This window comes from Lepidochelys kempii, chromosome 1, assembly GCF_965140265.1.
Source record: "Lepidochelys kempii isolate rLepKem1 chromosome 1, rLepKem1.hap2, whole genome shotgun sequence".
Lineage (NCBI taxonomy): Eukaryota > Metazoa > Chordata > Testudines > Cheloniidae > Lepidochelys > Lepidochelys kempii.
Genome location: NC_133256.1, coordinates 164,615,264 through 164,746,007, shown reverse-complemented (window position 1 = coordinate 164,746,007; position 130,744 = coordinate 164,615,264). Strand labels below are relative to the sequence as shown.

Below are 130,744 nucleotides of genomic sequence, written 5' to 3'. Positions count from 1 at the left end.
TCCCTACAATGAGGGAGTAAAGATGGGATTTAGAGGGAACCAAAGAGAAGGGGATTGGTTTAACTAACTGATATGAACGCACACCCTGTTCTGTCTTACTGCTTTCTTACAGAGTGGGCATGGTCATTAGAAAGTTATGATTAGCTGGGCAAGAAGCCGACAGTGCAGGGAACTGCTTTAACCACAAAGCACAGAACTTTTTAGATCGGTGGTTTTCAGTCTTTTTTTTTTTTCTTTTCACTTGTGGGCGCCTAAAATTTTTTGAATAAAGGTGCAGACCCCTTTGATATCTTAGACATAGTTTGCAGACGCCCATGAGTCTGTGGATCACAGGTTGAAAACCACTGTGTTAGATAACTTTGTCTTCTCTGTCACATCGGAGATCATTTCTTCTGTGAAGGAGTTGTGGCGGGGGGATGATAAGATGTTTCCCCTGCTTTTAAAAAAACCCCTGGGTCAAGATTCACTGAAGTCAATAAGAATTTTTCTTGACTAGAGCATGCAGGATTTGGCCTGTTGTTTTCAAAGTCAAACTATTGCAGACTTGAAGACCTTGTTAGATCCTACAGTCTTTAGTACTATATGAAAAGTAGAACTTGCAGCATTCAGAAAACAGCCACAGCTGAAATATACAAAAGAGAGGTTTCAGAGGAACAGCCGTGTTAGTCTGTATTCGCAAAAAGAAAAGGAGTACTTGTGGCACCTTAGAGACTAACCAATTTATTTGAGCATGAGCTTTCGTGAGCTACAGCTCACTTCATCAGATGTTTACCGTGGAAACTGCAGCAGACTTTATATACACACAGAAATCATGAAACAATACCTCCTCCCACCCCACTGTCCTGCTGGTAATAGCTTATCTAAAGTGATCAACAGGTGGGCCATTTCCAGCACAAATCCAGGTTTTCTCACCCTCCACCCCCCCACACAAATTCACTCTCCTGCTGGTGCTAGCCCATCCAAAGTGACAACTCTTTACATAATCAAGTCGGGCTATTTCCTGCATAGATCAAGGTTTTCTCACATCCCCCCCACCCCCATACACACACAAACTCACTCTCCTGCTGGTAATAGCTCATCTAAACTGACCATTCTCCAGGTTTAAATCCAAGTTAAACCAGAACATCTGGGGGGGGGGGTAGGAAAAAACAAGAGGAAACAGGCTACCTTGCATAATGACTTAGCCACTCCCAGTCTCTATTTAAGCCTAAATTAATAGTATCCAATTTGCAAATGAATTCCAATTCAGCAGTTTCTCGCTGGAGTCTGGATTTGAAGTTTTTTTGTTTTAAGATAGCGACCTTCATGTCTGTGATTGCGTGACCAGAGAGATTGAAGTGTTCTCCGACTGGTTTATGAATGTTATAATTCTTGACATCTGATTTGTGTCCATTTATTCTTTTACGTAGAGACTGTCCAGTTTGACCAATGTACATGGCAGAGGGGCATTGCTGGCACATGATGGCATAGATCACATTGGTGGATGTGCAGGTGAACGAGCCTCTGATAGTGTGGCTGATGTTATTAGGCCCTGTGATGGTGTCCCCTGAATAGATATGTGGGCACAATTGGCAACGGGCTTTGTTGCAAGGATAAGTTCCTGGGTTAGTGGTTCTGTTGTGTGGTATGTGGTTGTTGGTGAGTATTTGCTTCAGGTTGCGGGGCTGTCTGTAGGCAAGGACTGGCCTGTCTCCCAAGACTTGTGAGAGTGTTGGGTCATCCTTTAGGATAGGTTGTAGATCCTTAATAATGCGTTGGAGGGGTTTTAGTTGGGGGCTGAAGGTGACGGCTAGTGGCGTTCTGTTATTTTCTTTGTTAGGCCTGTCCTGTAGTAGGTAACTTCTGGGAACTCTTCTGGCTCTATCAATCTGTTTCTTTACTTCTGCAGGTGGGTATTGTAGTTGTAAGAAAGCTTGACAGAGATCTTGTAGGTGTTTGTCTCTGTCTGAGGGGTTGGAGCAAATGCGGTTGTATCGCAGAGCTTGGCTGTAGACGATGGATCGTGTGGTGTGGTCAGGGTGAAAGCTGGAGGCATGCAGGTAGGAATAGCGGTCAGTAGGTTTCCGGTATAGGGTGGTGTTTATGTGGCCATTGTTTATTAGCACTGTAGTGTCCAGGAAGTGGATCTCTTGTGTGGACTGGACCAGGCTGAGGTTGGTGGTGGGATGGAAATTGTTGAAATCATGGTGGAATTCCTCAAGGGCTTCTTTTCCATGGGTCCAGATGATGAAGATGTCATCAATATAGCGCAAGTAGAGTAGGGGCTTTAGGGGACGAGAGCTGAGGAAGCGTTGTTCTAAATCAGCCATAAAAATGTTGGCATACTGTGGGGCCATGCGGGTACCCATAGCAGTGCCGCTGATCTGAAGGTATACATTGTCCCCAAATGTGAAATAGTTATGGGTAAGGACAAAGTCACAAAGTTCAGCCACCAGGTTAGCCGTGACATTATCGGGGATAGTGTTCTTGACAGCTTGTAGTCCATCTTTGTGTGGAATGTTGGTGTAGAGGGCTTCTACATCCATAGTAGCCAGGATGGTGTTATCAGGAAGATCACCGATGGATTGAAGTTTCCTCAGGAAGTCAGTGGTGTCTCGAAGGTAGCTGGGAGTGCTGGTAGCGTAGGGCCTGAGGAGGGAGTCTACATAGCCAGACAATCCTGCTGTCAGGGTGCCAATGCCTGAGATGATGGGGCGCCCAGGATTTCCAGGTTTATGGATCTTGGGTAGTAGATAGAATATCCCAGGTCGGGGTTCCAGGGGTGTGTCTGTGCGGATTTGATCTTGTGCTTTTTCAGGAAGTTTCTTGAGCAAATGCTGTAGTTGCTTTTGGTAACTCTCAGTGGGATAATAGGGTAATGGCTTGTAGAAACTCGTGTTGGAGAGCTGCCGAGCAGCCTCTTGTTCATATTCCGACCTATTCATGATGACAACAGCACCTCCTTTGTCAGCCTTTTTGATTATGATGTCAGAGTTGTTTCTGAGGCTGTGGATGGCATTGCGTTCCGCATGGCTGAGGTTATGGGGCAAGTGATGCTGCTTTTCCACAATTTCAGCCCGTGCACGTCGGCGGAAGCACTCTATGTAGAAGTCCAGTCTGCTGTTTCGACCTTCAGGAGGAGTCCATCTAGAATCCCTCTTTCTGTAGTGTTGGCAGGGAGACCTCTGTGGATTAGTATGTTGTTCAGAGGTATTTTGGAAATATTCCTTGAGACGGAGACGTCGAAAATAGGATTCTAGGTCACCACAGAACTGTATCATGTTCGTGGGGGTGGAGGGGCAGAAGGAGAGGCCCCGAGATAGAACAGCTGCTTCTGCTGGGCTGAGAGTATAGTTGGATAGGTTAACAATATTGCTAGGTGGGGTGAGGGAACCATTGCTGTGGCCCCTTGTAGCATGTAGTAGTTTAGAAAGTTTAGTGTCTTTTTTCTTTTGTAGAGAAGCAAAGTGTGCGTTGTAAATGGCTTGTCTAGTTTTAGTAAAATCCAGCCACGAGGAAGTTTGTGTGGAAGGTTGGTTCTTTATGAGAGTATCCATTTTTGAGAGCTCATTCTTAATCTTTCCCTGTTTGCTGTAGAGGATCTTGATCAGGTGATTCCGCAGTTTCTTTGAGAGCGTGAGGCACAAGCTGTCAGCATAGCCTGTGTGGTATGTAGATTGTAATGGATTTTTGACCTTCAGTCCTTTTGGTATGATGTCCATCTGTTTGCATTTGGAAAGGAAGATGATGTCTGTCTGTATCTGTACAAGTTTCTTCATGCAGTTGATAGATTTCCACTCCATACGGCTAAATGCAGTGCCTTGCATAATGACAGGTTTCAGAGGAACAGCCGTGTTAGTCTGTATTCGCAAAAAGAAAAGGAGTACTTGTGGCACCTTAGAGACTAACCAATTTATTTGAGCATGAGCTTTCGTGAGCTACAGCTCACTTCATCAGATGTTTACCGTGGAAACTGCAGCAGACTTTATATACACACAGAAATCATGAAACAATACCTCCTCCCACCCCACTGTCCTGCTGGTAATAGCTTATCTAAAGTGATCAACAGGTGGGCCATTTCCAGCACAAATCCAGGTTTTCTCACCCTCCACCCCCCCACACAAATTCACTCTCCTGCTGGTGCTAGCCCATCCAAAGTGACAACTCTTTACATAATCAAGTCGGGCTATTTCCTGCATAGATCAAGGTTTTCTCACATCCCCCCCACCCCCATACACACACAAACTCACTCTCCTGCTGGTAATAGCTCATCTAAACTGACCATTCTCCAGGTTTAAATCCAAGTTAAACCAGAACATCTGGGGGGGGGGGGTAGGAAAAAACAAGAGGAAACAGGCTACCTTGCATAATGACTTAGCCACTCCCAGTCTCTATTTAAGCCTAAATTAATAGTATCCAATTTGCAAATGAATTCCAATTCAGCAGTTTCTCGCTGGAGTCTGGATTTGAAGTTTTTTTGTTTTAAGATAGCGACCTTCATGTCTGTGATTGCGTGACCAGAGAGATTGAAGTGTTCTCCGACTGGTTTATGAATGTTATAATTCTTGACATCTGATTTGTGTCCATTTATTCTTTTACGTAGAGACTGTCCAGTTTGACCAATGTACATGGCAGAGGGGCATTGCTGGCACATGATGGCATAGATCACATTGGTGGATGTGCAGGTGAACGAGCCTCTGATAGTGTGGCTGATGTTATTAGGCCCTGTGATGGTGTCCCCTGAATAGATATGTGGGCACAATTGGCAACGGGCTTTGTTGCAAGGATAAGTTCCTGGGTTAGTGGTTCTGTTGTGTGGTATGTGGTTGTTGGTGAGTATTTGCTTCAGGTTGCGGGGCTGTCTGTAGGCAAGGACTGGCCTGTCTCCCAAGACTTGTGAGAGTGTGCCAGCAATCATCATGTGCCAGCAATGCCCCTCTGCCATGTACATTGGTCAAACTGGACAGTCTCTACGTAAAAGAATAAATGGACACAAATCAGATGTCAAGAATTATAACATTCATAAACCAGTCGGAGAACACTTCAATCTCTCTGGTCACGCAATCACAGACATGAAGGTCGCTATCTTAAAACAAAAAAACTTCAAATCCAGACTCCAGCGAGAAACTGCTGAATTGGAATTCATTTGCAAATTGGATACTATTAATTTAGGCTTAAATAGAGACTGGGAGTGGCTAAGTCATTATGCAAGGTAGCCTGTTTCCTCTTGTTTTTTCCTACCCCCCCCCCCAGATGTTCTGGTTTAACTTGGATTTAAACCTGGAGAATGGTCAGTTTAGATGAGCTATTACCAGCAGGAGAGTGAGTTTGTGTGTGTATGGGGGTGGGGGGGATGTGAGAAAACCTTGATCTATGCAGGAAATAGCCCGACTTGATTATGTAAAGAGTTGTCACTTTGGATGGGCTAGCACCAGCAGGAGAGTGAATTTGTGTGGGGGGGTGGAGGGTGAGAAAACCTGGATTTGTGCTGGAAATGGCCCACCTGTTGATCACTTTAGATAAGCTATTACCAGCAGGACAGTGGGGTGGGAGGAGGTATTGTTTCATGATTTCTGTGTGTATATAAAGTCTGCTGCAGTTTCCACGGTAAACATCTGATGAAGTGAGCTGTAGCTCACGAAAGCTCATGCTCAAATAAATTGGTTAGTCTCTAAGGTGCCACAAGTACTCCTTTTCTTTATACAAAAGAGAGTTCTCTGTTACTGGTTACCTTTTTTATTCTTGTTTCCATAGAAATGGAGGATGAATCAGTAAATATGGGACACGTTATTTTAAATAACCACCATATAGTAATTATTTTAAAGCACTTACTTTATTTTAACTGGTCTGACATTCATTGCCATAGAAACCCAACGGACTATGGCAGTCCAGTTGTTAGAACTCTCTTGTAGATTTCATCTGTGTCAGAGTGCAAGAAAACAAAGTGTTTAAAAATGTCCTAAGTGGTGGGGAAAATCTTTTAATTTTTCATGCTCAGAATTTTCTAAAATAACAGAATTTTACTAAGCATTTCAAAAACCTCACTTTTGCAGCTGAGAATGAGCATGAAAAGATTCAGCTCTAAGACAATTGTTTTGAGGGGAAGAGTTGTATGTGCCTGAAAATAGGGATTTTAGAACTAAAATATCTCCAGTGCAGTAACTGTAGTGTCATGGCGCTATAAATCTGCCTGGTTGTGAACTTTTTACTAATAGTCTAATATTTACTAACCGATTCAAGATTCTTCTATTATTCCACACTGCTGGCTTATTTTCTAACTGACAACACTAATTTTATTTGAGTTTCCATACAGTAAACTGTGATATGAGTTTCAAATTGGCAGACTGGCAGAGGTTCAGAGAAAATGAATAAAGCGTAGACATGGTTTGGTATGTTTCTTGCCTTGCTATTCTGAGACTTCCAATGGTAACTTCATACAAACAGCAAGTTTTCCACATTTCTGACATTATGAAATTATTTCTGTTCTCCCCAGAGCAAAAGAGAGTAAACTGATTTGAGCAGTCAGAGTACCCAGCTCAGAAGATGCTAACTTCTGTCCTCAGGAATAAATGGACTCAAGTGTGGCTGCTCCTAAGGAATCACTTAGGAGAGCAAAAGATGATGTCATTCCACTTGTATGGGTCTGAATTACAGCATCATGGGGTTGGGAAGTGTGTAAACAAACACATAAGCTGTGTTCTCCCTCTGACTAGTGGATGTTGTCAGCTGGCAAAAACTGCTTTCATAGGCAAAGCATTTACCAGAAGTGAAAGGAGAAAATACATTCTGTAAATGTTACTTTCTAACTATCTATGTTAGGGTTTTATATTGTCACCAATCAATGTAGGATCTGAACTCCTTCAAATAAAATCAATAGCAATAATGAAGTCCCACTAAAAAGGTTAGAGAGAAACTCTAACAAACTATGGCCCTGATTCAGGAAAGACACTTAAATACATGCTTAACTTTTTAAGCATGTGCTTAAGTCCCATTGACTTCAAGTCCTAAAATGCTTTCTAGAATAGGGATGCTTTCCTGACCTGGGGCTGATATATGTATATGTCTGTCTATCCAGAGAGATAGATAGGCAGATAGATTTCCCCCAAACACATCTGGTGGTGATATGCATATGATAACTTGCACAGCCATAACATAGATCTGAAGTTATACATCTTTGACTACCTCACCTTGCCCTCTGCCCACTCATCCATCTTCTCTGAGATTACTTGCAATATTCGAAACCTCTTAGCAGTTCAAACAGCTGCCATATTTAAAAAGCAACTTTTCAGAGAAGTGTTTCCTTCTCCCCTCATACATGAGGATCTTCTCCCCAAAATTTTGTCTGCCTGAGGGCTAGTGTGCACCAGATTCAATCCTGAACCACTGATGGATTTAAGGTCCTTTTTCTCATAACTTTATAGGCAGGGCTTACATTCTCAAAGTATTTCCTGGAGCCCCCCATGGTTCCCCCCCAACATGATATAAAAACTCAAGGTGGGTTGAAAATATTTACTCAAGCTCTGCTCCAGGCACCGCCAGCTGAATTTAAGCCCTGCTTATAGGGCTAGAATGTGAGTTTTATCTCAAAGGAAAGGGAAGATTCACAGTTTCCCAATGGGACATACAGCCCAGGAAGGTCCCTACATTTTAAACCATAAAAATGTAAATTGTTAAATATAGAAAAGCTATTTTAGGTTATTTTAGACATTTTAATGTCTCCCTCTGAGTCTAGTACATTGGACTCATGCTTGCTGAAGCACCTGGCTTAACAGGTGGAGGGATAAAAAAAATGGTACTTAAAACATCAATGTCCACCCATGCCTCGCCTATCTTATCACTCTCTTCATTGCTAACAGCAGCAGAGCTGAACCAGTGCTATCCACGGTGCAAAATTGTAGGAAAAAATCCCAGTGTAGACAAGGTTGTTGAGTCAGTCAGTCAACTGAAAGAAAGGTAGGGAGTCAGGCAAATTCCAAAACGCACTGGTTCAGTTACAGGTAGTTGCTTCAGAACCAACCAACCACCATTAACGCTTTTCATACAAGGCTAGCACGAACATATTTTTATCTTTTTTAATCTGAATTCAGTAAAAATTAGTGGAGTGCTCCCAACCACAGGCAGGTTACTGCAAAATTTAATTTGCTTTTATCTGCCCAAGACCAGGAAAGCATGAATATTATGTATGTGGTAATCAGCTGGTGTACTCTATATGTGTGTGCGAGAAAGAAAGAAAGAAAGAAAAATTTCTGTTAGAGATGGGCCTGAAATTAGGATATGTATTCAGAGCCAAATACAAACTCTTACAAAGTTCAAACTGATCAGATCTGATGTTCCAGTCTGGCCCACTTCAGAGATATGCCAGAGCTGAGAAATTCAATCTGGATCTGGTCTAAACCCCTGCAAAGATTGAGGTGTGGGATTGGAATATGATCTGCAGCGCTAGTTTGGTCCCATCTCCTATTACATACTCACCAATGTCATCTAATAAATAAGTTGCAGAAAGTGACTGTGCATACTAAGCTACAAACTGTTAAATGCTCATGCTTTCCCACTTTCACATTTATCTCTGAACACAGCCCCAGTGTAGGGAATTGATTGCAGATCCATCCTTATATTTCCAATATTGCTTCTATCCCCCTTCATGGTGACAAGCCTTAAAGGGACTGGAGAACTAGTGCCCTCGCTTAATTATTACTTAATTAGTTCCATTAATGTCAAAAGGAGATGGGCACAGGCTAAGCCATTTTCAGCAATTCCCAACTGATGGGCTTAAAAGAACTGGAAAGAACATCTGAAGGCAGTATAGAACTGTAAGGGCAGTTTTTGGATCCCTTACTTTCCACTAGTTTTTTTTATTCCTGCAAAAGAGACTGCAGTCCCCCTAATATGTCCCCAACGCACATTTAAAACTTTAATGGGACAAAAAGCGGGGGGGGGCTCTATCTGCGAAACTGGACGTTAAATGAAGCAATAAAATATTTGCTAAGAGAAGGATCTCTAAATTAGGAGAGAAATCAGGGAAACAAGATTGTTTTGATACATGTGTTGGTATTGTTTCTTTAAACAGATACACTTCAGCTGACATCCTCCCATCCTGAGTTTTGAGCCTGGGAGGAAATCTGTAGATTGGTTGGGTTTTCCTCAGAGACCCATAAAACAGGCTGAAAAGCCGTGATCTGCTGGGTTAGACCAACGGACTTGGCGGCTTCTGCTTTGTTAATGACCGTGTCAAAAAGTCTGAAGGAGAGAAGGAAGAAAAGTGTGGCGCTCACGCCGGTGCCACGGGGGGCTCGGGGAAGGCGTGACTGATCGCGGTGAAGACGCCGGCGGGGCATGTACCCACGCCAGGTAAAGCGTGGGCGGGTGAGGGAAGGGGCTGTCCTGTCAGACAGGCGGGGGCACGGGTGGGTTAGCCGGCCCGCCACAGCGTGACTAGGAAGCAGCGCTGAGGAAGAAGCGATGTGTGTGGATCAGGAGGGAGGTGCCGGGCCCTAGAAATGCCCAGCCGGGGGTGGAGAGAAGGGCGGGGGGGGGCACTTCGGGATTGACTCCCGCAGGCTCTCACGGTAGCCGTGCCTTGGGGAAAGGCTCTTCCCTTCCCTTCCCCTCACACACACACACACACACACGCAGGCAAAGCGCTGTGCCAGGGACCAGTAATCGCTGGGACTTCCTCTTGGGGGAAACTGCGCGGCGGCTCTCGGCTCCCTCCGGCCCGCTGGCGCTGGGGGCAGCGCGCTCTGGTCCCGGGAAGGACGGCGGAGCTCGCAGGGGAGGTGGCCGCTGGGGAGGATGCGCTGCCAGCTGGGGGCTGGGTTCATCATGTGACTCTCCCGGGCTGCAGAGACCGACCACCCCCCTCCCCCCCCGCCCGCTCCTCCCCGCACCATGAGTGAACTGGATGCTGGGCAGCATCCAAGCCGGAGACAGGTAGAGCCCGGGCTGCTTCTCAATCTCCTGTACTGCGTGTTCCTGGTGGGGACCAAAGAAATCGAGGCTCTGACAGACTTCTCAGGTAAGGCAGCATGGCCATGCCCAGGGCTGGGGGGAGACAGGGACACTCAGTAACAGGTGGGCACCTCACTAGCCTGCACTGGGGGGGGGGGGGGTAGCGTGCCTGCCCGCCCAACAAGCAGGGTGCATGGCCAGGATCAGGGAGTGTGCCTAGGAGGGGCTCCTCAATACAGTGCGTGCCCAGCACTGGCTCATCAGCAGGGTGCATGGCCAGGATTAGGGTGCCCAGCTTTCAGCTCAGTGGGATATGTGCACAGGGCTAGGGCAGGGTGTGTGCCCAGCGAGGATGTGTGTGACTAGGAGTAGTTAGGGGAATGTCTGGGAGGGGCTCATGAGTAGAACATATGCCCAGGGGCAGGGTTATGGTGCATCCTGGAGTGGTTCCTCACTAGGGTGCATGCTGGGGCTTAGGGTGCATGCTCTGGTATAATGATTGATAGATAGATGAAAAGACAGGGACATTTTACTTTGGCTAAATTGTCTGACTTACATTTTTCCATTTGAGCGATTCAGGTCATAAAGGATGATTTTGGAATCAGTGAAACTTCTAACTGGTACCATTGCTTTGGAAATCACAATTAGGGGTTTAGTTTTAGCATTTGGGCCTGCATTGGGCATAGGTGTTAGCTGTACAAAGCCCAAATTTAGACCCAGGGCAAAGATTAGTCAAAGGGAGAACACTGGCTACCTCTCCAACACAGATCAGTTAAAAGGAGAGCCCCATTAACTCTATAGCATCAAGCAAGATCATGCCAGTCCTGACAGGTTGTTAGGCCTACACCACAAAAGTTAATAAGAGCATGATTCAGACCTTCTGGTGCTGTAGAATTACTTAGAGGAGGACATAGGAAGAGGGGGTTAAGGGTTCCGGGAAGTGGCATGGGAAGCAGTGTGACAACTTTAACCATTCAGTACTATCAATCTCTTTTCAAATAAAACCATGAGAACACAATTTTGGTAGTAAGTAAGAGCCTGTGCCAGAGTCAATGGAAAGAGTCTCACTGACTTTGAATCAGGCCCTAAGTGGAGAGATCATACAAGGTCAGTTCTGAGACCAGTGGACATACCAGTCCCCCATCAAAATGGCATGTGGCTGATAATGCAAGGGAACTATTTCATAATGCAACATTTAAACAGCTTTGGAAATTGTACAGATGCTACTGCTTATTTTCAGCAGAAAGAAGGGACAACATTTCTATTGAAGATTACTATTTCTGTTTGTTACATGACATAAGTCATTTCTTTGTTGTTATGAAAGTACTTAGAAGATCAGCTGTTTGCCTTTGTGTATTTAATAATATGCTTAGTATTCCCCTCATAGTTGCAACCTTACCAAACTGTAAGCCAATGTTTTCTCCTATGGCAAAAGGTAAACCTCACAAGTAAAAAGCAGAGTGTAACTTTCCAAATCCTAATCAAGTGCACTGGGGCAAAGTTAATACCTCATAAATAATATTAATACATTATTATAAATATTAACATAGTTAATGTTAATACTCTTTAAAATGTTGGTGGGTGGTTGTGCAGACATGTTTATTTTCTCAAATGTAGAAAAAATTGTTTGTGCTATTGTTTCAAATTTCAAAATCCTATTCCTGAACAAGCATACCTAAATTGTAGAGAACAAAAGTACAGAAGTATATATTACATTACTACCCTTAGATTCCTTTTCACATGTAAAAGGCTTTTAAATACTTTGTTATCTTACTCTTAGGTGTTTTGTGGCTTGACTCCCAGTTATTGGTAGTAGTATTGGAGTTACTAATGTAACTGTCTATAAGTAAGAAATAATAGAGTTCATATTTTCATTTCTAATAGCAACTGATTTAAAAATATCCCAAGATCCTCTCACAAAAGACTATTCAAAGTTGAAATTAAGTTATTTAGATAAGAAAATCCAAGATAAATTTCAAAAGTACTTATGTATTCAGTATTTCATTGTTCATAGAGCTATCCAAATAAATTAAAGGAATCAAGACTGTTCCTCCCCTCCCAACCCAGAATCCAGCATTAAAAATATGCCATACAGACAACTGTGTAAGTAAAATGTAGAAGAGCCTCTTAAATTCCAATCTATTGCCAGCAGGAACTGGTGACATTTGTAGGCATTACAATCTGCTCACATTTTTTCTTAATGCAGGGATGTAATCCGTAGTGATAAAGGAAAAAAATCAAAATGTTACTGATCCCTTTAGGGAAAAAAGAATGCTATCCAGAACAATCCAAGCAGGTTTTTCACTAGTTCCGAATTAGTGAAACTTACAACAGGTAGTGCAGGCCAAAAGCTGTCAGAAAATTCTCAAGAAGTAAGATGAAACCTGTAAATGCCATCTTGAGTCTGCTTAAAACTAATATACCTGTTAAGGGCTACAGGCTATGCAACAGCAAAAATGAGTACTGGGCTTCTAAAGTTGCTGACTTTCCTTATACTTTCCCTTCCTTCCTCAACAAAAGCACACAATTGATTTTCTTAAGCCTTGTTGAGTTTGTGAAAACAAATCTTCCTCTTTTAAAGAGACAGTACACTATTGGCACAAAGACTCGTAATAAACAAAACAATCTCTTTCTGGCAGAGGTGACCTGTACTTGCTGATGCCCCCCCCACCCCGCCCACGTATCCCCTCTGCTCTCAAGGACAGATGTTAAAAGAAGCTGTGCTGATTTACATCAGCTGAGGAGCTGGCTCTCCGTGTTTTGTAATCCACATGCATGTTCACTTTTTGGAGAAGGTGAATCTAACAGCAAAATCTCCATATGGCCTGGTGTGCATTTCCTTTTGAAAACCATGTCACAGCAAAAGAAATGGAAAGAGTCAACAGGTCATTTAAGTGTTATGTACAGTTGGATCCAGTAGTGAGAGATTAGTGATGCACACGGAGTTGGAAGGAAAGTTGCTTAAGCTTTTTCTCCTCTTCACAGATCTTGAGCTTTTATACTAAGATTATCAGGTGGCATACTTTCTTGGTTCACTGATCCTTTCGCTCTACGTGATTCTAGCATCAGATCTCTACCTCAGCAGCCCCAAACTGGGCTGTGTCTCTCTCCTCCTTCTCCTGGCATTCTGGTGACTTCCTCTAATCACTTCCCAGCCTGCTGTGAAAGCCTGCATGAAACAACAGTACATTTACCCTTTCCCTTTTTAAATACATTAAATTGTGCTGTCAATACTAACCTGGAAATTGTTCAGTACTTTGTTAGTCACAGGACCTAATTCTCCCTGCATATGCAAAGGTTTGGAGCACAGAATTGGGCTTATACAATGGAAAGATGTACAAAAGAACAATGACATTTTAGGTAGAACAGGGAGGGTAGGGTTTGTGTTTTTTTTTTTTTTTTTTTTAAAGTGTTCCTGGTCATTTTTGAGAGGGTCCCTACCTTAGCTCAATGGCCTCCAGAACACTGGGCTATCCTGCTCTCTCCGTACCTTACAGGGCCCGCCCAAGCTGCTTACCACAGCCTTGACGCGGTGGAGACCCAAGACTTACACCAAGGTCAAGGCAGCCATCTCACATGTTTTTGATATCACAACCGAAATCCACTGGCAATGCTTCTTCTGGGAAAGATTTTTCCCAGGGTGCCCAACTGCAGGCTCTGGCCCAGCATCTTAAGGAACACTGCTGGAGGTGGCTTCAACTCGAAGAGCAAACCAAGAAGCAGATTGCAGAACCAGTAGAGTTGGAGCAATTTACACAGATTCTCCCCCCCAGCAGCTTGGAATGGGTGTTAAGACACCAGCGGGGCCTTGGCCAATGCAATTAGGTTGGTGGAAAACTTTCTGGGGGCAGGTGGCACCACAAGAACTGGGTGGTGATCAGAAGGCCCTAGACACAGGGTGTCCCTGCCCCGGACACCCAGAGACTCCTGAGGGCAGTATGCCCCCGTGAAGGCGGGATTCTACCCTGACCTGCAACCTAGCCGCAGCTTGGATGGGACCCTGGGAGTCCGGGCCCAGGGGGCCAAGCACCCCAAGGAGAAACCCAGCCCTGATGGGGGAACCCCTGGGGACACCCCACGGCCACTGCTGGGAAGGGATAGAGTGAGCCCCCTGACCAAACCCTGCTTCTCATGTGAACGGCCAGCCCATTTCTGTCAAGAGTTCCCCTACATGGACTACTCCTACGGGCAGGTCTGGATGGCGGATACCCAGGCCAGAAAGAAAGGACCAGACAAAATGCAGGTTAATGGGGTGGCCATGATGGCATTGATAGGTTCTAGGTGTAGCCAGACAATGGTCCGAGTATACCTAGCCAGGCTGGGAGACCACCTATACACCATCTGTCTATAGTATGTCCATGAAGATGAAAGTCTTTCATTACCCCCATGCCCTACTAGGGAAGTGCAGCTCACAATAAGTGAACACTCGAGGAAAGTGTGGGTCAGGGTAGTCCCTGCACTGGCTTACCCGGTGATTCTGGGTCAAGACCTGGAAGATTTTAAGGAGATGATAAAATTTTGGGCTAATAACCTGCTGAGGGAAGAATACCCCCAGGGAGGGACCTGGGGTCAGGAAACCTAGCTTGAGTCAGGGATGAAGAGGACTCCAAAGAAAGCCTGTCCCAACAGGAACGACCACCAGGGAGGCAGAAGGCCCCACAAACTGAAGACTGGGATTTGCTGATGGCCAAAATAAATTTTATAAGTGCTCAGAAGGAGGACCTGATTCTGAGCCGGGCATATGAGCACCTCACAGGCGTGAACCGGAAAGTGGCAGACCCATGGCTGCTGCAACTATGCCCTCACTTTGAGCTATGGGAGGAGAGAATGTACTGGATGGCCAAGGATGCCCAAACAGGAGAAATACGGGTGCTAGAGCCATCACATACAATACTCTGTGGGGGTCCGACTGGGCAAGAGAAAACCTTCAACTAGGTAACCCTTAGGTTTTACTGGGGATGCATGGAGATGTCAAAGATTAATTGTGTGTCATGCCCCGAGTGCCACCTGACCAGGTCCGCGATACCCCTGAAAGCCCCGCTCATCACTCTCCTGGTGGTTGGGACCAACTTCAAAAGAATCGGCATGGGTCTGGTGGGGCCACTGGAGAAGACGACAGCCGGGTACCAGTGCATTCAAGTGCTAGTGGCCTACGCCAAGGCCACCCCCATTTGAGCTAGCACAGCCACTCACATCAGCCCTGAGCTACGGAAGCTATTCACCCAGGTCGAGATACCAAAGGAGATCTTAACCAATCAGGGGAGCAACATGACATCAAAAATAGATGAAAGAGCTATGTAATCTCTTAAAGATTAAGGTCCTAAAGATGTCAGTCTATTACCCTCAGACAGACAGGCTAGTGGAGTGCTTCAATAAAGCCCTAAAAGGGATGCTGAGGAAGTTCATCGCCCAGGACCCACGGCATTGGGATCAGTTACTCCCATCCCTCCTTTTTACTATCTGTGAGGTGCTTCAAGCTTCCATAGGGTCCTCCTTATTTGAGCTTCTGTACGGGAGACTACCCCATGGGGTACTAGACCTCCTCTAGGGGATGTGGGATGAGCAGCCACCACTTAAACCCAGTGTGGTCCAACACATAATCTGCCTGTGAGAGGATTTGGAGAGGTTAAGGGCATTTTCCCTGGGAAAACCTGCTGCAGGACCATGAGGACCAAAAATGAGCCTAAAATAGAGGGGCCTGGATGAGAGAGTTCAGGCCCATGGATAGGGTCCTGCTGCTCCTTCTGACCTCAGAGTCAAAACTGATGGCTCAATAGCAAAGCCCATTTGAGGTGCTGAGGAAAGTAGGGGCAGTTAATTATGAGCTACGTCAGCCCAAAAAATGACAGGTGATACAAATTTACCATGTCAACCTGCTAAGAGCCTGGTGTGAGTGGGAGAGCCTCCTCATAGCATCATCTCTGCCCGAGCTGGAACTCGGTTCACAGAGGCCCCCAGGACAAGGCACTGGACTGATTCCACCAGGAAAAGACTTTCAGCCAGAGCAAGAGTGCCACCAACTGCTGCAGCTGGAAGCCTTTCCCACGGTGTTCACTATGCTGCCAGGGCGTATGCACCTGGCACGTCACATAGACACCAGCCAGGGAAAAAGGTCCGGGAGAACCCCTGGCTCCTGCCAAGAAAGATATGGGAGGTAGTCCACTAGGAACTGCAGACAATGTTGAAGCTGAGGTAGTCGAGGAGTCCCATATGAGTGGAGGAACCCCATTGTGCTGGTACTGAAGACCAACTGGTCAATCTGCTTCTGCATAGATTTCTGGAGCATGAATGCTATATCGAAGTATGATGCGTACTCTATGGCCCAGGTCAATGAGCTACTAAACAGACTGCGGACCCCCAAGTATATATGACAGGTTTCAGAGGAGCAGCCGTATTAGTCTGTATCTGCAAAAAGAACAGGAGTACTTGTGGCACCTTAGAGACTAACAAATTTATTAGAGCATAAGCTTTCGTGGGCTACAGCCCACTTCATCGGATGCATAGAATGGAACATATAGTCAGAAGATATGTATGTAGGTGTGTGTGTATATATATATATACACACACACACAGAAGGTGGAAGTTGCCATGCAAACTGTAAGAGGCTAATTAATTAAGATGAGCTGTTATCAGCAGGAGAAAAAAAACTTTTGTAGTGATAATCAAGATGGCCCATTTAGACAGTTGACAAGAAGGTGTGAGGATACTTAACTTAAGGAAATAGATTCAATATGTGTAATGACCCAGCCACTCCCAGTCCCTATTCAAACCCAAGTTAATGGTATCTAGTTTGCATATTAATTCAAGCTCAGCAGTTTCTTGTTGGAGTCTGTTTTCAAAGCTTTTCTGTTGCAAAATTGCCACCCTTAAATCTTTTACTGAGTGGCCAGAGAGGTTGAAGTGTTCTCCTACCAGTTTTTGAATGGTATGATTCCTGATGTCAGATTTGTGTCCATTTATTCTTTTGTGTAGAGACTGTCCGGTTTGGCCAAGGTACATGGCAGAGGGGCATTGCTGGCACATGATGGCATATATCACATTGGTAGATGTGCAGGTGAATGAGCCCCTGATGACGTGGCTAATGTGATTTAGGTCCTATGATGATGTCACTTGAATAAATATGTGGATAGAGTTGGCATCGGGCATATTTTACCCTTCACCAAAAAAGGGTTACTGGCAGATTCCCCTAACTGCCAAATCACAAGAGAAGGCCACCTTCTCCAAACTGTTTGGATTATACCAATTTAAGATCATGCCCTTCAGCCTATGTGGGCTGCGGCCACCTTTCAGTGCCTAATGAATCACGGGCAGTACGCTACTGCACACATTGACGAAATCAACATTTATAGTCAGGACTGGAATGACCAACTAAGGCATGTGATGGTGATATTGTAGGCCCTCCAGGAGGCAGGGTTAATGTCTAACCCAGCCAAGTGCAAGCTGGCCAGCTGGGAGATGACATATCAGAGCTACCTAGTTGGGGGCAGGCGTCTAAGGCAGCTAGTCAGCAAAATGCAGGCCCTAGAGCAATGTGCAATACCATTCACACAAAAAAGCAGGTGCATCGCTTCCTAGGCTGAGTACTTGCTGAGTACTACAGATTCTTTGTGCCCAGTTTTGCCACCATTGCAGCACCCCAACCGATCTAATAAAGGACACCAGCCTGAAGATGAGATGGTCCACGGCCTGAAATAAGGCATTCTGTGAGCTAAAAGAGCAGCTGAGCCAAGAGCCAGTGCTCGCACACCCTGACTTCATCAAGAGCTTTATGCTACAAATGGATGCCTCCGAGGTAGGGCTAGGAGCAGTTCTTTCCCAGGACATTGATGGAGAGGAGCACCCCATACTGTACCTCAGCCACAAACTGTTCCTACAAAAAACATCCTACTCGGTCACTGAGGAGGAAGCCCTGGCAGTCAAATGGACTGTGGACACCTTAAGATATTATTTGTGGGGGAACCCCTGTCTCCTAGTGATGGACCATGCACTGCTGTGGTGGCTACACTCTGCGAGGGTTGCCAACCCCAGGATCATGCATCGGTACCTCTCCTTTCAACCTTACAGCTTCCAGATATGTTGCAGGGCTAGGAAGGGCCATAAAAACAGACTTTTTTTCAAGAGGTGAGGGCGGGTGGGGGAGATGTGCAAGGTCTGCAAGACAATACCCCAACACTGGATCTGAGGGGGGAGGCTGTGTGATAGTGTGTATAAACCCCTCTCTGGACAGAAAAGGGTTAAAGAGCAGCTCTGAGCTCAGGAGGTGCTGCCCCTCCACCTTTGCTGAGATTGCTCCCTTGGAGGTGGGGCTTAAAAGGGAGCCAGACAGCTCAACTGGGCGTAGACAGGGCAGGGAGAAGGACCCACTCTGTGAGTTGTGGAGGAGGACAACGTAGCCAGATCCAGACCGGGAGAAGGCATGCTGATGAGCAGCAGCTTTTATGGGTCGGAGGCAGGTAGGCAAGCCTCGAGGTAGCACTTGCAGGGACAAACTGCCACATGCCCTGGGAAAGAGGGAGGTAGGAGGTGGCCCAGGAAGGCTAACTTAAGGCACCTCAAGGTGAAAGACGCTGGACAGGCCTCACAGGGTCCTGAGTTGACAGTTGGTGGAGTAGGAGGGAGTGGGTTCCCTGACCCATCCTATTGCAACCACTAGGTGGAGTGGCTGCCAGCGGCAGCAACCCCTAGGTGGCGGACAGTGAACCCATTCACAATCCTCTTCTCCCAAATTCCGTTCATGTAATATTTTTGCTGGATCACCTCACAGTATGAAGGCAATATAATGTACACAGGATTTGTCCCTTTCCTTCTCATAAGAGTTACATTGTCATCTATGGCTGTGGGTGGAATTTCAATCTCCATGCACTTTGTTACCACAAATCAAGTTTAGACATGTTTTTGCCTTTTCTGTAAGCCCTCTAGGGTTATGTAGTCACATATGCTTCTTCCCACAGTATTCCTTAGTCTGGCTTTCAAATACAGAAATAGAGTTTTTCTAGGTATCTCTTAATTTTGTGAACAGTGTTATCTGAACAATATATGTCATGAAAATCCATGCCGGGTTCTAAACCACTTAATTGGGTAGAGAAGGCTGAGTATCAAAAAATTTAATGTCGCAAATTGTTGAAACAGGACATCTCATGTAGAAATTGTCCACATGGAGATGTAAGATACATTGGTTTAAAGATGTACATAGTCTGTACTTCTTTAACAATTGTTTGATGCAAACATGCTGCATCCTATATGTACCGTGAACTGCAGAATAGAGAATATTTGTTCTGATGTCTGCTATCCTAATGCCATTTTTTTAGTGAAATCCCATCCATATATTTAAACACTGGGAACTGAATGCCAAGGGCTTGAGAAACAAATGTAGGGTCTGATCCAATGCCCAGTAAAGTTAATGAGACTCTTCCTTTCCATTGACTTCCATGGGAACCAGATTGGGCCCATGGCTAGAGAGCTCTTTTCTTCCCTCTTAGCTATTCACCAGAGGAAGTCTAAGGCCCCAGTTCTGCAAAGCATTTAAGCACATACACAAATTCGTCCCTATTCAGCAAAACACTTAAGCATGGGTTTATCTTTAAGCCTATGCTTAAATGCTTTGCTGAATAGGGATGGTTTGCTGAATCAGGGCCTAAATCAGAGGTCCCCAAACTGTGGGGCACACCCCCCTAGAGGGACACAGAGCAATATTTGAGGGCATGGCAGGACCTGGGCCAGCCCCCATGAGGGGAGGGAGCACCACCCAGCCCCACTCTAACCCCAGCCCTGCTCCAGCCCTACATCCAGTCGCAGCCATGCTCCCAGCCCCAGCCCCACCCCACATCTGTGGCCCCAGCCTCAGCCCCCTTACCCCTGTCCCCCCCCGATCAGGAGCTACGGCCCTGCTCCCTGCCTGGCTCCCTGTGGGGGGCGCAGACAGGGATAAGGGGAGCGTGACTGTGAAGAGTTTGGGGACCATTGGCCTAAATGCATATTATTTCCTTCAGTGGTAACTTGCAACTTTCATATCTGAGAATGGGTCAAAATCCACGTAGAAAAGCGAAGACTTTCTATTATGCTAAATCATCCCATTTTTGAGAGCCACCATCACAAATACTTAGTTCTTTGCTCATTACAGAATGCTGGAATTGTGGTGGGTCACAAGGGTTTCATGGAGGTTGTGGTCATCTGACTCTTATATATGGAATGACCTACTTACCCCAGTTCATCAATCAACCACACTCTTTTGATCCAGATCTCTTCTGAAAACCCATTTCTTCTGTGTAGCCTCCAAGAAGTAAGCCTGTAATAGAAAACCAAAAGAATCTTAATGGAACCTCAAGATGTGTACACATCAAAAGGGAGTAATCATGGGATCTTATACCTGGGTTGGAGAATGATTTTGGAGGTTGAAGAGGCAAAAGAAGCAGTCCATAGTTTTGATAGCTCCAACCCTTTTTGTCTTAGTCCACTCACAAAGACATCTGTTTTTTCAAGAACAGTTCAGGCAGAAATAATCACTGCTTTAACAAATCAGGCTTGGCCTTCTACCCCAATAATAGAGAGCAAATGGAGTCAATGAAAAGTAGACAAAAACACTCAAGAAACATCAGCTGACCATGCAATCCTCCTGCACAATAAGTTTCCATTAATTTCCATTAATTAACACAATCCAGATTCTCCTAAACACAAAGAAAGCAAGTGAATGCCATTTTATTTGGGGCTTTTAATAAAGTGGTAAGAATTTTGATGGCCACAGTGATGCAGCATTTGTTTTGTCGACTTACCATGTTAGCAGGAGATTGAATCCTGTATAAATCCATTGAGTAAATTCTATTGACGTGTTGTGGTAAGTGATGGTTGGAACTCACCAAAATATTAAGAGAGATGGTAAGAGACGTAATTTCTTGATATTGTTTGAAAAGGTTAGATGCAAATGTTGGTTCCTATATTTAAAGGAAAACATTTGTTCCATGTCAATAAGAAAGGGACGCAAACTTCAGAGTTCTGGTCTGAGCTGGTCTGAGGTTAAGGATCTGGGATTTGGTTCTGTGAAATAGAGGTATACACCCAATGTGAGGGTTTAGTTAGATGTGGGTGTTTTGTGTCAGGCCCATCTCTATATTTTTTGAGTCTGCCTTTTAGACTGTTAACTCCTTGAGGCAGGAACTTGCTTTATTTTTGTGTCTTCTAATGCATTGAGCATATTGTTGGCACATAACAAATTGTATATTCTGTATGTCAAAGGAAAAACAAATTTAATAAAATAAATTTGTTGATTAGGTCCCCCTGCCTTTATACTACAATTCAAGCTGATAAACTTCTCAGTGGGATAGGACTTTCAGATGACCTCAGCTTTATTAAGGAAAGTGGGTGCTAATTCCAAAGAAATACTAATCCCATTTTTTATGCAATATGTTTCACATTTCTCAGTAACGTTCTCTAGGTTTATAACCAACCACTTTAATCAGTCACCAACTATCAGACTTTTTTAATCTTCCAGCCAATCAACAATTATAATTAAAATATTTTTCTTTGTCAAACATAGAAAAAATATTCTATTGTCTTAGAGAGAACTCGAGAGGCACAACTAGGCATGGTGGTGCCTTATTTGTTCAGCATTGTGAGTCACTTCATCTGAATTTCTGTACATTTTAAGAGAGTTGTTTAAAAGATCCATTGTGCGGCTTTTGGCAACAAAAAGAATACCAGCACTGTTTGGACACTAATTTAGAATTAATTTTAAAACATAAGTTGTAACATAAGGCCTGGTGCAAAATCCATTGAAGTCAGTGGAACAATTCCCAAGGATTTCAGTGGGCTTTGGATCAGGGCCCTAAAGAACTGTAGAATATATTTTTTTATTTATTTACCTCTGTTTTCTTTGTTCACATGCTGGAAGACACGAGTTAGATTTTCAGAATCACTTTGCATTTTTGGACCACAGCAGAATTTTTGGTCTTTCAGTTTATCCAATCTAAAGTTGAATTGAGTAAAAAAATGTGAAGCCAATTGCTGCGCTAATGAAAGTAATCCAGCCATGCAGATAGCTTTTTGGCCTTGATCTACTGTACTGTTAACTGACATCTCCTCTGCTGAGGGAACTGTAGGCCACCCTTGCAAGGGAATGGATTAAGTGATCCCATTCCTCACCTCTAACTCATGTGATCCTATGTCATGTGAATTTTAGATTCTATGTCATGTGAATAAACTAGGACTGTTTAAACCCCGCAGGGTTTCGGTCACAATGGTGTTTGCAAACTGAACCTTGCATTGTGTTTCTTGAGGGATTGACCCCCGCAAGATTGCATGGAGATTCAAGTTCACAAACCCAAATTTTTAAAGGAATATTTTTCTCCAGACTCCAGGATCCACCTACTTAAAATCTTTGGGTGTAGTGGTTTCCTGCTATCTCCTGGGCATGGTTGGCCCCTTCCTCAATCTTCAGAAGATGATGTCACCAGCTATGTATTTCTTTCATCTTTTATTTACCAGGGTTCTAGCCAGAGCTCCTGCCCTCATATACTTGAGGGTAAGATTGAGGTCTTGAGGCAAGTTCATTCCTGATGTAACTCCATTGGATCCTCTATTTTGGCTTCAGTGGAGTCACACCCATGATTAATTTGGCCATTGAAGTTTGATATGTAATCAGAGTTATGATATGTCAGATAATTATGGTCCACAAGACATGTTCATGAAATAAAGGAAAAGAAGTGTTTTCCTTTAGGAAAATGCATGTTGATAAAATATTTTACTGTAGCTAGTCACTATAATCTTCATCACTAGAGTCTACTTGGATTGCTGCACCTATGGTATTAATTCTAAATTAGTGTCCAAACAGTGCTGGTATTAAAAACACTTATTTTTAATATTTGCTTGTGAAGGGCCTGCTGTTCCAGCCCTCATTGAGGTCAATGGCAAAACACTCAGGATCTGGTCCTAACAAAGCAACACAGTCAGAACTTAAGATCTGGAACTAGCATTTGCTGGTTGCAACTTTGCTGAGTTCTGGACTAGACATCTGAGAACAGAGAATTCTAAGGTCACCAGTTTACCATTGTGCTTTCAAAGCAAACATCTGCCCATTACAAAGGGTTAAGATAACACCAACTGCTGGCACAATGTCTAAAATTAAAAATAAGATGATTATACAAGCATTCTTTCCCTTGCATGACAGCACAGCCTCTCATGCTGCCACTGTGGGAATGGGAATCTCCAACCCACGCTGCTCTGGGGGACTCCATAGGGATTCCAGAAATATTTACAATCCACAGTGAAAACAAAATGATAGAGTTATAGCTCCATGTTGCAAGCTGTGGAGAGGTGGGGGGGGGGAGGGAGAAGGGGGGGAAGAATTATATCTGAAAAACTAAGGAAATGGGAAAATTTAAGTGAAGCTAATGAGTATATGCCAAAATAAAATCTAGCAAAGTGGACACTCTGGCATTATGCTCAGTGTTGTACAGAGTGTGGAGTCGGCCCAAGGTCCCTTTCCAAAGAAGATTACCATTGAATAAGACTATTAGACTAAGACTTTTTAGGGTGACTTGAACTATGCATCCTGGAAAACGGCTTTGGGGAACGTGGGGGAAGAAAGAAGCAAATTATGGAACAGATTAATTGGATTGCTCTGAATTCTTTGACGTAATGTTTTTTCACGGAGGACTTCCCCCTCTGTCCTAAGATTTAATATTAAAAAGAACCCTCTATACCTATAGAAAGAGCTTAAAGACACCTGGGTGATGGACTAATAAGAGTTACATTGACTCTTTGCTAGGTGAGAGGCCCCTTTGTGAAGAATATTACCTAACTTATAGGCAATGGGAAGGATGGTCCCTCGCTGCATACATCACAATCAAAAGAGTTAATGTACACATATCGATCCTGATTCTCCTCTCACTTTTCCATGTGTACCAGTGTAAAACTGATCTACTCTGGCATAAGTGAGAGATGAATCAGGCCCTTTATGTCTGCCACTACTAATTTTTTTTCCTGGAAACAGAAGCTGATGAGAGGAGCAGTCCCATTTTACCTGCCAAACCTGTACTAGACAAAGCTTTCTTTTATCACTGGACACACTGCTGCCATCTCCAGCACTCTCTTCTTGCATAAAGCCTACTTCTATAACTGGTTCTCTTTTATTCTGGGGGGAGGTTTTACACTGCACACTCAGTTCCTCTATATGCCTGACTGTTATCATTCATTATTGTTATTAATATATATTATTTGTATTGCAGCAGTGCCTACAACATGCTAGGCTCTATCTAGACCAATATGAAGACATCACTGTCCGTAATCAGAACCTTAACTTTGCTTTGATGGGCAGAAATCTTGAAGCTGTCTCTAACCCCAAACTTTCTTTCCCTCTTGATTTTCAGACCAAGATTGCATGCCAGTTTCAGCCTGCTCAGTTGCCACCTCCTTTGCATATGTACAACAAGCATGTGCATGCACAAAAGCAGGGATTTTCATACCCACAGAGTTAGATGGCAACTATCCATATAGCTATCCAGTGCACACACTCAAGTCTTTGATTTACACACGTGTATGTGGTAGTTCCTGCAGTAAACTGTCACGCACTTGACCATATAATCTCAGTCTGAAAATCAGTCCTCTAATGTCTTGAGTATAGTAGTTCCTTCTTTTACATTCTTCCTAAATGCCTCTTCTTCAAACTTCAGGTGTCCAGAACTCTGCAGCCAAATGACTTTCTCACTCCAGGAAGCAGAAACATTGTGTAATAAACTAACCCTCTGTCATTTCTGATGGCTTCATAGTTTTTTCTAAATCCAATTCATATTGCCTCTCCATGGACATGTTTCATGCTACCTCTCTATGTTTGCTTGCCTATTTCCTGTCTATTTCACTCATCTCCTCCACTATTGTCTTCCTCTCTTTTACCTCCACATGTAGGGAATCACTCATTCATTTGTACTGCCCCTTTTATGGCCCTTTCCCCCTCATTTATCCCCTTGAATGACTTCCCCACTTCAAATTTCACCTTAAATCCTTTGTTTTATGGTAATGAAGATTTAACTTTCTCTGAAAACTGTTTTGTGACATCATGAGTGGAGATCACTGTATGCTACAATAGTACTGTATTGTAGCACAGTGAAGCCGAGCCGAGTAAACCTTAGCCACTTTCATTTCATCACTGCAAAGCGATGAAGCTGCAGTACATCGTCTGTGGTGTTAGCTGGATAGAGCCATTAGAAATGGTCAAGCCGCCTGTACAGAAATTATAATTCTTGGAGCAATATTAATCGATTATCTAACACTGCTAAATAGCCCTGCAGTGTCCTTGTGGGGCAGCAGTTATCACTGCAGACCAGCTGAGAATCAGTCACTTTCTGGTAACTTAGTGGGAGAAATCCTGGCCCCTTTGAAGTCAATGGGAGTTTTGCCATTGACTTCAATGGGGCCAGGATTTCACCCTGTCTCTCTACATATTTTATTTGTAAATAAAGGAAGTGTTGCTGGGTAGCTATTACTAAAAATTCACCCATGGAACAGCAAGTATCCAGAGATAATTCTTCAAGAATTGACTAATTTGTAGTGGAGTTTATCAGTGGCTTAGTCATCACTGGGAGAGTTCTCCTCTTCTGAGACTGTCAAACCTGCCCATACAATTTTTACTGGCTGTTGGCACAATTCTTGGAAAAGCTGCAGGGGTTGATGGAGATTTATAAAATGGATTAGCTTTTTGGGACTCCAGTAATAATATGTGTGGTATTTCAGTCTATTTTCATCTGAAATGAATTAGCATCTCTTAAAAAACTGAGAACAAATTACTACGCTAATCAAGCTAAATTGAACTATGAACTATAGCCAATACAATAAACTTATATAAAGGCCTGATTCAGAGAGCTGCTAAGTTCTGTGGGCCTTTCATATTCAGGCTCTAAAAATAAATGTTTGCAGAATGCATTCTTCATAAAAAGGCATTCTATTAGTAAACAGTTAGATTGCTTTTAATATGTGCCAGGTATTATCCTCAGAACTCATGATTATGTTCTGACAGTGCCATTCTTCACTAAGGGTGAAATGCACCCCAGTGCAGTGGGCCTGCACAAAGCTTATGCATCACTTTAACCTTATTTCGAGAGAGATAAGTGGTGCACAGGTCTTATGCTGGCCACCTACACAGAGATGAATTAATCCCAAATGAAATGATATTGTTCTGGATAAGAACAAACTAATGAATTCCAACGTATTGTCAATTACACTATTTGTGCTATTTTATGATGCACTGGAGTCTTAACTGAGTACTTCCAGACTTTCTGATGTTTACATTTGTAAACTACAACATTCCAATTTCCAGACTTTCAAACTTAAAAATAAAATTCTCCCTGAATTTCCTGACTTTCAAAGTTTTTTTTTTAATTAACTGCTACAGCATTCTAAGAATGTTATTTTAAATTGAGAGATCTATTTACAATCTTAACTCTATTTAAGCAAGGTTGGGGTTTGGGGGCTGGGATTGTCTTTATGGTTGATCAGTGCCATGTCCTCTTTGCATTAAGTGACAGTGAGGGGCCAACTTGCCAAATCTCTAATGATCTCTTCCTAGCTAAAGCTCAGATCTAGTACCCCACCTTCATTCTCCTTGACATGCCAGCTGCCTTTGACATCATCAACCATGCTCTTCTTGAGGTCTTGTTCTCTTGGCTTGTATAACTGTCCTTTCCTGATCCTCCTTTCACCTCTCTAGTCACTCATTCAGCATGTCCTGAGGAGGATCCTCCTCATCTACCCTCCAGTTGTCTGAGGGGATTCCACAGGCTCTGATCTTGGTCCTCTTTTCTTCTTCTTCTTCCTCCAAACCTTATCTCTGGTTATTTTATTTGTAAACACAAATTTAACTACCATCTCTATACTAACTTGTAGATCTACCTCTCTACTCCAGAATTGTCTCCTTCTGTCCAAACTAAAATCTTGGCCTAGTTACGTTCACAGCATACACACAGAAAAGTCAAACAAACAAGAAATACTGCTTACAAAAGTGTAACACTGCTTTATTTCTTAGAATGCAGGTAACATATGAGAACCAAAAAACAGAGTGACAAAGCAGGCTGCTCCCTAAACCAACTCAGCCACCTTCCTCTAGGCTGTCTGGCTGCAGACTGATTGCTGCTCCCAGATCACACACTTCACTACAGAGTTCCCTAGCCTGCAAGCAGGACCAGGAACCCTTCACTCATTTCTGACACTCTACAGTGATAGCTTGAAATTGCAACACAGTCCTCAATACACCAGAGGCCTCTCTCTCAGACATCCCCTCGTGGATGTCTAGCTGTCAGCTCAAGCTCAACATGGCTCAGGTCAGGTGGGGCTATGAGACTGCTGGGTGTGGATGCAAGCGTGTGACTGGGGGGGCTACAGCAGCTGTTGCAGCACCCGGGCTTGGCCTGGGGAGCAGGTAGGAACCTGGGTAATCAGGCCAGGGCTGGGAGCAACTACCTCAGGCCCAAATCACCAAGACCCTTCTTCCCAACTTGGTGCCAGATATCTCCCTCCTCAAAATCTTCAGTAGCTCCCTTCACATGCCGTGCAGAGCACCATCCTGCTCCCCCTCCTTTCCCTGGCACCCCGACTGTCCCCCTCTCCCCACACGGAGCACCCATCCTAACTTTCCCTGACATCCTAACTTCCTCCCACTCCCTCTAAGTCTTCCCACTCCCCATGTTAGTACATTTAGGTTTCCATGTGCGCCTCCACCCCTCCCATTCAAAGCGACCTTCTGCCACTTTTGGATGGTTTTCCTAGTCCATTGCTTTGACCAGGTCTCACACCTCTTTGAATCCCTCCATTGGCTCCCCCCTTCTCAATTGCATCAAACATAAGCTGCTTGTTGTCTTTTTCAAGGCCCTTCACAGTCAATCACCCCTACCCATCATCTCATCCATCATCATGGTGTTGATGCTTGCCTCCACTCGCCCCATAATAGCAGCCTTCACTGCTGACTTGTTACATTGCAAACAAGCACCTTTGTGCTTTCTCCCATGCTGCCCTTCTTGCTTGGGAGGTGCTCCCCATAAATATCCACAAAGCTACCTTGTTGTCCCCCTTCAAATTCCTCCTTAAAACTCTCCTTTGCCGTGATGCCTACAAAAAACTGGACAATGGTTAGGTTGCTGGTGTGCTGAGACCACACTGTATCATGCTGGCCAATACTGTGTCATTATTAATTTGTGCTCCCTCATCTGTCTGCATCCAGATGTTGTCTCTAATCATATAGACTGTAAAGTCTATGGGGCACGGATATCTTTTTGTTCTGTTTCTACAGAGCCTAGCACAATGGGGTCATGGCTCATGACTAGAGCTCCTAAGCGCTATGGTAATCATTAATAATAATATTATAATAATAATAACAACAACATAATACTGTAGCTCAATCTGTATGTATTTCATGCTTTATCTGTGTAGTGAATTTTAGTCAGAGTTCTTTGTCAGCACAGTGGACACTGTAACTAAGCCGGTCAATTCTGGAAGAAAGGATTCAGCTTGGATTTCATGTGTCTTTTGAGTCCTAGTAAAAAGTTGCATTGAGTTCCTGACTTGTGTTACGCAGAAGGTCACACTAGGTGATCACAATGATTCCATCTGATCTTAAAAATCTTTGAACCTATAAATCAATTTATGATGCTGTGATTCAGGCTTAACTTCTGAGTAGGGTAGTACAGGTTTTTAGGTTACTTTGTTCACAGTGTAGCCCATATAATGCTTATAACTATATGCTTTGAGCCAATAGGAAAAGTCATTTTCCTTAAATCCCCAGCTGCTGGAGTCATGTTATTACAAAGGAATCTCTACTTTCATTTGTGGGGGGCGGGAAGGTAGGGAAAGGAAGTTTCTAGCTCTCATGTTTCAGAAAAAACCTTGAAAATGTGAACGCTTGAAGGCTCAAAAACTAGAAGACAAATTAAAAGAACCCAACATTTATTATTTTTTAAAATCTTGATTTTTTTAAGCATATCTCATGATTTTGGGGGGCCTGACTTGTGAGTTTTGTATGCTCGGGTTCTGCAATACTATCCCTGTCAGATTAGCTATGGCTCCCAGTTTAGATGTGTTTTTAAAATATACTTTTATAGAACATAAGACCAATAGAAATACTTCCATCATATTAAACAAAAAAGAGACATCTTGTAACACAAATAAACGTTCCCCTGAAATGTTTGTAATAATACAGTCAATGCTGCAGAGACTGTATCAGAACCCAAAGTGAAACAACTTGACTGTAAAGCAACATGAAACGGACCAGTTGCCTACCTTCATTGTCCCAGCCCAGAGAACTGCAGAAAAGTAAACAGACATCATAAATATTGGCAAGTCCGTTCAATTGCTAAAACGTTCTCTCTGAATAATCCCAGCTGTTATTAGTTAGAGAGATAAGGACATTTTTTCTAACCTGACATTGCCCTTTGGTTGAAGTAGTTGCCTTTAGCAAAATTGGTCTCTGCACGGGATTATGTAAACAATATAGAAGCACATTGTGCCACTGAGGCACAGGCCTGCATTAGACGTGTTATGAAGTCACACTCCCTGGGGAAGTTGAAGGAAGCAATTGGAAACTGCGACTGTCTGCATGGCCCACCTGGGAGACAGCAGCTTTCCTGGGAATGTTATTCCCCTCCATGAGCGAGTGTGCAGAGCCATGCCCCCCAGGCACAAATCAGTGATACTGAGTCAGCATGAGGGGGAGGTACGGTGCATTTTGTAAAGGACTGCAGTGACTTATTTCCTCTTGGAGCTAAGGAGAAGGAGGCAGATAATTGTGGCTTTGAGGCACCATCCCTTCCCAGGGCTGCTATGTGCACCACCCGTTCCATAAGGCGAGACATTCAGTCTCAATATAGCCCTCCAAGAGGTGCAAGGCTGTGTGTGTAGCACTCTGTGTAATAATCAAAATGCACGTCTACATAGTACCATGTGAGTGAAACAATCCAGATACCAGTACGTCACCACTTTTCTTATCAAAGGTTAGCAGCCAATTTCCATGACTATTTTTATCCTTTATTGTGTGCAAATATACAAGCATTTTAAATGCCACTTTGAAGGCTGGAGAGCATGATTTCTTTTCGTGTCAGTCCCTTTACCATTATTTTCTGAGAGAAATGCACCTGCTTATATAAAATCAGAGCAGATTTTTTAAAAAGCATTTTTAGAACTGAATAGTTGTGGTTGTTGCAGAAAGGTGCTTAGATCCTGGATTAGGAATTTGCAGGATCAAAGTTGCAGTTAAGATGCCAGGGAACTCATCCAAATCACAACATCACTGATATTCTTTAGGGAATACTGGGCTGTTTTTTGTACACAGCACATTTGGTTCCAAGTAACTTAAAACCTAAAGGATTGAAATGATTACAGCTATGGGACCAAACCTTTCATGGTGTTGAGCATCCACAATGCATGTTGGGCCAGATACTCGTTTACACTATGGCTCCTTTACGCCACTCTGGTAGTGTAAAAAGTCGTTAAAGTAGCAGTAAGTTACATTTAAGGCCCCTTTACAATGTTAGAGTGGTGCAAAGAAGCCACAGTGTAAATGACAGATTTCAGAGTAGTAGCCGTGTTAGTCTGTATCCGCAAAAAGAAAAGGAGTACTTGTGGCACCTTAGAGACTAACAAATTTATTTGAGCATAAGCTTTCGTGAGCTACAGCTCTGCATGCATCCAGTGAAGTGAGCTATAGCTCATGAAAGCTTATGCTCAAATAAATTTGTTAGTCTCTAAGGTGCCACAAGCACTCCTTTTCTTTTTACAGTGTAAATGGGAATTTGGCCTATCCTCAGTACAAGCCCAGCACCACTCAGGGGGCCTCAGCACCTTTGGGCATTGGGTCCACAGAGAAATGTCTCTGGCAGGGAAGGTACTTTATTTCTGTACAGTTTGAGTAGAGAAAAGCTCTTGTTTAATTAGAACGTTTTAAAAAGGAATGTAGAGCCTGATCCTGAAAACACTTTCGTGTCAGTGGCCTCGCTGACCTCAAAAGGACAGCTCACACAAGTGAGGGACTGCAAGGTTGTGGTGAAATCCTAGGCTTCCTGAAGTAAATGCCTGAGCTCCTGACTTCAACAGGGTCAGGATTTCTCCCCATGTCTTTGGTGCTATGGGAGATGCCAGACTGACAGCCTGGCAGCCTTATACCCTCTGTTTACCTTACAATAAAGACAGTACAAACTTTCTCCTCCCTCATGCCTCAGACTTTCTGGACTTACCAACTCTAGGCATGAGAAGGTAGTTGAGTCTTCATGTCCATACAGCCCTTGGCTGGTATGGTGAGATTGCCAACGAAGGTGTCAGTTCAGATGTCTGTCCTTAGGAATTAGATGAAGAATGCCAAATCATTTCACATAAGCCACCACACAGCCAGCAGATAGCAGTGGCTTTTACTGGCCATTAACCTACATTAGATTTGATGCAGTGACCTAGATGTGAAGGGTCCCATATATCCGTCTATAAGCCATCTATTCCTTTATGAAATCTATCCTTAGGGCAATTAAATATAGAGGTTTGATTTGTTTCTACCCAGGGGTTTTCTACCATAGGCTCTGATTCTACTCTCACTGAAGTCAATGGAGCTTTCAATGGAAGCAAAATTGGGCCCTTAGTGAGTTCTAAGGGTGAAAAAAAAAGTCAAAATTAACAAGAGTAGGGGAATAAAACTTCAGGAAATACCAAAGCAAGACTGTTGGCTATTTTTAGTGGGTAAAGAGATGACAAATCAAGGAAACTTGATGACTTAGAAGTTCAGCATATGAGAATATCCTTTTGTGTGCGTAACACTCTTTAATATTATAATTCCTGTCTTTCTAGAGGTGCAATTGTTATAGTCAGTAACTTTTCTCATGTGTCTCAGGGGTGGCTGCATTTCAGTAGTAAGGTGAATCCCTACATAAATATAGGTTAATATTTTCAAAAGCGCTTTTGTGCCTTTGAAACCTAACTCTCATTTACAAAAGTGATCAAAGCACAGAAGAGCCTAAACCTCACTGAAAGTCCGTGGGACTCTCATGGGCATAGTCCCTCCACCACACCTCCCTGGCATTCGATGGTGTCCTGAACTCAGTCTCTTGTCACCCAGGTCTGGGAATGGAAACTCAGCCCTCTGGTTGGGGTCCGCTGGAGCTTGCTCCTTCCAGGGTTTAGGAGGAAAGGAAAAACAAATGAACAGGCTCAAACATCACGCAGGCCTCTCTTCCTTAGAGGAGCCTCTGGTGAATTGGAGTCAGCATTTTTGAAAATCAGGCAAACAGGGATGATTAAAATTTTTTTTAATATAATTCATGCACATTTTGAAAAAAATGGTCATGGAAATGAAAAAGAATTTGACTAGCTCAGAGTTGGTTGAAAAATACACCAAAAATAATAAAAATTGTCATCCCCCCAATTTTTTTTCATTTCAAATTTTGATGAAAAATGACAAAATTAAATTTTGGTAAAAGTAAATTTGGTAATTAAAAGCAGAGGATATCTACCTGGGGTTCGTCACCACCCTGTCCTTATGTTGCTAAACAGGAGAGAGGTCTCAGCATGCAGAGAACCACTTATCTACACAGTTTCACACCTCAGTGTGCATGCCTAAAAAAAACAGTGGCAAAATAATATATTGTGCATGTTCAACACATTCTGTTGAGACTTACAATTTGATTATTCCTAAACCAGACTTCTTTAATCATGTCTTAGGCGTGTGTGCTTATTGACATCTAGAGCCATGACAAATGGGAACTTTTAAAATAAAGCTGTTTTTGAGATATAAGAGCACAGAAAGCTTCTGAGTAACTTTCTTAATGTGTAAAATCCACCATTTGTTGTGCTCTGGTAACTCAAAAATGGCCAAACTGTATTTTCCCAAACTTGCAGAAAGAGAGAAAGAAGACAGAAAGAAATGCTTTTGAGTTAGTAACAAGAATGAATATTTTTAACCCAAAGGGTAATTATTTTCAGATTTATAAGCATGTGAAAAAATGGGCTGATAATTAAACTTCCTTCTTCTCACTCCAAATTTAGTGCTGCAAGTGGAGCTCTGTAAGGGTTTAAATCCTAAATTCACTGACATCCGTGACAAAGCTCCCACTAACTTTAATGGTGCAGATTCAGAATTGTAGTAGTTTTTTTTGTAACAGTTACTTTCTGGCGTTCTCAAATTTCCCAAGTAGATCAGAACATAAAAAGTGGGGTTAGCTGCTAGATGTGGCCTAAACTCACCAAATCTGTGTATCATCTATGAACAACCAACCTTAATTTTAACAACAAAAAAATCTAAATGTGGAAAAAAATATCAGACTATACTAACATAGAGTATTCAACTATTATTATGGTAAGGGATTTCCTGTTTTTCCCCTGAAATTTCTTAAAAGTTGTTTGTAGAGAATTGAATTGTGTACTGACGAATTAAAATGACTCTGTTGTGCTATTTAGCTTGATTTTAAAAATTCTGTTTCTCCCAGTTTAAAACAAATAACTCACTGGAAGAGGTCACTCTGTTAATAATGTTGTGGATGTTTTTGTCAAGAATATGTACTATTTTATTGCTATAGGATTGTAGGTTTTGATTTTTTTTAGGGAGCAAATATATAGAATGTCATGGCCATCTCAAGATAAAAGTTCAAATGTTAGGCTTACAACCTTCCAAGTGCTCCTTTAAATACCATTGTTGTATACACATCAACATAAGGGTGTGTTAAGATGGATAATTAAAACAGAAGATAATTAGAGATAAATTTTAAATGTAGCAAATGGGCCATTAGTCAAACAACTCTTCTTAAAAAAACAACTGTGTTTCTGATTTCTTGGCCATTTCATTAAATTATTCCCCTAATTTTATTTTATAACATTTTCTTTTTTAAATTTAAATGTGAGAAGAAAAATACTTAGGGATGCTGAGTACTGAACATGCATTAACTTTCAAATGTGTGATGCTGAAGGTTTAAAAATGCAGGAGTTTGCTGCATTTTAAGACAGTAGGGAACATGGTCATGCATATTACCTGAAATCACATGATGAATGCAGCTGTTATGACTAGGGTTGCCAGGTGTCCAGTTTTTGACCGGAACGCCCACTCGAAAAGGGACCCTGGCAACTCCGGTCAGCACCACCGACTGGGCCGTTAAAAGTCTGGAGGGTGGCACAGCGGGGCTAAGGCAGGCTCCCTGCCTGCTGTGGTTCTGTGTGGCTCCTGGAAGCAGTGTCATGTCCCTCCTCCGGCTCCTATGCCTAGGGACAGCCTGGGGGCTCCGCACACTGCCCCCACCCCAAGCGCTGGCTCCGCAGCTCCCATTGGCTGGGAACCACGGCCAATGGGAGCTGCAGGGGTGGTGCCTGCGGACAGGGCAGCACACAGAGCCTCCCTGGCTGCCCCTATGTGTAGGAGCCAGATGCGGGACAAGCCAGATGGGGGACATGCCGCTGCTTCTGAGAGAAGCCTGAGGTCAGTGCCGCCCAGAGTCTACACCTCTGACTCCCTCCCGCACCTCAAAACCCTCATCCCCAGCCCCACACCAGAGATCGTACTCCCAGCCGGAGCCCTCACCCACTGCCATGCCCCAACCGTCTGCCCCAGCCCTGAACACCCTCCTGCCCTCCGAAGCCCTCTCTCCCAGCCCGGAGCACCCTCCTATACTCAATCCCCAGCCCCACCCCAGAGCCTGCACCCCTAGCTGGAGCCCTCACCTCGCCACCCCAGGCCTGATCTCCCTCCCACTCTCCAAACCCCTCGGTCCCAGCCTGGAGTACCCTCCTACATCCAAATCCTAATCCCCAGCTCCACCCCAGAGTCTGCACCACCCTAGAGCCCACACCCCCAGCCGGAGCCCTCACCTCCTCCTGTATCCCAACCCACTGCCTCAGCCCAGAACCCCCTCCCTCACCCTGAACTCCTCATTTCTGTCCCCACCCCAGAGCCCACACCGCCAGTCGGAGCCCTAACCCTCACCTGCACCCCAACCCCCTGAGCCAGTGCGGTGAAAATGAGCAAGTGAGGGTAGGGAGAGCAAGCGACAGAAGGGGGGGGGGGGATGGAGTGAGGGGGCGGGGCCTCAGAGAAGGGGCAGGGCAAGGGTGTTTGGTTTTGTGTGAATAGAAAGTTGGCAACTGTAGTTATGACAGCAGCATATGAATTTCCACCTCTTCATCTGTGGTAGTTATATACTAGCAAACACAAAACTACCTGCACATCAGACTAGTATATCCAACTTTTATTAATAATGTCTAAGAGAAGTTAGGTGAGGTAATATCTTTTACTGGACCAAGTTCTAATGGTGGAAGAACCTGAAGAAGAGTTCTATGTAGCTTGAAAATGTGTACCTTTCACCAGCAGGAGTTGGTCCAATAAGAGATTGCCTCACCCACCCTTGTCTCTCATTATATTGGGACCAACACAGCTACAGCACTGCAAACAATTAATAATGTCTAACAGTTACACAGTATCTCTCATCAGGAAGGATCCTGAACTACTTTAGACTCTGATATGCAAATTATACAGAGAGAATCACTTTATCCATCACTTGGATGAAACAGAGCAACCATTTAACAGTACAGTAAGATTACACCTCAATTTAGGACAGGAAATAAAGAATACCTTATCCAACTGAGACTGCAGGGGGAAATAGACCAGAAAACTGAGGAATAACACCTTGGACTTTTGAGAAAGTGCCTTGGGATCTTTAATGACCACAAGTTGCCATAACCTAGCTTCAGGTCTCATCTGAAAAATGGCATCTCCAGCAGCACAGTGCCCCCTACTGGAGCATTGGTTTAGTACTGACTCAGTGGGAAGGGTGTCACCTACTGGATCACCAACAAGATTGCCTGTAGCATCTGGATATTTTTGCGACCTGATCCTGGCTAGGTTGTAAAGGCTGATAAGCTCATAGTGTCATGTGGTATGGCCATGCTTACAATCCTGATTTTTATGCCCTTTCCAGAAGATGACCACGGTTTTCATATTACCTAAAGAGTTCATCATTGCCTGTACTAATTGTAACATAGCTAAATATTTTCTAGGTTACCTAACCAAACTTCTGCAAAATCACTCTGTGTATGCCTGTGATGGCGATCGTTTGAGCCTGCAGTGTCCTCGACATTCAACAATAAGTGTCCAATCAGCATTTTACGGGCAAGATTACCAAATGTGTAGTACACAGCAGCCTGAAACCGCGATGAAAGACCCCTTAAACTGTGTGGCGTCTACCACTTTGCAGGTAACACATATTGTAGATGTTTTTTAAAAAGCAGAATGTTTTAGATCGGATTTCAATTTTGTGACCCATATTTTATGAAAATGCCAAGTATTCACAATGTTAAGTGAATTCCACAATGTTTCAACTGGTATATAACACAAAATGGCACACTTGGAAGCACTAATTAGACCAGCAGAAATATCAGGTGAATAGGTTTTATTATTCCTGTAGGCTTGTAAAAGATTTTCAGGGTTCCTTCTACACTAACCTTCACATCTAACCCCCATTTTCGAGGCCCTACAACACCCATCCTTTTAGCCAAGCAGATCTGGTCAGAATAGTCTTAATCAGTCTCAAGGACCCCTGACATGAGGCACTCCTTACCCCAGCAGTTGAACACACTGAGCCAAGTTAATCACCCAGAGTGTCAGATAACAGAACTTGAACCTGGATCACCCGCATGGCAAGACTGAGCAAAACCCTCTGGCCACAGCAACCTACTTTATCATAAATTTGACAGGAATATTGAAGTTTACCAGTAATATCCTAAGAGTTGCTTCACATACAGACTAGAGTATGGCTTACACTGCAGTTCATTACTTGCTGTCATGGTGTGACAGGTTTCGGTTGGTCCTCCGAGCCCCTAGGGGCGATGGAGGCTATGGTCTCACTGGCAGACCTCAGCCACACCTTCCGGGGGTTGGGGAATTAGCGGGGAAGGTGTGCCGGCACGAGTCAGTGGCGCGCCCCTCAGGCAGGGGAGAGCCGGCACGAGTCAGTGGTGCGCCCCTCAGGCAGGGGAGCGCCGGGGTAGGGGAACGCAGGCCCACCCAACTCCACTGCGTTCCAGCCCAGGGCCCTGACAGTGGCGGGAGGTGAAGGTCCCGCCGCTGGGTCAGCGGGGCCGTCTGCGCCCGCTGACCAAACATACCCACCCCACTGAGTAGTTCGGCCCCTGGGCTACTTCCTACCCGGTCTCTCAGGCGGGTCGCTCCGGTCCCTCCATCTCGTCCGGGTATTCCGCTGCGGGCCACTCCCGCTCCCCCTCGGTATCGGACTCACGCTGGCCCGGGCTGTAGTCAGGTCCCTCCAGGTCCTCTGGGTATTCAGCGGCTGGCAGTCCCGGTTGCCACAGGCCTTCCCCCCGGTCAGGCTCCTCCTTGCCCAGGGCTTCGCCTGGGTCAGCAGCAGGATCGCGAGGGAGCAGCCTGTGTCTGTCTCCCTCCCTGGTGCTCTCTTCACTGGGCAGAGGGCCCCGCCCTTTGTACTTCCTGTCCCACCCTTCCCCTTCCGGGGATTGGCGGAAGCTTGGTCTGGCCCCGCCCACTCAGGCGCTTTACCCTCTGGTTCGGAGGGGAGCCACCCTGGCTCCCTACACATGGGAATTTCTTTACATCAGTTGAGGAAGCCCACGCTTCGAGTATAGTCAGGAGCTTGTTTCATCACAGGAAAGAGGTCTAGAGTTCCGCTGTTAGGCTATGCTTCAGCAAAGCATTATCAATGGGATTTAAACATATGCTTAAAGTAAAGATGCATTTAAGAGCTCTACAGAACAGGGGTGCTTTGCAGAATCACGGCCTTAGTGCTTACAGCTGTTCCATTGCTTCATGTCAGCAGTGAATTTCCATTCCATCCATTAATAATAGTATTAATAAGTGATTTAGTATAACATCCTTTCATAAAAACAGTGTTGTGACAGAGAGTTTTTAAAAACGTGGCTTGTCCATGCTGTACTGCAACTAACATCTAAAGGCATTCCATGAATGACCTTGGGGCCATGTGAAAGTGCAGCTGTCCACTAAAAAAATGTGGGGGCCAAATGCATCCTTGATGTCATTTCATTGACTTCAGTGGAGTGACACCCATTATTACTTTGAGTTCTTGAGTCCTGAGGGTCTCTGTGAGGTTTCCATGGACAATTTTTCTTGAGTACACTACACATCTCAGCTGACAACTGCATTGTAAAATAATATTAACTTTGACAGATATTTTCCTTTTTTCACTGTTCAAAACTACAGATATGAAAGATAAGTGTCTGGCTTTTGCATCCCAGAAAGCTCTGACTCTGTCAAATAGAAAAGACACTTACTGTAAACTGAATTCTTGGAAAAGAACTCTGATGATCTCATTCTGTCCCTCTCTGTGGAACAGAGTCTGAGATCTGCATAATCAAGCACAGTATTATCTTACAGAAAGGAGAAAGAATAGCTGGCATTTTATACAGTAGCCTCCTAGTGAAAGGATAAAGGCAAAGTTAGATCTGTCGCAATATGTTAATAACCTGACTAATAATGCAATCTAATTATGATAATATAAGTAGCTGGATGTTTTTGCACAGCTGAGTCAGTGCAAAATGTGTGCACTCTTTGTATAAAGAGATACCATTATAAAGAGATTTACAGATGATGGTTCAGCTCAGGTGTAAACAGATGCAATGTTCATTGAACTCAATGGGAGTCAGTTATGCCCACTTGTTCAAGAGCTAAATTTGTCCTGATTTTGTTTAACTGACTCTTTCCTGAGCAATTCCAATGAAGATGTGCCAGGGTGGTAGAGATTATTGATTTGACTTGAAATATTTTAAAAGAAGAATTGAGTGACCAAACTGAGTTCTGAGTCCTGTTTTCCCTTTTAAACAATTTAATAGGAATGTAATGTTCACAAAAAGTGTTGGATTTCAGTCCTTTTTCTCCACAAAAAAGAAAAAAGGGGCCAGAACTTTATAGGATCGTTGTGATGTGCTGCCAATGTGCATCATTTCTGTTCTGGAGGGACTGTGTCCAAGGATTATGATAGTTCAGCTATTGACATCTTTTCTGAAAGTGGAAACGGGACTGTCAATTAGTGCAATTGTTGTGATTTGAACACCTGATTTAAATTCATCCCTGGTGTAAATCCACTGAAGTTGGTAGAGCTATGCCAAGGATGAATTTAGCTCCTTCTGACTAGAAAATAGACCAGGGGTGGGCAAACTATGGCCCGCAAGCCGTTTTAAGCCGGCCCCTGAGCCACACCAAGTGGCTCAGCCCTCCTCCAGCCGGGGTGCTGGGTCAGGGGCTGAGCCGCGTGGTGTGCAGGGGGTGCTGCATCGGGGGCCACACCCCTGAGCCTCTCCCCACGTCCCAACGCTCTGCCCCAGCCCTGATCCCCCTCCCACTCTCTAAACCCCTCGATTCCAGCCTGGAGCACCCTCCTGCACCCCAAACTTCTCATCCCCAGCCCCACCCCAGAGCCTGCTCCCCTAGGCCAGCACATCCCTCAGACCGTGCCACTTCCCACAGCCCCCATTGGCCTGGAGCGGCAAACTGCAGCCAGTGGGAGCTGTGATCAGCCAAACCTGCGGATGCAGCACGTAAACAAACTGTCCCAGCCTGCCAGCGGCTTTCCCTGGTCGGCCGCGTGCCAAAGGTTGCCGATCCCTGGTTTACACTATCCTTTTTTCCTTAAGATTTCCCACCATCGCTACCACTGGTACAGCTCCAGCAGCAGAAGCAAAGTGTAAGTGCTGCTGTAAACAGCTTCTGGCCTGCCAATCACCATGTTCTTTCACTCTGCTCAGAGCAGCTCTAGTTGACAACATGGTTATAACGTTGGAAGCCTTTCTGCTCTACTCTTCTCACCCTTACAATTACTGATTACTTGCTGGAGCAGCACAATAGGAATAGCAGGATATTATTAGAAAAACAAACTGATGTTGATCAAGGTCTGACTTTTTTAAAAATAGATTTTAAGTAGTTTGGTCACATCTACATCGGCTAACCAAATTATGTCTGAAATGGATTTAGGCCCTAATTGAGGAAGGTATTTCAGCATGTGCCTAACTCTCTAAGGACACGAGTAGTCCCTCTTGAGTCTACTCATGTGCTTAAGTACCTCGCTGCATCAAGTCCTTAGTTTGAACTGTGTTTCAAATGAACTCACCCAGGATTTTCAGCCACCAATCAAAGCTCAGCATAGACATGGTCTTATTCCTGTCATATATCTTTTTTTTTTTTTAAATGCATCTATGACAAAAAAAAAAAAACAGTGCCACTGAATAATTTCTTTCATGTATAGAGCAAAATGCAGCTAAGAGTTTTGGTTGCTGTATAGCTTCATATCTTGTTTTCAAGACTATCCTTTTTGCCCGTTGTTCTAGAAAGTACTGGATGAATGCCAGAACCAGAGAGCCTGCCAACTCCTTGTCAATAGTCGGGTTTTTGGACCTGATCTATGTCCAGGAACCACTAAATACCTCCTTGTCTCCTTTAAATGCAAACCTAGTAAGTAATTTCTACAACAGGCAAGTTCATTTTTGTGTGTGTGTTTCATTTGTTTTGGTTATAATGCCAGTGCAGAAAGCTGTGCATAAATCTACGTGAAGTTTTCAGATTTTAAGATTAATAGCAAATTGTATTTCTACTTTATCTTAGCTTTCCATCTTGTCTGCAATATTCACATGCTTGCTACCAATGTAACTGCTCGTAGAGTTTGTCAGAATCTAAGACAAAGTTAAAAAAAAAAAGGTGGAAAAGCTCATACTTTAGAGAGGAATATTATGCCATTTTTCACAAGAAGTGGTTTGTATTAAAAGCATACAAATGCCAAAAGGCTAGATACCATGGTGATGAGTGTGGGAAAAAATGCCTAGATAGCTGGAACAAAACCTCAGAATCTTTTGAAGTTCAGCCATAACCAGTTTTTGTGCATAACAGAGATTTGTTTTCAGTGGACATGTAAGAATAAGTATACACAAAAAACTGAAAGAATAAATATACATGATAAAGTATTTATACTTCAGTAGAACCTCGAATGAGGGTAGGTTCTGACAACAAATGTAAAGAGACAGTCATTGCCTCAATGGGCACTCGTACAAACACGAGAGAAAAATAGGAAGGGTGGAGAACAGGGAAACAACAATCAAGAGGCTGGATTTTTTTTTTTTAAGTTTTGTCTTATTAAATATAAGAGTGAATTCCAACTCCCCAGCACCGAGCCATTATTTGCTGGCTAATTTTTTGTATAGTGGAAATGGGTCTTCAAGAAGGCATTTGGATTTTCAGAGAGTAGTGACTTTGCCGCACAGAGAAGATATTCCGTGTATAGGGGGAGCATCATCGAAGCACAAGGGGGATTGTGAAAGGAGCAAGGAAACAGGGCATCAAGACTGGCAATAAGGAACAGGAGAGGGGAGGGACGGGGTGACACAAGAAACAAATAGGTGAAGGGAGACTGAATTGTGTAGGACCTCAAAGTCAAGGACAGGAAGCTCAGATAAGGAATCACTAACTTTGAAATAGCACCAACACATTGACTCCCATCACCGATATTAATAGGTGAACCTGTCTTCAGAAAAATAAATATATGCCTGCATACTTACTTTCCAGGATTTCTATCTGTTATATTTGTATGTATCCTGGATATTATATTAAGGTCTGTGTCATTAAAAAGCTCTTTCATTTTATGGATCTCAGTGGATTGGGATTTTCTTTGTTTTTTTAAAGTCACTAGATATTTTTCATCTACTGTAGTGCAGATATTTCATATCTATGATTGACTTTGTGATTTGACTTTTACAAAAGCTACCTAAAAGTATATTTAATGGAGTTTCCTGTCTGCAGAATTACTTTAAATAATAGGTTTCAAGGTGAGTGCAAACAATCTAATCTATCTCAACATAAGATTTATATTTCTCAGTATGATATTAACATTCTTAGTTAGGCCTGATTTTGGAAAACATCCCTATATTCAGGAAAACTCTTGTGCATATGCATAATGTCAAGCCCCTTTGTCTACACAGGGATAAATAACCTCCATCTAGCCCAGGTCAGCTGACTCCGGCACTAGGGCTGAAGAATTGCTGTGTAGCTGTTCGGGCTCAGACTGGAACCCGAGCTCTGGGAAACTGCAAGGGTGGAAGGTCCTAGACTTCAAACTCCAGCTTGAGCCCAAATGTCTACACAGCACTTTTTAGCCTCACAGCCCAAGTCAGCTGACCTGGGCCAACCATAGCCATGCCAGGAGTCTTTTATCCCTGTGTAGATGTACCCATTGTCTTCAAGCATGTGCTTGAGTACTTTTCCAGATTCTTAGAGGTCAGCTTTATGTAGTTTTTAGTCTCATTAGGAATGTTATTTTTTCTTTATTAGTATGGTATAGCTACAAAAAAATCTTCATTATATTCTTATCCTAGGCAACTGGTTTGGCTTGTCCTGTAGTATAACAGCTTCTGGTTTCTTTATTATTTGTATTGCAGTTGCCTCCAGGAACCTCGGTCATGGACCAGGATCCCATTGTGCTAGGTGCTGTACGGACACAGAACATAGTTTTAGGCTGTTAGCCCCCCAGATCAGAACTTTTTTTGTTTGTTTCACACAACTTACCTATTGTGCAGCACCGTTTGCACTTCTACACAACTAATAATCAGTGAGCCAATACAAAGAATGTTTAAAAGTGACTACTTTCTGTCTGCTCTTGTGTGGGGAACTGGATTATTCCCAAGGAAATCAAAGCTATTTTATGTCTCTTGTATTTCAGATGAAACAATTAAGTTTGTTTTATGAATAGATATGAAGTTTTCCTCTCTCCAGTCTGATCTTAGTACTTCATGTCAACATCCCTGATAACAATAAGGTTTCCCTTCCCCCCTTTTCAGCTGTGTAACCCCCTTTTCCTGTTTTCATGACTCATTTTAAAAGATGTTCAACAGAATGGGCTAACCTCCACACTCAGTCATATCTGTGCAAACCCATTGCCTTCACTGGAGTTAAATGGTTATGGCTGAGACCAACATTTGAAATCGAACCATTCTTATACGATAGTGCCTCAAATTCTTTGGCGCTCACTTCAGCTGTATGCTGTGGCACCAAGTGATGCAGACCATCTATATTATTAATGTGTGGGCTGAGCCACTTAACAGTGAAGCAGTGGAGAATGTGGCCATGTCCTTTGGAGAAGCAAAGAGAGATTAGATTTATTTTAATGAGTATTTTTATAAAGCAGGTCATAGAAGATGAGCCAGTGGGAGAGAAGACTGGGAAAATTATTTTTTAATTAATTTAAAATGAGGGAACCATCTAGGAGGAGTTAACTTTCCCCTCGCTGTTTGGTTGAGTTCCTCCTTGTAGGTATGCCACATTTCATTAATTAACCATTAACAGTCCAACGGTCCACCTCATAATATAACATTGTTATTGGTTTCTATTTTAGCTGAACATAAAACCAAATCAGCGTGTGAAAACGAAGAACTGAAACTCCACTGTAAAGAGTCAAAGTTTCTTAACATCTATTCTGCCACATATGGCAGATTAGCACGTGAGAAGGACATCTGCTCTACAGAAGTGGGCCATGCCCCTCAGTTTGGTAAGTTTTAGTGTGTTTATGCAGCCTTCTTAAAAGAAATGTGGAAATTTAGAAAACAGATAGAAAAGTTGATATGCAAGATCCACTGTTCTTTGGAATAGCATCTCACTCAGCTGTTAATGAGAACTAGTATTTTTAAAACACAGTGTCCAGGCTGAGGAACAAAAATGAGATCGGAAGTGTAGCTGAGATATAATAATTGCAGTCTAGAAAATGGTCCAGCAATAGTTTTAAAAGTTCTACTTCTGATGTCTGTTGTGAATCTAATTAACTTGTAGTAAATATCCCTGTTTGCTTTCCCTTTTCCCCTAACCTCTGTCTGCTCCTGACAATGGTTAGGCAGCCAATGTGCTGTGACAGCTGCTTATAATGCTTGTCTTATCCTTGCCCTGTGCTCCCTGTCTGTCTGTATTCACTGTTGGCTCTTGTCTTATACTTTGATTGTAATGTCTTTTGGGCATGGTCTGTCTCTTTGTTCGGTGTTTGTATAGCTCCTAGCAAAACTGAGTCCTGGTCCATAATAGGGGCCTATAGATGCTACTGTAATACAAATAAATAATAGTATTTGTCCTTAGACTGTGAACTACTTCAGGCAGTGACTATACCCCTTTCAAATGTATAGAAAGAAGGCCAGTGGTGGGTGCTACTGTAAATAATAAATAATAACCGGTCAATAACAAATGCATAAACTCAGCTGATGCATGGCAGGAAATAGACCATTTAAAGTATATTACTGCAGCTGCCTTTAAGCTAGATAACCTTAAACTGTAGCGATGTGAGTGCTTAAGGTGAGTACAAGCCACTGAATAAATGAAAGCTATTCAGTGGATGACATTCAAGATGTTTGGAGAGAATTTCACTCTGAGGACCAGCACAAGATCTGTGCACCACTCAAGTCCCACTGAAGCCCTGTATTGAGGGGTTCAGTGTGATTTAACTGATGCATAGAATTCGTGCTGGCCCTCTGCACAGAGGTGTATTTCATCCAAGAGTGAGAAATATGATACTTACAACGTGAAGAGGGGATCAATAATTAGTCTACAAAACCATTTGTCTGCAAGCCAATATTTCTATTTAGCTTTATATGTACTATTAAAAAGTGTATTAGCTGAAAATTATATTCAATGCTTATACAAAAACTCAGTAAAAAGATCAATACCAATAAAACAGATAAAAGCTTATGATTATTTTTATGCAAATGGACCAGATCCTCTGGTGGTACTACAAATCGGCAGTGCAAGCGAGGTCATGTTGTGTGGAGGATGCCGTTTTGCTCTTCAAAATGGCATCTTCCATGCTGTCTGGGATTCTGGGAGGAAATAATTCATCAAAATAGTGTCATGCCAGCAAAAAGTCTGGGAACCCCAGTCTACATGCAAACTTGCACGGATGTAATGAAATTGATTTCCTAAAACTGATTTTGTTGTGTCAGTACACATCTGTGTGTGGCTACATTAATGGCAGAACAAAAAAGGCTACAGTCAATATAGCTAAAGTCGATAACAAAATGATTTTGGCTCAATTAATTTTTTATTTTCTAATAAAAACAGCAGAGTGCCTGCACACTGACTTGCATCACAATAATTAAATTAGTTTTAATTGACACCTGTTGTTATCTCTGTACGCGTTTGTGTTCAGATCAGCCCTAAGACCTTTAGTCCTACAATTACTTTCTTTGCCTCATAGTGCAGACATAAGAACTTTTTAGTTTACATCAGGGAAGAAATTACCTGAGGTGAAATGCTGCCCCCACTGAAGTCAATGGCAAAACTCCAGTTGATTCCAGTGGAGCCAGGGTTTCACCCTTGTTCAGTACTGGGTCAAACTGCCAGTGGTGTTGGGTACTGAATTAATTAGAATCTAGGTTTTGGTGACCTTCATCCCATTGAATAGAGTTGATAAGTAACTCATTACAAGACGCAGCTTAGAGCTGACGCTATTATGGAACTATTCTAAATTCTCCCTAAACTTGTAAAGCCAATTGACTGATTTTCAGAGGCTTGATTCAAATGGGGCCCAGATAAAGTACATAAAGCTTTAAGAATTAAAAACAGATGCAAAAAGTGTACTCTCTCATACATAAATACAAGATAAGAATTCTCTAGGCCATGCTGAATGTTCTGTTCTTGTTTAGTTTCCCCAGCCCTGAAGGATGAAAATGAGATCTAAAGTTGTTCTTGTTCCAAAGTTGGAGATGTTATTGCCCTGATTCTTTGAGTTGCTGAGCCCCTTTATTGATTCTGCATTGCCACTTCTGCTTCTTGGAATGAGCCCCCCTCAGGGCCAACTCCAAAGGCACTACTTGAGCAGGAGTGGCAGGTGGTCAGGACCTCTGAGGATTTGGGGCCAGCTGAGTTGATGGGAATGCTCCAAGTCATGCTTACCAGTGCAGCTTAGTTTCCTATGCCTTTAACAAGGGAATGTAGGAATTGCCATATTGGATCAGACCACTGGTCCTTCTAGTCCAGTATTCTGTCTCCAACATTGGCCAGCACCAATTGCTTCAAAGGAAGGTGCAAGAAACCCTGCAGAAGGCCATTATGGAATAGGAAAAGTTTCTTCCTAGCTTCCATTAATCAGATGTTGGCTTATGCCTTGAAGCCTGAGTGTTTATACCCCATACATCTTCAGTGGGACATCAGAAGCATTGGCCAAACTCTGCCTCTTGAAGGTCATGGCCCACTGACTTCAATAGGAGCAGAGTTAAGCTAGCGTTGAGTGCTTTTGAAAATCTTACCCTTCATGTGTTCCAAGAGTAGAGTCAGTTCAAAAATGAGGGAGGAAAGCAGTGCTTAACTTGTAATGAAGAAGGTGCCAGGGCTCAAGCAATTTTTTTTTTACATTCATAACTGATGCAGCAAGCCCAGAAATGTCAGGGCTCTGAATTGCCAAGCCTATAGGTACCTTCATGGTGCCCAATATTTTTAAGATACTGTAACTGGGATCAGCCAGTACGGGAGTTTGTAGCAGTTTGTTTCCGTGTACAGCATTGTCTTTTCTAACATGTTCTGTTCTTTTCTTTTTTTTTTAAATTCCTAGTAACATGTGAATGGGAACAAGATGTAATAGAGAAAATTTATTAGCCAAAGGAAAATAAAGCATTGTGCCAAAGCATAGGTTACCATAGAGCGTGCAAGGAAGCTTCAGGTCAACAAACACTCCTAAATTCATAAATTACTCTTATTAACACATGAAAGTACTTGAAAGAAGGGTTGGTGCATAATAGATAGCCCCTAGCTGAAATGTTCAAGGTAAGATACTAAAATACTTTTACACAGATTACATCTATTCTCCCTTATTGATCATACACATACATTTCCTGAAGCATTAACGGCCTAATTATGACCTTGGATATGTGTGCTCAATTCCCACTGAGGTAAGTGGGCTTTGTGTACATGTTGCTAAGGGAAGAACTTGGCCCTAAATCATTTATTCATTAATAATCATCAAAAAGCTTGCAGCTTACATAATAAGGGGTATGTTGTCCTCTTGGTGTGAGGGATTTCCACGTGTAACCCTCTGTGCACTGAGATGAGAACACCCCCTAAAAAAGTAAAAGTACAAATCACTGCAGGCAGCTCAAGGAATACACATACACTGTTGTAATTATACCCATTATTAACTACTCACTTTTAATTTCCAGAAATCATGAACAGTTTAATGCAACCAAAATCTAGGAAATTGCTAGACATTTAAATACCAGCAATTCAGGGATTATTCAATGTATTAAAGGAAACCTTCAACTGTTTTGCTGCAAATTCAAAAGCACTTCTTGTCAAGAGCTGATGTACAGAGCTATGTAAAGGGAAGCAAATTACAGTACACAAGTCTTATTGCTCCTACAAAACCCAGGGACCATGCAACCTATTTTTGAGTGCCATCTACTAGTAATTTATGTATTAAGTAATTATTTACATACACATAGACATGGAGCACTCTTGTAGCATTTCTCACCATGAACGAAGTGGGGAAAATACTTAATGCGCAGGGCCTAGTCTAGAAGACTGCCAGGAACTGCTGCATACCCACAATCATGGGAAAGCTGTAAAAAGGGAAAGAGATTAAGAAAGTTGTGAGGAGAGAGAGCTCCACAATACCCGAGGGAGATTAGTGGTGTTATTCAAAGGCAGGAAGAGAGCAGCAGCCATTTTGGAATCCCCTCCCGCCTATCTCAGTGCTGGGAGTTGGAGAGGGAAAGAGATGAGGAGTTATTAACCAAACCTTTTGAACCTCAAAAACAGTTTGAGAGATGGGCAAAAATTGGGGGCCAGTTTTCCTTTTATGTGAATCAGTTTGCATAGCCCTAGTTCTAAAAGAGATATTGTTTCTTGTTTTCAGTTGTTTATACATGTATTTCACTATGTTTCCCTTCAAAAAATACTGTCATTGCAATCCAAGCAGAACTACTGAGAGGAGGAAATCCAATCCACACTCCTACGTATTTATTTTCCAGACAGTTCCTCTTTGATCTGTTCTCCCCCTGAATTTAATTATGAAGTTAGGATTCACACTTTTTGAGGTGAGAGCACCTGGTTAACTGCTCTTGCTGTAAACCCAGGTTACAACTCAACTCTATGGATGCTAGCTGTGCAGTATTGTGTTTCATTAACATATAAAGGCTTTCACTAGGAGGACAACAGTTTGAGATTTTGTGGGGTTACACCTACTTCCTCCAGTGACTAAAAATTTAAAGGAGTGGTTTCCTTCAATGGCCTCCTGTACTAGCCTAGGTGCCTTGGTTTATGCCTCCTCCTAGCAGCAGACAGAGATAGGAAAAGAACTTTCTTGCAGCATCAGCACTGTTGTTTGCTGTCTCCAGCAGCTGGAATCAATCTTGATGCTGATTTTGCTGTAGGCAGCTGATGAAGGTTAGGCCTTGGGACTAGCACAAATCTGCACCATATCTCAGAGTGCTGTATTTTGCATTTGAATTGCAACACTCTCCGAGATGTATGAGATCAGAAATATAAAATAGAGCTTCCTATTGCCTATGCTGTTTTGTGTGGCTCATGCAGTACATTAAATGTAAATTTGCCACCAAAAGGCAGGAGAGGCTTTTGATATGGGGACAGGATACATCTTCTCTTTCCCTTCCTCTTTTGGCTACTGGAGTTGACTTGACATTTGTAAGTTGCAGAGAAGGGGAATGCATTGAATTTTTCACTTCCCACCCCAGCAGCTATTCATAGCGTGTCCCACAGCACCTTGCCCAAATGCCTGCTGCTACATCCAACCACCGTGGAGAAGTTTCTGCTGAAATCATAGAATCATAGAATCTCAGGGTTGGAAGGGACCTCAGGAGGTCATCTAGTCCAACCCCCTGCTCAAAGCAGGACCAATCCCCAATTCAATGATTAGCAGTAAAATAGTTAACAATGATAATATTTAAAACTTCTCATTAGGCTTCAGCATTGACCTCCAGAGTTGGATGGGCAGATCACATCCCTCACAGTGATTTGTTTCAAGTTGTCTGCAGACTCTTGCAGACACAGTTGTATCAGGTAATGTCCACATCCTTGCAACCATAAAGGTTAACAACTTAGGTTGGTTTGTGTTTTTTTAAATGGAAGCTTAGATTTCTGAATTATTTGAAAATGTATTCTAGGTACTGTAGTTTAAAATAAAATAAGAAGTCCCTTTAACCAATCTATATACATATGGAGCTGATTTCTGCAAAGTGCAGTGATAAACATTTAAGAAGTTTGCAGCAACAAATTCTAGTTTATCAGTACTCTGTTATCACCCCACAAAGAATAAGGAACCACGTGTCTGTCCTGCACACTTGTGCTGGCAAGTTTCTGTGCATCAGATAGATACAAATTTTGCTAAATCCATAAGGGCTGGATTCTGAACTCGGGTCCACTTCAACATAGGACCAAAACATGAGATAATCCTGTTGGAGACTGATGCTGTCTACACAATCACATAAATGGTTTCTCTGCAAAGAGAGAGATCAGTCTTTCATTATTGAACTTACATCCAAGGAATGGTTTCAGTCATAAGTGGTATTTTTAACCCGATCTAGTGCTTTGTTTACTCACATACTTGGATCTGAAACTGAAAGGTATCAGGAATATGTTTCATGAACACAATGTATTCCCAAAAAGAAAAGGAGTACTTGTGGCACCTTTTCTTTTTGTGAATACAGACTAACATGGCTGCTACTCTGAAACCTGTCACAATGTATTCCATGTATTTGCTACAGTTAACAATATTACTGAGTGTCTTCTGATGCACAAGCTGGGCCCCATGTAATATGCTCCTGCATAAATTGCGATGTTATTGTCCTTCTTTTTGAATTTCCAGCATTAATGTGCTCCAGAATTGCATTGTTTCCCCCAGTCAATTCCTATTCCCAGAGTGACCTTGGGCTCTGCAAAGCATGAGCCAGCCTGGTTTGATAAACTGAAAGCAGAGATTTCACACTATTTAAAATGCAAGTCCTGACTAGCTCTTTTTTTTATTGAGGAGACACCCTTGAAAACATAAAGTCATGAAAACCAGTAATCAGGGATGAAAGGAACAAGCAGCTGGGCTCTACTTCTGTGGTCGGAAGTTGGCAAGGACCTCCTCTTCCCATTCACACATGTATTAATTATTATTATTTGTATTATCATAGCACTTAGCACCCCCAGTCATGAACCAAGAACCTATTGTGCTAGGGGCTGTACAAACACAGACCAAAAAAAGACAGTCCCTGCCTGCAAAAAGCTTACAATCTAAGTAAAATTGGTCTAATTTTGAGGTGCATCCCAAAAACCCATCTCATTAACTCCTCCCCACAATTGCTACACCGGCTCTGTGCATGGCAGTGGGATAGTACTGGACAGCAATTAGTAAGGAGTGACGGAACATTGTTTCACAGACTTGGCTAAAATTGCTGCTTCAGCCAGCTCTGGCCATTCCATGGAATTGCAAGGTTTGTGTGCAAGGGAAAAGAGAGTACAGGCTGAAATGTGAGAAGCCTTAAGAAATCAGAAGAATTGCTACTAATTAAATCCTGAACGATTTATGCCTACAGCGGCTAGGTGTAATTTGCATTCCAAAACATTTCTGACTAAAGCTAATTACGAGCTGAAAGAGCCCTTCCTCCGGAAACAAGACTTTCTAATTCGTTAAATAACTGAGGTCAGAGCCGATATTTTCCTGCTGTATTAAACCCCTTTTTGAGGCCCCATATTCCTCAGTTCCACTCAGCTAAATGTCTGCTTCACAAAACCCACCACCCAACACTATTGGCACCTAGCTGGCAATCTCAGCAGAGAGGCCTGGAGAATTAACTGTCTTCTCTCGAGAGAGAGGCTCCCTTCAGAGAAGGGTGAGGTAAACTGGCAGTGTGGAGACGATTATACTGCTACTTTCTATATCATACGTGTTCTGTGGATGGAAGACTTCAGCCTCCAGCTCCATCGATCAGCCACCTTTCACAAGCAATTCATTTCAAACATTTAAGTAACAGTTCAGCAACCTATGCGAGCACATATCTAATTTAAGCATTAAGGCATTCCAGAAAAAAAGAATAGTATGTGCTTACCTTCAAACCTTAGTCCATGCTTAAATTCAGCTCTGTTCAGGAAAACTCTTACACATGTGCTTAGCTTTATGTACAGACTTTAGTTCCATTGAGTTCATGGGACTATTCACTCATATGCTTAAAGTTAAGCACTTGTTTAAATTCCATGCTGAACTGGGACCTCAAAGAAAAACTCTTTTTGAAGTAATGCTCTTTAGCTGGAAAATGGATCCTGTTTGCAGAATACAGTCTACCTACTGTGTTTAAAGCATTGTTGCCAGAAATATCATAAGGTTGCACAGTCTTGAATTAATCTTTCTCATTTGAAGGGTGTGTTATTCTCTGCTTTCCATTATTGAAGGAAAGTTGATTAATTTTTCTTATTAAATAACATGGACATAAAAATGAATTTTTCAAATATAATGTAATATACAGGTCAGATGAGGCAGATATATTTTAGACTGTTTTTGACTTTATTAAATTTTCCCTTTGAACAACAAGTGAACATATTTATTTATACATACATCTACCCATCACAGATGTGGTAATATGATACATTGCATTTATTATGTATCTTTGACTGACTCACCTGCATGTTGCCCACTAACCCTTCTCCCCTAGGAATACTTCTCTTATTCCAGACCTCCATTAAGCTACGCTTATTCTTCCCCTCCCGTGAGTGGTGCTAGATGAGGGTGATCCCTCTAGAGTTTGTGACAAGAGACATACTGCAAAGAGCCCTGTAGCACTAGTGATTCAGGGAAAGAGAGGCCTTGTTTTCATTCCTTACAAATGTGTGCTTTTTACCTTGGGACAGGTAACGCTGTAACATTTGGGAGTTCACACAGGCCCGTGAGGGGTTTGGTCACCGTTTGCCTTGTAATCCTGGGTGCCCTGTGGCTGGGCAGCTTTGGTCCAGCACTCTGACCCCATCAGTCTGCCAGCAGCCGACAAGCCTCACCTGGACTTTTTTCAACTTGGTTACTCCTTGCAGGCTGACCTTAGTACCCTTCCAGCCCCAAATTTGCCCCAAAATTGTCCTTCTGCAGGAACCAGTCCCTCTCAGTGGACCCTCACAGAGAAAGCCTTGGGTTTGCTGCCTTTACAGAGACAGTAAAACAGTCCAGCCTGTTAGCTTTCTGGAAGCACACACTTCACTGAACTTACCCAGCACTGATGATTGATAATGAAAGCAAAACAAGTTTATTAACAAAAGAGCTTGTATTAAGTGACGCCAAGTACAAGCGGGAAAGGTAGAAATGGTTACAAGCAAATAAAAGTGAAAACACACATATAGAAGACTAAAACTTAATCTAGCAAGATAATCTTTGTTCATGACGGTTTCTCTCACCCACAATCTCCTTTCCAGACTTTTACTGGCTAGGATCCATCACAGAGATCAAATTTTTGGTTTCATTGTCTCCTAAGGTGAAGGATCAAGATGGAGTCTCCCTCTGTTCCTTATATCCCAAAAAAGATGCCTTTGTCATACTGGGGATTCAGTCTCCTATGTCTCTCTGGGGTGCACAAGCTATGTTCATTCTCTCTCTCTTGAGTTTAGCTCAATGGCTTTGTTTATTGCTAATATGTAAATTGAGGTAAACCCACATTCCTTTGTCTAGGACAGACTAGTTTATCACCTTTTACCTAGGCTATGCTGTCTGGTCTTAAACATGTTCTAGTAACATCATGCAGATGGAATTCTTAACTTTACATATAATGTTAACATATGCTTTGTAAAATTATATTAATAACCAGCATGTTCTTAGCTTTCATATTGCACCTCACAAGGCATATTTTGCACAAATATTATTGCAGTAGTGTGTAGGGTGTGAAAACAAGGGGGATCTAGGCTCACAAATGCATATGAGCGAGGGGTTCCCACAACAAATTTTGTGGTGGCCTTAGAGTGTGGCCATCACTTCATGCTGGTGGCTGCTCTGACAAACCCGTCTCTCTGTCCCTGCCTCCTGTGGCCCTTCAGCAAGAGCCCACCCTGGGGAAGGTGAGTCGGGAACTCACCAACTGCCTGTGGAATCCCAGGCTCCCCAGGCCCTGGCCCGGTGGGAGTGGGTGAGCTACCGAGGGAGCGTCCCAGCAACCAAACACCATAGCCGCTTCCAGCGCTGTGCACACCAGCCCCACGTGTATCCAGACGTGCTGCCTGGAGCCCCCGAGGAGGCTGTGCAGTGCAGGGCTCCAATCCCTGCTGGCGATGCCAGCACAAACACCAAGGCAGTGCATCTCGCTGCCATTGCTAACAGCTATTCAGGAGCAACAGCTGGGTGCTGCAGGGAGAGGCTGTTGCTTTGCCCCCAATCTCTGCCCAGGGTTTGGAGGCTGTTGTAGGCCGCAAAAAAATCTGCTGGTAGCCGCATGCAGCCACAGTGGCCTCGTTTGAGAAATGCTGATAGTAAATGTACAGTGAAGACAAGGTACTTTAGTTTTACCATGAGGTAAACTAGTTGAGGTCCTACCCCACTGGGGATATAGAATTGACTTCATCTAGTTTACTGCACAGTAAAGCTAAAGTGGCTAGTCTCCATGCTTTTACTTTAGGATAGCTCATACATGTTAGCTACCCTGAGGTATAAAGTATACCTTTTTTAGCAGTGAAACAAGGCCTGAGAGAGAACATATAGCCGTGGCAGCAGAGAGAGAGAGAGGAAAAATGGCAGACCGAAGTGGGGGAATTTGGAGCAAGAGGAGGACAGAGTGGAATGACAGGGCTAGCATGAAAAAACGAGGTAAAGAACAAAAACGAGAATGAAGGATAGAAGGCAAAACTACTAGAAATCTACAGGAGGGAAAAAGAACACAGAGAGAAAAAGGCTCAGAATGGACAGTGGAGAGAGAGAGGAAATAGGTGAGACAACCAAAATACAGTGTGACATGGCGGAAGAAGAATAACTAGGCACCAACTACTACAAGTTGGCTCTTCAATCGAGAAAAGGATGGACTCACTCACTTGGGCCAAATTGTCAAAGATATTTCAATCCAGTCCCATAAGTTGCACCTGCTATTCTGTGTATTCAAAAACCTGAATTTGAATGTGAGAATAGCATATGTAGCTCACCTGGTTAGGCATCTCTTTGATTTATCTGTGTAATTTCTGCTTGGGGAGGTTTGCATGAGCAAAATTGCAGGGGCACATTTTGAGCCTGTTCTTGAAAATGTACTCTTTAATATTAAATATACAGACTTCCTGCCAACTGAACCACATGTTTGCCAGCATTCTAACTGTGGGGAATTACTGGAAAGATAACAAGCACACACAAAAAGTATGCATGAAGTTGTAGAACATTTTGAACTGAATTGTTTAGCTGTTAAACATTGGCTAGCCTATGGGGAACAATTAAATAGTTTTCTTTAGTCATAAAACTTTGCATGTAAAGCCTAGAAAAACTACCCCTTCCTGTAAAAGAAAAAAAAGGACAAATAATTAGCATGAAAGGTTTGAATGGATCCACCCAACATGAAATCAGGCAGATTCTGGAATTTCCTCCAAAACATTTAGATGCCAAGAGCCTATCAATCTATGTGATGTGCCAAGAATGGCTCAGGTAGAGGAGCCTAACCCAAAGTCAACATGAATATGGACTAAAAGGAGTTATTAACATGAACAGCAACATGAACCAACACCTAAAAACATTGAAATAAAACATGTTCTCATTATATCATTGTACTTGAATGAAATAAGCAGGCCAATGGCTTGAGCCTCATATAAGACACCATTCATATAAATAAAATTAACAGCAGAGCAAGAAAGGTTGTAGAAAATATAATTAAACTTGCAAGAACAATATTATTATCATGAGCACTTCCTGTATGGATCATCTGATAGTTCCTCTACAGAATGTTCTTTAGTTTCTTTCTTACTTGCCAAGATAAACTATTTTGCTGCCTAAAGAGTCCTAAAAATGTCCACCTAATCTACTCTGTCTTCCAGCGTTCAAGCTCACCAAAGGGAGACTAAAACAGCTGAGTCATTGAATCAAAACTCTTCCTTCTCTTTGTCAGCTTTGAGTTTATAAAATTCCGCTATGACAGACTTCATATGTAATGTGGTCAGAAGACTTTGCAAACTAAAGTATTTTGTTTCTTATAGTTTTCTGACTCGCATCAAAAGTGCTGGAGTTAAGAGTCACCAGCTTTTTCTTATAGCTAAGAATTGCTTTCAAGGGAATATGTATCTCAAGATTACCAGTCACTAAGCCATTTACCAAAAACAAACAAAACAATGCAGTATCCGCAGACTAGCTACTCAGGTTTACAAATTACTCATAGTTGCTTAAGTCTGGTCTGCATTTAAAAGAATTAAATCGATACATTACAGATTTGTTCTATCTCTGGACTTCAAATTTTGAATTTTTATTTTTGTCAAAAACCTCAATATGAAATCTCTATTTTCTTTTCAAAGGTGACTGATTTTTGCCTTGTGTTAAATCTATTGTGAATCCTATTTTAACTCCTTGTGATCATTAGCATGTTTCTTCTAAAGTAGCACTAGCCAACCCAGATGGAAATGAAGAGGAAGAAGATAACGAGCTGCCTTCTTTGTCTGACATTTGTGGTCAAAAGGAGCGAAATATATTTCTTACCTCTTAAAAGTCCCCAGCTGGAGACTCCAAAAAGAAAGCATCCATCGTTCATAGAAAGCCACAAAGGAAATGAAATAATATTGGTTGGGAGCAGAGAGCTCCAGAAAACAATGACCTTCTTCTCACTTGCAATTTCAGAAGGTTTCGTATTTAAAAAACAAGACAAAAATGCATTTTTCCTGTTGGATTTGTGTTTAGTACATGTGAGAAATTAATAGCATTTAAAGATATTCTGCTTTTTCTGAAGTAGATTAAAGCAGGTAGGTACAGTACATAAACTTTCCTATTCAGTTCATTTCACCTTCAATGTAAAATCCAGGTGGATGAGTTTATTTTTATAAAATTAATGCACATGGCATGTTATTGAAACTGGGAGCACATTTTTGACCTGCAACAGAAATATACAAATCCCATTTCCTAACAAATGCAAGGCAAATGTAGAAGTTAGCAACGTAGGTTTATATTCAATGAATAAACCTAAGATCTAATTTTGCAGTCCTACTCAGGGAAATCAATGGGAGTTTTGACTGAATATGGATGACAGGTTCAGGTTCATAAGTACGCATGTAGTAGATATTGTCTTTGATAACATAAGTATATGTATATAACCAACATTTCAAATTTTTTTCTTTCAGACTGTTTCTCCTATACAGCTTTAGAAGTATTATCAAAGAGGTGTTATGGGAAACAAAGGTGTAAAATTATTGTCAACAACAACCATTTTGGAAGTCCGTGCCTGCCTGGAGTGAAAAAATATCTTAATGTCAGCTATGCATGTGGTAAGAGCAAATATGTGATAATTTTGAAGACCTCATTCTACTTACAGAGCATAATAATGCAAAGTTGTGTATATATATATGAGCGCACATGCCCAGAGCTGGATTCTTAAACCTGGCCTTCCTGTTAGTATCTGTAACCTATTATAGCTACATGCCAAAATACCTGAGATGTAGGTACAATCACACAGCTAGAGATCTACAGAACATAAATTGCAATAATTAAAATATGTGCTTGACAAATGCACTAGATATTAAATTGTGCTCCACATAATTCATCTACAGCAGAGCTAAGTAAAGAAAATCCACTATTGTATTGTGTTAGCCTTTATAAAGCACTTCAGCATAATCAAAGCACTGTATAAAGGCACTGATCCTGAAATATGATCCACATGGGTACACCTAAGTTCCTCCCCCTACAGAGAATTTCCTTACTCTGGGTAAAGTCTCAGGCCAGGTCTACACCACAGACTTACATTGGTATAACTACATTGCTCAAGTGTGTGAAAAATCCACCCCCTGAACGACAGAGTTATACCAATCTAACCCCCGGTGTAGACAGAGCTATGTTGAGTAGAAAGCTTCTCCTGCCAACATAGCTACTGCCTCTCTCAGGGCTTGTCTACACTTACATTTTATAGCGCTCTAACTTGCTGGCTCAGGGGTGTGAAAAATCACCCCCCGGAGCGCAGCAAGTCGGAGCGCTTTAAAGCGCTAGTGTAGACAGGCTCAGCGCGCTGGGAGCTGCGCTCCCAGTGCTTGGAGCTAATCCCCTCGTGGAAGTGGATTACCAGAAGCGCTGGGAGAGCTCTCTCCCAGTGCTTGCATGTGACCACACGCGCACTTCAAAGCACTGCCGTGACAGCGCTTTGAAGTTTCCAGTGTAGCCACACCCTCAGAGGTGGATTAACTAAGCTCTCCTGTTGGAGAAGTAGCATCTCCACCAAAGCACTACAGTGGAGCACCAGTGCAGCTGCACCCCTGCAGCCAGAGGTGGATTAAGATTTATTGGGGCCCTCGGCACAAAGAACTTTTGGGCCCCCACACCTCCCACCTGCAATGGGACCCCCTGCTCCTCCTCTCCCCCTGCCCCGAGGCCAGAAGCCAAAGCTGGGCTGTGGTAAGAGCCACCCAGGGGGGCTGGGTTGCTGTGGGGAGCCTTGGACCCTCCACTTGCCCAAGGAGGCGGGGACATAGGCCGGGGCTGCTCATGGGCACTGTCTTTCTTACCTCTCCCCTTCACCCTCACAGGGCATGGCTACACTTGCAGATGTAGAGCACTGTGAGTTAAACCTGCCTTCGGAGAGTGCAGCAGGGAAAGCGCTGCAGTCTGTCCACACTGACAGCTGACAGCGCACTGGCATGGCCACAGTTGCGGCACTTGCAGTGGCATTGGGAGCAGTGCATTATGGGCAGCTATCCCACAGAGCACCTCTTCCCATTCTGGCGCTGTGGCTTGTGGGAAGGGGGCAGGCAGGGCCAATGCCCTATTATGCATCAGTTCGCATCCCAGCAATCCCTGTGTTTCCATCCACATTTGGCGCCATCTTTCAATGTTTTTTGTACTGCGTGCTCTGTCTTCCCTTTTGGTCTGTGGGAATGGAGCCCGAACTGCTGAGGAATATGCTGACGAGTCTCGCCAGTGCATCACGTTTGGCAGTCAAGTTACTCCTTAAGCTACAAACTGACAGTGAGGACTCTGACGATATCAACGCGAGTAACGCATATGACACGAGTTTGCAGGGAGCCTTGACAGCAGTAAGGAGTGGTTCAACAACAGGCTGAGCCAGTGCAAAATGACTGTGGAGTGTGCTTTTGACCGTTTAAAGGGCCGCTGGTGCTCTCTGTATGGGAAGCTGGACCTGGCCGATGACAGCATCCCCGTGGTTATATCCGCGTGCTGTACCCTCCATAACATTTGTGAAGGCAAGGGTGAACGATTCACTCAGGCATGGAAGTCGGAGGTTCAACATCTGGAGGCTGAATTTGAACAGCCAGAGAGCAGGGCTATTATAGGGGCCCAGCGCAGGGCCGCAAGGATTAGGGATGCCTTGAGGGAGCAATTTGAGGCTGAAGCCACCAGTAATGTCTGGTGCCCTGCACAGGAGTGAAGTGCAGTGGTTCCAATGTTAGTAGGAATTTGTGTTTTCTAAGCTGACTTGCAGTGCCTATTTCTTTCCTGGGCTAAGGTCTCTTTTACTTTATGCAATAATAAAGAATGTTTTCAAAGCCAAAAAATCCATTTATTGAACAGAAAATTCATTTATTGAAAAGAAACACAACTGCTTGGGAAACAGAAAGGGTAAGGGGATGGGGTGGTGAACGGTAAAATCACAGATTTGCATATGTCCTGTCTGGAGTGCTGTGCAATGAGTGCTGCATTTCAGGCTGGCTAAAATGCATGGTGATGGAGGTTGAGTGCACTGGGTAAGGGTCGTAGTTTGCAGGGCTGGGTGGTGAAGCTACAGGTGTTGGAGGCAGCTGGTGGCAGTAAGAACCTGGATGTTGGGGAAAGTGGGTTGGAGGTGACATGGGGGCACAAGGGAAAGAGTATTGGGACAAGGGCTGCAGGGGGGGGGGAGGCCAGCGCGGTACTGCTCCGTCTGCATGGCTATGAGCACCTGGATAGAGTCCGCTTGGCGCTCCATTATGCTTATCAGCCGATCCGTGCTTTGGTGCCGGCGATCCGCGCTTATGTGCCAGCGCTCCTCATTCTGCTGGCGGATCCTCCTTTCACTGTCCCGCCCCTCCTGCACTTTTCGATTTTCGTTACTTGAATGCTGCATTACTTCGTGCAACATGTCTTCCTTGCTTTTACATGGCCTCTTTCTGATTCTTTGGAGTCTTTCGGCTGGTGATAACAAGGGACGGCTGAGATCTCAAGGTTGCATCTGTAAAGGCAAAATGCAACACTTAACAGAGGCAGCATTGTTCACACCAGACAGAGCAATGATTCCCCCTTACTTAAGGGCAAGCACAGTCTACACAATAGTATAATTTGGCCTTCCCAAAGTGAGCGCACATAACCCACGGGAGCCCCAAAATGGTGAGTAAGCACAGGGTCAAGCGTGACTGATTGTTTCATGTTCGTACTTTCCTCTAAGTTTCTGTGCCTTGGGGAGGGCCAACAGCAGCAAGGGGCCCCTATACTGAACACTCTCCCCACATTTTCCACAGGAGTTCGTACTGGAAGATATCTTGCTACTGAGGGTGATGTGGGAAGCAAGGGAGGGTCTTCTGCTGCAGTGTGGATTCTGCCCTGGCTCATATCCAGCTTGCCTGTGTGCAGCAATGGTCCTCCCACCCCTCACGGCACAATGGCGTGGACATGTTAGCCTGACTGGGACAAGGAGCACAGTGGCTCTCCCAAAAAACCTGCGCAAGCGCATTGCCCAACTTCTGGCTGAGACCTTTGAAGAGATCATTGAGGCAGATTACTGCAATGTGAGAGAGCACATCAATGCCTTATTCTGCATCTAGGCATGCATGCAACCCTAACCCTCCTCACCCCAAGAGCCCGCACCAAATAACTTCCTTCCCAAAAGAAAAGCTGCTTACCGGGAACCTCCTCTGATGTTTCTTGTCCTTCCCCAAGCACCGGCCACTACGACTGGCTACCTTCCTCCTGGCTTGAGAACAGCTCCTGGCTGCATGCATCTAGGGATTCTGGGGTGTCTTCCTCTGCCTCAGCACCCTGGCTCCTGCTTTGCTCCTCCTCCTCCTGCCTTGTTGCACTGGACTCTGAGGTGTCCATGGCGGTGCTCGGAGTGGAGGTGGGGTCGCCGCCAAGTATCGCGTCCAGCTCTTTGTAAAAATGGCAGGTCGCGGGGGCAGCACCAGAGCAGTGGTTTGCCTCGCGGGCTTTGCGGTAGGCATTCCGCAGCTCCTTCACTTTAATCCTGCACTGCAGTGCATCCCGCTCATGGCCCCTTTCCATCATGTCCCTTGATATCTGCCTGAAGGTATAGTAATTCCTACGGCTGGAGTGCAGCTGGGGACTGGACAGCTTCCTCCCCCAAACACTGATGGGGTCTAGCAACTCGCCATTGCTCCATACTGGGAATCGCCTGGAGCGTGGAGGCATGGTCACCTGGAAAGATTCGCTGAGAGCACTCCACGCCTGGCTGAGCAAACAGGAAGGGGATTTTCAAAATTCTCAGAGAATTTAAAGGGCAGGTCTGACGGTTGGTCACCTGAGGGCAGGGCAGAAGAGTTCAAAGTGATGACCAGAGTGGCTAGAACAGGCATTGTGGGACACTTTGGGAGGCCAATCAGAGTGCATTAACAGGCTAGGGTGTCCACAATGGCGCTGCGGCGCTCCAGCCAGGGCGCATCAAATGTTATTCCACTCGCCGAGGTGGATTACCAGGAGCGCTCTAGCCACGGAGTCAGTGCGCTCTACGTGCCTTGCCAGTGTGGACGGGGAATTTGCACTGTAACTCACAAGTGTAGCCAAGGCCACAGTATGCAGTAGCAATTCTGCTGTGGTTGCTGCTTCCTGTTCTGTTGTGGAGGTATAGTTTGAATTGTTGAACTGTTTGCCGGGTTTTGGGATTAGGAAGGAATTTTTCCCTCAGGGCAAGATTGACAAGGTTCCTGGTGGGTTTTTCCACCTTCTTAGCAGCATCCTGGAGGCCTAGTTTTAGGTAAATAGAGAGCAAAGATAAGATTTAAAAGTTGTAGGTTTATAAATTAGTTTGTAATTTTGACACAGCTTGCAACCAGTGGCCAGTGTGGGTGAGAGGCTCAGAGGGGCCAGTTCCCAAAGGTGAATAAGAGTATGCTGGTGAAAAATGGGGAGACCATAAGTCTTCACAGACAGGTGCCCACATTTGTACCCTCATTCTCCCTCAAAGGGAAGAGAGCCAGAGGATTGGGGGAGAGGTGAATCCTAGGGGAGAGGCTGAAGAGGTCCAACCCTGAACATTAGATATTTGGCATAGAGGTCAGTTAACACCCACATTGAACCCAAATATGTTTTTGGTATTGGGGGTGGGGAGAGTTAACCCACTCCATTAAAGTTAAAAATGAATAACGTAACATCCTTCCACTTTAAATTCCATCCCTGTGTCTGTGTTTTCATTCTCCTGTATGTCCTGATCAATAACTGCTCTTGCCCAGTAGTGGGTTTATTTTAATGGTTCTGCTCAAAAAACACCAGAGGCTCCCAACAGTTGGTCGGTGTGTGGGGCAGAAAAGCCCCCAGACCAGAGAGGGAGCATGGTCTGTGCCCCCTAGAAGCCTGCACATGTCATTGCACCTGAGCACCAAATAACTGGGGCTCTGCATTTTTGGCAGCTGGGTAAGGGTGGCATCTAGCCAGAAGGGAAGTAGCTAGCTCCTGTAGGCAGCTTACATATAGCCTGATCCAAGTCTTTCCAATAACTTCTTCAGAGGGCTTTGGATCAGGCCCCTACTGCTACACTACAGAAACTGCAATAGTATCATTAACTCCCCCCATGCCTGCTTTTTCTTACCCCCTGGCCTGAGCACTGAGGTAAGATACTGGTATAACTGGTGAAGCCAATCGCAGCAATCTGTGCTTCCAGTCGAAAGGAGGTGTTAACTCTTGGCAATATCACCAGAGATCCTTGGACTTCATAGATTTGAAAGCTGTGCACCCTGCCCCTTCCCCTCTGCAGCTGCAATCTCCTCCCCTCCTTGTGGGGAATATGCCAAATTAACTCTATGGGGAAACACTGTGGAGTTTTCTGAGTCTACCTCTGGCAGGTCTTCCCATTGGAGAGGCCCAAATAAGCAGTACTCAGAGTTTACTTGCATGGTTGGCAATAAGTAGCCATATTGGGATTGATTCTTATTTTAGTTGTACAGTGCCATATATCTGAAGATCAGAGAAAACAATGATCGTCTATGGATTATCTAGAAGGCAGGTTCCTTGCAGGCACAATAGGGGATTTTTAAAGGTATGTTTTAGAGCTTTTAAGAATCTACCCTCATATGTTAGCCTTCAGGTGAGAGGAATTATGAAGATTGATGTTTATTTTTATGAAGAAGGAGCTGGAGGCTTGCCATGGAGCTAATACATAATATGCTTAGACAGTAAATTCTGTATTGTTGGTCCTTTTATAAAAGTGAGTTACTGGAATTCCCTTTAATTACGCTAACAATAATTATGACACCTTGTTCTTTATTTGTGGGCTGAGGGGTATGTATGTGATAAGATAACTCATACTATTAATCATTGTAGTGGTTTTGCAAAGATACATAAACCAGGTAGTAGATAACATTCTTCTGTGTTGCTGGCACATTTTGCAGGTTTTTTCTGCCAAACACTACTAAACTGTGCAATCTGAAGCATTAGCAAGTGATTTGCAGCTCTAACTATTTTACAGATCATCTAGTAGCCATGAGAAAAGAAGAGTTTTGAATTCTTGAAATTCCACACACAGGGTGGGAGCTCCTGTTGATAAAAGACTCCCAGTGGATAGGTACAGTAGTATGTTTTTAAAGCAAACCTCTCCATAGAAATTTCTGATTATGGCAGTATATCAAGTTTTACTTTGCTAAAGCAATTTGCCTGTTGAAGCCAAACTGAACTGAATTGATAGCACATCACAGTGGTAAGGAATGCCTCTGTTCAGAAATACACGGCTTTCTCAATTGTAAATCCACTAACTATGTACTTTGAGAGATGTTCCTGATTTTGCCTCAGAATTTCTTCTCACCTCCTCCTCTCTGAGCTGGTGGTTTCTCCTCACTCGAGATTTGGATTTTAACATAGACAATATCTGTCCCAGTTTCAGGGCTAGCTGCAACTCTGTCCTCTTTCAGATCTTTCAGATTTTTCAGAGTAAAACTGTACTTCAACCCCTTGGACTGGACTTCACTCTGTTCCTGTCAATCTTCTTTTACACAGTTTATTGGCAAACATTAGTTTCATACCTGAAATGTCTTCCATTTTCCAAATGCGTGTGAAACTCCATCAGTCTGTCTTTGTATAGTACAGTGAATAGGTGCCAAGATCAGTATAACTGAAGGACCCATTCATCTGACACAGGATTTGTGAGCTCTTAACATGTACACAATGTGCCTTCATTTGAGATCATTTTAATCCCTGTAAGAAAAGTGTGAAAGCTTCCAAATTAAATCCACTAAAATGCAGAAGAACAATAAGTTAATTAAAAGGAAACAGTTCTCTGGCCACTCAGACCAACGCTTAGTCTACACTTAAAATTTCGATCAACCTAGCTGCGTCACTCCGGTGAAAAGTTCACACCCCAGAAGGCTGTAGTTAAGCTGAAATAGCTCCCGGTGTAGCTCTGGCTAAGTCAATGGAAGAATTCTTCCTTCGATGTAGCTACCAGCACTCAGAGGGGTGGATTAACTGCAGTGATGGAAAAACTCCTTCTGTCGCTGTACGAAGCATCTACACAACAGCAACACAGTTGCAGCACCATAGTGTAGACATGGCCTAAGAGCTCATTCCATCTGGAACACTCTCCGGTTACTTACCTTACCGTAACTGGAGTTCTTCAAGTTGTGTGGTCTCTATATTCCACTGCAGGCTCTCTGGCACATGGAGTGCATACACACCCACAACGGAATACTAGTAGAGTCCACCACTTGAAGTAGAACAAAAACTTCTCCTCAGGAAAGTCACAGAGCACGTCACACAGAGCTTCAAACTTTTCTTTACTGACCGTTACAGACTTGATCTATTCTCCTCATCAAAAGCAGCGGTTGGCACAATTTAAGGTCTATCAAAAGTATGCCTCATTATTTCCTGTTCATTGGCATTTCCTTTTGGTCCCGAAAGCTGGATCTAGCTATTGGATAGTTATGTCTTATGGAAACCATGCCCTGTGAGACAGATCTTTGGCAGCAGTCCAGACCCTTGCTCTCACCTGGAGCTAAGGGATTTAACAAGAACTTGTTTCTTTTAGCATCTATTACTTTTGACTACAAGTAGGAACGTAAGAAAAGCAGCAGAAAAAGAAAGATCTTGCCCCTGAAAGAAAGAAAACTGCTCTCCATTTGATTAATCTTTTGTTATTAACAGGAGAAATTTAGCTCTTTCGGTAACTGTGGCTCTGGGAGCACAAACTCTGGCCCTGTTCCTTCAGTCCAACCCAGAAGAGCAGACCCTACCACCCTCATGCAGCCACATTGGCTGCACTTGAGCTGCATGCAGACACAAGGGTCTGCCTGTGCGAATCCAGCTGCAGGACTAGAGCCTTTGTATGAATGTTCTTTAGTGGACGAGGCCTGCAGAAAATTACAGCCCTGGTCTTTTGTGTTACAGTAATCATAAAGGTGTTGATTGTGCACATTTAAAATGGATTAATGATGGGTTTGATTATTATTCTGGGCCATAGTTTATAGTGAATTTTCCTTATTTGCAGTGTGATTAAGATAACAGCTCAGACAGCGTAATGTTCTTAAAATTGACAGTGCACAATTTTTCTTTTTTCTTTTTAGTTCCCAAAATCATACTTACAGCAGTTGATCCAATGATTTCTAATCTAAATCCTTCTCTGAAGCAGAACGACGGTGAATATGGTAATTTTTATGGTTTTATTACCATCATTTGTCTTTAAGTCAAAATAGGAAATATGTCTGATCACAGATGGACATAGCTGTATTAGAATAAAGAGGGGGAAATAGTAAAATCATGTGTTAAAACTGGCTCTGACCGCTGAAAGATGCTAAAAAAAAAAAAAAAGATGTTTTATCATCAATAGAATGAGTTCTACACAATTAGATTCTGATGATACTGTAATGTGGGAATTTCACAATGAGAAATCCATTCAGGAACAAAGGCAAAATTCTAGGGCCTGATATTAAATAAGTTATTGTGGGCCAAATCCAGCAGTCCAAATGCCTGTAAAATATATATAAGATGTTGGCTCGAGCCAGGATTGCAAGATTTGGTCCTAAATTTGAGAGGTGAAGCTGGTAAGCTTGCAGCTGAGGGGTGAGGACATGCTTCCCACACCTATTCCTGTGGAAGAATCTGTTGACTCAATAGATGCTCAGTGGCTCTGGTAAGTGAGGAGCTACCCCTTTTCTTCAGGACCCGAGTGTGCCAATCGCTGCCTCGTTATGTCCACCTTTTGAGGAGGCACAGCCAGGAATTCTGTCTCTTCTCCAGAACGCACATGCCCAATGTGCGCTGTAGTTCACTGCCAGCGCTTCTGAATATTTAAAGGGGTGCCTTAAAGTGTGGAGAAGTCATTTGCCTGAAACTGCATGTTCAAACCAAACAAGCTACATGATGTGGTTGTTTGTCTACAGAGCTAAAGATTTTCTGAAAAAAGCAACCTTGATCAACAATGTGTTTATATACACAAGATTTCCTCAAGAATCAGAGTAGCAACACTTGTACTGTTCATTTTCATCGCTGTTCTCCTCAGCTGCTTCTCAGTCTGGTCACTTTCATTCCCTGGGAAGCAGCCATGCACAGTATAATCTTATTAATGTCTTAGCATATTTCATTCTTGTCTATTAATTTATTAAATTGAGATTGGAATAAGGTAGAGGGGAAACTGCACATAAAAAACGAGTTATCTTCTAGCCATCCCCTTACACTACATACTATGAGCTGTGATCTTTAATTAAGCCACTGAAGTCACTTTAAACAGAACTTTAAACATATTGCATTTTGACATTTCCATCACTGGGACATGGGCACATTGTTGTTATCCATAACTATTGTACATCTTTCTTAACTGTGGTCAAGAGATGTGAACAGTAACATTGAGTATATGATTGTTTCAGACTGGATAACCATGTATGAGTAAGGCTGAAATGTAATTTTGTGAACAGCGGAGAAAATGAATGGTGTGGCTAGCACACATCCTCTATTGCAAGGGCGGGCAAACTTTTTGAGCTGAGGGCCGCATCGGGTTTCGGAAATTGTATGGAGGGCCAGTTAGGGGAGGAAGTCATAGCCCGGCCCCCACCTCCTATCTGCTCCCCCCCCCGGGACTCCTGCCTCATCCAACCCCCTCTGTTCCCTGACGACCCTCCCGGGACCCCTGCCTCATCCACAAACCCCCACTCCCTGTCCCCTGACCGCCCCTGGACCCCTGCCCCTAACTGCCCCCCGCTGCCCCATCCAACCCCTCCTCTCATTCCTGACTTCCCCCTGGGACCCCTGCCCTATCCAACCACCCCTTCTTCCTGTCCCCTGACTGCCCCGGAACCCCTGCCCCCCGCCGCCCCATCCAACCCCCACTCTCCTTCCTTACTTCCCCCACCCCGGGACTCCTGCCCCCATTCAACTCCCTGTTCCTGCCCTGACCCCTATCCACACCTCTGCCCTCTGACCACCACCCTGAACTCCCCTGCCCTCTATCCAACCCCAACCCCCCACTCCCTGCTCCCTTACCGCACTGCCTGGAGCACTGGTGGCTGGCAGCACTACAGCCATGCCGCCCGGCTGGAGCCGGGCCATGCCACCACCACGCAGCACAGAGCACCGGGTCAGGCCGGGCTCTGCCGCTGGACTGCCCCAGGAGCTCACTGCCCTGCCGCCCAGAGCACGGCGCCGGCGGAGCAGTGAGCTGAGGCTGCTGGTGACGGGCCGGGGCCTAGACTCTTGCGGCAGGAGCTCAGGGGCCGGGCAGGAGGATCCCACAGGCCGGATGTGGCCCGTGGGCCGTAGTTTGCCCACCTCGGCTCTATTGCCACCATTTCTAGGATACTGCAGAGATTGTTTTGGGAAGTGATTCATTTAGGGTCTGATCGAAAGCTCAGTGAAGTAATTGGGAATCTTTCCTTTGGCCTCATTGGGCTTTGGTTCAGGCACTAAATGGGATTGGTCATAGCTGCTGTTTAATAACAACTTCGTAGTTTTCTAACTGTCCGTTATATTTTTGTTTGTAGATCACGGGTTTGGTCTAATGTTTTGCAAAGTCCCTGAAACTATAACACTGTCAGTCCTACATTTTTCCACGAGTTCAGTTAGATGACCTGTTGGATTTAAAGAACTTGAATGAAAAATTAGAATTTAGTAGCATTATCAAGCGTAACATACTGTAATTGAATTTGTCTTGTATTTTCACATTACAGATATAAACATTGACCCCAGGGAATCAAGGCTTCCAAAGAAAGATGGAATTATTATTAGCAACTCTTTGGCTACATTTGCTTACGTTAGAGGTAGGAAAACGTTGGGTTTTTTCCCCCTCCTTGTACTGTGTTTGGTAATCCTGTTACTTCTAGTAACTGTGCTGGTAGAGCATTACCACGCTGCCGGGAGGGTGAGACGATCATAACATAGCAACTGACATTTATGTAATATGTTCCATCCCGAAGGATCCCAAACTCTTTTAGAGGCTGCAGCCAAGATTTTTAAAATGAGTGATTTCAATGGGAGCCGCTGTGTGCTCAGCACTTTTGAAAATTAGGCACTTATGTAGGAGCCTATCTTTAGGAATCCATTTCTGGAAGTTTTGGTCCGTGTATACAAGGATCACTGAAGCACAATTAAAATTCAGCCACCTCTGGGATGGCACATGACAGGAATTCTGACCCATTGCCACCACCACCACCACCAATCATCAAGGCAAATCCCAAAGGGACGTGGTCTTGTTGCAGAGTGCCACCCAGATCAACCTCTAGCTAGATCTTTAAGATGGTCTAGTTGGATGTTCAGTCTGTGTCCACCATTGGCGATGTGGGAATTCTGACCCAGCAACCCTACAAAGCAGGATTTAGGAAAATAAATATAAGATAATGTTGCCCCTTTTAGATCTGAGTGGCTAGTCAAAGTTTGGGGCCCTATAGATATTCCAGTTAGAAGTAGAAATTGGTAATAGGAGTTTTTTTGATCCAGTTTTGTTTATTTACAAAGAATGTACAAAATCCTGTGTCTCTGAATGCAAAGGGGATCAAATAGCAAGAAACAGCTTCTTTTGCTCCCAGCACCAAGAGCACTCTTTTAGCCTGCACCCATAACCCAAAAATCTCTTCCCAGGGTTCTTCCAGAGTCAGCCACCTTCAGCTTTCAGCTGCTCCTTTAGGTTGTCTCTCATTCTCAGGGCTGATCTACACTGAAAAGTTAGGTTGACCTAGCTACATCACTCAGAGGTGTGAAAAATCCACAACCTTGAGTGACGTAGTTAAACCTAGCAGTGACCTAAACCCTAGTGTAGACAGTGCTAGGACAAAAGAATTCTTCCATTGATTTAGCTACTGCCTCTCAGGGAGGTGGATTAACTACAGCGACTCTCTTCTACACACACACTCCTACCCAAAACAGCATTCAGCCAAAAACTCCTGAATGGGTTCACACACATTTTTTGCCTTCAGTGGGGCTTATGCTTACAATTATATTAAATGAAGGATGAGTTCACACCTACCACTCTCAATGGGCTTTCAACTCAACCCATAACAAGGTATCACCCAGCTCGTATCAATAATATCACCAGCTAACTGAAAACTGAGAAAAAAATGTAGGTAGACAGACTATAACACCACAAGTTGAAATTTGGGAGCAGCCCTGGAGCCAACATTTCTACTCTTTCAGAAGAGGTCATGGAATCTGTAAATGAGCACAAGCAATTACGGCTTTAGTTTTACATAACATTTGAAATATGACACCGCTGCAACACAGTGTCCCCTAGCACTGTACTGGGAAAGACATTAACTACTGAATCAGATACAAGAGTATTCCCTACTGAGTCACCATCACACCTTCCTGTAGCACACCTTTGCTTTAGAGGTCTCTCATACAAATACTGGAGGCCTCAGGGTCCTGCCACACTCCATCTCAGAGAGGAGCAGAAGAGAAGTCCTCCAAGCGGCCAAGAGTGGTTGCGGAGAAATTGCCAACAATGAGAGAGGCTTCAGGGAGCAGTCAATCAGGGCCCAGCAGGACCATATAAAAGGAGCCGCAGAACAGAGCATCAGTCAGTTACTGCCTGGAGTTGGAGGAGGGAGAACTGTGTTCCTGACTGTCTGAAAGAGAAGTAGGACCATGGACAGCTCAGTGTGGGAAGGGACCAGGGGAGCAAGAGAGAGCTCCTGGCTCGCTGCTGGAACTGAGCCTAAGATAGTCTGCAGGCTGGGACCGGGGGAGCAAAGAAGGATCTCCTGGATGACTGCTAGGACTGAGTAAGGACTGAGCCCAGGGAGGGCCACAGGAAGACAGTGTCTCCAGCGAAGAAGCCTTGAGGATATGGCCTATACCATGCCTGGGGCAAGTTAAAGACTGTGTACTCTGGAAAGGGTTTGTTCTGTTTCACATACAGACAGTGTGTGTGACTCAGCCGGACCACCTGAGACACTATTGATGGGTCACCATAAATGGAAAGACTGCAGACATACCATACCAAAAGAGGGCATTTGTGAGAGGTAGATGTCAACCCCATTACACCAGGGTTGTGAGGCACCTTGCCGTCACTTGCCCTTCACCATGAAGCAGCGTCTCTGCCTGCTGTGCATCAGCTCCCTGAAACCAACAGCCTCTGGCAGCACAAGCAGTGCCTTCCAGGCCTCAACAGGTCTTAGTCTGGTTGTACACGTAGGGACAGGCACACACCAGTCTCCTGAGTTCTCAGAGTGTTCCCAGCAGTGTCCAGCCCCTTATTCACAGAACACTCACAGCATTACCAGGCTTGCTGTTCCCGAAGGAACAGTACACCAGCGTGTAAGATTCAATTAAGAACAGCATTTTTCTTTACACCCCAGCACTTAGATGTAGGTACAGTGAAAATAAGAATGTTTGTTATAAAAAAACAGAGATTTAAGTGATAATGGGTAGCAGAAACAAACGGTTACATATAAAACAAAATCATAACACACTTTCTAGAGACTAAACTTAACCTTCTATCTAAAGAAGCTTATCTCACCCAAAATTCACAGCAGCATTTTCAATCTAGCCTGATTGAGGTTCCTTTTTTTCATGAAGCAAAAGTGCTATCCTTTTCTTCCTCAGTAAAGGGTGCCCAGGTGTCTTCTTTCCCTCCCAAATATAGTGGAGTAAACATTTGATGTGTACCTGCAGATGGAGTTCTCTGTGCTCCACTCCTCCCCCCACTGCTTTTCCTTTCTGCTTAGTTTCTTTTTAAAATTCTTGCAATCCTTCATTTGCCTTCAGGTGAGACTGGTTATAGGAGACCCACTGTGAAACATACAACACTTAATTTACATGAGAACAGTCAGATAGATAAACCTTTCTGGAGAGAACCTGTTTTTCACCTATGCTGGTGACTAGTCTCTCGACACAAACTCAAGAACATATTTTTAGTATCTATGCATAACTCCTTACATATTGTCTGTACATTCATTTCACAATGCTATTGCTGACCAGTGTGACACCAGCTTTTATTTGAGACCTCACATGACATTCTTTGGTGAACCAGAATGGACATACCAGAATCAGGAGGTTTGGGTAGCCCCTCTGCACCCCCTTGTACATTGGCATTCTCTGGCCTTTACTTATGACATTTGACAAGAGCACAGCCCGAGATGGAGTGACTGCAGATTATGGCTCAGATCATCAGGATTTGCCATTTGGCATGTGACAGCTTGGGGGACGGGAAAGCTGCAAATGGGTAAGATACCTTTGGGTTTCCCTGATACTCAGACTGCACGTGTTGGTCTGGTCCTGAGTGGCATTTGAGCTCACAGGTGCTATTCTCAGGTGAGATAGATGTACCCACATGAGTGCTGCTTATGCTAGAGCACTAAATATAGCTGTGTATCTGGAGATAGCAGCCATGTATCTGGGGGCTAACCCCTAAATGTATCCAGGGGGGCTGGGCAGGTATGTACTCAGACGGCGAGCCAGAGCCACTACCCTGGCTACCCTGGTTGCACTGCTATTTTTAGCATGCTAGCTAGAGCAGAGTACGCCTACGCTAGCTAGGAATCACACCTCCCAGCTCAAATGTAGATGTACCCTTTGTCATGAAGGCTGCAACAGCCCAAGGGACTATTCTGGCAACCAGAGTTCACCAGAACACAGAAGCTCTCTGCCCATGCCCCCTTTTTCCCAGGCCATGCCCACTATGGCAAGAGGGCTGGAAAAGGTGGCATGGCCACCAGCCAGTTGTTAAGAGTGCTAGTAAACTATTCATAACACACAGCCTAATACTTTTAGGGGCAAGTCTTTTTGCACAGTAATTAAAGAAATTGACTAGACAGGATTTAGATTACATGTATACAGACTTTTTGTTGCATGGCAGATAAGGCTAACGAAGTGCCAAACTTACCCAACATCATGTAGGGCTCTTTGGAAATGACCGCTGACTTTTGTATCCGTTCTCAGCTTTTGTTTACAGATGTTTTAAGTCTGGCTTTTTGTTTTGAATTTTAGATCACCCTGAAAGAGCTGCTCTCCTGTTTGTGTCTAGTGTGTGTATTGGCTTAGTCTTCACACTGTGCGCTTTGGTGATACATGTGTCGTGCACTAACGACTTCCCAAAACTGCACAGAATGAAAGATCATTCAGTGCTGGAAAGTGACAAAGCAGATGATCACAGTGATGATGAAGAAGAGGAAGATTCTTTGGATTCAGATTTGCCAAATGAGCTAACAGGGTTTTATAGGACTTCTTACTCGGGTTATAATTCAACAGAAGCAGCTGAACTGGCTGAAAGGATAGAGCGCCGAGAACAGATAATGCAAGAAATTTGGATGAACAGCGGTTTGGATATGTCTCTTACTAGAAATATCAGTCCGTTTTATATTAATGAACAACAAAGTGTTTATTTTGGATGATCCAAGCTTTTTGTTTTTAATGTACCTTCTGTGAAGGGACACGTGTAACTATATATAATTATTTGTAAAGTAAAAAAATATATCAATAATAAAAGGACTGTTTCAAACCCTTGACTACATAACCCAGTGTGGAACAAATTCTGCAAGTATTTATAGTTCGTTGTTGTTCTTTATTGACTAGTTGAAGATGAATTCCTGTACATAAGTGAAAAACATACACCTTTGCAGAAAGAAAAGTAATAAAGCAGCATAATACAGGATTAGGTATTTGTGTTCCATAAGGACATGGCATTTATTAGTTAACAGGTTAATTAGGACAGGCTTCTACAGTACTTTGGAACTGCCATGTGCTAAAGCAATGTAAAATATTTGTATTATTAATAAGGCAGGTGGAGCTAGACAAAACCATCCAGGGCTCCCTAAGGCCCTTCTGCTATTGCTCCAACCCATCCCAACTCAAACTTCCCCCCCAGTAAATATAATTGAGCTCAGTATAGCTGGAGCTAAAACCCTGCTAGCATTAGGCAGGTTAACAGGTTTGGTTCAATAGGGTTGTATGCAAAAGAGGTAAAAAGTGTGGGAGCCCTTGAAGTTAAGCCACAGTGAAGTCATATTTTTTCTCAAAAGTGTGTGTATTCGCTCAGAGCCATGGTTAGCCAAACCCCACCTTGATGCTCATGCAGAATGCACACAGGCCTAGGTGACGAGTCCCTAATGTATGCTGAAGCTTAACGCCACAAGTAGTCCCATTGATTTCAATAGCAAGAGTAAGGTGCTATTCAGTATGAGTAGGAGCTTCACAGTTGGGCTCTTTTTTCTGTATGCAGGTAACAGGAACATATGCCCTCACCATGGAAAAAAAAATTCACTCGCAGGGAAGATATGCATGGGTAAGAAGTGTAAACTGGCATCAGGACCTTCAGTGGCATGTACTGCTGAAAAAAGGATTAAAGATAAAAATGCGATAAAGCACTTACCTGAGGCATATTCAGTTGTTACGTATGTCTGTCCTTGAGTTTAGCAACCTTTTAATTCATAGGAGCCAAAATAAATCCCACCCCCACCTCCCCTTAGGATTGGTAGCATGTTAGACAAGTATTTTTGTGAGTATTGTGGCCATTTTTGCTAATGTTTATATCAAAGTATATTTTTAGAGCCTGCTGATCTGATTTCAAGTTATTCTCCATGAGGCTCTTTGATAAGGGTCATAATCTTCACTTCAAGAGTGTTCATGGACTAATCATATTTGATTTAGTTCAGTCACACAGAAAATTAAATCAGAAATTTATCTACATTGAAAATGCAGCCTTCCTGCCTTTAAGTAGAATGTCTCCAATAATTGAACGGCAGTCTGTAGGGACCTAGCAGAACAAAAGGAGGAAAAATGTCACTTCCTAGTGGTAATACTTATGAGATCACTGTGCTGTCCCTGTTCAAGCCCCCAGGTACAATGTAGTTGTATGAATCCTTTGAAAGAAAAAAATAGGGATTGTTTTAAACTCAAAATTGAGTTTGGGAAAAAAATTAGAAAAGAGAAGCGGGACTTGCTCAGCTGGCTTAGCAGCAATCAGTTGCTGAACTGGAAAATCTGAACACTGATTAGTGTCCTGTTAAGGGAAGGAACACAGATTAAGGAGATGGGAAAGGATGACATTAGCCTACTTCATTTAGCTAGGCCACTTTTCCAAATTATGCACATTGTGTTAAACATGCAATACAGTGTAAATTTGAGATAGGACTAGTTTTTCATTCGCTGGGACGTGAGAGCCCCCTTTCCACAGCAGTTATTATGGTTAATGCATTCCTTTCACAGGTTTTGGTTTGGAAAAGATTTAGTGAATTACTTGATCTTTTCAATGTGCACTGCAAAGTGAAAGACTTTTTTTTTTTAGCCTAATAAGGCCAGGTTTTTCTGTTGACCGACCCTGCGAGTAGGTGTTATCCCACAGGGAATGCTGACTGATTCCAGCTGACTCAGGGAGCCAGCTGTGGTTCATTAACTTCACCCTGCCTATGAAGAGATGGGAATAGTTCTTTGACCAGATTAAGGCCTACCCTGCACCACGCTAGGAAAGATACCTGGCTCCAGCTATTCTGGTATAGCTATACCAGCAAAACTTCCTAGTGCAGAGGCACACAATGCTGGCAAAAAAGTGCTTTTGGCAGTACAGCTTACACCAATTGCTACACTAAATAAGCTGTACCAGCAAAAGCGTTTTATGCCAGCATAACTGTGTCAGCACTAATGGTTTTGCCAGTTTAAAAATGTCTCTACGTATCATCCCCATTAAGAGACAGTATTCTAGCAAGAACAGTTTCAGGTGCAGACCTGGCCTAAGAGAGAGATGAGTGTGCAGGGAAATCCTGCAGGCAGCCAAGCGGAAGGAGAGAGCTTGGACCCAGGTTTACATTTTCATTGTTGTTAGTTGAGTCAGCCCTAAAACCAGTTCCCAGGAACAGCTTAAAGTTTGGACTAAAGACAGGAGGCCAGATCCTCAGCTGCTATATATGTATATATCAGTGCAACTTCATTGACGTCAGTAGAGCTATGCTGATTTATACCAGCTGAGGATCTGGCCAGTGTGCTTACCTTTTCCTTTTCTGCTGTATTGCAATGCATAAAGACTGCCTCAGAGCAGCCCCAGAGTCTTTTGGGCCCTTATCCCACTGAAGAGTTTCAGCATCCCACACTTCCTTAACACATGTAATTTAGGCCAATGGTTCTCAAAGCCGATCTGCCGCTTGTTCAGGGAAAGCCCCTGGCGGGCCGGGCCAGTTTGTTTACCTGCCGCATCTGCAGGTTCGGCCAATCGCGGCTCTCACTGGCCGCGGTTCACTGCTCCAGGCCAATGGGGGCTGCGGGAAGGGCAGCCAGCACGTCCCTCGGCCCCTGCCGCTTCCCGCAGCCCCCATTGGCCTGGAGCGGCGAACCACGGCCAGTGGGAGCCATGATCGGCTGAACCTGTGGACACGGCAGGTAAACAAACCGGTCCGGCCCACCAGGGGCTTTCCCTGCACAAGTGGCAGACCGGCTTTGAGAACCACTGATTTAGGCTACTTTAGAAATGAAACCCCCTCAGCCCATCACCTTTTCCATGACAGTTGAACATTCTTCAAACCTTTTTACTTCCCAACCTTTCGGTGTCTCTGCCTTTGATTGGTTTCCTTCAACTCTTTGTTTGGCCCTGTATGTGACTGCATTTGACATCATTCCAAAGCTCAGGGCTTAGTCCTTCAGCCCAGACTTTTACTTAGCATCAGCATAGTTGAAGGAGCCCTGCTGACACTTCTGACTGCTGTCGCTTTGACTTCTTCCATAAGCGTTTGACTTTTGACCACACGTTTTCCTATGCAAGGATATTTTGTATGTTGAACACTATTGACTGCATGTGCTTTAAACTGCTCTATCTTCCTTATGGCAACCACCAAGGATCCTGAAACCTAAGAACATTGCTGAATGTAGGACGTAGGGAGAGTTATGTGATTTGAGAGTCAAAGGGTAAGTATTGCTGCTTTAAATTCTGGCCTTGTGCATTGGCAGATGGGTATGGTTTGTTCAGCTGTGTATATAAGCATGGATTTCAGCAAAGTCTATTTAACATGTGAGGGAACACTACAGGACCTGGTATTTCCTTGGAGACAGTATTGGTGGTATTAGTGGGACTAGAAGGATCATCCAGTTGTTATGACCGTAGCCTAGAGCTTGGAAGGGTTGGGTTCAACTCCCTGCTCTGTCACACGTCCTGTGTGACATGGATAAGTTCTGTCTGTGCCCCAGGTTACCATCAACAAAATGAGGATAATAGCACACTCCCACGCACAGGGAGGTTGTGAGGTGGCTCAGATCTGATGGTGGCAGGGGCCATATCAGATTCTTAGATCAAGTGTAAATATTTAAATTATGATAACATCCAAAGGCCTCAACTGGGTAAAAGCACTTCTATGGATCAGAAAGGGCAGCTGTTCCACAATCCACCGCTGTCTCTGTTGAGCTGCACCCTGAAAATGTGCTCACATACAAGTATTTAAGTGTGAGTATTTAAATGAAACATTAGAGGGATACATTTGTTTGAAGTCAGTGTGACAAGTGATGATGAGGGAAGGAAAATCAGGGTTGCCTGGTGTAGAAGAGGAAGGACTGTTTTGCATAAGATTGGAAACCATGACTCACTCCTGCTTGGGGGAAGTTTCCCTTTCTTGTTTACAATTTGAGTTCAACTTGCTACTTCATTTTTATTTAAAATCTAAATCTTCACAGCCAGTAGATTGGGTGAAGTTTCAGTAAGTCTCTCATTTGCTTCCCTGTACTGTATTGTTTGTTGTTTAAAGAAAAGGAGTACTTGTGGCACCTTAGAGACTAACCAATTGATTTGAGCACAAACTTCACGACACCTTTGAGTTCATTGCTTTTTCCTGATTGTTTTCGGTAGAACTAAGATGCAGTGAGCAGATCATTTCAGTTTCATTGATGTTATAGCTCATGCTGAAAACAAAATTTGGTGTAAGAAACTGAAAATAAATGAGGAACAATTGTAACAGATACTGTCATAACCATACAGCTAAGGGTAGCCTAGAATTCCTCCTTACCTGTAAAGGGTTAAGAAGCTCAAATAACCTGGTTGGCACCTGACCAAAAGGACCAATGGGGAAAGAAGATACTTTCAAATCTTGGGGGGAGGCTTTGTTTTGTGTGTTCTCTTGGGAAGCAGAGAGCATCAGGTCAGAAAACTAAAAGTCTCTCATATTACAAAAATTGTAAGTAAAAGCCAGGCCAGTTAGATTATCTTTTGTTCTGCTTGTGAATTTTTCCTTTGCTGGAGGGAGGTTTATTCCTGTTTTTTGTAACTTTGAAACTAAGCCTAGAGGAAGTTCTGCTGTGTTTTTGAATCTTTTGTTACTCTGTAATTTTCCATCCTGATTTTACAGAGGTGATTTTTACCTTTTTTTAAAATAAAATCCTTCTTTTAAGAACCTGACTGATTTCTCTATTGTCCTAAGACCCAGGGGTTTGGGTCTGTGATCACTTTGTAACCAATTGGTTAGGATATTATTCTCAAGCCTCCCCAGGAAAGGGGGTGCAAGGGCTTGGGGGGATATTCTGTGGGAATAGGAACTCCAAGTGGTCCTTTCCCTGATTCTTTGTTAAATCACTTGCAGCGTACCCTCCAAGGGCAAAGAATTTGTGCCTTGGGGAAGTTTTAACCTAAGCTGGTAGAAATAAGCTTAGGGGGTCTTTCATGCGGGTCCCCACATCTGTACCTTAGAGTTCAGAGTGGGGAGAGAACCCTGACAGATACTATAACAAATGACTTACAATTTTTATAGCAAATAACAATGTAGGGTAATTAAACATAAAATGGTCTGTACTGAGAGAGCCACTTTCAGTACCATTCCTATCCTGTTTTACCATTGCAGGAGCAATGTGAAAAAGCAATTGACTCGTTAGCTAGCAGGGGGATGCATAAGCTGAAAAATTTAGTAGAAATATAGCCCGTATCTACTTTGTTTGCAGGCTAAAGGCAGAGACACAATTAACGGATGTGGCATAGGTCACCAGCATCACTACAGGAGGGATGGTCCAGCGTTAATAACAAGATGAAGTCTCAGCCGTACAATCCATGCTGCTACTCAGTGGAACTGCATAAGAAGAAAATATTACGAAGGAGAGCTTGCAAGTTACTTGGCTGACTTTGTGTGTCTTGAAGGTATTACATATTAGGGTTATATTACATGCCTGTCTATGTGAATGACATTTACATTTGAAAACACTGCATTCAATTACAACAAACATGAAATATTAAGTTAGTGGGAAGGTTTTGTTCAAAGTTTGCAGGGATCTGTTTTAAATCTATAATTTGCTCTTTTGAAATAACTAGGCCACCCAGGAGCCCAAAGTTTATTATCAGAAATCCCTGTGCCAGGCTTGAAAGAGGTTGAAAATGAATCCTTTTGAAAGCCAGGCCTTTCATCAAAATCCATTCAGCTGGTGCGTGTACAACAGTTGTCTGACACTGAAGCCAAAAGCACGAAGCTGCGCTGCAGTGGTTTTCAAGACACTATTGTGATCAGCCGAGCTGTGCATTGCCGCTTGAAAGGTGTCATGAAGAAGAAGACAATAAAGAAGGTGTGGTGCAGCATTAAAATAGTTTAGAGCTTTTCCTTATTCTCAAGTGAGAACCTGAAGCACTTAAGAAAGCATAAAAATCTGAGTGCCTGGGAGGTAGGGAATGAAAACAGAGAGGTTTAGAAACCACTCAACTGACTTGACTTCAGTATAAACATTGTGAAGCTTAAAAATCAAACCCGTAGAAACCTTGTGTAACCTTTCTCGTAGTCACATGGCTGAGCACAGACAAGCTTGGAAGTGATCAGTTCAACCACACAATGAAAGCAGTTTTGCAACGTTTGTGAAGCAGACGTCTTGTAGCATAGATTTTCTAGGGCTCTCACAGGCCCCCTTCCAAAGCCCATTGATGGCAACGGGAATCTGCCCACTGCCTTTAGTGAATTTTGGATTGAGCTCTAAGGTTCTTTGTAAACAGTCACATGGCTGCTGCTTTTCCACATCAAACACCACATCAATAGCACAACTGCCATCAACCTGAAATTCTAACTCAGAAGCAAAGAGTATTTTTTTTGAGGCTGTGCAAATATTAGCAACCTAAAGTTAAACCATTAAAACTCCACATAACCCTTACAAGAACTGGGTTCCGTGTTCTTTGATACGCACAGAACCTTAGGAGACAAGGTCTGCTACTATCCTAGTATCCATGACCCTGTTTACACTGACCTGTGAGAAGGCTACCTAATTAAAATAAGGTATGTTAACTAACCCTGCCAGCAACCACTGATGACTATATTTGATTATGCTACCAACCTAATGCACACACTTACGACAGGTGTGTATATCATGATGGCTGCACCTTCCGATGCATATACCTGTTGCTACAAGAAATGAATGTACATACGTTCAGTTGTAACAACCACAGGTGTATGTGAATGATTGTACCTTCCGATATACACACCTCTGGCTAGTTGATCTTAATACCTGTACACTCATGAATATCTGAAATACTGCACATGCAAAATGGTTCATACACACTAGTTTAATTTCAGTTTAGTATGGCAGCTCATTTTTGTTTGTTTGTTTGTTTAAAGGTACACACCACCCACCAAGAATGTGCTGATTCTTTTCTGCGCTGTTTGACTTTGTGCTCTCCACCCCACTGCTAGTTTCCCAGCATGGGCGGAAAGGGTCGAGAGGGACAGCAAGTGTGAGCTAGCTTGTACCAAAAGGAAATTCAGAGGAAAGAAGGCTTTGTAGTGGATGAGGAAATGGGGGTTGGGATTCATTCAAGTCCTGATCTGGGCCAGACTCTTGGCATCAGACACCCTCCAACCCCCCAGCACAGAGCTCCTGGCAACTCCTCCTTAATCCTTAGGAAACAAGGAATTCCCCTAAGGATAAAAAAAATGGAGATAAGCGCAGAGAGAATGGCAGAATATTCAACTCTTTATAGACTATGAGCCAAATTCTGATTTGAGTTACAGCCCATGCAATCCCCGTGACTCCAGTAGGCTTGTACAGACGATGAAATAGGGCAGAATTTGATCCTAAGAATTCAAGTTGACATTCACACTACCCAACAAAGCTATGATTTCAGATTAAATGCAATAGCAAATATCTGTTAACAATTCTTATCACAGAACAAAGGTTATACAGAATTTATTAAAATCACAGAGTAGGGAGAAACTGAAAGTGTTTAGACTTCTGTTATATATTTTTTTTAAACTTGACAGTGATGGCCCCTCAAAGCCATGGTACACTAATGATGAAGATAATCCTAAATCATTCACCCTCCAAGCTGGAGAGATTTTAATTAATTGCCGCTGTAATTTTTGAAAGCTTTAAGTTCTATCCATTTCTCCCATATTTCTTTTTTTTTTGCAGTTACTACTGTGAGATAAGCAGAGCATTCTGGGGAAGAAAATAAATATGCCTCAGGTCAGCTGAGGTCCGTAAGGAGTTCCCCTTACCCTGTGTTTTTTCCCCACTCTCTCAAAATCAGGACTAACTTTATTCAGAATTGATAAACGAAGAGGAAGCAATTCTTGCTCTGAATGGGAGGCAAAGTGGTGCTGAGGGAAAGACAGGAAAGCAGAGGGTACCAAAAGCAAAAGTGATTACTGCAGTATGGAAAAACTGTTGGATTAATTCTTAAATGTTATGGGTTATGTTTCCAACCAATCCAGCATAACACACTGAGGTACCAAAACACTTATCAGAAGAGACAATGCCCTACAAAAGACTCAAAATTAGTAACGAGTAGCATTTTTGTGTTGAAGAAAACTTATAAGACCCCACTAAAATGTAGCAACTAGGAATTTTTAAATGCATAATTTAAGTATAGTATATAATTATACATGGCTTTTATTACTTACCCTCTCTTGAAAAATCTCTCTCATGATTCTTGGAATATATATATAAAAAAATCGCTACAGTTTTTTAAGGAAGTGCCAAATTTCCTATTTTTGCTATATACTTCCTCTAAGTCCAAAACATTTTAACTGCTGTATAGTATGTACTTGTTTCAGTACAACATGAGAACAAGTCAAGTCCTTGAAAGAGACAGGTAGGTGTTTTATGGTAAAAACACAGGAACCCTCCCCCCACACTAATTTTGTTTAACTTTATTGAGGAAAGGGTTTTTTTTATTATGTTTTAGCCCATTTATTATGTCCTGCAGCATCCTGATGGGGACAGGAAGCAGGAGCTTTAGGAATACAAGTCTTTATTTCTACTCTTGGAGATCCCAGAGAGAGACATATTGCTATTTACAGCTTCCGAAAATATTTCACGGAGGTGGGAACGTTGCACACTCAGAGACTTTGTGCCTAATTCTCTTCTCACTTACACTTAAGTTAGAAATAGTTTTGCTGAGTTACATCATTATAAACTAGTATGAGATGAGACTCGGACCCTTTGTTTTCACCCAGTTTCTGACTGAATGAATGGCAATTATCTGTCAGTCAATAGAGTGGCAAGTTAAACTGATCCTGAAATACTGTGTGTAAAACAAAGCAGATAAAACTCCTGCATTTTGATTCTTCTTGAGTCCCTCATGCCCTTGTAAGGATCCTGAAGATCTGCTCATTTCTTCCCATTTCAACCAACCTTCATAGCTAGCATCATCTCCACAATTTTCTGGGCAAGTAGAACTTGGCAGGGGTCCCTTCAGAGTTTGTCAGCCCCATTCAGTAAGTAGAGCCATTGCTCACTAGAGCCCATCTCCTTAGGGGCTGAATTCATCATCTTTGCCATGCTTCCAGTTCTTGCTGGCTCAAAGAATAAGAGACTGGAAATAATTAAATCGAGGTCTCCCAAATGGCAGTGCATTCCATTAGGTCACTGAGCAAACCCACAATTAAACTCAACTATTTGAGAGGAAGAGTGGTTAGAGAAAGCAGCTAAACCAAAAAATTAACCTAATTTATTTCAATGCACCGGTTGGATTACATTTATTTTTAGCAAGGCTGACTGCGGTGTAGCCTTCCATTGTGCCAACTGTCAATTTCCCCTGTTATTTTTGTGAGTTTTGCACCCAGCAACAGTGAAAGATCAGACACACTAACACAACAAAAGAGAAAAGCTGCTTGTAAAATCATAAAAATTAGCAAGGGGATGCAAGGGCAAGTATATTGCCTGAAATCGCTTAACTCATTTTTAAAACATCATTAGATTGCAAGTTGACAGTAACCCTTTAGCCCCACCCCCAAATCATTCACACTTTTATTCCATAAGCTCAATGACGGTTTGCTTTTTCTTAAAAATAAATAAATAAATAATTATAGTATATTGTAAACAACAGAATCAAAGGCATCATTTCAAGTGCTCCCTGAGCTCCTAGCATACAATGGTAATTAAAACATCTCTGTTAGGGTTCCACTGAAGTGACAACTCTCAACGAGACATGGAACTATAGCAGAGCTTCTTCGACTTCTTTGATAAGTTTGCCAAGTGTAATGAGGAGTGTTCTTGGCAAAAAGGACCCTAGCACTGCTAATGAAAAACTGCCATCATAAGCAGACAAAGTAGTTGTACAATCTTCTCGAGTTTAAATGCAGAAATGTGTAGAGTGCAGATACCATTTTATTGTACCGTTATTCATATTTTGTCTGTGATGTCGCCTCTTCCTCCCTTATACTTTCACAGTATCATAGAAATGAGTAAAATGGCTATAAGCCAACAATGACTTCAGTTATTTATAGGCCTGAAAACTAACAGCACAAACTATTCAAAAGAACGTTGATCTAAGATGAAAGTCCTATTTGTAAGAATGGAGTCATTGCGCTATTTTCAGGCATCCATTAAGACTGATCCAAAACATTTGTGAAACATCTTGCCAGGGACACTGATCTCAATGCAGTTATGACAACAGAACTAAAGAAAGTTCCTTTTATACCATGAAGCACAGACAATCCCTTTGAGGAATTATTTTAGCGTAGAGCCGTACAAAGGCATTGCCTTTGGGCTATAACGTTCTTCTGGATACATGGTACACTGTGCTTAAAACTTTATAGAACTCTCAAATTACAAAATACTTTAAAATCATCAACTGTAATGGGACTGCAATTCATGTGTTTTTTTTCCTGACTCAAAAAAAGAAACAAATAATTTCAATTCCCCCCCAGTACATTGTGTAGACCTAAAATATTGTTAGAAAAAAGGCAAAAATAGATCTATGTGCAGCGATGGTGAATTATTCATTTGTGAATTCAATTATCTGAAGTTTTAGAAAACGTACTTCAGATTAAAACTATCTCATGCAATAATTGACGCTATGGAACATGAATGTTCCCAAACCATTGTGGCTTGTGATCCTGTTGGCACTAAGGAATCAAATATGGCTACACCTTTTGAACTTCTAGCTTTCCTGCACTACACCCTTGCAAGTAACACCAAGTATGGATTTTATGTTTCTAGTATGAAGACTTTTTATGATCTATGTGAACAGGTTATCACAAGTCGCAGCTGTTCATCTGAAGAAATGAGATATTAGCAACTTTTATAACCTACTGTATTCTTTGAATGTATTAAAATAATTCCAAATTAGTTTTTCTTAAACAATTAGGACAATACATTTTTCATTCCGACTTGAAGACCACAGGGTCTACATAGTGTGTTCTTGAGACAAACAACTTCCATTAATGTTCAATTGAACTTTATATGCGAGACTGAAGAACTATTTTTAAAAATACAACTACTGATTGATGGTCAAAGTAGAAAGACCATTAACAATCTATTAAGTAGCACAAGTACTGTGTTGTGTTCCAGCTATGTGAGCTCAATCAACATTTTGATGTAGCCTGATAATTATATATTATCATTGGGTAAAACTCTTAAGCCCCTTCCTTTTCAGCTTAAACTGATTTTTATTGAAAAATGCCTGGATTTTACAAAAAGTATTATTCAATTTTTTCCAATTTTCACCCTACTTTTGTATAATTCAAATATGAAAAATAACTTGTTTCATTAGGAAAATACAATAAATTGTATAAGCTATATGTATTATGATAATACATTAGTCTGTGTGTATATGCAAAGCTGCCTGTTGAAATAAGGCTATGTATCAGTCTAGACCAGTGGTTCCCAAACTTGTTCCGCCACTTGTGCTGGGAAAGCCCCTGGCGGGCCGGGCCGGTTTGTTTACCTGCCATGTCCGCAGGTTCGGCCGATCGCGGCTCCCAGTGGCCGCGGTTCGCTGCTCCAGGCCCATGGGAGCTGCTGGAAGCGGTGCGGGTCGAGGGACGTACTGGCCGCCCCTTCCAGTGGCTCCCATGGGCCTGGAGCAGCGAACCGCGGCCACTGGGAGCCGCGATCGGCCGAACCTGCGGACATGGCAGGTAAACAAACCGGCCCGGCCCGCCAGGGGCTTTCCCTGTACAAGCGGCGAAACAAGTTTGAGAACCACTCATCTAGAAGATACACACGATACATAAACAGGCAAGCACGCAAGCTCTGAAGTGCGTGCGCATCTGAATGTAGTGATTTATCTCACATCCACCACGTACACATTTCAAGCTGTTAGCAGATGCTATTTAAAGATTTGACAAACTAAAATATGAAGAAACCAAAAAACTGTATCTGAATACGTTTCAGAACACAAGGAAGTATTCTAAAAAGGGTTAAAAAAACAAAAACAGGAGAAAAGGATGAAGTTGAAGGTATGCGCTGCAAATGCTGTGGCCCAATTATTAAATGTAAGTATTTATAGGCTAATAGTTCTACGTCTACAGCAGTAAACTGTTTATTCAAATGAAAAGTTTTATTTCGGGATTAGAGATCTTGTTTTCTTACATTCAGAGGTGGCATTGTGTTCTGAGTTCTGTTTTAGTTCTTCAGCAAACCACGGCGAATTTCATTAATTAAAGCATTAATCTACTGAATGCTTTTTTCCTATCTTTCCAGCCACCAAAATAAACCCAGATATTTACCCAGAAAAACTATTAATAGTTTTTTGGACTGATTTTCACCTGTTTTTGTTGTTGTGGTAATAAACACTGATAAATTCCCAGGAAAAATTAAATAAAATAAAAAACAAAAATCAAGGGTCCTATATATAATGGAATATTTAAACGATAATGTAGAAATATGTGGAAAATCCCTTCTCTTTGTGTCATATTGCAACTATTCAATCAGGTGCACTGCTGTATTGCTCTACCAGCAGATGTCAGGGTGATTGAAGTCCCCCATGAGAACCAGGGCCTGTGATCTGGAAACTTCTGTTAGACGAGGCTTTCTTTGGACGACTACCTAATCCTCCTGGTCTATAGCAGACAGCCACCACATCATCACCCTTGTTGCTTTTGCCTCTAAACTTAACCCAAAGACTCTCAACAGGCTTTTCTCCAGTTTCACACTGCAGCTCCTAGCAATCATACTGCACTTTTACATACAGTGCAATTCCTTCACCTTTTCTCCTCCGCCTGTTCTTCCTGAACAGTTTATACCCATCCATGACAGTGCTCCAGTCATGTGAGTTATCCGACCAAGTCTCTGTTATTCCAATCACATCACAGTTCCTTGACTGTGCCAGAACTTCCAATTCTTCCTGTTTGTTTCCCAGGCTCCTTGTGTTCATGTACAGGCATCTGAGATATCTAGTCGATTGCCCTACTTTCTCAGTATGAATCAGGAGGTCTCCCCTGTTGCACCCTCCTCGTGTTTCTTCCTGGTATCCCACTTACCTCAGGGCTTAGGTCACCATTCCCCAGCGAACCTCGTTTAAAGCCCTCCTCACTAGGTTAGCAAGCCTGTCTGCGAAGATACTCTTCCTTCTCTTCGTTAGGTGGGTCCCATCTCTTCCTAGCAATCCTTCTTCCTGGAACAACATCCCATGGTTGAAGAATCCAAAGCCCTCTCTCCGACACCACCTGTATAACCACGCATTTACCGCCACAATTCGATGGTCCCTACCTGGGTCTTTTCCTTCCACAGGGAGGATGGACGAGAACATGACTTGCACCTCAAACTCCTTTATCCTTCTTCCCAGAGCCACGTAGTCTGCAGTGACCCGCTCAAGGTCATTCTTAGCAGTATCATTGTTGCCCACATGGAGAAGTAGTAAGGGGTAGTGGTCCCAGGGCTTGATCAGCCTCGGCAGACACTCCGTCACATCCTGAATTCTAGCTCCAGGCAAGCAGCAAACTTCTCAAATTTCCCGGTCGGGACAGCAGATGGATGACTCCGTCCCCCTTAGGAGAAAGTCCCTGACCACCACCGCTTGTCTCCTCCTCTTGGGAGTGGTGGTCATGGAAACCCCTTCCTTCGGACAATGCATCCCATGCCTTCCAGTCGATGGGGTCTCCTTCTGATCCTTTCCCTCAGATAACTCTTCCAAACCATTCTCTGCCGTAGTACACATGCAGAGAGTCTGAAAACGGTTTCTTACCTCTATCTGCATTGGGGTTATCTGGGTTCTCTTCTTTCTTCTTCTGGAGGTCACATGCTGCCAATATTCTTCCCCATTCTGCACTGCCCTCTCGGATTCTTCAGCATGCTGTGCCTGCAGTACCAAACGCTGACTTCTATCCAGAAAATCTTCCTTTCCTCTGATGCAACGCAGCGTTGATACTTGGGTCTCTAGTCCTTTAACCTTCTCTTCCAGTATGGAGACAGCTTGCACTTCGTACAGATGAAGTTGCATCTATCCTCTGGGAGAAAGACAAACATGGCATAGCCTGTGCAGATCACAACAGCTGATCGCTCCCTATGCATAATGTCTTCCTTCTAAGAGCCTCTTCAGATGTTGTATTTACCACTCACAGAAGCCTGAAAGGCAAAACAACTCTGTGGAAAGTCCTCGCAGGCAAACTCCCTCTATTTGCCTGTCTTCTGTTTGCCATTCCATGTCCATGTACCTAAACCAGTGACACGCACATCATATCATCTGGGGGAGAAGGGAATGCAGAATATGACAGTGGTACCATATGTTGACTGTGGCCCAATATGTCAAACCTGGGAACATAAGACACCTAAATAAAACTGGCCTGATTTTCAAAAGTTGCTGATCAACCTTGGCTCCCCTATAAGTCAATAACTGTATACACACCAGGCTTAAATCAAAGTGGTAACAGATTAAAGGTTTCAGAGTAACAGCCGTGTTAGTCTGTATCCGCAAAAAGAAAAGGAGTACTTGTGGCACCTTAGAGACTAACCAATTTATTTGAGCATAAGCTTTCGTGAGCTACATCTGATGAAGTGAACTGTAGCTTACGAAAGCTTATGCTCAAATAAATTGGTTAGCTTAAAGGTGTGATTTTATAACAATTAATTAAAACTAATACAACTGTGTCTTGACATTCCTGTCTTTTTAAACCTGGTTTGTAGCAGTTTAGCATGCCTTGGTGAATGTACAGATGCAAGCTAACCTGATATAAGGGCCCATGCACAAGAAGTTGCACCAGTTTAGCTAACCCCATTTAAATTAATTTGGTGCAACTTTTGTGTGAAGACTCTCCCTTAGGAGGTGCACAAGAGTGAGGGCTTCCCTTCCGGGGACCTTGATGTCTTCAAAATGACATGCACTGCCCTGCTTTCCTACGGATATCTTGACATGCATGAGGGGAAACCTACTCCTTGAGACCTTAGGTGGTGCATACTGAAACAGGGCTCCACCCAAGCAAATTCAGCAGCCATTTGACAAGTTAGTAGTCTTTTCTGGCTTTGTAATCTGTAATTTATAAACTAGAAGATGCATGCCTCCACAACCTCACAGATTTTGGGATAATTCCTGGAGGGATGCAGCCCCCAACTACTGCAAGCCTTAGGAGACCAGTTAGCCTCCAACAAGCTAAAATGGATGATCAGACACATGAGCATGTGCAATCTTATCAGTCTCCCAGTGCCCCTATTTAGGCTTCGAATGGGCCTAATAAAGCTCCCAAGCATGTTGAGTGATGAAGAGGAATTTAATTTCCTCAAGTCTGAAATAGCATGAATAACAAAGATCAGCACATGCTGCAAAGCTCATCCTTTTCCCCAGGCATTTGAAATCAATGGAAAATGATAAGGGTGGGGACTTGATAGAGGGTAAGCTTTTGTGTTGGTTTGCTGGTATTGGATTATATTTAATTGTACTGCTGCACTGTAGTTACACCTGGATAATAATTTTGTTGTATTTCTTAAAATATGTCAAGGGCACCTAGAGTGTATGGACGGGACCATTTTTAGTATGCACAAGTCTAAATAAATATTAAAACTTCTGGTGTGTGTGGGGGAAGGATAGGATCTGATGGGGTTGTAAGGATCATGAAGATAGGGGAACCTCCTAAAGTTTGCAAGAATAGTGGAGGGATAGCTCAGTGGTTTGAGCATTGGCCTGCTAAACTCATGGTTGTGAGTTCAATCCTTGAGGGGGCCATTTTGGGATCTGGGGCAAAAATTGTAGATTGGTCCTGCTTTGAGCAGGGGGTTGAACTAGATGATCACCTGAGGTCCCTTCCAACCCTGATATTCTATGACTTCTATGAATGTCCCCCATTCTGCTGCCCCCCATGTCCCTTTTTATATTCCCTTTGCTCTGCTGGAATCCTCAATGCCTCCAAGCTCTTGCCAGCTGCTCTCCTCCCCTAACACACCTCATACAGAACCACTAAGAGCCAGGGGAAATGAGCATTTTAGGAAGCTGTGCAGGAGAAGAGAACTAAGGCTAGCAGGGAACTGGAGAGAGAGAGAGAGAGAGAGAGAGAGAGAGAGAGACATCATAGAAGGGAGTCATACTTTACCTATTTCCCATTGAGTAGATTAACCTAGTTAATCTGATTTTGTGTCTCATTTTGTTCTAAAGCTAGAAAGTTATGCAATTTTGATTTTGCTAAAGAGTGCCTGCCAGTAACACAGACTCCATCACTCAAGAATTAAATGTTCTAGTTTCGTCAGTATATTATTTTGTTTTACAAAAAAAGAACAAGGAATTGAGAATCTACAATTTTTGTTACTATTGTAAAGACGTACTCTATTCTTTTTGCTGGCATATTTAAATACATACTTAACATTCCTCAATAAAAATTGGTTACTGTGGAGACTACTTTCCTTTAAAGTGGGTTAATTTACAAACAGGTTGTCTTAACTTCAGTTTTGGTGAAAAATATTCTTCTCCCATTGGTAAGCTCCCCTAAATGACTTGAGTTATCTACTGAAAGTTAAGAAGGGCTAGACTTCCTTTTACATTTTAGTTAAACAAATGAAAGAACAGCTCTCCAGCCATCATTTGACACCTACATTTGTCAGCCAATGATCCACAGCAATTTGCCTACTGAAAAAGTTATTACATTTTCAAATTTGATTGTAATCAAATAGTCTTTGGTACTGTGCACTGGATTTCAGCTAACAGAATCTTCCTTTTCTTCTACCACTTGGCAACAAGTGAACTCTCGTGAACATTCCTATTTGAAGGTGCCATAATTCAGAAGCCCCATGTCCAGTTCACTTTAAATCTGATAAAAAAAAACAAAAAAACCCCAACCACCCTGTATCTTGAACCCAGACTTACTGCTATAAACTTTGAGAGCAATATAAGTATTTGTGGGGATTTCAGAGAGGGGCCAAAATCAAGCTTATAATGGAAACTCAATTATAACTGGCCACTTTTATAATAAATGTTAAATTAAAAAGTATCTGTTTGAAAGAAAAATGTGATGTTGATACAACCGCTGTAACTGTTTCCAAAGCCTAACTTGTTTTACAATCTTAAAAATTTCACCTTCACATAGACACAGCTATTGCATTGTCTCAATCCTATTCAGAAATGATGCTAATCATTTACAACTGGATTTCCTTTAGTCTACACATGAAAATGATGATATATGAAAACAAGATACTATTAACTGCGCTCAGTTCCTTGCTTTCAGTTTTAAAAGAAAAAAGTGGAAAATAAGGAAAATGTGGAGTGAAACTGAAGCATACCAAAAAAGTTTCATTTTATCGGTGTTCAAACAAAACTACTTTGTTTAAATAATTGCTAACAAAAATCCATTCATTTAAAAACTGACAGTTTAAAATTAACCTGGGGGTTAAGATACAAACAAATAGCTAACACCACTGAATTTGCATTGATTCAAGATGGTACACATGAAAACTGATTTTCAAAATAAAGGAGAACTTTAAGGCTACCAGCACAACCATTTAATTATTTTTATTAGCTATGAATGCTGTTTGCAAAATAATTTAAGATTTCATTATTCCAGTTACAAACATTTGTAAAAACAGAATTATGAAAATTTACAATGTTTAATCTACATAGTCATACTACAGAAGAATCCTGCTATAGACAGTTAATAGAAATGTGACATTTTCATTGAAAAACTCAAGCTTAAAATGAACCTCTACTAAGAAACTGGAAATTTCAACATTTGCCACAAATGCTAACTGAGGTTTACTAATGTGCTTGTCATTTCCAAAACAAGGGTGGGTCAATTATTTATTTATTTCTAAAGAGGCAAAGTCTGTTTGGAGAGCTTCATCTTGGTCCCCACTTAATATCTTTTACACCATGAAACTGTCTTTTCAAAGCATGACTGTCTGCCCATTCTGAATTTAAATAGGAGTCGTCATCATTTTCTTCTAATTTCTGCAAATAAAATTGTTTCAAATAAAATTAACAAAGAAGCTTTTATGAAATAACTGAAAAGAGATTTAGTTATATTTGCTTCACTCTATTTGTTGTGTCATGTAACACAGTAGAATCACTTGTTACCTTGAGTTCCTCCTGCTTCCTGTGATAATACAGCATCATCTGTTTTTGCTCTTCATTACTTATCACAGGTTCACGTGATGGGGCACCCTGTCCTTTCTGAAAGTAAATTGATAAAAATTATTCATGATGGTACGTTCAGTACAAAAAAATAAGTACACAAGAATCTTAAGGTGCTAAACAAATATTTCCTCAAACAGTAAGTCGTCAAGTTTCCTGGCTTTCTATAAGACAGAAGAATCAACGTTAAGGTTTAATTTAACTGAGAAATATTCCTCCACTTTTGGGCCTAATCAGTTATATTAAAGTCAAGGGAGTTGTGAGCTTGATGATGTGGCCTCTGTCTATTTTATTTATGAACTTAAAAATATTGAAATTTCTACTATAAAAGTAATTAAAATGTTTCACAAAGCTTTAGCCTGTACTCACTGACGTCAATGGCAAAGTTGTCATTGGCTTTAATAGTGCAATTCTTAAGGTTACAAAACAAACCCAATAATAAAACATTTTTTAAAATGTCTTGTTTAAATTCTATTCTTCCACAATTCTAAGATTCTCAAAGATGTCTCACTATTGTCCTCATACGCATAACAATCTTAGTATCTAAATTTGTGAAGCACATGATGTGCTTTTCCCCCCCAATTATGTTGAATTTTAAATTCAAAGACTAGTTTTATCCATGTTCAACCAGTTTGTCTATGTACACTGTATTCATGACACAAACAGTTTAATCTATGAGAAGCAATTAAAATTTACATTTTAACAGAAGTATACTTAGATTTCATCTTTAATCTTGGATACTAAGGATGGTACAAATGCTAATATAACATGTAAGTATGAAATTAAATAGTATTGATAAATATCTCTGCACATCCCAGAAACAGGCCTACATAACAAATGATAAAATAGGCTATTTCAATGACAGCAGATGACTGCTCAGCACTTTCAAAAGACAGGTTGCTTACTAAAGTGCCTAAATATGGCTTTGTGCACCTAAATTTAGGTACTTATTTTTGAAAATCTTGGCCCAGGATGTTAATGTGTAGAATACTTAAGGTATAATATCCACAAATATGACCAGAAATCTGGGTTTGTTCCTCATTGAAATGAAACCAAGTTGACAAAATTTCTTGGTGAATCAAAAATTTCATTTAGGAAACACCAAAACATGGCGTTTCCAAAACCAAATATACGAAACTGACATTCTACTCAGTTTCACTGTGCTGCTGTTCCTAGTGGTTTGTGGTTCTGGGCTGGCAGCTCCACTATGCAGACTGTTCCAGGGCCAGGAATGTGACTGCAATATGCACACTGAACAGATCACAGTCTTCAAAAGGGAGATCCCTTATCTTCATCTGGACTTCTTTTGGTAGTCCTGAAGACTGGAGCCATGAAGCCCTGCACATGGCAATGGAAGTGGCTACTGAGAGTTCTGCCAGATCATAAGCAGTTAATGCAACCTATACTGATGTTCAAGCTACGAACTGTCCTTCAGACAATAAATTTCAGTTCCTCCCTATGTTCTTGAGGGAGTTTCTCTATAAATCGTGTTACCTTTTCCAAATTAAGGTAACCAGATTTTGACAGAAGCTCCTGGTAATTTGAGATGCACATCTACAGACTTGATAATGAATAAATCATTTTGCCAAATAAATTTAGCTTTTTGGGATCTTTGTTTTCCATCATTATCTTTGTGGGTCTCTGCTGATGTCACTCCCAGTGATCCAGGATCTGGGTATGTGTAAAAATCATTTAGATCTCTTGGAGAGGACTTGAGCTACCCTATCTGGTGATCTTGAGTTCCCCCACTACTGCAGCTGAAGAGCTGATTCGTACTGTAGTAGTACTACTAAACAATGAAGCAAAAGATGTTTTATTGGCTGAGAAGAGCAATGGTGACTCATGTTGTGTAGTCACTGCAATATCACTTGGTACTGAGAAGAACTTTGGTACCAAGAAAGCAGCAAACAGTATTGTGGAACCTTATAGACTAACAGAAGTATTGGAGCATAAGCTTTTGTGGGTGAATACCCACTTCGTCAGATGCATGTCGTGGAAATTTCCAGAGGCAGGTATAAATATGCGAGCAAGAATCGGGCTAGGGATAAAGAGGTTAGTTCAATCAGGGAGGGGGAGGCCCTCTTCTAGCAGCTGAGGTGTGAACACCAAGGGAGGAGAAACTGCTTTTGTAGTTGGCTAGCCATTCACAGTCTTTGTTTAACCCTGAGTGGTGGGGGAACTGTTAGTCTGAGCTCAGGATTAAACAAAGACTGTGAATGGCTAGCCAACTACAAAAGCAGTTTCTCCTCCCTTGGTGTTCACACCTCAGCTGCTGGAAGAGGGCCTCATCCTCCCTGATTGAACTAACCTCGTTATCCCTAGCCCGATTCTTGCTCGCATATTTATAGCTGCCTCTGGAAATTTCCACGACATGCATCCAACTAAGTGGGTATTCACCCACGAAAGCTTATGCTTCAATACGTCTGTTAGTCTATAAGGTTCCACAGGACTCTGACTCTTTTACAGATCCAGACTAACATGGCTACCCCTCTGATACTTAGTACTAAGAAAGCTGGTACCAGGAGCATATGCACTACAGGGGTCAGCTCCTCAGTCATGGTGCCAGGACCACATGTGCCAATACTCATGCAGTTTGGTACTGAGAAGTTGGTACCAAGTGAACTGTGGACAGCTGTATCAGAGGTTACCATGTGCACTTGGTTACCAGGTTTTGCTAAGACATCTAAGGACTCAACCTGGGCTGTAAAGTGCCTTTAGGGTGAGTGACCTCAAAAAATCTTTGCCTCACTTTACTAGGCCCTGGGAAAAGGGACCTAGGCCTGTGGTCACTGTGGGAACAATGTTCCTGCCTATGCCTTTCACATGACTGGGTGGAGGAGGAGGAGGAGTTAGCTGACAGTCTTGGTCATTGAAGGGTTTGATCTCTTTGAAGCGAGGTTGGAGTAGAGCCACAGCTCAGAGGATCGTTATCTGAGGAAGAATGTTCAAGCCCTTTTTTCTCTGTTTCTGAGGAAGCTCTCACTGAGTATTCTGGAAGAGTTTAAGACAGGCCTCTCTCACCTTGTGTGTCCTCTTGGTGAAGAAGCAACACACTGAGCATCTATTAGGGATGATGTGCCCCTCACCAAGACAAAAAAGGCAGCCTGAGTGGCTGTCATCGAGCAGAAAAGCCTCATCAAAGGAGAGGCAAATTTTGAACCCTCTGGGCTTTGTTTCAGCCATAATCCTAGCTACATCCTGGTACTAGGGAAGTCCCTAGCACAAATAAAGTTTCACTTAAAAAAAAAAGAAAAGAAAAAGAAAAAAAAGAGGTATAAAAAGAGGAAAAATTAAGCTTACCACATTACCTACCTTCACACACACACACACACACCCACCCACACAGAGACTAGGAAAGTCACACAATAGACAAGGAAGCAGACACTCCAGGGGTTCTGTCTAGCAGCCACAGTCAGTAAGAAGGAATGGAGGGATGGTTGGGCACACTCCATCCTTTATGACTTCAGGTGTGAGGGGATGCGGTGAGGGCATCCAAGGTGCAGATGCAACCCCAACGGACACTTGTGGCCAAAAGAATCTGATCTTGCACATAGGATGCACATGTATCAGAAAGAGAATCCATGAGGACAATCACTTGAAGAACAAATGTTCTGTCTCAACTTCCATCAAATGGCATTTTTATTTAATTTTTAGTCTAATGCAAACCTTAATATCTGCAATTTTTGGTTGTTCTTTCAAAAGTATATTCTGGGGGTATGGGCAGGATTTCACTGCTGACTAAAGGAATTAATAAAAACAGAAGACTTATAGTATTTGAAGCCTTTAAGTCAGTCTTGGTTTTATAACCTTGAGAGACCCAAGCTGAAATTAACCAGATCCATTTTCTAAATCAATTAGAAATTCTCTGCTGTAAAAAAAGTCAGCACTGAATCATAAGTAGAGATTGACAGTAATACTCACTTTCTGTAGCTTGACAATGATTTTAGTTTTTTCATTTTTGCCCACGAAGTCTGAAAGTTTGTTTGTTCTTTTTAACTCCTTTGCTGCCCACCACAATTGTGCTTCAGACTCTTCAATAACCTCAAGTCCAGCCTGTGACAATTATAATTTGCAAGAAAAAATACAACACTAGTAATTTTTGCATAAACAGAGACTCTTGCAGCAACCTTCCATAGTCAGTTTATGGGAGTAACAACATCAAGGGAGTAACAACTCCCTCTGGGAGTAACAACAACAAGCTCAGTTAACATTTAAAATTCCCTTAATTTTACCCTCTATCCTTATTAAAAAAGGGTTACCGCTATATCTTTCTTCCTCTGATCTTAATCTGTATTGTCTTGGTCCCTCCAATACAGTATTATTCTCCTCAATTCTGACTCCCGTTTTATCACTCAAAATGTTTAATTCTCACAGGTGGTGTTATAAAGATACCAGCTATTTCAAGTGGACAACCAAATAAAACTACATGAACTCACATTAGTATGGGGCACTTTAACTGAATATATGTTTGTTCATCTTATTTTTAAATTAATTTATTGACACTTCATGTATTTTTAAAAACCATTAGAGACAAAAATATTTAGAAACCAACAAGAAATCAGAATGTGTACAAGAAATCAAATAATTACAGTCATATAAAAATGAAGAATTTCTCCTTCCTTTCCTAGGAGAGCATAAATTGAACCAAATCACTGTATGTAACCCAAATATGTTACTACATACATGAGTTCCGGACAAGTCTTCTTTATCTTCAAACTCCATGCTAATTGGATCATGTGGCGGCAATCCCATCGGATAAACAATCATTACAGCTCCTCGGAGCTGGTCCAGTGCATCTTTCACCATCTCCATATTAACACATACATTAGCTTGAACTTGTTTCTGAGATACAGACAGGAGCCATTGTTAAAATTTAAACAAAGTAATTAAGTTAGGAGGAAAGCATCTGTTTTGCAATCAGTTCACAATGTTAAACAGTGTGATATTTAAATGAAGCCAACTGGCTAAACAGATATTTATGTCAGAGCAAATCACTCTCAGTTCTCTTTTATCCTGATTCATAAAACAGCTGCATATAGCAGTAAACTTTTGTCTTGTTATTCTATTTGCTTTTATTGGCAAAGGAATGAAATCTCAAATATCCATTGAATGCCTGCTACACAACTTAATAAAATTTCTGCTGTAGGTGTTTATTGAACACAGGCACTCAAATAAGCGTACCGATGACTGCAGAAACTGGAGGGGGAAATTTCTTATTTTGACTATTTGTGATTCATGGACAAAAGTTAAAAAGTAGTAAAAATCAAATGAGGGTTAGAGAAGGGGTCGTATAGACCTGAGACTTCAGATAAAAGAGCACCTGCAAATGAAAGACAAGAATGAGCAAATCACAAATGGGATCTGCTCTTAAGGTAATGCTTAGCACTCTGAGCAGCTCATATGGAGATCTGTAGCAGCACAGACACTTAATTGCTGTATGACCTTAATAGAGAGACAAGGTAGATGAGATAATATCTTTTATTGGACCAACTTCTGTTGGTGCCCTGAAGAAGAGCTCTGTGTAAGCTCGTCTCTCTCACCAACAGAAGTCAGTTAAGTAAAAGATATTACCTCACCCACCTTGTCTTTCTAATATCCTGGGACTGTCACAGCTCCAACACTGCAAACATATGATTGGAATAATCACTGCACAGATTAGAAGAAACAAGAAGCAGCTGAAACAAACTTTTATATTTCACTAATGAATTTTGCCTCGCCAAAGTTTTCAATACAGGGAGTTATAAAAAGGAGACTAAAAGAATGATGCCTCCTTGTGGCCGTTACTAGCCTCATTAGCTGGCAAGTACAATATATTGCTCCCCACCCAATCTGTAAGATCAAACTTGGCAAGAAAAGTACTGTATGTGTTCATTTTCATCATTATGGACTGATAATTTGAAAACAAATTTACCTCCAAACCCAAGTAAATTGACCATATTTTAAGGCTCTTAGCTATAAATAATGTATATACAAATAAAAAACATGTTTTCACCTTTCATTCAAAAGCAACCCAAGGCACTTCACAAAAATACAATATATGACTAATTTCAATCCACTACTTACATGCAGCATCCTCCATGGTGAAACACAGCAATGCTATGTAATAGTTATGATCAGGAAATTAAAATACAGTCTCTAGCAGCAAATTTCATGCAGGCATTCCTCTAGAGCAGAGACCAAATCTGCAGGATTCAATTTAGCAAGGGACACAAAATTGCATCTCAGCACTATACTAATAATCTATCTCATACTTAGAAATGATATTGCCAAGAGGCCTCATATATATGAGCTGCTGAGATGTCCAGCACGACCAGAATGGCCAAACATTGTAAACTAAAATGAGGAGATCATAATTCATGGCTCTCGTAAGCAGGGTCACTACAAGGGGATTGCTGAACCCAAACTGGAACACATGTAAGATGTCAGTAGTGCTTAAACCTTGTAGAGAATGGTCACTGTTTTTCAAATCACATCATGGAAAATGGGGAGGTAGGAGACTGGACAACAATTGGCAAAAACCTACTATCAAGTGGCAAATCCTTGAGGACAAGATCTGCATGTTTGAAAATGGTCAACATCCTTACTAAGTGGAACACTGATAATCCCTGGCAGCGATATTATAGCTACATCAACTGCTTTAACCAACCAAAATGAATCAGAGTCAAGTGATGCAGACGTGGAACCCAAAACACTAGAGACATCAAAATAAGAAACTGAACTGAACATGATAGGAATTCAGGGACCCCTGACTCTCTTAGTCATAGACTCCGAGACCAATTCTGAGTTCTAGTTTAATACTACAAATAAAAGAGTTACATCAACAAGCTGAAGGAACAAACAGGGAGAGGGATGGGTGAAGAGTCAATCATGATTAATCAAACTGCTCACTAACAAATATTTCAGCTGGAAGGTACCTGGCAATGTCCATGGACAAGGATAAATTATATTTCTGCCTAAGTTAGTGCAACAGTGTGCCTTCATAATGTCTTCTGTGCAATGACTATCAGGTTACAGATGGCTCTCCAGCCATCTTCTCTCCAATCTGTGCCAAAAATCCTATAGGTTCCTGAGAAATCATTATGGCATCTGGGAACACGACGCAAAGAGTATACAGTAAGCAAGTTGCAAGCATGCTCCAGCACAGTGGACACCAACCAGTCGATCCAAGAGGCTCTTCCGGTTGATCCTAAAGGCTCTTCAGGTCGATTGCGGTCTCCGGTGGCACAGCGTGGCTGTCACTAAGGTGTGTGTGCCAGGGGTCTCCCTCCGCACGCTGCCCCTGCCTGCAAGCACCGTCCCCGCAGCTCCCATTGGCCAGGACAACTGTGGGGGCGGTGCTTGCCGAGAGGGACAGCACGCAGAGCCATGTGCCCTCCAGGGGTCCGTTGGCCCCTTCTGGGAGTGGCAGCCACGCTCTGCCACCTCCGACGGCTCCCGGTTGGCAAGTGCTGCCCGGCAAGAGGCCACACCCCAACCCTGAGCTCCCTCCTGGAGCCAGCACCCTATATCCCCTCTTGCACCCCATAACCCGTCCTGCACCCCATGCCCCCTTCCCCAGCCCTGACCCCCCTTCCAGATCCAGCACCCCCCTCCTGAACTCCAACACTCTGTCTAAGCCCGGAGTTCCCTCCTGTACCCAAACTCCCTCCTAGAGCTTGCAGCACTCACGCCCTCCTGCACCCTAACCCCCTGCCCCAGGCTCAGCCCAGAGCCCCCTCCCACACTGCAAACCCCTCAGCCCCAGCCCAGAGCCTGCACCCCCTCCCAAACCCCAATCCCTTACCCCAGCCCAGTGGAAGTGAGTGAGGGTGGGAAAGAGTGAGCGACGGGGGGGGAGGGGGTCGCCACTATAATGCCACTATAGATGTAGAATAGCCCCCAACCTAAAAAAATAGCATGTTCATTTTAAATCTAATGGGACTAAAAAACAGTAATATAAATCCCCATTGTTTGCAACATTTCTCTGTCAACTTATGTACTTTAGAAGAATTTCAAAGAGCCATGATTTACAAGGAAAAGTATATGAATAAAAAGTCATTACTGCATTTGTGCTTCTATGTCATAAACAAGTAGTGTGTCAACATAAAATATATAGCTATTCTTAAAGTGGAATTGAATAATTTAGGTTTCAATCCTGCAAAGACATATGCACATGCCTAATTCCATTGAATTCAGTGTAACTACATGTGGTTAAATTAAAGCACGTGGATAAGCTTCGGAAGGATCGGGGCTTAAATCATCTAGGCTATGAAAAAGTGATAACAGGACTGGAAGGAACCCCTGGGTCATCGAGTCTAGACCACCTCATTTCAATTACTTTAAAATACCTATTGCTCATTAATATAGTGTGCTGTAGTTTTACATATAATTGAGTAAATATTAATCTACAAATTTCTGAATGTAGTTAATTTTTCCACTAGAAAACCTGACAAGCATTCACTCAAAGAATGTATCAATAACAAATAAAAAATGAAGAGCATGTGAGTGGAATGAAATGTGGTTTAATTATTTAATGCAAAATTTGTGATGCCAGCATTCACTCAGAGTTTAATATCTGATTCTGCAACTCACTGAAAAAATCTTGCCACAAGTCATTAAGAAAATGATGAATTGGAGTTTCACAGTTTTTATCAGACTATTCAAATTATTTTACATTGTTACTTGAAATTACTGTCCTTTGCACTCAAATGAAAAATTAATCTGTTATTTTTGAAAAACAGAAGAGCTATGTAGCATCCATAACACTGTTGAAAGATTCAGCGTCACTTTAAAATCTTACCTTAGATATTTGTGCTTTAGCTTCCTCTACTGTCTTTTTTAAAACTTCTTTCATTTTTTCATTTGGAGCTTAAAAACAATAGATGCATCTTTAATACAATACATTAATATTTCTTGCTATAAAAATCTGCCTACATATGCCATATATAATCTACCGTAAGCAAGTTAATTTAAACACTACTAAATCACAAACCCAGAAGGCATGCTACTTAGTTTCACTATTTATAAGTCTACAAATTCATAATCAAGTTTCTTGATTGTACTCTAAACAAGAAACAAAAACACTATTTTACAATCGAGGGTAAGATTTATGACATGCACCCAGAAGGTCACTTTGATTGGGCTTTGCCTTTTAAATGCTATTGTTATACTGAAACATATAAAGCTTGACTCTCCTGTATTAGCTCTGGCTCATATTGTATATATTATTTTCTTCATTCTATACTGTGAAAAAATTCTGAGCTACGCTTTTATGGGAACTAGAGCTTCGAATTTCTTGACCTTTAATGTAAAATGTGGTTACATGAACGTAACTTTAAAAAAATAGAAAAAGAAGAAAATAAAATTAAAAACAAAAGGGTCATTGCTCCTTCCTTTTGCTAAAGGTCATTTATGGTGTGGGGCACAGAAACTGAGAACAAGGAAACTGTCTCTTCTGTGATCTCAATGATTACACTGTTGGCACCGTGGCAGTGAGAACAAGGAGGAAGCTGCCTGATTTCAATGAAGAGAGATGAGGGAAAAGGAGAGAAAAGAAACAGAGGGGGAAACCTACGTTAAATAAGGCCTAAGACCATCTAATGAATGAAGAGAAAAAGAAATCTTAAGTATCTACCCATTCACTAAATGAGGCTGGGGTCCTGTGGAAAAAATAGTATGTGGTCATCTTATTAATAACTATATCTAGGGGCTGAATAATGGTTGCACAGGCAACCTTAATTCTGAAATTTCCTAATTTCTGAGTACTTGACTTTGCAACAAGAAAAGGATACTTGTGGCACCTTAGAGACTATATATTGGTTAGTCTCTAAGGTGCCACAAGTACTCCTTTTCTTTTTGCGAATACAGACTAACACGGCTGTTACTCTGAAACCTGACTTTGCAACCTTATTGTTCAACACATTTTTTTTTGATGTAATCTAAAATACATGTTGAGGAAAAGCAGTATAGTGTTATTCACTCTTGAATAATTAATATCAACGTTAAATCAAGTCTAAATCCAAGACCTGATGTGGTCTCATTTCTCAAGTCTCATTTCTTGTGAGACTGCAGCCAAGCAAGCAGTTTCTATGAGTTTAATTGCTGCCCAATACTACTAGAACTGCCTTTAAAAAAATCTCCTTTTATAAATAACTTTATAATTATGTACTTTACAGGAAATGGACTGGCTGACAGATATTGCAATTGGGATAATTTTAACTATACACTAACATCTACTTGATTTCTCGTTTAAGAGCTTTGAGATTAAATTAGAGGTTTGTTGTTATGAAATTCAACAGCATTTAGTCAAAATATCAAATAATTTTAAATTCCTCATACAGCTATGTCTTAGTTATGCTCATACAAAGATATGCATGTTTAAGATGCATTTACCATGTCCATTTCTTCGTCCAATTTCATCCTTTTTAAAGACACTTCCACCACTTGGTACACATTTATCTGCCCATTCATCCTTTAATTTCAAATCTTCAATCTGTTCATCTGTCAGTCCTTGCATATTAGGAGGCAAGAAGACACCATGTTCTGCCAGCTCCTCCATTTCTTAAAAAACAAGGTCAGAGTTTAGAAGCAGAAAACAATGTTAAGTCAAAGGCACTTATTTGAACAGGCTAAGTTTCAGCTTTTAAAGAGCTGCAAAGAGGAACTTTTGTAAGCAGGTGTACACTAGTGCCACCTGCTGTTTTACTGCCACCACCTTTTTCTAGCGATAATTCCTAAATCTCCTTTGTTTAATTTCATATTTTTTTGACTAAACGAACAAATTTGAAAAACAGCACAATTATACTTTATTAGGATATACAGTTTCATAATAATTTTTTTTTTCTGATGTGGGAAGAGAACCTAAAACACCAAAGTATTGAAATTTGGCTTTGCCAACTTTTAGACTTCATGCTTCTGGAAAATGTAGTTACATTAGGATATCCTGATTTTTATACTGAAATGTTGTCTCTACATTAAGGCAGGCCTGAGAGGTTTTAACAACTGTTTTAATGACTGTAAAGTAACATGAGGCATCAAAATAGTATATGTTAAAATAAAGAAATGGGTTTTAACCCTACTTTGAAATACGCAAAAAGCAACACAGAACCCATGAGTGACAACAGAATTATGCCAGCTAAGAGAAATGCATACAAATGGGTACAAGTGCTGATCCAGAAGCTAGATGTGAGGACAGCACATGGCTGCTGTTTCCTACTCATTCAGGAGCACTGGTGGCAAAGATAAATGGAGGCTGCTTGTTCCTCTGGCCTGGCTAAAGTATCATCATCATCGACTACCATGAGGGTCCCTTTCCATGGTTAATTTTTGAGATGCCTGAAAAATAGAAATCCCTTTCTATGAAAAACATTTAAAACAAAACAAAACATTGCCCTGAATCAGGATGAAACATCAAAAATGCAAAAAAATTTCCAGGATGGGTTTTTTGACAAAAATTTCATTTCAGGGGAGCCAGGGAGTTCAGCCCTCCCTACAAGCTCTGGGGTCAAAGAAGCTGCCTCTCCAGCTCCCAAAGCTATGGGGGGAAACAGAGCCCCTCATTTTGATTTTCAGCAAAACCAACATTTTCCTGCCAAAAATGTCAGTTTTACAAAAGCATATTTTTTTGTTCAAAAATTTTAATTGGAATGATTTTCAATCAGCTCTACTCTGTTCCCAGTTCTGCCACTGGCTTCCAGTATGACCCTGGCCAACTTAGTTACTCTCTCTGTGCCTCAGTTCCCCAACTGTGACATGAGCATAGCAGTACTTGCCTACTACACATGAATAGCTCTGAGGCTTTCAGATGTGGTTATGGGGCTACATAAGTACAAGAGATAGAATTCCCTGGTCGCTTGTGTGGTGTATGGATTTGGCTAGTACCTGAGCAAATACGCTGCACTTTGAGCCTGCGATTGTAGATCCTGGTGACTTGCTGTGTTAAGTCTTCCACGGAGATGCCGCATGTTGTTTCCAGCAGGAATTGGCTCTCGTCGCCACGCTTCACATGGAGCTGAACCATTTCTGCAGAGACCGAAAGGAGATGGGAGTTGTTGGCTCCAATTTCCTGTCAGATCAAAGAGAGAGAGAGAGAAATCTCAGGGCAAAAGCATTGAGAACCAGGCAATGGTGTGCTACCAACATTTTCATAAGGGACAAGTAACTTCCCTGTTAGCTGCAGACAGGAGTGGGAAGGAGGACGAGAGACAGGGAAATCTATGCGTTTATGATTAAACAAAAATGTTCCTGTCACAACTAAGAAGTGCTCTATGTGCGGGGACGGGACGTAGAGGCGAGAGGGCTCTATGGGGGCCTGTGGGGTGTAGAGGGGATGAGGGGTCTGTATGTGGGGCGCACGGGGGCTGCTGTGTGAGGGCAGTGGAGGGGGCACAGGGGTGCGTGGGGGGAGGGAGCTGTGCTGCGGCGGGAGGGGGCGGTGTGCGCACTTTGCGGTGCACGGCGGGACTGGGCTTCCCCCCGGCCTGGCTCCTCCCCAGTCTCTCACCCGCCCCGGGGCCCGGGATTCGCTCCGCAGTGGCACGAGCCGGCCGCGTGTCCGATCCGCCGCTCCCCGGAAGGGCCAGAGCCCCCTCGCGCGCCGCCTCTCAGCCACAGCAACCGCCGCGTCCCTGGAAACCAACCGCCAGGGAGGAGGCGGGGGCGAGGCGGTGCTTTGACCCCGCCGGGCCGCAGCTCAGGAGCCTCCGCGAACGGTGGGGCCGGGCCGACGCCGCACCTCAGCGCATGCGCCAGGGGAGCGCGCCCGACCCGGGACCTCCACCGACTGGAGGCGGGGCCGGGGCGCGAGGCCGAGCAGAGCCGGTTCTTAAAGGGCCAGCCCCGGCGGCATCAGTCGGCAGCAGCCCCGGGGCTGCAGCAGGAACCAGCCCCGCCCGCCGGGGCGCAGAGGCGGCTCGGCCTAGGACAGGGGCGGCCCGTGCCAGGCCCGGGGTGGCTCCGGCCCAGATAAACGCCAGGCCCCGGGCCCAGCGACCTCCCGCTGCAGCAGCCACGGGCCGGGCCGAGCAGCTCCCCCAGCCCAGGCGCCTGTGTCCTCTGCCCCGCGCCCAGCTGCCCCTCGCTCCCGCGGGCTGTCCCTTATCCCAGACCCCGGCCACCCCCCCAGACTCCGCCGCCGCGCCCCGGGGACGCTGCCCGAAAGATTCCCCCGGAGCTCTGGCGGGCCCCCAGACCTAGCGGCCCCCCGCCGCTCTTGCAGCGTTGAGCTGCCCAGCGCCTGCCCGCCGCAGCCCCTGGGGAAGGGGCTCTCAGCCTTCCCAGACGCCTGTGCCCCTTTCAGAGTCCGACCCGCCTTGAGCACCCCCAAGTTTCACCTCACTTAAAAACTACTTTTTGCTTATAAAATCAGACATAAACGTGCGAAAGTGTCAGAGCCCGCTGTTACGGGCAAGTTGCTTATAGTTTATAATTGTATGGCAAAAATGAAAAAGGATCAATTGGAATATAAATATTGTACTTCCATTTCAGTGTGATCCTTGAGCCTGTTTTTCAGGTGTGAGCCTTGTCGTTAGGGGAGGCAGTGAAGCAAGAGCAACCATTAAGTTTTTCTCCCCCTTGAGTCTATTCCTGTAGCCCCCCCCCGTTCGCAAACTGGTGGTCAGGAGGTTATTACATGGGGAAGGGGGGTCATGAGCAGTCAGCCTCAGCCCCCAAACCTAAATTCACCTCCAGCATTTATAATAGTGTTAAATATAAAAAAGCGTTTTAATTTAGAAAGGGAGTCTCACTCAGAGGCTTGCTGTGTGAAAGGGGCCACCAGTACAAACATTTGAGAACCACTGCGTGTAGCCTGTTGTAAAACTAGGCAAATACTAAATCAGTTGGTGTACCCCCAGCAGACCTCTGCGAACCTCCAGGAGTACACATACCCCTGGTTCAGCACCACTGCCCTGTAGAGATCTACCTAAGAGGTGGCCATAGTCATGATGATTGTCAGTGCAGTTAGGGGGCACTGTGATCATGGCTACTGCTCAAGCCACAGCTTGGGCAGGTGTTACAGAGGCAGTAGAGATGGAAGCACTGCCCTACTACTAAATACCAACCACAAGCAGCACAGGAAATCCATATGGAGCTGCTCTGTTCACAATTGGTATTTACTGTGTATGTAGATTATATATGTTCTTGCACACTTTGAGGGGGATGAGGCCCCAAGCACCCTAGCCACAAACTGCCCCAACAGGACAGGGGTCCCAGCGGCCCAGGCTAGGACACACACATTGTCTAGAAGTTGCCTCTGTTGCTAACCTTGGCTGTGTTACCAACTCTCAGGATTTTATCAGGGGTTTTGTGGTAGCTGGTGTTTAGCTTAAAGGCCCAGGGTGCTGGGACCACAGCAAGGGTTGAAGCAGCAGTGGAAACGACAGAGCCTTTAGCTGCACATCCTGTCCTGGGAATTGACAGCTCTTTGGCTGCTGCTAGTTTAATAGCAGCGCTACCAATAGTGGAATGAGTGGTGTAGGCCAGGCCAGACATTTTTATTTCTCTGTGCCGCATGTGATGATGTGGTGAAGAAACACTGGAGTCCCGGCTACAGTAGCACTTTTACTAGTAAAGGTGCCACTGCAGCAGGCCAGCAATAAGACAAGTGTGAATATAAAGCCTTCTGCAATATTTTTTCTTGATTTTTAATAAAAGATGTCAATACTTTTTAAAATGGCAGAAGGAAGCCCAGACAGCATGGTACTGGGAACAGTCAAGAGGGTAATTTCAGGGGTTTCTCTTTTTCCAGGCATGTATTGTACGGCGAGAGTTACCCTGCCTACAGTGGGCAGGGGTGGGGAGTTACCTCAGAACATATACAGAAAGGAATATAACCGTAAAGAAATAGCACATCTCCTAGTGCCCTCAACACACCAGTGGTGGCTGCAGCCATCCAAAGTGATTGCACAGCGGCCAGTCTCAGTCTGGCTATGAAAGGGATCAATGCCCATTAACTGTGAATAGACAAGATCCTGGTGGGAAAAATATCTACACTCCAAACTAAAATAGCTGCACCTCTAAGATAATTTACAAAAGCTGAGAGGGGGTGCCTATCTGATCCAAGATCATTGCAAATTTGGGCACTTACTTTATACTTCCAGATCTGTTAATATACATAATGTAAAGCAATTCACCACGTTACTGTGAAAATTAATTATCCATGGGTAAAAAGTCTTGTGACTAAGATTATCAGAAAATGACCATATGTTTTAAAAGGACACTACTAATTCAGAAAAGTAGATTTTAAAGTTATCAATTCAAGGTGAATTGGAAATGTAAGAGAATGGAAGAATGATTTGATGGTGAAGGGGCCGTTTAGTGAGGGCAGTGGCTGTTCCTCCTTCAGAAGTAGACGCAATAGCAGCAATGGAAGCTGCTTGTCCTCTGGCCCAGCTAAAAAGCAGCAGCAGGAGGGATCCCTGTGTGGGTCTCTATTTGCGGTCGACATTACCCTTTAATTTAGAAGAGGAAGGGCAATCCTGTGGTTAGGGTTTTAACCTCGGACTTTGGAGACTGGTCTTCATGTACAACGCTACTGCACGACAGCTGTGCCACAATAGTGCTTTAGTGAAGATGCTATTATGCCAACGGGAGAGCTTCTCCCACTGGGGTAGTTAATCCACCTTCCTAAGAGATGGTAGTTATGCTGATAGAAGCTCCTTTGTCAACATACTGCTGTCCACCCAGAGGGTTAGGTCGAGATAAGTATGCCACCGAGGGGTGTGGAATTTTCACCCCTGGCCTGAGATCCAACTGTCTGCTTTGCCTGTGACCTTGGTTGAGTCACTTATTCTCTGTGCCTCTGTTCTCCCATTGTGAAATGGAGATAACAGTACTTTCCTACCTCACAGGGGTACTGAGAGAATAAATGCATTATAGATCATGAGGCACTCACATACCATGGTAATAGGGGCCATGTAAGTACCAAAAATAAAAGAGAATAAAGATAAATTTCTTAAAGACAGGTATATTTACTTCAGTAATACATTACTGCATTTCACAGGATAGGTATGGAATGTTGTATGCCACCGAGTTTTAATACTGCAGTTTTATAAAGTATACCATCATAAATGTTGTGTGCCACAAGCAATAAAATTGTTACACATTAACAGAGCAATTTACTATGGGGAACACAATTCATGAAAATACGTTTAGCATTTCTAATTTTACTTCAGTATTTTAGTACTTTTGGTAGTAATTATTTCCAGTAATACACATTAGAGTGGTTAGCTATTTGTATTATATACTTTAGCATCTTTTTGTGCAGTATTTTGTCAAACTCCTTAATCCCATGTAAGTGTTGAGGTGCTGCATATTAAGTACATTTTAGACAGCAGTTTGTAAGCACTGTAATTAAATATTCATCAAGGAACATATTTATCACAAAGCTGCAATTTGCACAAGCAAAGTTTCCAAAACAAAATTGTTTTGCTAATGTAAGACTGTACACCAAACCCACCAATCACATAGATATTAATAGCCACAGTTTAAACTAGTTAATTCACATATTGAAGCACAAAGTTTATCACAGGTACTGTGTTTAAAATTTACAGGAACTTTTTAATGACCTGAACAGAAAAAAAGCACAATATAAAACTCACTACTGTAACTTCTATCCAACAGCATCTCCTAATTATACTGTTAAAGGAAGAGTGGATTATTTCTGAATGGAATATTTTGATAGTATTGGAGAATTTAGAAGTAGTATTGTCATATTCTTTTGCAGCTATAAATGTAATGCTAGTAACTATGATTCACTTACAAATGTTGCAAAAATAGCATAAATTGTTTGCTAAGCCAATAAGTGCAGGTGTGTATGGTGGCTCACCCCCAGTACATCTCATAACAAAATTTTGATGCATTCCATTTTTGATGAATGTACACAACTTTTTATATGAAAGTCATGTTATAAAAGATACGGTGAATGGTAAGGAACATTACCATTTCTTTAGCATACATAAAGATTTCTTTAGCAACACTTGTTATTTTAAATTCCTTCAAGATACCAAAATACCACATTTTATGCAAATATCGTGAACTTCAGAAAACTATAGAAACAGGACCAGTTGCATGTTTACAGTATCCTATGTGAAAAGATGTAGCCTCCACTGACTTCAAAGCAGCACAAATATGGTGTTTACAACCTCTGGGGGAGGGAAGAATGCTGATTTATCACAAACAGAAGGCTGATAGAACAGTACCGTTCAGCTCAGAGGGCTGCTGCTCTCCTGCTTTCTCTGCTGAAGGCAAGGTTTTGAAACTATAGCAGTTAGTAGAGAGGGATGAAACTGGGCAAAATGGTGCCCAAAACACACTCCTGAAGTCACTGCATAATTGCTTATTTCCTCACCCACATCTTTACAGCGGGAGCCTGGTTTTAAACATCAAAGCAAAAGATGAAAAATGGGATTTATTTTTTAAAGGGTGAAGAGAAAGACTTCTGTAATATTAGTAGTTTCCAATTTCTGGGGAAAAAAAGCCTTTAAGAGAATGATGAATAAATGAATAAAACTGAATATTAAATAGCTATTCTAAGTTTACATCAACAAATGGAGGAAATTAGTAGACAAAAAACTCAATAAATTTAATATTTACTATATTAGTATATGAGGTCTTATTTGTATTTTGAAAGTAACTATTTTAGTTTGTGCCTCAAATTTAAATATAATTAAGTCTTACTAATCTACATAACCTCTGTTATAAATTACTTTCTAAATAGTACCTGTCCACATTCAATATTTTGATTAAACTTTGCTGCTCTTTGGTAAATATTTATAAATATCAGTTACCAAACAGTAAAAAGGGACTGGAGGGGTCTAACAGCTGGAAGTCTCTTGAGCATTTTAAAATTCCTCTGAGAAGAACAGAAATGAAAGTGCTTCATAAACAAAAACTAAATTTCCAAGAGTGTTGTACATTCTATGAGGATTAACGACTAATCCTTTCAATATTACTACATCTAAATTTATCTAATTGTGGACAATTCATTTGTGCACTACCATATATACATATTCAAAATTTGTACACAAACAGTGGTTGCTATGAATAGAGTTAAGGTTCAGTGCATTTGACAATAAATTATTGCACATAGAATAACCTCAATGCCCAATTATTCTTTTGGATACACCTAGCAACAAACTTAAAATCTCTTTTATTTTAGAATGTCTATCTTTCTGTAAAATCTTGTGTTGGTGACACTTTAGGTGCTAACAAGGCAAAAGGATCTGTAGGGGATATAGTCTGGGTTATTCTTGATGGTACAGGAGGTGCAGGTGGTCTTCTTGCTGGCAGCATATAGAAGGAATCAGCAGAATTCCAGTCATTTTCAAAGGTAAAGTCTGAGCCAGGAAATATATCTGGTTCAGTGCCCACTAAATCTGGAAAACCAGTAGGTTTCCTGGAACGGACTCTCTTGAATTCTGTAACACATTCAGAGGACGTCTTCAGTTTTACACTGGAATCCTCCTCTTCCTCAAATGTTACCCATCCTTTCGGTTTTGTATTTTTCACGATAGAAGATTTACTTTGCAAATAAAAATTATCTTCAAAAGCACTGATAGAGAACATAGGCTTGCCTTTACTAGGATTTGGACGATTTAAAGAGGGGAAAGGGTTACAAGCAGCAGGTCCTTCTATTAAAAGCTGTGAAGTTACTTCAGGTTCTTGCATTTCAGTTCTAAACGGGTTTCCAGCATTAACTGTTCTTTCAGTGAAAGGATTTGTGCTGTTCAGTCTGGTAACCAATGAATTTGGAGAACTGCGTACATGTTCCTGGGATTTGCTATAGGCTGGATTAGGAGGCATAGCTGGCATGCAGTTTACAGTATCCAAACTGTTAACATTGCTTTGTGTTGCAGAAGGCAACCAAGTCAACTCCTTTTGGTTTAAAGTTGGAACAGGTGATATTCGAACAGATGTCTGAACCTTTGATGCAGCAAGCAGATTAAATGACAGATCTTCAAAAGGGTCATTGTTTAACTGTGTTTCAAGTTTAATGCCATAGACTCCATTTGCTTTAATCTGTAAAGAAAACAAGGTGTTCAGTAGTAGCATTTCAGTTTGCTTTTAAGATCCTTACCATCTCCCATTTCTCATTGTTCCATTGTGGCAAGAATACAAGCTTTGGGACTTAAACAGAAGCCTCAATGCAGTTTAGTTATAATGTATACAGTGTACACGTAGTAATAATGATTATTTGTTTTCTAGGCAACATTCTTTTAAAAATCCCATTTGCTAAGTGCACAAAGACAAATACCTCCTTAGTTCTTGTAAATAATATAAAAATGTTACTCTTATTTGCTGATGCAACTTGAATACATTTCATGCAACTATCTGAATCAAAGCACTACTGTACACCACATTTAATAAATTATAAAAATTACACTTTACCATTTGAAGAACTGGGGCAAATACGGTATATTCTAAACAAGTGATAACACAGCACAGAAAACGTTTTAAGTGCTATGGGGTCATTGTTTATTCACAATTTATAAAAAGGGTGATGTTATTAATATTTAAGTATCACAATGAATGGAAAATTAGTGTTATTAGTACATATTTTACTTTAAAAAAAGCCTAAATTAAGGCACTCATTTCTCTGCACATGAAGTGATGATCACCAGCCTTTAAAAAAAAAAAAGAAAAAGAAAATGTATTTTAAATAGCAAGTTATCATTGTTTAGAATATGACCAAATGAGAATAATAATAATTTTCTCCATGCAACTTCCTCATCTTTTAAAAACTTATGAAAAAACATTCCTTCTTTTATAATTTCCTTGTGTGACCAAGTGTGTACAGTATAACCGTCACATTCTCTCTAACACTATCTAAAAAAGCTCAAATATGAGATTTGTTACATTAATCCTATTATTATGGATAGTTTTATGCTCCATAATTAACTAAAGTGAAGGAATTATGTTCAAGGTTCTTGATTCTCAAATTCATAAGCAACTCAAACTTTTAATATAGCTATGTCAGCCTTAATTTGGAATTAACAACATGAAAATTATTTTGTTAGTGAAAGTTTTGTTGAATGACGACACTAATTGCAATCATCAACTAAAATTTAGCTTACAAAAAAATCTACATTCGTTTATCTCACAATCTCAGTGTTATTTATTTACTATAAGTACTTTCAGGCTGTTCTGACTCCTGAGAATTGTTTTATAAAGCAACACACTCAGTAGCCAGCAATGAACAATTATTGGATCATGTGCTTTATAAGTCTAAGGCCTACTCTATTATTAAAAGTTTTGCCAGTATAGCTACACCAGCAGCTTCTGCCAGTATAGCTTATTCCATTTAGGCAAGCAAAAGAAGCTATACCAGCAAAAGCACTTTTAGACTAGAGCTTTTGCCAGCATAGAAATTTTCCAGATAAATCACACCTCAGCTGACACTGCTCTGCCTGCAAATGTTTCTAGTGTAGATCTGGCCTAATACAGATATAAATTTGTAATTAAATATAATGCATCTTGAACTACACTACATAAATTGCAGGAGTAATTTGGGGGAAAAAATCGCATTAGACTACATACATTTACTAATTTTCATGGGGAATGTAGAAAAAATGGTAAAGCTAACTATAAGATAAATGTAAGTCAACTACAGTTCAACAGAATCTGCTTGAGTCCCATGTTGATCAGGCAAATAATTTAATTTTATGATGTCCAAGATCAACTACAACACAATTATTCTTTAATTTTAACTAGAAATATTGAAGTAATGTTGGTCAGAGGTCTTCAAAACAAATTCCTGTCTTTCACTGATTCACATATAAGAACTGAATTTTTTATATGAGTATATTTTACTTCCCAGGATAGCAGCTATTCTATTGTTTAGACTTTGAAAAGGTAAAATCTGTTTCTCATTAAAAAAACTTTCTGAAAGCTTCATCAAGATTAAATTTGAGGTAATAGTTCATGTTACTTCAAAGCTCTATTTTGCTCTACAAAATAAACAAGCTGTGTAAGGCTTTAATTGGTTCATAAAAGATGATGAAGTCAATTTTTCACTATAGTGCTAGCAAATAAAGCTAAGAGACTCCTTCTGTCAATATTCATCTATTAAGAAAGGAAAAAGCAAACTTTATGGCATGACAGTTGTTTTAGTACGTGGACAAGTGGTTTTTAATGTGGATGAGACTGCAGATGTATGAAGCAAAAAAAAGACTCATACATCTTTTCTGCTAGAAGAGATGGAGATCACATACAAGATTGGTAAGTAATCAGGTACCTGTTACCCTGATGGTTGCTCCTGCTTGTGAAAGAAAAAAAAAAGACATCAAAGGAAAAAATTAGAGGAAAAATCCAAGGTACCTCACCAACCTTAATAATTCTTATTATCCAAAATGTTTTAAATACTATATTACGTGTGAAGAAAAATGTCTGATGTTATGTATACAACAGATACGAGATGAGAATATCAGTGGACTTAATACCCTGTATATTGAATTTTAAAATTTTGTTGAAGTAGAATTTCAGCTGGAGCATAAGATTTTATAAATTTGATCATGAAGACTCAACAACATACTACCTGGTTAATTTAAGTCAGCTATTACTTTGACGTTATCACATCCTATGGAGCAGTCTATGATAATTTTAAAATACTTTTTCCAAGCACTTAGTCCATGTAGTTCATTTAGCAAGAGAGGGCCTATAACAGTTAAATCTCACATTCTATCAGAAAATGTCATTTTACATTTAAAATGATCATTTTCACCTTAGTTTTAAAGGTACTTTTTTATATTGCAACATTTTGATTACCCCTCTAGTTATAGAACCCATGCAATTAATATTTTTACAGTAGTTAATTTTATAAAGACAGACAACAAGAGTTTTAAGGTTTTCAAATGCACAAAAATTCAGTAATCTTTAATCAGAGAGTGGGATCTGGACCCATAAACTTCCAAAAGACGAACGTCAACTTAATATTTTCAATCCAAAACTCCTTTCAGAAGACTGTATGTTGACAAATAATACTAAATAAATGAAGTAGTCATGGTTTCCACTCTATAATTAAATTCTACAAAGAGAAGAAAAATGAAAGATGAGAACAATACTTTAAGATCAAAATAGACATCTGAAATTTCCGTTGTGATTAATACAGATAATTTTAGAATAACATTTGGTAAGGACATTCACTGCACATATTTCACAAAAAATTTCAAGTTTTAAACTACATCAGAAAGGTTAAAAATAAGGCTTTTGAAAATGACACTTCAGAATCAATATTTAATCAGAACATTTAATACATTCTGTAGTACTTCTTGTGGCAGCTAAGGTGCCTCTATCAGCAGACTCATATCTACTTCTGAATACAGAACTGCAGAAGCTCTGATGTTCTGAGACATTTGTTTAATCATTTAAGTATATTTGTAAAGTCCATTCATACTGTGAAATGGAGATAAACTGTCATAACTACTATGTAAAAAAAAAAACCCTCCAAAAAGTGTGATAATCAAGTTTTGGTTATTTTTAAAACTATTTTTTTGTTGTAAGTTTCCATCAGAGAAGAAAAAAATTAGCAGCCAAAGGTGCTCAATGCAGGGAGTGATTCAGAGGCAGGGAGAAGTGCAGGAGAAGGAAGAGGAAAGGTGATATTTATAGGCTTTCAACTAGAATTTAAAATCTTTAACCCATCAAAGACCCATTCAGCCCTAATCCTAAGCATGCTTAAGCACTGTGCTGAATAGGGATCAATTTAAGCACATACTTAAGTGCTTTGGTGCAACTGCTTTTAAGGTTGACACATTCTTTGATGTGAAAAAATATCTAGAATGTTGACATAAACACAAAGCATTAATTTCCTGTTCCATAGAAAATTTCTTCTAAAAGAATGTTTCAATGCCTATTTGTTGATGTTCAGTCAAAGTAAGCAGTCCAACAACTGAGAATTACTGTACATTTAAGAGACCAAATTCACTGCTGGTGTAAATGGGCACAAGTACACTGATGCTTTTTAAGGTAGTGGAGAATTTGGTTCAGTATCTGATTACTTGGAAGCGAAGTCCCTAATTGCCAACATTGATCTTTAGTATTTTATAGCTTAGGGAAGAATTTCAGCCTTCTGTGCATACACAGTGTACTGCAAATGTGCTTTTAATTTTTTTTAAAATAAATGTTTAAAAAGAGAGGGTTACTCACCTTGTGCAGTAACTGAGGTTCTTCTTGATGGTTGTCCCTGTGGGTGCTCCACTTTAGGTGTCTTGGTGCCCTGCGCTTCTTGTTGGAGACTTTTGGTAGCAGTGCCCAGGTTGGCCGTGCTCATGCTGCTCCGAGCAGCTACCCCAGGCGCGCAGCCAACAGCCACCCAGTTCCTTCTCTACCCACAGAGGATCGAGTTGAAACTCCAAACCAGAGGGGAGGAGGGTGGGTAGTAGAGCACCCACAGGGACAATCATCTCGAAGAACCTCAATTACTGCACAAGGTGAGTAACCTTTTCTTCTTCGAAGTGTGTTCCACTTTAGGTGACTGAAGATCAGTGCCCCTTGGTGGAGAGGAGGGGCTTCGGAGCCTATGTATGTACAGTGGAGAGCACCGATAGACTGAAGTGAGCATCTGTAGCTGACTGCTGTTCCAGGGCATAATGTTTGGTGAAAGTATGGGGCAATGCTCAGGTAGCTGCTTTACAAATATCAGTGATGGATACATGTTTGAGAAAGGCTATGGATGTGGACATAGCTCTAGTGGAATGTGTGCGAAGTCCAGAAGGAGCTTTCAAATTGTAATTTTGGTAACATCACTTGATACAATTAAAGATCCATTTAGAAAGTCTCTGTTTGGAAATGGTTTGGCCTCTTGATCGTTCTGTTGTGGATACGAATAGCCTGGATGATTTTCTGAATGTTTTTGTTCTCTCTACATAGAACACAAGCACTCTGTGGACGTCTAGCATGTAAAGGAATGCCTCCCTGTTGCTGGCGTGTGGCTTGGGGAAGAATACAGCTAAGTAAATGGGTTTGTTGAGATGGAAGAGAGAGGCAACCTTGGGTATGAATTTAGTGTGTGAGCATAGGATTACTTGGTCCTTGAGGAATGTGGTATAAGGTGGCTGAGCCATTAGGGCACCCAACTCTCCCACCCTTCATACTGATGTGATAGCTACTAAAAAGGCGACCTTCATGGATAAGTGTAGGAACGAGCAGGTCACTAGCGGTTCAAAGGGCTTGCCCATGGGGGCACGGAGAACCAGGCTGAGGTCCCACATAGGTGGTCGGGTCCCTTAATGTAGGATAAGTGTTCTCAATAAAAGGGCTTAGTGAGTGGATGGGTGAAAATGGGGAGTCCATCTACCTTGTTGTGAAAGGTGGTGATGGCTGATAAGTGCACTCTGAGTGAGCTAGTCGAGAGGCCTGATTTGAGTGTCAATATGTACTCAAGGATAGTGGGTAACGGGGCAGATTGTGGAATGATTTGCTTGTCTCAGCACCAAATGGAGCATCTTTTCCACTTGTGTGCATATGTTTCTCATGTGGAGTGATATCGGTTGTTAAGTAGAATGTCTTGGACCTCCTTGGAGCAGTTTGTTTTGAGTTCTGTCATCCATTGATTAGCCATGCCTTGAGACGAAGTGTTGGAATGTTAGGGTGATGCAGGCATCCTGCATCCTGTGTCAGTAGGTGAGGCAGGAGGGGAAGGATTCATGATCTGACAGACATCTGGGTCAGGTAAGAGAACTATGTTTGTCCAGGCCATGTTGGTGTAATCAAGATGACCCTGGATTTGTCTGGTCTGATCTTGTGTAGGATACGACTCAACACGGAGATCGGGGGTAAGGCGTACAGGAGTGGGGCTTCCCATTTGAGGAGGAAGGTGTCTCAGAGAGAGTTATGTCCCAGTCCTGCTTGGAGGCAGTATTGTGGGAATTTGGCATTGTGGGTCGTGGAGAAGAGGTCTATTGAGGGGAATCCCCATTGTCGGAATATAGTTTGCAGAATTTGTGGGTCCAGTTCCCACTTGTGCATCTGTGAGAAGTTCCTGCTGTGGTCATCTGCTGTGGCATTCTGGTTTCCAGGTAGGTAGGATGCTGTGATGTCTACGTTGTTGAAAATGCACCATTGCCAGAGGTGGACTGCTTCTGTGCAGAAAAGATAAGAGAGGGCCCCTCCTTGGCGATTTATATAAAACAGTCACCAAGTTGTCCATGAGAATCTGGACAGTTTTGTTGTGGATCGGGGGAGAAAGTGATGATAGGCATTTCGAACTGGTCAGAGCTCCAGTATATTTATGTGGAGATGTGACTCCTGTAGGGACCACCGGCCTGGATGGTGTTGTGGGCCAAGTGTGACCCCATCCTACCAGAGAGGCATCCGTGGTGATAGTGACTGATGGGGTTTACTTTTGGAAGGGAACGCCTGAGCGGACATTTGTTTGTTTTGTCCACCATGCGAGCAAGTCTTTCACTCTCCTGGACATTGTAAGCCATCTGTTGATCAAATGTCTGTGAGGAATGTATACAGTGCATTGCCAGGTTTGTAGACTTCTCATATGCAGGCTGGCATGTTTCACGACAAACGTCGTAGCCGACATGTGTCCTAGAAGTTGTAGGCATGTTCTGGCGGACGTTTGTGGACTGTGTCTTACTATTGTGATTAGGTTTGTTAAGGCAAGAAACCATTGTTGGGGTAGCCATGCTGATGCCGTGACACAGTTGAGGTATACCCCTATAAAGTCCAGTTGTTGGGTTGGGGTCAGGGTGGATTTCTGTAGGTTGATTTGTCACCCTAAGTTTGTAAATAGGGTTAGAGTGGCGTGAACTGCCTCGTCATAAGTCGGTGCTTTTAACAGGCAGTCGTCTACATCGGGGAATATGGTCACAACCTGCGTGTGAAGATGTGCTGCTGCCACAGCCAGTACTTTGGAAAAAACCCTTGGGAGCCGTAGATAGGCCAAAGGGAAGTACTTTGTATTGATAGTGTAGGTTGCCAAGAGTGAATCGTAAGAGTCTCCTGTGCGTGGGGTGGATATTGACGTGAAAATAAGCATCCTGCAGGCCGAGGGCTGAGAGCCAATCTCCTTTCTCTAATGCTGGAACTATGGTTGCTAGGGTTACCATCTTGAAGTGCTGTGTTCTCACAAACTTGTTTAGTTTGTGTCGGTGCAGAATGGGCCTCCATTCACCTGTTTTCTTCGGAGTGAGAAAGTAATGCAAGTAGAACCCCCGAGCCCTGTGGAACCAGTACCGGTTCAGCACAGCACCTAATTGCAGGAGATGGTGTATTTCCTGCTGTAAGAGGTGCTTGTGAGATCGGTCCCTGAAGAGGAACGGGGGTGGGTAGATGGAACGGAAAGAAAGGGGATGGAATAGCTCAGTGGTTTGAGCATTGGCCTGCTAAACCCAGGGTTGTGAGTTCAATCCTTGAGGGGGCCATTTAGGGATCTGGGGCAAAAATTGGGGATTGGTCCTGCTTTGAGCAGGGGGCTGGACTAGATGACCTCCTGAGTTCCCTTCCAACCCTAACCTTCTATGATTCTATGAATAGCCCTTCTGTATAATCTCCAGAACCCACTTGTCTGTAATGATGATTCTCCAGACTGGGTAAAAGAATGTAAGGCAGTCCCCAAATGGGCTGGGGATTAGAGGTGACTCTGGGATTGGAGAATATGGGGCTATCGTGTCCTTGACCAACACTTCAAAACAATTGCCTAGAAGTGGATGGCTGAGACGTAGACGACTGGTCCCGCGTCTGACGGTGTCTCGTTGGGCGCTGCTTGCAGAATTGATCATAATGTTGTTGAGGCTGAGTGTATGGGTCAGGACGGAATCGCTGGTTGTAGAATCTGCTGATTCTCTTTTTGTTCACAGTGATATAGATACCAAGCATCTGTAATGTTGTACGAGGGTCCTTCAGGGTGTGTAAGGAGATGTCCGTGCTCTGCAAACAATTTTTGCCCCTCAAAAGTAAGTCTTCTACTGTCGCCTGGACCACCTTGGGGAAGCCACAGAGATGGAGCCATGAAGCCCTCCACATGACAACAGATGTGGTGATGGAGCGAACCGCCATGTCAGCAGAATCTAGAGAAGGCTGCAAGGCAGTTCTGGCGATGAGGAAGCCTTTTGCTATATCGGCTTTATATAGTTATTTTTTGTCAGATGGGATGTGCTCAATAAAAGATGACATCTAAGAAAAAATGTGTGTGTACTTAACCAGTAATGCAGAGTAGTTTGCTATGCGAAACTGGAGGGTCACTGATGAATTGCCTTTCTTGCCGAAGAAGTCTAGGCATTTCCAATCTTTATCATAGGGTTGGTTTTGGTTTGATATTGCTTCCCCCCTTGATTAACTGCCTCTACCACCAATGAGTTTGAAGTAGGGTGGGTAAACAAGAACTCAGCTCCTTTAGCCGGCATGTAGTACTTCTTGTCAGATCGCTTACACGAAGGTGGGGCTGTGGCTGGAGTCTGTCCTACAGTTTTTGCTGGGTCCATGATGGCAGCATTAATGGGTAGTGCTAACTTGGCTGACTGAGAAGCTTGCAATATATCTGTCAGCTTGTGTTGAGTCTCTGGTAACTCAGCCAGTGGGATGTCTAATGAATCTGCTACTTTTTTAAATAAATCCTGAGAGTATTTAAAGTCATCTCCCAACGTGGGTGTGTGTGTGGCATTATTGTGTCGGCCGGAGACGAAGTGAGGATTTGAGTAGGTGGGAGGGGAACATCCTCTGGCCTGTCTGCAGATTCCTCAACTTCCTCCTCCAGCAGTTCTGGGGAAGCTGGAGCAGATGGCAGACACGATTGCTGTGTCCTGGATCTGGATGGACTGGATGGCTGGGTTTTTTGGGTTCTGTATAATGCCCAGGGGTTCCAGTATGCTCACTGCGGCAGGAAGGCCATGGGAGGGGGCACCCATTGTGGGGGTTGCCTATCCACGCCCTGTGGCTGAGCAGGTCCAGGTTTAGGAGAGGAGTGGTGAGATGTGTCCACTCCTGTCTCCACTTCCTCCTCTTCATCACTGGAGAGAGGAGGGGCCAAGCCAGCAGGTATAATGATGACACTTAGCGCCGATCTGGCCGGGGTGCCATCGGTGCCAAAGAGTAGAGTTCCCGGGGTGAAAGCAGTAAGGAGGTCTGCAGGGCTGACAAACTGCTGCAGTACCAGGATACTCAGTGCCGACAGCGCAGGCAAGCTCAGGCTAGGAACCAGTGTTGTCGGTGCCGCAGACCTGTCATATTGTATTGGTGCAGCAGGTGGCGCCTTAGCGCTGCTCTGTGGCTGAGGTTTCTGTTCCCTTCACACTGAGCTATAAGGCTTAGTTTTGCCGCTGCAAGAGTGAGACCGCACAGGGTCTTTCACTCCTCGGAGCGGACGATGCCATTGCCTCATGGCCTGGCGCTCTGGGTGCCATTGGTACCGTGGCAGTTTTTGCAGTCATGGATTGCCTTTTAATTTTTTTTTTTTTTTTTTAAAAGGGGAATTCTGGTGTGGTGAGGAGTGAGAGGCATTTTTGTGGCTTTGCTAGGACCAGGGTCCTTAGCAGCCATTTTTGAAAAGGACCCCATATCTGAGGCAGCTGCAGGTGACGACTGGAGAGGTGGTGTCCTGGACTCAGGGTCAGAGGCAGGTCAGAGGGATCCCTCCATCATTAAAAGTTTGAATTGGAAGTCCCTGGCCTTTCTTGTCCGTGCTGTGAGTTTCTTGCAGTGGGGACTCTTTACCTATCTGGCTTTAAGATTAAACTTAATAAGTTTATGGAGGAGATAGTATGATGGGATAGCATGATTTTGGCAATTAATTGATCTTTAACTATTCATGATAAATAGGCCCAATGGCCTGTGATGGGATGTTAGATGGGGTGGGACCTGAGTTACTACAGAGAATTCTTTCCTGGGTATCTGGCTGGTGAATCCTGCCTATATGCTCAGGGTTCAGCTGATCGCCATATTTGGGGTTGGAAGGAATTTTCCTCCAGGGCAGATTGGAAGAGGCCCTGGGGGTTTTTCACCTTCCTCTGTAGCATGGGGCATGGGTCACTTGCTGGAGGATTCTCTGCTCCTCGAAGTCTTTAAACCACAATTTGAGGACTTCAATAGCTCAGACATAGGTGAGAGGTTTTTCGCAGGAGTGGGTGGGTGAGATTCTGTGGCCTGCGTTGTGCAGGTCAGACTAGATGATCATAAAGGTGCCTTCTGACCTTAATATCTGTGAATCTATGAATCTATGAGTAAAGTCTCTCTCTCCCAGGCAACGGACACACTGCAAGTGGCCATCTGTCACTGGTATTGAGAGTCTGCATGTCAGACAGCACTTGAAACCTGGCGAGCCAGGCATGTCCGAGGCTAGCTGAATACAGAATGGGAATAGTCCCAGTCTAATTCCTCTTCAGGAACTATCAGCCTGAGGCGGGGAGAAAAACAGAGAGGTTTTCTTTTTTTTTAAATGGGAAACGAAAGAAAAATGAAGGGAGATTAACAACGAGGGAAATTAAACTGAGAAAAGGGCAGAGAATAAAAGCAATATGAAAGTAGATAAGGGTGCGGCCAACCAGGGCACTGCTACCAAAAGTCTCCAACTAGAAGTGCAGGGTGCCACAATATCTAAAGTGGAGCACCCATAGGGACAGTCCTCGAAGAATTATTGCTTTTCTTAAACAAAGGGTTTGTTTTTAAATTATACTTTAGCTAGTACACAGAACAGAGCATTCAATGTTACTGAATTAAAATGTCAAATTATTTTGGAGTATTGTATATTTTAATGAACACCATGAATTAAACAGAATAAATGTACTTTAGTTAAAATTAGGACTCAGCTTTCCCACCTTGAAATGAATTAGCTCCAGTATGAAGCTCCAAGTATTTCTGTGCAAGATTTAGAGAGATCTCTTAAGAAAAAGTATCTATTAAGTTGCCCAGTCTGTAAGGTACACATTTGTGTTATTGTGAAATGTATTCAATTTTGGAAAACATTTTTTCATATAAAGGTACAAGATTACAATTCTATTGTTACATGACAAGATGTAAGAACACGTAATTTATATTTTAGGTAACTATCAAAATGAAAAATTCTCAAGAAATTAAAAAAATAATATTCAGGGTTTACATTTTCAGTATACAAGGACAATATAGAATCACCTAAGTGTTATCTTACTGCTGTGCTGTTATCCTGCTGTGCTTAGGTATCAGAAGTTTAATCATTAATGGTACTTTTTTTTTGTTCTGGGGCTTTTCTGTGATCTGTGATGTTAAGTCAAGGTAGGCTGTGTTAAGGCACAACACTAAAATATTCAGTTGTACACTTACTTGCTGTTGTGAAGTAACCGATTCTGAAGGCAAGCTGTGGGATGACCTACTCCGAGGAGGTGGTTGCGGTGGTGCTTCCAGATTCTGTGGAGAAGTTGTCTGAGATGTATGCATCATCATAGGCATAAGAGGCTCCTGCATTTTTTGAACAGATGGTGGCTGAATGGTGGGTTGAAGAGGAACTACGGCCTGAGGTTTAAGTGGTTCAGGAAGCAAAGGTGACACTACAAATACATTTACAATGCATTTTATTAGAAATATATTCTGGATGTTTTCTCCATAAAAATGATTAATAAAATAGATATCTAGATAACTAAGGTAAAACATAAAATGTATTTTGAAAGTCACTGTTGTACAGATGTACACTCTGAACAATACATATTTAAGACAGTTTTATCAGTCAGTTTAGGATGGAGGTTGAAGGTGGTCCCATTGAAAGTCAATTGGTCGTGTGCTCCTAATCACTTAGGTGCTTTTGAATATCCCAAGATAACACTAGTGGTGCAGCTATTAGGAGCACCAGGCTACCACAACACACAATGTGTTACATATTCCTCTTGGCACATTAAAAGTTACTTGTGAAATACATCTAAGGTAGGAGGTAGTACTATTTCCAGGGCAAAATGAGGCAGCACACTTCTTAAGTATTTTCCCTCTAAAAGCACATTACACTTGAGGCACCATGATCTACACTGGCTGCTAGTTTATTTCTAAGTGCAGTTTAAGGCATTAGCTGCTGACTTAGATTATTCCATGCATTATGAGTAAGGCTAAGTTTTAGTCATGGATATTTTTAGTAAAAGTCATGGACAGTGAACAAAAATTCACAGCCCCTGTGACCTGTCCATGACATTTACTAAAAAATACCCATGATTAAAAATTGGGGTGGGGGTGGTGGACAACGGCCTTCCTGGGGGCCCCACGGGAGCTGGGGGAGGGTGGCGCGCAACCTGGGACTCCTGCACCCCAGAAGTGGTGACATTTCCCTTGCTCAGCTCCGTCCTAGACGAAGGCATGGCCAGGAAGCTCTGCACACTGCTTCCACCTGCAGGCACCACCCCCGCAGCTCCCATTGGCCCTGGTTCCCGGCCAACAGGAGCTGTGAAGCCAGTGCTCTGGGCGGAGGCAGTGCATGGAGTTGCCTGGCCATCTAGGATGGAGCTGAGTGAGGGGATGTCACTGCTTCCAGAGAGCCCCCCAGGTAAGTGCTGCCCAGAGCCCTCCTCACCTTGTCCCATGCCCCTTCCCCCCCAACTCTGCTTCTGGGGAAGGGGGACACCGGGGCCCAAGACTGCTCCAGCGGCGGCCGGTGTGACTTGCGCAGGGGCTGCCTGAGTTGCCTTTGAGCCAGGCGCACTGGCTGCTGCAGAAATCATGGAGGTCATGGAAAGTCACATAATCCGTGACCTTCGTGACAAACTCACAGCCTTAATTATGAGGAATGGCCATACATTATTACATGAAAGAATCGTCTTGTTTCACAGAAAACTAATGGCTTTTTCAGTTGGAAGCAAATCAAAGGTAAGGGTGGGACAGGTTTGGATAGGGTAAATAAGGCAGCCAACCTAGATTTGCCATTAAACAGTAGATTACATTTCCTTTTCTTCTAAAGTATAGCATTACCTCTTGGCGGTTCAGCTGGCTTGGTTTGGGTTTCAAGTGTTGGCCTCCCCACAGACGGACGGACATGGCTTTGTGGTGCACTAATAACTCCAGCTCGGGGTGGAACAGTCTGAAATAATAATTGGTAAAAATAAAATACTTTAGCTATACTTCTGGAACTAACGTGATCTCCTGCTGAATGACTGATGATTTTTTTTGTATTGCAGCCATGCCAAGGGCCCCCAGTCATAGACCAGAAGCTCTACTGTTCTCAGAACTGTACAAACACGTAACAAAAAGACAGTCTTTTACCCAGAGAAGTGGGAGTCACATAGGTGGCTTAAAACCTTTGTTCTTCTGTCTCAAGAAATATATGTTCATGTCATTCTGAAAGTAGTAATAGTTTTGTCAGAATTGGTAAATTGCTAATAAAAATTTGGTGGAGTTGAAAACCACTCAGAGGTCATTTCTAAACAGAAGCAAAGGAGTACTGCAGGATGGGAAATGAAGAATCACCATTTTCCGGAATCAGAGATACTCTGGGATAGAAAAGACCTAACAAGCAATCATTGTAAACCATTTATACAGCACTATAAAAGTTTACCAAGCCCTTTACAAACCCCAGTAATAATGCATTCCATGCCCCGAAGACCTGTGATGTGCAGTGCAGAAAATGTTATGCTTGACCTGGGATTTATTCTTTAGAACCCATTTTTGCAAATCTTACATGTAGGTACAGTGTCTCCAGGAAGGATGGGGACATTCTGCCTAACCAAAGAGTGCCAGTAAATATGTAGGCTATTGGATATCCTTTTTTGATGAACTTGTAGAGCAGAGCATTAAAGGAGAAATATGAAACTATTCCAAAGAGGAATTTAATTTGAAAGAACACACATGCCTATAAACTGCATGTGGTGTGAGTCATGCTACCAAGAATGGATACCAGAAGAAAACGAATGATCACATAAAGCAAATGTTTTCTGTCCCCAGTTTATCCATTGTTGCCAATCCTCCTGTGAGATTTAACAACAGTGAGAATGACCCAGGGACGTTTTTGGAAAAACTTATACACATAATTCCTCATACAAACTGTGTCTTTAAAAAAAGAAGAAGAAGATATCACCCTTGATCTAGCCTAATACATTTACTAGATTTAGAAGACAATGTTTAATGGCCCTGGTCCAGTATACCTGGGTTAAGTCCATCTGACTTTTAAATGCTTTAAGCCACCAAGCATCAAAAAATAAAAAACACGTATAGTTTTCTTCCTTTTGACTGCCAAGTGGCAAAAAAACAAAACAACAACAAAAACCCAAAACCCACACCCAAAAAACCCAAGGTAGTTTTTAGAAACAAGTTTTGTTAGAATAAAACTCATCCCAAGAAACATGCCCACTTCTTTTCCTTTGGATGTTTAGGAACTGGATATTTAGGATGATATTCCAAGATCTATAAAAGAAGTTGTTTTCCTTAGGAAACCTATATAGGCTCCTCTGAATCGGAACAGAATAGAAATAAAGGCTGAAGCCGTCCTTAAAACCACACAGTATTCGTGAAATAAGCAATAATAGGACATTGTGGCTGTCTCTAATTCTGTAAGTCTTATAGCAGAAATAACTGCTGCCAGAAAGGCCGTGTAAATCAAGGAAAATAAGGAAATTGAGCTCTGAGATTTGAATGATTAATGGGTTAGGGCTCTAAGAACCAACTAGTTTTGGACTGAAGTTCAGATGGTGGTCTTTAAGAAATCCATCACATACAGATAGGAAGTGATGAGATTTGGTTTGTTTTACTGAATTATGCCAGCAATTGCCAAGATGTGGACCTTCCAGGAATTGGCCTTTAGCCCCAAATTTAATTCTTTTTGAAAAAGTGGTACAAAATGTTAATTTTGATCTGATTTATTCCATTTCCTGGAATAGGAACTATTGGTGGAATCTTTGCTGGGTGCCAGCCAGTTTTAACAACTTCTTTGGAGTATCCCTTTTTGGTTAGTAATGGCAACAGTCTCATGTCAGCGCCAGAAAAGGGACAGGAAAAGATTTCTCCCATGGCTCAAATTGTTTCTGTTTCCTCAGAAATGGAAACAGCCAGTTTAACACTTCTGATGGAACAATGAAGGCCAGATTGTTGAAAAATTACCTCAAGATCCTTGCACTAGTCAGGTCTGGGGCAGCAGGAAGGTTGTTTCAGTAGTAGTTGTCCAGGAAAAACAACAACTGAAGATTTAAAATAACCTCTGCTTTCTCTTGGCAGGGTCTTTGCTTTCTCACTAGCTAATGTGGTATGAAGGGCATCCACAATGAGGTATCTACATTTCTGGTTTTGTGGAGGATAGATGACTCAGATTCAACTTTATGATTAGCAAGGACTTTGCCTCAATGGTTTCTCCCCAACACATCTTCCTTCTGGTCAGTAGCTAGGCCAGATTTTCCTAGATGCGATAGCTGATGGATGCCTTCATCAAGTAGTTGCTGAACTGACTAGAGGGGATGCCATTTTAGATTCGGTTTTGGTGAGTAGCGAGGACCTCATAGAAGAAATGCTTGTAGGGGACAATCTTGGTTCAAGTGATCATGAGCTAATTCAGTTCAAACTGAAGGGAAGGATTAACAAAAATAAATCTGCAACTAGGGTTTTTGATTTTAAAAGGGCTGACTTTCAAAAATTAAGGAAATTAGTTAGGAAAGTGGATTGGACTGAAGAACTTATGGATCTAAAGGTAGAGGAGGCCTGGGATTACTTTAAATCAAAACTGCAGAAGCTATCGGAAGCCTGCATCCCGAGAAAGGGGAAAAAATTCATAGGCAGGAGTTGTAGACCAAGCTGGATGACCAAACATCTCAGAGAGGTGATTAAGAAAAAGCAGAAAGCATACAGGGAGTGGAAGATGGGAGGGATCAGCAAAGAAAGCTACCTTATTGAGGTCAGAACATGTAGGGATAAAGTGAGACAGGCTAAAAATCAAGTAGAGTTGGACCTTGCAAAGGGAATTAAAACCAATAGTAAAAGGTTCTATAGCTATATAAATAAGAAGAAAACAAAGAAAGAAGAACTGGGACCGCTAAACACTGAGGATGGAGTGGAGGTTAAGGATAATCTAGGCATGGCCCAATATCCTAAACAAATACTTTGCCTCAGTCTTTAATAAGGCTAATGAGGATCTTCGGGATAATGGTAGCATGACAAATGGGAATGAGGATATGGAGGTAGATATTACCATATCTGAGGTAGAAGCGAAACTCAAACAGCTTAATGGGACTAAATTAGGGGGCCCAGATAATCTTCATCCAAGAATATTAAAGGAATTGGCACCCGAAATTGCAAGCCCATTAGCAAGAATTTTTAATGAATCTGTAAACTCAGGAGTTGTACCGTATGATTGGAGAATTGCTAACATAGTTCCTATTTTTAAGAAAGGGAAAAAACGTGATCCAGGTAACTACAGGCCTGTTAGTTTGACATCTGTAGTATGCAAAGTCTTGGAAAAAATTTTGAAGGAGAAAGTAGTTAAGGACATTGAAGTCAATGGTAAATGGGACAAAATACAACATGGTTTAACAAAAGGTAGATCGTGCCAAACCAACCTGATCTCTTCCTTTGAGAAAGTAACAGATTTTTTAGACAAAGGAAACGCAGTGGATCTAATTTACCTAGATTTCAGTAAGGCGTTTGATACCATACCACATGAGGAATTATTAGTTAAATTGGAAAAGATGGGGATCAATATGAAAACTGAAAGGTGGATAAGGAATTGGTTAAAGGGGAAACTACAACAGGTCCTACTGAAAGGTGAACTGTCAGGCTGGAGGGAGGTTACCAGTGGAGTTCCTCAAGGATCAGTTTTGGGACCAATCTTATTTAATCTTTTTATTACTGACCTCGGCACAAAAAGTGGGAGTGTGCTAATAAAGTTTGCGGATGATACAAAGCTGGGAGGCATTGTCAATTTAGAGAAGGACCGGGATATCATACAGGAAGATCTGGATTACCGTGTAATCTGGAGTAATAGTAATAGGATGAAATTTAATAGTGAGAAGTGTAAGGTTATGCATTTACGGATTAATAACAAGAATTTTAGTTATAAGCTGGGGACGCATCAATTAGAAGTAATGGAGGAGGAGAAGGACCTTGGAGTATTGGTTGATCACAGGATGACTATGAGCCGCCAATGTGATATGGCCGTGAAAAAAGCTAATGCGGTCTTGGGATGCATCAGGAGAGGTATTTCCAGTAGAGATAAGGAGGTGAGACCTCACCTGGAGTACTGTATGCAGTTCTGGTCTCCCACGTTTAAGAAGGATGAATTCAAACTGGAACAGTTACAGAGAAGGGCTACTAGGACGATCCGAGGAATGGAAAACCTGTCTTATGACAGGAGACTCAAGGAGCTTGGCTTGTTTAGCCTAACTAAAAGAAGGTTGAGGGGAGATATGATTGCTCTCTATAAATAGATCAGAGGGATAAATACCGGAGAGGGAGAGGAATTATTTAAGCTCAGTACCAATGTGGACACAAGAACAAATGGATATAAACTGGTCATTGGGAAGTTTAGACTTGAAATTAGACGAAGGTTTCTAACCATCAGAGGAGTGTAGTTTTAGAATGGCCTTCCAAGGGAAGCAGTGGGGGCAAAAGATCTATCTGGCTTTAAGATTAAACTTGTTAAGTTTATGGAGGAGATGGTATGATGGGATAACATGATTTTGGTAATTAATTGATCTTTAAATATTCATGGTAATTAGGCCTAATGGCCTGTGATGGGATGTTAGATGAGTTACCCAGGAAAGAATTTTCTGTAGTATCTGGCTGGTGAATCTTACCCATATGCTCAGGGTTCAGCTGATCGCCATATTTGGTGTCAGGATGGAATTTTCCTCCAGGGCAGATTGGAAGAGGTCCTGGAGGTTTTTCGCTTTCCTCTGTAGCATGGGGCACAGGTCACTTGCTGGAGGATTCTCTGCTCCTCGAAGTCTTTAAACCACGATTTGAGGACTTCAATAGCTCAGACATAGGTGAGGTTTTTCAGGAGTTGGTGGGTGAGATTCTGTGGCCTGCGTTGTGCAGGAGGTCAGACTAGAGGATCATAATGGTCCCTTCTGACCTTAGTATCTATGAATCTATGTGGATTGAAGAGATCTCAGAACTGATTATCTCCTGCCTAGGACATGGGGATCTAACCTAAGTGCTGACTTGGTGGTAGGCTATTGAGTTCTTGTGCTGTATTGATAATGGAAGAAAACTTTGGAGTTATTTGCAGCAAAGGCAAAAATTCCCTTCAGTACCTCTTAAGAGGAGATCTATGCAGGCTAAGGTCATGTCTACACAGTAGGGTAATGTGCACTAGAGGGGTGTGATTTCTAAAGTGCATTAACATATTAAACCTTAATTGTTCCATGTAAACTCTGCAGGTATGCACTAATAGTTCTCTAGCGCTCTTTAACATAGTGCTGTTTCAAAGAATACTACCTAAAAATTCCCTAGTGCGCACCAGTAGTCTATGTGGACCAATTAATGCATAACATGTGAGAGTGCTTTAGAAGTCACACTCCCACAGCGTGCATTGTCCTACCATGCAGACATGCCCTAAGCAATTTCTCAGGACTGTTAGCCTTGGCCTCTGTCTTGTCAGTCATTTTGGGGGCCTATCCAAGGAGGAGCACTGCTGAGGTACCTTAGAGAAGGGAGACAACATTCTCTAATAGACAGCGAAAGCCCAAGGAATCAATTTAGACATGTAAGTACATTTTCAATTTTGCTGCCTTTCGTTTTGTTTAGATAAAGTGCTGTAAGTATCCAAGAATCTAAGGAGACAGAGCTTAACTCCAAAGCCAAAAAGTGATTGGTCTGGATCTGCCTCCCTCCTCATCAGTTCACTAGGAAATAGAATGTATTGGCAGACACCGATACAGAAAAAAACATCTTAACCCCCGTTTATCTCCAAGCATTTTGTAAACGGCTCTTTTGGTGGAATTCCCTACAACTTCCTATAGAAGACCAAAATATAGCCTAAGTGATTTTTATTTTCAAAAATATTTCTTTATATCTAGCCTAAATTCCCTTTAACAAGTTCATTCCATAACTTCTTTCTTTCACAAACTGATGGACACTTAATGCCTCAAACGCACACAAAAATATTCTATCTAGAATATGCTACTGCAGTTTATTTTCCTCTGAAACTGCTATTGTTGTGATTGCAGTGAGGAACAAACAGAAGGAGCAGAGATCTCCTAAGCAACAGAGCTCCCATTTTTCATGCAAATGTCCTAATAAATACAAGCCTTCCGCAACCCAGTAAATACTATATAGGTTCTTCCTAGGATATTTTGCAAAGTATTGTGAGACGCATCAGCAAAGCTTTAAACAATTATTTCCAATATTTGTAGACAGCTATCACCTCTTAGCAGTCTTTTTAACAAAATGTATATGTTGTGGCAAGGCATCTCCTTTGCCTTGTTGGGCTCAGCATCTTCCCCCTTTGTCAGGGTGGGGTGGTTGTGGTGGAAGGACCTGGAGTAAATCAGTTTCACGAAGGAGAGGTTTTATTCTTCACTTGGGTATTCCCCCCCCCAATATTTACAAGGTAGGCTTCAGAGTAGGCCATGGGAGTAGTACTCTTCAGCCAAACCAAAGAAAAATTCACACTAGAACAAGGGAATACCTTTTCCTGTCCCCTCTCTGGGATGTTGCCTTGTGATGCTAGTGCCAGTTCTTCCCCAAACAGACAGTTAGCTAGCTTGCTTGCTGGGAGGAGAGACGCTTTCCACCCAGGAGAAGCCTTTTCTCCCTGCTGCAGATCGTGTCTCATCTCTTCACGTCTTTCTCACCAGAAGAAGGGATTTTAAAGGTCACAGGCAGCCCTTAACTGGACTCAGGCATCCCTAGTTGACCTGAGGTAGCCTCTTTTCAGCTCATGGAGAAAAGAGCTTTTACCATTCTAGTACGGATTCCACCACTCTTACCGCTGTGCAGTCTGACTTTGCCACAATATCTAAAGCCTTTTAATTTTTCCCCATAGGCAACTCTTGGAAAAAGTATTTGCCAGCTCACTGCTGGTGAATGGGACAGAGCAGTCAAGTCCCTCTCACAGTTAGGTGGCTTCTGGGGCAGGTGTGAAGAAATGAAGAATTTGCAAGTATTCATTTTCCCTTCTAGGAGCCAGAGATGCGGGTTGCTTCAAATTTATCTGAAACCTACCACCAGCTATGGGCTGAGCTTCACCCTTGAATGTCAGTTGTTGCTCCAACAACAATTTTTCACATCAGCCTTTGGTTAGCAAGTTTAGTCCTTTGACTACTAGCTCTCAAGCTTTCCTGCTCATAGGTCATTCCATCCAATTTTGATCATATTTATTGCGCTTTGTTGACCCTCTATTTTTTTTTTATTTCTTACTTGTAGAGAAGTAACTGAACTACTGAAAACTGTATGCAGTATTTCCATTTGGTCACACTAACACTGCACAAAGAGGAACAAAAGGCTACTGTTCATTCAACCAAGGCCTTCACAGTAATACAAAGATCCCAGGCAAAGTGTTAAGATTGATTAAAATCAAGGTACAACCACCATTATACATCAATTAATTGTAGACTTCAGAATGCACATAAGCCCTGATAAATCCTATCCTTCCAAATCATCTCATTTTAAACAAGAGTATAAAACATACAAAATAACTATAAAGTGTCTGATTCTGCTTCACACATTGTGTCGTTATTTAAAAGTGGCCATAAAATGCAATCACTCTTATTTGATAAAGTTTTACATATACTTTGCATGTGTAAATTACTATATAAAGGTCCAAAGCAATACACAGTCAGCTCAAAATCTTTATTGGTGTATTTACAGTCTGAACACAGTAGGAATATGATTTAAGATTTTGTCTCCTCACACAACTTGTAAGATATCGACTCAATTTTACACATCTCTCGTCCATACCACCATTCATAAGAAAACCTCTCAACTAATACAGTGTAAAAACTTCAAAAGGAAAATTCTTTAAAGTTTGAATGCCTACCGGTCTGGCTGCACTATATCCAACAGTTCCTGTGCTTGTGAATCCAGCTGAAGGTGGAGGCTGACTACGAACTGTAACAAAGCCATTAGAGACCATTGATTTAGGACATATTTCTAAGTTGGCATTTTCTGTAATATAATTAATGCAAAACAAACAGTTATCTGTATTACCTAAATTATCTTTTCTTTGTGTTCCAGGGCTTTTTTGAACTTTGAAGCATGAAGAAAAATCAGTCACAAAAGAGATTTTCATTGACAGATCAGGTGCAAACTGATATTATGCAATAACGGTATGTTATAACAGAAATGGGAACAATAGGATTGTATTAGTGATGAAAAAACCTGTGTGTGTGAGATCTCTTTTTGCAGATATTGCCTATGTTATTGATATTAGGGTTAAGACTGCCTCTGTTAGAGGGAAGTTGCTGTACTGTATAACATATTATGCAGCAACTCTGGCAGCTATGTCTTCAAAAAGGATGAGTTTCAGGAACAGTATCTGATTCAAAAACATGGTCTCAAAGTCTGTCTGTAGCTGTACATTGTTCAGTGAGTTAAAGAACTTATGTACAGATTCCTGGATCTAACC

The 130,744-nt window shown here is 42.4% G+C and overlaps 3 protein-coding genes across 15 annotated transcripts in view; 1 reads left to right on the top strand and 2 right to left on the bottom strand.

The window, feature by feature from the left end:
- Window positions 1-9,236: 9,236 nt before the first annotated feature.
- On the top strand, window positions 9,237-72,106 carry EVA1C (eva-1 homolog C). 2 transcript variants are annotated; one of them, XM_073362288.1, is made up of 8 exons: window positions 9,237-9,327; window positions 35,917-36,113; window positions 40,231-40,354; window positions 43,281-43,433; window positions 56,183-56,326; window positions 64,763-64,843; window positions 67,358-67,447; window positions 71,610-72,106. In XM_073362288.1, the coding sequence occupies exons 2-8, from the start codon at window positions 36,042-36,044 to the stop codon at window positions 72,011-72,013; spliced, it is 1,068 nt and encodes a 355-aa protein (XP_073218389.1). In that variant the 5' UTR covers window positions 9,237-9,327; window positions 35,917-36,041; the 3' UTR covers window positions 72,014-72,106. The 2 variants fall into 2 exon arrangements, with proteins under 2 accessions (XP_073218389.1, XP_073218380.1); XM_073362279.1 differs by lacking the exon at window positions 9,237-9,327 and adding an exon at window positions 9,468-9,994.
- Window positions 72,107-89,717: 17,611 nt separating this feature from the next.
- On the bottom strand, window positions 89,718-103,082 carry CFAP298 (cilia and flagella associated protein 298). Of its 3 annotated transcripts, none has more exons than XM_073362246.1 (8): window positions 102,945-103,082; window positions 102,187-102,370; window positions 100,699-100,866; window positions 99,107-99,174; window positions 95,011-95,169; window positions 94,249-94,380; window positions 90,271-90,366; window positions 89,718-90,144 (listed from the first exon to the last, which is right to left on the bottom strand). In XM_073362246.1, the coding sequence occupies exons 2-8, from the start codon at window positions 102,323-102,325 to the stop codon at window positions 90,034-90,036; spliced, it is 873 nt and encodes a 290-aa protein (XP_073218347.1). In that variant the 5' UTR covers window positions 102,326-102,370; window positions 102,945-103,082; the 3' UTR covers window positions 89,718-90,033. The 3 variants fall into 3 exon arrangements, with proteins under 3 accessions (XP_073218347.1, XP_073218368.1, XP_073218357.1); XM_073362267.1 differs by having other exon boundaries at window positions 89,719-90,144; window positions 102,809-102,987; XM_073362256.1 differs by lacking the exon at window positions 102,945-103,082 and adding an exon at window positions 101,458-101,640 and having other exon boundaries at window positions 89,719-90,144; window positions 102,187-102,252.
- A 3,172-nt stretch (window positions 103,083-106,254) lies between these two features.
- SYNJ1 (synaptojanin 1) overlaps window positions 106,255-130,744 on the bottom strand; it is a 107,505-nt gene continuing 83,015 nt past the window's right edge. For 4 of the 10 annotated variants that reach the window (XM_073362107.1, XM_073362119.1, XM_073362128.1 and 1 more), the window contains 4 exons: window positions 130,157-130,227; window positions 122,167-122,275; window positions 120,544-120,767; window positions 106,255-109,323 (listed from right to left, as the gene is read on the bottom strand). In XM_073362107.1, coding sequence (XP_073218208.1) covers window positions 108,469-109,323; window positions 120,544-120,767; window positions 122,167-122,275; window positions 130,157-130,227 — 1,259 coding nt within the window. In that variant the 3' untranslated portion in view covers window positions 106,255-108,468. Of the gene's footprint in view, window positions 109,324-111,538; window positions 111,563-111,584; window positions 112,328-120,543; window positions 120,768-122,166; window positions 122,276-130,156; window positions 130,228-130,326; window positions 130,366-130,744 lie in introns of those variants that run through there. The other 6 variants (XM_073362156.1, XM_073362173.1, XM_073362090.1 and 3 more) reach the window with 4 other exon arrangements.

Coding starts and splice junctions, on each gene's coding strand:
- EVA1C (XM_073362279.1), top strand. CDS start 9,868: ATGAGTGAACTGGATGCTGGGCAGCATCCAAGCCGGAGACAGGTAGAG. Junction 40,355..43,280: donor CTCCTTTAAATGCAAACCTA/GTAAGTAATTTC, acceptor TTTCTATTTTAG/CTGAACATAAAACCAAATCA. Junction 43,434..56,182: donor GGGCCATGCCCCTCAGTTTG/GTAAGTTTTAGT, acceptor TTTTTCTTTCAG/ACTGTTTCTCCTATACAGCT.
- CFAP298 (XM_073362246.1), bottom strand. CDS start 102,325: ATGGTTCAGCTCCATGTGAAGCGTGGCGACGAGAGCCAATTCCTGCTG. Junction 90,367..94,248: donor TCATTGTCAAGCTACAGAAA/GTGAGTATTACT, acceptor ATTTACTTTCAG/AAAGGACAGGGTGCCCCATC. Junction 90,145..90,270: donor GGAAGCAGGAGGAACTCAAG/GTAACAAGTGAT, acceptor TTTTATTTGCAG/AAATTAGAAGAAAATGATGA.